This window comes from Canis lupus, chromosome 1 (assembly GCF_003254725.2).
Source record: "Canis lupus dingo isolate Sandy chromosome 1, ASM325472v2, whole genome shotgun sequence".
Taxonomy (NCBI): Eukaryota; Metazoa; Chordata; class Mammalia; order Carnivora; family Canidae; genus Canis; species Canis lupus.
Window position 1 is genome coordinate 26,898,448 of NC_064243.1, and position 144,179 is coordinate 27,042,626.

Genomic DNA, 144,179 nt, shown 5'->3' on the forward strand with positions numbered 1-144,179 from the left:
AAATACAAAAACCACCCCAAGCCAATCAAGGCATAGTTTCAGAAGGACAATCATTACCTGATCAATAATATTATTGTAACTATTCTGAAGAAAAAAACAAGTTAAGAGAAAGATAGCAATATGCATGCTGTCCAAAAAGAGGAAGACAGAGGAAGAATTTCAGACTCGTCTGCAGCCTTGTTCAGGAAAGAAAGTCTTGATCATATTTCATTACATATTTGGTCCATCTGAAGTTCATGCTCTTTTAGGCAAGATATTTACTACCCTATTTTGATAATGTTTGCCACTAAAAGTATCCAAGTATTCTTCCTTGAACAAACGTCCTGATCACTGATTATTTCTGTTACAGAGAAAGTATCTCACTTTCAGTATTTATTTGGAGACAATATAGCAAAGTGTTTTAGAGTACAAGCTTTGGAATTAGACCATGCAAGTTCAAATTGTCCTTCCACTTGGATAAGTTGCTCAACTTGACTCCTTTCCTTATCTTTGTAGAGATACTAACATACCTCAGAGGGTTGTTTGTGAGGGCTAATTGAGAAAATAAATGTACAGTGTCAAGCAGAGTTTCTGGCACATAGTAGATACCAGCAAATGGCAGATATTACCTTTAACTGATCCCTTCACTGAGGTTTTATTAGTTTGGGTGGATTTTTAATTGATTTTAATTGGGATTTTCAGACAATACCATCATGTGCAAATAAAAGTCATTTTACTCTGCCTTTATTACAATTTTTTTTCTTTTTCTTATCTCGTTTTATTGACTAGAACTTCTAGAACAAAGAGGAGAAAATAATGTTGATAAGAAATGTCCTTGTCTTAGTTCTACTTTAATGAATATTCTGCTAGTCCAGGCTTGACATAATATAAACACGAAGACATTAAAATGTTCAAAGTTTGAATTTTCAGCTACCCTGTCTTCCTCCTAATAAAGTAAATACTATCCTGGATTTTTTGTTTATAATAACCTTACTTATAAAAAAATGTTTTTATTGTTTTTTTGAAAGCTTTGCTTCAAAGAGCCTTTTAATTTTGCTCGTCTTCAGGCTGGCATCATGCTCTATTTGTCATTTATTGAGGAGATTATCATTTCTGAACTGTTTTGTTCAAGAATTTTGCCTAGTTTCCTGGCTCATTGAGGTGATGGAAACACTTCAGGTACTTACCCTTAGGATATAGCTCTTTTGTGTCTCACTTGGTTTCAAGAAAACCTCCTATTCAACTTCCCACTGGTACAATCACTGGGCTATTGCTGTGCCTCTTACTCTGAGGACATCAAAAGACAAGTTCCAGTTCTCAGGACTAGCCAATGCTCACTGAGCAAGAACACCTTCTCATTTGCATTTACCTTTCTCCATTCTTCCTTGGTCTTAATTTTAGCTCTCTTTTCAGAATTTGCTTTTAAGAAAGGAAGGCCTCTAGATACTTCTCCCAGAATTTTTATCAGGTTTTTTTTTTTTTTTAAGAGAATTAATTGGTCAATTACCAGAATCCAGAGGTTCATTCCTTTTTTCCTGAGTCATTTTTGCTGTTATTATTTTTTAGGAAATTGCTTGTTTCTTCAAAATGTCCAAACTTATTGGTATAAGGTTGTTCACAATGTTCTCTTTTTATCTTTTTGGTCTTTATCTGAGGTTAAGACTCAGTTTTTCATTTTTTGTTTTTATTTAAGCTGTATCTCTTGTTTTTCTTGGTCAGACTTATACAACAGTTGTCTACTTTATTGACCTCTTTAAAAAATCAGTAGAATACTGTATTTTCTGTGTATTTTCCATTTCATTAATTTCTATCTTTATCATGTGTTTTTCTTATTTTCTAGAGTTTCCTCTGCTTTTCTTTCTCTAACATCTTAAGTTGGGTACTTAGCTCATGATTTTTCAGGTTTTCTTCTTGAAAGCAAATAATCTTATTAATTATATTAGTTAATCTCTACCTATTAATAGGCCTTACCTATTAATAATTCAGAAAGATTAATTGGCATATCTACTCTGATATAAATTTGTCAAATTTTAAAATTATATCTACTAATTTTTGCTTTTATTTTGCTATTATTGATATGGCTACTAGTTTTTTGTGATTAGTATTTTTCCGGAATTTTTTAAAATTTAAATTCAAGTAGCCAACAAATAATAATAAGTACATCCATAGTTTCACATGCAGAGTTCAATAATTCATCATTTGCCTAGAACACCCAGTACTCATCATATCATGTACCCTCCTTAATACCCATCATCCAATTACCCCATCCCCACACCCTCTGGAATCTTTTTCATTTTTAATTTTCATAATTTTTACTCTTTAAATATAAAAAAAAAATCTTTGGAGATGGTGTATTTTCTTTTTGTTTGTTTATTTTTTTAATCCACCAGAACAACCTCTGTTTTGAACTCAACATATTTTTTTTAAGATTTTATTTATTTATTTATTCACGAGAGACAGAGAGAGAGGGAGAGAGACACAGAGACACAGGCAGAGGGAGAAGCAGGCTCCCTGCAGGGGCAGGATGTGGGATTCATCCCAAGGCTGTGGGATCATGACCTGAGCCAAAGGCAGATGCTCAACCGCTGAGCCACCCAGGCGTCCCTGAATTCAACATATTTAAACACAGAATATAGTTGAATTATTTTTAATCTACTATTATATTTTTCTGGTATTTTTTACATGTGAGTTTAATCTATTTACAGGTATTATGGTTAGTAGAAATTTATAACTTATTTCCACTATTTTTGTGCTTTCTTTTAGTTCCACTTTTTCTATGTTTTTTTCTCTCTTGACTTTCTTTATACTTGCTTAATTGTTTATTTTATTTATTTTTTGCCTTCTACAAGATGAGAATTTATACATTCTATTTTTTATTCTGTTTATACTAGTAGTAGTCTTTTAGTAATCTTATTTAACAACTCAGCAAGACCTAGAACTGATCATATGTAACGTCTTCCAAACAATACAAATCTGAGGATGCTTTTCCTGCATCAACCTCCACCCTGCTCCCCCAAATTAATGAGTTGCTAAATGCACAGGATAAAATTTCCAGAATAAAAATTAAGTCGATAACTTTCCCACCAGTAGAGGGAGAGATGCATATTCAAAATATTTTATTTTATTTATTTCAAGATAATGTTATTTATCTTACTTGTAAATTGAATTATTGATTAAATGATTAAATGGACTTTTGTTTCAAGCAGGTGGCCTAAAAATACTTATATCTCTAGCTTTTCAAGATTCAATTCCATTAACAGAAAAATATAAACATAAGAATTACTTCATGCAGCACAAAGAAATTACTGAGGTGCCCCCAGAATACCAGAACAGTGGAGAGTTTCTGAATCATATAAAGCAGGTGTCACACAACAGTACTAAATCTGAGGTAGGGAGTGACATGGCAGGAGGGGAAACAAAGGAGACTCCATTTTGTGTGTTTGTGTTGTGCGAATTTCTACAAAGAAAATGTATTTATGGGGATCCCTGGGTGGCGCAGTGGTTTGGCGCCTGCCTTTGACCCAGGGCGCGATCCTGGAGACCCGGGATAGAATCCTATGTCGGGCTCCCGGTGCATGGAGCCTGCTTCTCCCTCTGCGTGTGTCTCTGCCTCTCTCTCTCTCTTTCTCTGTGACTATCATAAATAAATAAATTTTTAAAAAAAGAAAATGTATTTATGTGTTATTTGTGTAGGGAAAAAAGGTTACATAGTCATTTGCAAATAAACCATACGGATAGAGATTTGATGATAAAACCTAATAGAGCAGGATCTTTGAAGCTCATACATTTGACAAAGGTCCTAAGAACTCCTCCAAAAGAGGCTAAAATTGAAGACAGGGGAGCTCTTTAATCGATGTGGAATGTGTTTTTGTTATGAAATAAAGATCTGACTGTGTATATACTTTTTCTTTTTTTTTTAAATATTTTATTTATTCATGAGACACATACACACACACACAGAGAGAGAGAGAGAGAGAGGCAGAGACACAGGCAGAGGGAGAAGCAGGCTCCATGCAGGGAGCCCGACGCAGGACTTGATCCTAGGTTTCTCTGCTTTCTGTTTTTTTCTACTCATTTTCTATCCATCCTGCTCCAATTCTATACTGTATAATTATTGTTGCTTTTTAATGTGTGGCAGATCTGGCAGTTGTATATATTGGCAAAGCTATGTTATGCTCTTGCATTTTCTTTTTCAGATGAAATTTAGAATTTGACTAATTTTATTAAAAATTATCATTATCTATTGATAGGGATAACTTACATTTATAGATACATTTAAGGAGGATCAACTTCTTTATAACACAGAACTTTTCTCCATCTTTTGTCTCTGCTTCTCTTCCTGTCAGCTTTGTTAACTGCTAGTGAACATGGTCCTAGTGAACATTCTCCTTACAGAAGAGGATATGTCAGGCTGTTGCCCTCAGTCCACACCTTCCCAGTTTTACTACTAGAAAAAGAAATTGTTCTTTTTCCCAGCTGCACCTCAATAAATCCTGGAGTAGGACACTCTTTGCCCTGGCTTGGTCATATTACCTTTTTATCACCAATCACAGGAGCCAGGAAAGTGGGGCAGTGAGTCCAATCAGGAGAAGTAAACTCCATGGTAATTTGAGCAGAGACAATATAATAAAAAGAATTTTTAACTATAACAGGAAATTGGAGTATTAAGGGGGTTAGCTAGCATGAAACAAAGAAAATTGGAAATAATATAAAAACCACACACTTAAGGAGCCAGCATTACTCCTGGGGCTGGGATGGAGTGCCAAGGAGGAGCCTTGTGCACATCCCACCCCACCCGCCCCAATACAACAGAGCTTCAGACCTTGCTGGAGAGGGCATGGCCATGGCTCACTGAAGTTTACTTTGATACTTCCCAGACAGAATTCCCAAGAAATCCACTCTCTAACTGCTGAGGATAGCAGGTCTCAGGGAGAGGTCTCACTGGATTCTCCTACAGGTTTTGGGGGTGAGCTTCAGGAGTGGAAGCTTCATGTGTTGTTGGAGGCAGACACTAGAGAAGTTGCTTACAGTGTAGAAGCCACATGCACTACAAGAAACTGCCTAACTGCAAGGCTTCCACCTGCACCTCTCTATAATGAAACAATGCTGTATTTCTACGTGATATGACACTGTTATCCTCTTACAAGGGAAATTCTCCCCTTTTCATCAAATAATGTGACACAGAGTCTTCAGACTCATTGTATTTATTGCTGGCTATATTAATTAATCCTCAAAATTCAGTCACCGTTCTACTGAATATTCTGTTACTTAAAGACTAATTGTAGGGATGCCTGGGTTACGCAGTAGTTAAGCATCTGCCTTCGGCCCAGGGCATGATCCTGGAGTCTGAGGATCAAGTCCCACATCGGGCTCCCTGCATGGAGCCTGCTTCCCCCTCTGCCTGTGTCTCTGCCTCTCTCTCTCTCTCTCTCTCTCTCAATCTGTGTGTGTGTGTGTGTGTGTGTGATGAATAAAGAAATAAAAAATCTTTAAAAAAAAAAGACTAATTGTAGAGTTAATTTCTGTAGTGAGTTGCATTGTGGCCTCAGAAGATATGAGTACCCAGTACCTGTGAATGTGCCCTTGTTTGGACATAAGGTCTTTGCAGATGTAATTAAATTAAGGATTTGAGATGAGATCATCTGGGTTTATAGCGGTCCCTCAATCCAATGCCTGGTGTCCTCCTAAGAGAAAGAAGAGGGGAATTTGAGACACAGACACACACACAGAAGAGACAATATGAAGATGGAGGCAGAGATTGTGATGCATTCACAGGCCAGTGAATGCCAAGAATTACCAGGCTGCCACCAGAAACTAGGAGAAAGACATGGCACACATTCTCCCTCAGAGCCTCCAAAAGGAATCAACAACTGGATTTTGGAATTCTGGGTTCCAGAACTGGAAGAGAACAAATTTCTGTTGTTTTAAGCCATCAGATTTGTGGTACATTGTTGCAATGACCTAGGAAACTAATACAACTTTCAACAACTTGAATATAAAGTAAAAGTAGGAAGGGGATAAAGTAAGAAAATGCCTAATAAATACAAATAAGCACATAGATAGAATAAGCCAATAGAAACATGCAAAGATACTACAGTCCTCATTTCTATAATTGTTCACAAGGTCATAATTCGTATCTACAGCTTTCATTTTCCTCTACCCATTCTATATTTCCCCTACCATCCTCTGGAACCTCAGCCAGTTGGGATTCTTTGCTTGGTGGAGGGGCCCAAACCTTCAATTCCATAGGATCTGAGTCCTCAAACACCCTATTGTTTATTTTTGGTTGCTATAAGTTTTCATTAACTTTAATATTAGACATAATATTAGGTACTTAGAGGATCCCCAGAGAACCTTCTGGATTCTAGACTGTCTTTCTTGCCTTCACCATGTGTAAGTAAACCAGCTTTCCAAACAGTGTCACCATTTAAATGTATCATTTCAGGGCTCAGGGGCACCTGGGTAGCTCAGTTGGTGAGCGTCTAACTCTTGATCTTGGCTCAGGTCTTGATCTCAGGGTTATGAGTTTGGGCCCTGCATTGGAGTCTACATTAAAAAAAAAAAAGTATATCATTTCACTAAAAGTGTACAGCTTTGGGTAGGGATTTTATTTCTTGTTGCTAATTTAGTAAGTGTAAGAGAGAGTTCAAAATTGCTCTAATTTGTGTGTGCCTTTTCTGTATGCTTTATTTACATAAACACACGTCTTAATGGTGTCTTTATACATTTATATGTTATTTATGCAGTAAATGTTTGGTAGAAGTAAAAAGAAAATCACTCCAGCCAGTAAATTACCTCATGTTTCTGTTTTTTGTTGCAGGGGCATAAGGAACCCAAAATGGCCAAGTGGGAGTCTCATCCTCTGATGTAGCAGAACCACTGATGCATCTCATGAAAGAACCATTCTCCCCTTGGGGATTAAATTCTCTACAACAGCAGAAGTCAAAGTTTCCAGATTAAGGGAGGAAAAATTCTGAGTGGCTTATTAGGTGAAATTGTGAGAAGAGCCATTCCTACTCCCATACCTTGATTCAAATTTATTCTGGCTATGGAAGAGAGGGTACCATGTAATGGTCTCTGATTCAAAATATATCCTGTAAGACAGATTTTCATTCTTCGAGGGTGTTGCCTTCCAAGAAGGCTATGGCTGAGTCTTCAATAAATCATTTCACTGCAGCCAGCTGCTTCCAAGTGATGGTGTATATGGTAAGATCTGTTAATTTCATAGACCATGGACCCATTGCTGCACTTTCTTTGCTGTGAATGAGTTCCCTGATTGGATACAACGTTGTGTGGAATGCATTGCCAGCAAATAAACCATTTTGTGAGTTCACAGATAGTGACGCTGGCAGAAACAATATAAGGAGTAAAGGCTAATCCATTTTCAGAATATGTGATTATGCCAATAAAAATGAATCTTTGCCCCCTCAGTGATGAAAGAGGTCCAGTATAATCAATTTGCCATTAGACAGCACGTTCTAAATACCCTGAATTTAACAGTAATGTCAGCAAGGTGAGCCTTGGTTAAGGAGACATTCATGTTGTTGAGCACAGGCATAGCCTACATTCTTACCCCCGTGGCCACTTTGTTCAAGGGTCCCTTGAACAAATCCTGCATGGCTGAGTAAAGAGGCTGGCTGACATCCACAGGTAGTGCCATTTTGTCCACCTGATTATTTCTAGTCTGCTCTGCAATGGATACCTTTAGTGTGCACCAAAATGGGACACAAGTATCTTCACAGTTTGTGCCCATGTAGAGAAATTCATCTATCTATCACTTCCTTGATAGGTGTGATTGGTGCTTCCTTGTCACCAATCTTCCAATCTATTTCTTCTAAGTGCTTGTACATCTAGAAAAGCCATTAGCAATTGCCCATTCTGGTCACCCTTCACTCTAGACATGGTGAACAAGCAAATATACTGTTCTAATTACGCCCACTTGGAAGATTTTCCTTTACCACTGACTGTCCTTCGGACTCCAGAGTGGGCATAGGGGAACCACTTGTGCTGTAGGAGGTAGATTCCAGAGAGGGCTTCCATGCTTCAGGAGCTTGTCAGGGGGAACACTGGAACTGGGAAGCAAAAATCCTTACCTACTTCAATGTCTCTCTAGCCTTTTCTACTGACAAAACTTAACATTGTGATAGCTAGCAAACAAGAATATTCAAAGGATCAAGATCCATCTTCGCAGAGCAGACATAAAGTAAATTTGGAACTGAGAGCAATTTCAGTACAGGTATTATACACAGTTGCCCCAGCTTAACTGAGGACCCCACCTCTCTATCAATCATTATCACTATTGCAACTCCCACTTGGACCTGCATTAGATTGGAGGAAGGTAAAAAGTAAACATAGTTCCCCAAATAAGTGGTAAGAGTAATCTCCCTAAAAGAAGAGAGATGTTCTGGGCTGACAAAACAATAAATGTTCCCTACATGTTATCCTTTGGCTATTGTTCAGTGCATGTATGTGTACATACACACACACACACACACACACACACACAGAGTTTTTTTATATATCTCTAATTCTCTTAATCTAAAGCAACTATACCTTATGCAACTGAAAATTTACTCAAACCCTATGCAGTGGGAGGAGAAAACTCAAAGTTACATCCAGCTCAAATTCAGGATCTTTGAGTATAGTCAGTCTTGAAAAGGCCCAGATCTAGCTAAATGATAATTAATGCATTTTCCCTTAATGTACCAATATACTATATATTATGTATATATATATATATATATATATATATACTATAATGTACCAATGTACTAGAGGGGATGGAGAACAGGATAACAAAAACTGATGAGAAAGGGCAAAAAGGAGACTCACTGTGCAATGGTTGAGCATATATCATATCCTGTTGGACAAGAATAAGGGTAAGAAGGGCTCCTCTTGTCCAGCAGAGAATTGAGATCTTTGATCAACCACTCAAAGTGTCAAGATTCCCTTTATCTATTATTCTCAAAGACCCTGCCTTAGGCAAGTAGTGAGAAGGAATTTTCTACGACTGCCCTGGCAACTGAATTCATCATTCTGCTGACACCAAGACCAGGATGTTGTCTTTGACACAGCACACCAGTACATGCCTTTTCCAAGGTGAAGGTTTTCTGGCAATCCCTTAAAATTTACTTGGCTGTCAGTCAATGTCATTTGGGGGAAATCCATTCGGTCGTTATCAGAAATCTCACTGAGACAGCAAACTTTGAATAGGGACTTTGCCCTTCTTGTTTCTATCTCTTGGAAACTGGCCTACCAACTCTGTCAATCACCCTGGATCTTCATTCACTGTCTGTGCCACAGACTCTATCTGATGATAGGGTGAGAAACAGGCTGGGATTGTAAAGCCAGGTTATAGCTTCAGACTATCCCCTAAGTTGTGACCATTCAACTGGCATAATAGTAGAAATTACCTTTTTCAGTTGATAAGGGGCACAGCAGAAGATATTTAAGAAGAGTCCTGAGGAATGATACATCCCTGACTCCATTGCTCTGCTGGGTCTCTGCATTTCTGGTTAGTGTATTAACCTTATGGGGGGGGGGTGTGCATAAAACTTAGTTGTTTCAATTGGCAGAAGTACATATTATCTGATCAATATCAGCATAGGATAACGAGACCACTGGCAGAAAGGACTCCTCTTAACAGCTATGTATCACACTACCATTGCCTGTCTCTTTCAGAATGGCCCTACTGAACTAGTTTCTCTCTCTTGTGGCACTAACAGAGCAAGAAGTAGCTAGTATATTCCAATAGCTTGATTTTTTTTTTTTTTTGACCAAGCTCATTAAGCTAGAAACCCTAGTGGGCATAGCTATCTGTTGTGAGGGATCACTTTTTGTTTTTAGTTAGTAACTCAATGAAGGCAAATGCTTTCATAAATATAAAACTGCATGCTTACTTTCCATATAAATTCCAAATTCTTAGAAGTTTCAAAATGTTCCTCTCAATTTCTATACCGATTTCATTGCTGATTTCACTGCAGTTTGCAGACTGACTTTGGTCCATACACCACATTTTAAGTAGCACTGATCTATCAGATAAATATATTCTCCCAGTTAAGTATAAATTTTTGTGCTAATGGAGAGACTTGGTTTGGAACATATATGGCATATTCTAATCTTACCTAGCACCTGAATAATAGAAAATATTATAATCTTAGCTGGCACCTAAATAATGGAGCACATTCTAAGACCAATGAAGCCCACAGGTTTTATCTTATTGTCTTACTTCTTTCATTGTGAAGTGAATTCCTTGGTCAGAGGAACGGTGTGTATGATAGTGGATAGACATTCAATAGGCCTATGGAGAATGGTGCTTGCAGCAAAGCCGAATCCATTTCCAGAATGAGGAATGGTGGCAGTGAGACAAGTCTTTGACTAATGTATGACAAAAGGGATTTCAAAGCAACTGACATGCTTTATGCCAGGTATCTTGTTGGTCCCCTAAAAGAAAATTGCCTCATAAAGACCTTAAAATTGGTCACCATTGCTTTAAATTGGCTTTTCAGTAGTGGCGCTAATCACTGGATTATAGCCTTTTCCTCGTCATTCGGTTGGTAAATCAGACCATGTTATGCTACAGCTTAAAACCCTTCACGTCCCCTAGCACTTGGAAGAAAATCCAAACTCCCTTCTATGTCTATAAGGCACTGAAGGTTTAAGGCCTTAAGCTCTATCCAATTTCGTCTCATGTCACTCTTTCCATTGATTTGATCAGGATGTCCCACCGACGTAATGCTCCAGCATAGCAATCTCGGCATCTTGTTCCCTCCGCCTGTAACACTCTATGAACATCCCTTCTATTCCCATCCCTTTCAGCTAACAGCTGCAATGTCACCTCCTAAAAGTCCCCTCCCTGCTAACACACAGCCAAACTTCCCAATCAAGCCTCTTATTTATTTTCTTCCCTTACACCTAACACGAACTACAATTATTTAATAGATCTGAAAATAAGTTAGTACAGAAATCGAAACAAAACGGAAATTCCATACATCTACAGGGCTTTTAAGTGCTCAGATATTTTTCCAATGAATAATGAAAGAGCCAAATGGCTAACATGCTCCCAAATCCCCTCGACGTCCGCCCTTGTCTTCTCTCCCACCCAAAAGGACAAGTGGCTTTCTCATTTTTCCTCCAGGAGTCACACCAATCAGAGGCCGGGGTACCCATGATCCCGCCTTGTAGACCTTTAATTAAATCAGAGCTGCCCATCGGCCTCATCCGGGGTCGGAGGCTTCTGCTGCAGCCGAGCTCGGGAGGCGAGAGGCCCGTGCAAGCCGGGGTGGGACCCGGGCGGCGTCGCGGGGCTCCGCGCTGCTCCGCGCTGCTCCGCGCTCCCTGCGGTTACTCGAGTCTCGCTCCGCCGGCAGCGTCTCAGGCCACCCCCCCCTCCCCCAGGCTCACCGCGCCCCAGCGCGGCGGTTCAAACTGGCGAGAGTGCGCCTCCCGGGGTCCCCGGGTCACTCCAGGGCTACTCGGGCGCAGAGCCGCGGAAGGGTGTCAGTCCCCGGGCGCCCCGCTTGCGCTGGAGTGAGTGCCCGCCTACGCCCGTCGGCCCCAGCCGAGAGCCGCCCTCGCCCCCCGTGCATCCTTCCCGGATCCGGCTACACCGCGTAAACCCTCTGAGGTGCTCAGGCTCCAAGGCGGAGCTCTGACCGCAAACCCAAGTTGAGTAAGGAGTAAGAGCGAAGGGAGAAGCGACAGAAGTGTGCCGGAGGCTCCCTGCCCTAGTATCTATCGTCTGTCTATCCATGCATTTGTCTGTCCATCCATCCATCCATTCTCCCATCGCTGTATATTAGGACTTGAATCGGAATTCCTTAATGAGAGCTTTGCCGCGATGTTATCGAAATAGGACTCTCTGAGACAGAAAATGCCCTAGAAAATAAATTTAGTTGTTGAGGACTCGTTTTGCCAACGACGTTAAATGGTGGACCTTTAAGTCGAACGAGCTAACGAGAAAGTTCTAAAGTCTTGATCAATTAAAGTCCCTCTGTAGGCTAGTGTCGGCAGGAATTTGGTACTTATGTTTAGATATCGGCTAAAAACGTAAAAAAGGTCGCGCAGTGTTTTCGAAATCTTTTTAGACGGTCCTCAAGCAAAAAAAAAAAAAAAAAAAAAAGGATGTAGCCCAGTCGCCGTCCCTGCCCCCCATTCCCGGACGTCGCCAAGCCAAGAGCGGGAGGGGCCCGCCTCCGGGGACCAGGAAGGAGGAAGGGAAAGTGGGGAAAGGGGCGGGGGGAAATGACGGGAGCAGTGAGAGCCGGAAATGAGTGGCTAGCGAGGAACCCAGGGGCATCCAGCCCGGCGGCGCTCTAGCCTCCGCGCGCTGTCTCTATGCTCCCCCTGCGTCGGGTCTATTTATTGTCGCGGGGAAGAAGCGGCAGCCCAGTACCCGGAACAACAAAGCACGAAAGACGGAGCCCGAGCCTCGGGGGCTCCTAGCAACGGGCCGGGGCGGGAGTTCCATGGAGACTGGGGAGCGCGCTCGCCTCATCATCATCCTTGTCCTCCAGCTTATCCTTCGCGTCCGACGTAACCGGCAGCAGCGCTGCCGCCGCGTTCTCTGCCGCCGCCCCCTCTTCCCACGGTAACCCTGTAGGCGACCCTGGGCTTGGGGGAGCGCGGGCGACCGGGCGGCCTGAGCGCCGGGGCTGCTGTGTGCGAGCCGGGCCGTGCCGCGGCGGGGATGTGCGGGGGCGGACGACCCGAGGACGGGAACGGAGGTGGGGGGCAGTTGGCCCGCGGGCCGGAGGGGGGGTCCACTTGTTAGGAGGACTGCGTGATATTTGGGGAGCTCATCGGGGATAACGGCGTGGGGGCGGGGCGTGCCTGCCTGCGAGCGTTATTGAGTAGGGTGTAGCATAAGAGGTATTTTATTTTTCGTGCTAGCTACCCCTGGGAAAGACGGGAGAAGGGAGATCCCCCAACTGTCTCGCCGCTTGCTCCCTGAAGCTCTCACCCAGAGGAAAGACGGATCCTGCAAAGATGCTAGGGGTCCATTGCTTCCCAGTAAACTTCCAGCGGCCTCTGCCGCGGCGGGAAGGCTCCCAGATCGCACCTTCGCGGGTTCCTGGTGCTGGCCACGCCAACAGCCCCGCTTTATTATTGTTATTATTATTAACCAAATTAGGTTTGATGAAGAAGGGTCCGGAACGAAGAAAGATAAGACGAATTGTGGGCAGGGGTAAGCAAGGATGAGAATTGGAATAAGCGCTTAATGACAGCCAGTAAGAGCCCTACAAGTAAATTTAATTGGGAATGACGGTTTTTTAAGACTCCTTCTGCAGGGATGTGCATCTGCGGGCTCTGTCAATGTGCTCAATGGAACAAGACTCACACTGCAGCCAGTCCACATCTGTGAGCTCTCTGGCTGCATCTGTCACCTGCAGTTCCAAAGCGACACTGGCAGTTTACCAGAGTGGGCTTGTGTATTTAGGGTTAAGGACAGTGCCTTAACATTGGCTCAAGGAAAAAAGAAACAAGCTTGGTGTGATTGTGTGTGTGTGTGAAGAACCAATTACAGAATCCTTGAGATAATTGAAAAAGAAATATAAGGAAAAGATTTAGCTATTGGAGCATAATCTGCCATCTCTTAAAGTTTGAGAAAATGGCAGTTTATCCAAAAGGAAAAGGGGCTTTTCTCGCTATCTCGTTTGAAGAATTATTCAGTTTGATAAGTCCAGTTAAATATTTATCAGCTTATATTACCTCTTTATGCTTTACATCACTAACTGTTTAATGGTTTTATACTTTCCCAAATCCTTCCAGGTCAGTAGATGAGGTTTCCCTGTGGCTACATATTCTTACTAGAGAATATCATTTTTGTGTCCAGTGAGAATAAAGCTCTTTCTTTAAATTGGAGGGTTAAAGATGAAAATAAAACTGATAAGTCACAGAAGCAATTATGCCAACCACAGCCTCTATTTGTCTCCCACTTTTTTTGCTAAGCTTGGCTTCTCTTAAACAAAATGTGTCATCCTTGTCCCCAGCCCCCTCCTTTCATACTCTCTGCCTTCCAAATCAGAAACTGCAATGATCTGCTTGCTACTAAGTGCTCTTGATTGGTTGAGTAGTGCCAGAATAGTTTTTTAACTCAGGATTTTCATGGAATTGAGGTTCACCGTCTCTTCTTGAAGGAAGTTCACGGATGTGCAGAGAGGTGGGCAGTTTCCTTTAGTGGAAGTATAAACGTTGGGAAACTTAAAATTGCATTTTAGGACTCCTAAGAGGAAAAACACAGTATTGTCTCCTCTGCTGTTTAATCTTTTCATAAAAGCTGTTCTGTGAAGGATTTCCTGGGAGATGATCACGCTTGAGGCTGTTGGATGCTGAGTCCCAAGATTTTCATAGTGCAAATGAGACTTAGTGAATTTCCTCAATCTGGGGTTGCCATTATGCTCACTTCCCCTAGACCTGTTTGTGGTTAGCTCTGTCCCTTCCATGTCCCTTCCATGTCCCTTGACTGGAGGTCACGCCCTAGCTTTCACCTCTAGTAACAGTCCCAATTTCGGCATTCCCTGCTCTCTACTACAGTATTCCCAGGGTTTGGTGGTGGTTTAGTTCCCCTCCTTATTAAATCCTGTCTCAATCAAAATGATTTTTTTTGTGCTGCTTGTATTATTTGTTTCTTAACAGAGTTTTCAACTTTCAACGGATGTGGTAGGTCTATATATCCTTTTCATTAATGTTACTTTGTTTTATTTTCTGTCTGTATCCCTCACCTTTATTTGGAAAATTGGAGCAGTCATGTCACATGTTTCATTCTGTTTGTGCAATACAACAGGTTAAGAGCCTCATGCTGAGACTCAAAAGATTGTATTGAAGTAAGGCATGTACAAAATATTGTTACTTTTCAGGATTAAAGGTGTTTTCAAAGTTTAAGTGGTAGTATAGTGTAGACAGTCACTTTTTTAAAGGCAAGAGAGTATTGTAGAAAGGTTTTCATAATTCTTATTCTAAAATTTTCTTATCTTTTCTAATTTTTTTTCATCTTAATATTTGACTGAAATTACACTTTGCCAAATTTGAGGGAACAATTCAAGTGATTTCTGCAAATTTTTCTTTATGTGGAAAATTTTTGTAGCACAATCTTTGTGGATATATGATTGTCTCCTGTTTTTCTGTGGTTTTGCCTCCTGTGGTTTCAGTTACCCCTGGTCAACCATGGTCTGGAAGCAGATGATCCTCAGAATGTTAGTAGTTTAACGCTAGGTCATAGTGCCAGCATCGTTCATCTCACAGACATTTTATCATCTCACATTATAATTGTTCTATTTTATTACTATTGTTAATCTCTTACTGTGCCTAATGTATAAATTGAACTTTATTATAAATATGTATGTATAGCGAAAAATGTAGTATATATAGGGTTTGTAGAGTTTCAGGCATTCACTAGAGATCTTGGAACATATCCCCCACAGACGAAAGGCAACTACTATATATAGGATGTGCAGAATTTGCTCTAAAGTAGAACAAATACATGTGAAATACACAACTGAATATTTTTAGCATGTTATTTCTTATCATGGATGTGGCACATCATTTAAAATAAATATTGTATAATCTAGTTAAGTGAATGACAGCGTTTTTAAATGAAGGTCTTTAATAATCTGGTGATTATCCTCTTGCATCATCAACCATGTGATGAAATTATTATTGCTTTAAAAAATAAAAATTAAATTGATTTTAGAAGAATTTATTATAGAATGTTTCTAGCATCTCTAACCGAAAACCTGTAGTGCTTTGAAAATTTAGCTGTCTTGTGACATTTGAATTAAAAAACAAGGATTTCCTGAAATTTATACTGATTTATACTGATGCTTGTTTCACCTTTTATATGCTTGATGCTACATCAGGTGTGTACAGCTGGATGAAAGGTGTTTCTCCTCAGGTGCTTTTTGTGCACTTGTGTAGATAGCAAAGAAATGACGTACATGAATACCAAAACATGACACACAAATTTGAATTTTAAATATTTTTTTACATACATACAAATCTTTTGTGCTGTTGGTGTACGGATTTCATCATGCCTGCTAAATTAGGAGTTTCTTGAGGATCAGGACTATGGGTTACCATCTTGTATGTTAATGTCATGCAGGTGTATGTGCATATTTGAAGATTAGCGTTTTAATAAAAGTTTATATACGTATTTTTCACTTCAGGTAATTATCTGGTAGATGAGGGGAATCTTTCAGATATCTAGTCTAATTAATGATTAATTCTTGATGCCTACAATTTCAACTTTTTTATGCTGGCTGCAAGTTATAAGGAACAAAAATTTGTCTAACATGATTAGGGCCTTTTTTTTTTTTTTTCTGAAATCAGTTCAAACAATAAGAATAATGGTTTACTGCCTTGAGTAGATGCAGTCTTTTCTCTTGTCCCATGAATACCACCTTGGGCAGTTTCAAAAAGGAGAAAGAGTATATGCATGTTTAAGGTCTTTCCATGCCACGTATACAAATTTGGCTTTTGTATTGTGATACACCCTTTTATCAAGAAGAGAGGTGGAGTGTGTGTGTTTGTGTTGTGGAAAAGCCAAGATTCTAGAAGTGTGTCATTAATGAAAATGAATAGGGTTGTATCAGAAATTATATTCATCTGGTTTTATATTGTGACTGGTGATAAAATTCAAAGTTTGGTTTAAATGGCTTGTTTTGTATGGGAAATAGGCTGCTAGAGATCCCATTAAATGTTAAAAAAATATATATATACACTAACGTGAATTTTGGGACAGTTCAGATCAGCCTTCATGCAAGAATCTATAATGGAACTGTTTACAATTTCACCAAAAAAAATGCAGCACAAAAGTTTGGCAACTTAGACTACGCAGAATTTATTCATCAAGCAAGAGTACTGCAAATCAGCTTGTATGTTGAGTTTTCTTAGGACATGTATGGCTGACTCTTAGTATTTTAAGTCAAAATTTTTTTTATTAATAGTTCCAAAGAATCAGGTGCTAACTTCCTCTTGCTGATAATATATTGATTACAGGTGTTTTCATCGTGAGGCAGAACATTGTTGATTAAAATCAATTATGCTTTCTTGGGATTAAGGCTGATACAGCGCTTAAGAGCTTGGACTCTGGATACAGGTTTTCTGTGTTGAACATAGTGGCTTTGCTGCTTCTTGGTGATGTGGCCTTGAGCAAGTTACTTCACTGCCTTGATTCCTCAGTTTCTTCACCTGCAGTATGGGGTTAATATTAGTACTAGCCTATGGGAGTTGCTGTGAGAGTTAAGGGTAAACCAGAATGGTGCTCAGCATTGTGAGTAGTCTCACATTGGCTCCCTGTGAGGAAACTGCTTCTCCCTCTGCCTGTGTCTCTGCCTCTCTCTGTGTGTGTCTCATGAATAAATAAATAAAATCTTTAAAAACAAAACTATCAGCTGATTCTCCCAGCAGCGATGATACTAGGCAGCACGTTAAAGGTGAACCAGCTGGGGGATCCCTGGGTGGCTCAGCGGTTTGGTGCCCGCCTTTGGCCCAGGGCTTGATCCTGGAGACCCGGGCTCGAGTGCCGCGTTGGGCTCCCGGCATGGAGCCTGCTTCTCCCTCCTCCTGTGTCTCTGCCTTTCTCTCTCTCTCTCTCTCTCTCTCTCTCTCTCTCTCTCTATGTCTATCACGAATAAATAAATAAATCTTTTAAAAAAAAAAAAAAAGGTGAACCAGCTGTATGTTTTGTTTCTTCCCTCTGGAAGCTTTCTGTTAAAGTATTGGAATTCTTGATTTGCGATCATTGACTGTTGGACACTTCTCTGCTGTTAGTTTTGGGGGGAGGGAAGCATTTTTGTTTTAATTTTGAATTATCACACAGGCATTTGGTTATCACTTATGGCAGATGGACTAAGTATAAAGAGATATCTCTCAGAATAGGAAGGCCAACAAAGCCTGGTCTGGCACCACATTGCAGCTATTGAAATGCTATTACCCTGTGGACTTGACCGCTTGTTTTGCTGTATGGTGCTCCTAAATAAAAGGAATAGACCCTGATGGTTTTCATTTAGCAGAATTAGTCTTTCTTTAAAGGATACTATTTTTGCTTGTATAACTTGAAATGGTGGTAAACTTGAAACTTGTTGGTGTCTTTGTCCAGCCATTTAATTCGAGTTTTCTGTGTCACTATAAATGTTCTACATAGTAGCTTTCTTGTAATTTTAGAAGTAGCTGAAACTGCTGCTCTGTTCCAGTAATTCGGTTGGCTCAAGAGTGACTGCATAAGACTGGAAAATTATTTGTTTATGGTAAGGCTAACACCATATACTGAGGCTTGCTTAATCAGGGGAATAACTTGATAATTGTGGCTTTGTTTAGGCTGTTATTGCAATGCTTAACTTTTCAAAGTTAAATCCAAATGTTTTAGTTTAGTTATATGGACATTTGAAACTGCTGACAGAAAATAAATGTTTCTGCTTTTTCGTTTATACATTGAATGGCAAACTGTTCTTTCCCATTTTGGCTAATATCAAGCTCATGGTTTTTAGTTGAAATAGTATTTTTATAGAATGTATATTACCAAAATTTATATAAAATATGCTATTTTTTATTTTTTTAAGATTTTATTTATTTATTCATGAGACACACACACACACACACACACACACACACAGAGGCACAGACACAGACAGAGGGAGAAGCAGGCTCCATGCAGGGAGTTTGACGTGGGACTCGATCCTGGGTCTCCAGGACCACACCCTGGGCTGAAGGCAGCACTAAACTGCTGAGCCACCCAGGCTGCCCTAAAACATGCTATTAAAATACGTTTTGCTCTAAATGTATAGAAGTAGAGTTTTATAACTCTTTCTTCCATACTGTGCCATGTTTGTTTTAGTTTGTTTTATACCATCTCCCTGTAAGAAGATTGGCCAATATGCTAGTATTTGGAGATGTGGCTTTTGTTTTCCTATTTAAAGAGAATAAAGTCTAGTTAATATTGCTGATTTAGTTGAGTAATCACTGTATTGGCCAGATTGATTTAGTATTGATAGAGTATTGTTAGCTTTATTCCCATAGCCATCATGGATCCTGGATCTGGAAAATATTGAGATAAGCAAAGAAAAGGTCATGGCAATTTCACTGATATCTGTATCCATAGAAATATAGATACATAGATACATACACATATACACATATCCTTTAATTTTAGATATTTTAAGGACTGGAATGGGAAATTTTTACAAAAACAGGTCTCCAAAGTGTCAGTATTGTCCAGAATAAGAGCCCCTTTTGAAATACAGGTTTGACTAACACATTATTAATGTTTCCTTAGTGTTCTTCCCACCACACTTTCTCAGGGATAGATGTCGTTGTCCTTGAAATATAAAGACAGTAAAGCTAATGTGTAATCCAAATGTACAAATATGAAGATGGGAATTTGGTTTTTGACCTGGTCAACATTCATAGAGCCCATTATCATTTGAACCTCAGCTAAGATTCATGGTAAACCTGAAGCTTTTATGGAACAAGAACCACCCCATTCTTTTTCATTTATCAGGTTACTTTTGTTGAGCAATAAAGCCTTTTTTTTTCTTACTAGCTTATGGCTACAGTGAGCTTCTTGGCTATCTCCAATTATTTGTATGCATGTGTAACCTAGTGAAGTTGTAATGAGCATCCTTTAATTGCTCATGAGTTGACTAAATCCCAGGATTTCTGCTGGTGGCAGAGTAGGGTAGATGTGGGAAGCACAACCATTTTGAAGGCATAGTCACCAATTCATTAGACTTTCCTCAGCATGACCTTGGTATGCTAATCTCAAAGGTGCACTAGATTTCTTAACCCAATTCTCTACTCCTTTTTTTTGGTGGTGATGGGGGACCTAGAGTAAGGTATGTGACACAGCTCAACAGTTTATAACTGATAAAAAAAAAGCCATGTGATATTACTTTTATCATCCTCTTAGCAGCATGTTGCTAATATAAATATTTAGTATAGCAGAGGAAACCTTTGGCTGGCCAGTGATCTTGAAAATCTGCTTTAGTGCCTACATAGTACACTACTGCTTGGATAATTGTTTTATTTGTGTGTCCATTAAGAATGTGTGCCTTTTACATTACTCTTTCTAGGCTTTTGCCTTTTACATTACTCTTTCTAGGCTTTCTGTTTGGGGCCTGTTAATTTGGAAGAGTTTCAAATGTCTGAAGCTACATTCTTAATTTGTCTTCTTATATTCTCATTCTCACTTCATAAAGAGAGGCATGGAGGCTTTATCATTTATACCCATCCAATTGGATGATTGATATGCTGAAAGTAACTGACTGTTAGCTAGTGTATGACCAATTGTCATGGAATGAACTTAGGATGTGGATGAATTAGGACCCTTGGGGTTAAAATGGAGAACGTAACTCTTAGGAGAAAGAGAAGGGAATATATACATCAAAAGTGCTAGGGATTTGTGTGAATGTTTTAATTAAAATAATTCTTTCCTTACATCAAAATCATGTTTATTTGTTTCTTTTTGTTGTTGCTGTTTTTTATTTATTTTTTTAATTTATTTTTATTTTTTTTAATTTATTTTTTATTGGTTTTCAATTTACTAACATACAGAATAACCCCCAGTGCCCGTCACCCATTCACTCCCACCCCCCGCCCTCCTCCCCTTCTACCACCCCTAGTTCGTTTCCCAGAGTTAGCAGTCTTTATGTTCTGTCTCCCTTTCTGATATTTCCCACACATTTCTTCTCCCTTCCCTTATATTCCCTTTCACTATTATTTATATTCCCCAAATGAATGAGAACATATAATGTTTGTCCTTCTCCGACTGACTTACTTCACTCAGCTCTTTTTTTTTTTTTTTTTTAAGATTCTATTTATTTATTCATGAGAAACATAGAGAGAGGCAGAGACACAGGCAGAGGGAGAAGCAGGCTCCACGCAGGGAGCCCGATGTGGGACTTGATCCCGGGACTCCAGGATCGCTCCCTGGGCCAAAGGCAGGCGCCAAACCGCTGAGCCACCCAGGGATCCCCATGTTTCTGTATTTGTAAAAGCAGTTGCTTTTACACAATTGCCCTTCAGGATTTGGGGGTCTGAACTGAAACCATTCATAATTTGTTAGGTGTATGAATACTAAGCAAAATGTACCAGCAAATTAAATAAGGATATAATGGGATACTGCCAGAGAACTTGAGTGGCTTGGTGCTACTAAGATTTTTATTTGTTACAGTGAAAAATGTCTACCCTTCCTATTTATTCCTTAGCCTCACAGTTCTCTTTTAGTTGCTCTTGTTCATTTAAGTTAGCAACTATTTATTGAGTTGATGACCAAGTGCCAGCTAAGCCAAATTCTAAAGACACATTTGTATCCAACAGTTCTCTTCAAGAAGTGCAGTGCCTATGGTCTAGCACACAGTTCTGATGGAGACAGTACTTTTGCAGTGCCCTCTGCTGAGAATCCCTTTCTCATTTTTCCTGACTGGCTCCTTATCCTGCAAGATCTCATATTAATAATTTGTCATCTCCGAGGAAGTTAAGAGGCCTGCTTGCATCATTCCCCCTAGAGTTTCTCTTGTCATCTTATTTCCTTTATAATACAGATCACGTTCTCTAATTGTTTTAATTGCGTGTCCGTTTGTTGTCAGATTTTACAGTTGCCAGGAGGCTTCCTTACCTGACTGTTTTGTTCTGAGCTCTATTCCAGGGCCTAGCCACAGTAGGATAGGATATTCAGTGAACCCAATTATGGATAAGAGTCTGTTAGTTGAAGCAGGGAGGAAAGGGCATCCTGGGCCAATACAAAATTAGAAAATGGTCTGGTGTTGTAGGAGAAATGGTAAAAAGTGGAGATTGTTAAGTTGTGGAAGTGAAAGATTAGGTTACAAAAGGTAAATTGGAGACTTGGAACTCACTGCATTCCAGGCCAAGCAAGCTAGATTCTATTTTGTCTGTGCAAGAGAGCCAAGAGACTTTTCTTTAAGCAGGGTGTGGCACAAGTAGGAAGATAATTCTGGGAGCTTATTTGGTAGATGGACTAGACTGTGGAGACTACAAGCAAAGTTCCATTAGAAGGCCATAGCCATAAGAACATGTGAAAGCCTGAAATAAAATACCAGTGCTCTGGATGCAGAAAGGAAGCTACATGAAAAGTTAACTGGGTATAAGAGAAAAAGAAGAGCCGAAAGAATGATTCTGAAATCTTTGACTCAGGTGTCTGAGTGTTGGAGGGTGGTTCCATTAACTGAAATGAAGAATTAAGAGACCACAAGTATTTCAGAGGGGATTGATAAATTTTGGATATGTTGGCTTAATTTAATGAATATGCCAAACAGCTAGTTAAGAATATAGGATTGATGTAGGTGCCATAAACTCATAGATAGCACATTAAAACCTGGGAAGCTTAAAAAAGGATTTTTGGCAGTGGTTTATAACCTTTAGAGATCTTAAACTCATTGAAGATCTAAAAAAAAGAAAAAGAAAAAGAAAGAAAGGAAGAAGGAAGGAAGGAAGGAAGGAAGAGGAGGGAGGGAGGGAGGGAGGGAAGGAAGGAAGGAAGGAAGGAAGGAAGAAAGGAAGAAAGAAGAAAGAAAGAAAGAAAGAAAGAAAGAAAAGAAAGAAAGAAAGAAAGAAAGAAAGAAAGAAAGAAAGAAAGAAAGAAAGAAAGAAAGAAAATGGCCTCAGATATGCATCCAAATCTGTGTGTATACAATTTCAAGGGGTTCCTCACCTCTGGAACCTATTACTGAGCTTTTCAGGAATTGTCATGGATTTCAGTTAAGAACCTCCAAGTTAAGGAGCAGATGGAAGTATTTGAGATGGGAGGAGAACATAGGAAATTTGCCTCAGAAGCCAAAAAATAGGGGGTGCATGAGGAAAAGTTTTGAGAATCAGGAGTGCCCAGGGCTTTATCTTCTGGAGAGGTTTAGTAGGAGGGAGTTTCAACTGTGACATCAGATTCAGCCGTGAGCCACTCATTCATAAACACCTCATACCATGCAGAGAACAAGGCAGGTTGTGAAGGCTTCATGCATGAATCAACTTAAGGAAACAATGCATGGTAAACAGAGTGCAGAAGTCTTGATGTTCTCTAATGATAAACAAGCCTGATATGAGAATAGAGCCCATTTTAAGGACCTGCTAAAAGGGAAATTCCATTATTTTGATGACCTTTTGTGACGTTTCGGCCCAGTGGCTCTCAACTGGCTGCCCATTAGAAACAGCTTAGAGATGTTTTTAAAAATTAGGACCCTACAAAGGTTAGTTAATCAATATCTCTGGGGGTGAGGCTTTTTGTAGTTTTTATTTGGTTTATCTTTTTCTTAATAGTTAAGAACTAGTGTTCCAGTTAGAAAACTTCTTTATCACTCTTGTTTTATGTTCCGTGTAAGAATCCTTTCTTTTACTTGTATATTATCTAATTACTCAGCTTACTATTGTGCTATTTAAAGTATTTTTAGACTTTCTAACAGGCCTTAATTTCCAGTTTAAGAAATGTTATGGCTTTCTTCTACTCTTTAGGCACGTTCTCCATACTTACTGTTTTTGAGTGACATAGCCCTTAGTCAATTAAAAACCTGACAGTTCTGAGTAAAATAAATTCTTAATGGTGCTTACATGTGGAGAGAGTATTCATTCTGTAATCCTGTTTGCTTTTATTTAAGGATATTACTTTTTTACTAAATAGTAAAAATTATTTTTTACCTAGAAGAATTTGAACTCTGTATACTATTTTCCAGCTAGCTAGCTTATTTCATAATTCTGCCTTTGTTTTCTTAAAATGGCAGTCATGCATGGCATAGACCTTAAAACGGGTTGTCTGCACTCGAGCACACATTTTATATGAAGTGTAAACCTGTAAAAGCAGCTGAAAGGAAACTGTCAAAATAGAAAATTTCACATGTTGTGTTTTCATCTTGCCGTGCTTTCTCTTGATTAAATTCTTGATGAGCTGTCAGTGTTCAAGTTTGAGTCTTGCATTCACATCCCTGAAAAAAAATCAGAATTCAGAGAAGTTTGAACTTTATGCATGCCAATGACACCAACCAGAAGTTGAAAGAGGGGTTATTTGATTTGTTTTGTCTTAGCCACCTAGGGAATTAACATGTATACGTAGAAAATAATAATCTTTTTAAAAGTACATGGCTTTTATTAGCTTATTATCAACTAATGGATTAATTAGTCTCAGAAATTGTGGCTACTTATGGGTAAGTTAGGACAAATAACAAAATTCTTTATAAAGTGATAACAGTTTTTGAAATGATAACCCATAATATGGAAAAATATAGACACAAGACCTGCTGGAGAAAACTGATTCCTTAGAAGTGCAATGAAATGAACATAATAAATTTATACTTTAAGTGAAATGAACATGATAAACAGTTCTGTTGCAATTTAATTTCTGATTGTCACTTTTCCGTCTGCCTGTGTTTGCCCATACCTAGCTAAGTTAGCAAAATACACATTTTGTAATATGTAATAGCCTTGGTCAGATTGTTTTTCCCTCTCTCTTCCTGTTCTTCTCCCCAATCTCTGCCCCTCCCCCCAAAAAAACCCTCACACAATCAATACTTGGTTTGAAATGGTTTTATTATTGGGGATTTTTTTAATTTATTTATTTTAAAGATGTTATTTATTTATTCATGATAGACATAGAGAGAGAGAGAGGCAGAGACACAGGGAGAGGGAGAAGCAGGCTCCATGCCGGGAGCCTGACACGGGACTTGATCCCGGGACTCCAGGATCACGCCCTGGGCCAAAGGCAGGCAGGCGCCAAACCGCTGAGCCATCCAGGGATCCCCTATTGGGGATTTTTTAAAAGTCACTGTTAAATTTATTTTTTAAATATTAATTTTACTTACTAGATAAACAAAATTATATTCTTTATTTTTACTCCTTGCTTTTACACTTGAAGGAACATGATCTGTTGTGTTCCCCAGCTTGAGGACCACAACAAATAATTGGAAATCCTTTCCATTTTTGAACATTTCTCTATTCCTGGGAGATGAAGCAAGGAGATTGGAATTGTAGCGATGGGAATAGCTAAATATATAATGCTTGCCATGTGCAAGTGTTTTGCATAAAATGTCAACTTTTGCAACACTCTGTAATAGGTACTATTACCTGCCTTGTTTTATAGATCAGGACATTAAGGCACAGAGGCATTAAATAACTTACCCAGTGTCACACGACTGGTAAATGGTATTTACCAGTCTGGATTTAACCCAGGTGATCTACTCCAGAGTCTGAACTCTTAAACTTTAGTGTGTCTGTGTGTGTGTACTGCTTTTTGATCTCAAGCTAACAGTTAAGCTCTTGCAGACATTTTATTGAATATGTTTAGTGTCTTGGGAACTATGCTAAGGCTTGGGTATAAAAATAAGTAAGATTTGATATGAGTCTGTGGAATCTATTGTCTAGCAGGGAGACAAACATGAAATTTCACTGTAGTGTGAAAAAATGCTGTGATAGTGGTTTGCATAGCAACCTGGTAATGGGACTCAGAGTAGGGATACCTTGGCTCGGTCTTAGGGATCAGATTTCTTAGTTCCTTTGATTTCTTATTTTACCCATCATGGTTTTAATTACCTTTTATAGTAGGGTTTTCAGATTTTCACTTCTAATCTATACCAGCCTATACTGAGTGACAGAATCTTATCTGATTTTTTGCTCTGGACCTCCCTTTCGGTGTCTCACAGGCTCCTTCAACATTTCTCCAGAGAATCCTTACCCCTCCTTCATGTCCCATCTCCTCTGCAACCTGCTTTCCCTCTGGTGTTTCTCTCACAGTAAATAGTATCTAAGGCCACAAACCTAGAGTCATCCTTCATCTCCCATTTCGTCTTCCTCATATCAGCCACAAATATCACCTTCTGTCTACTTCTTTTCATCTTCATCCACCCTGGTCTCCACTGCTGTCCTCTCTCACAGGACTGCTCTACTAGACCCTGACCAAGTTTCCTGCCCATTCTTAACATCCAGTCCATTCTCCCATTACAGAAGTACCAGTGATATATTTTTAAAAAGTAAATACTTCATGTCATTTCTTGCTTCACTTTTACTTCCCCATTACTCTTGGGATGAATGTGAAGATCCTTAATACAGCCTGGAAGACATAATTTGACCCTTTCCTGCATGTCCAGCCTGGTCTTGTGCCACTCTTTCCCCTCAAGCCATGCTGGCCCTTCTTCATGTATGAATAGTTCGTACTCTTAACTCACCTCAGAGCTGAGAATACCTGCCGTTCCCTCTACCAGGTCTTGTTCATTGCTGGATTCCTGTACCCTCGTAGAAGGCCTAATGCTTAGATTTCCAGTTCATTGTTACAGAATTGATTAAATGAAGGTGATGCTGAGCTATAGAACAAATAGGAATGAGCCAGGTGAATAATTTTAGCAGAAGGAATAGTATAAGCAGGCAAAGGTTAATATTCTTTAACATATAAAAGCTTGTATAAATCAGTAAGAAATCTCAGAAGGCAAATGAACAAAGGATCTGAGACAATTAACATAGAGTAAATATGAGGAGTAATATTTTACAAGTTCACCCTCATTAGTATTTAAGGAAGTTCGCCCTCACCAGTTAATTCAATATTACTTTTTCTTATAACTCACATTGTCAAAGACTTTTACAAAATACTTTGTTGACTAAATGCCAGCATATACACATGATGCAAACTTGTTTAAGATGCAGATAAATAGAAAGATTCAGCAGCCTAGAAACATGTGCCTACATGAGCATAGGAAAAAAAAAATTAGTTTATCACTGTGATAGGACTATGGATGACTTTTTCTTTGAGTATTTTTTATGCAATCAGAAAATGACATGCTCTCTGCTTAAAAATCATGCATTAAGACCATTTGTTTAAAATACTAAGAAATCTATACAATTCATTCCTGGGTAGCTTAGTCATTTAAGTGTCAGACTCGTGATTTTGGCTCAGGTCATGAACTCATGGATCCTGACCTCAAGCCCTGTGTACAGCTCCACGCTCAGCGAAGAGTCTGCTTGGATTCTGTCCCTCTGCCCTGCCTCCTGCTCATGTGCACTTTCTCCCTCTCTCAAATAAGTCTTAAAAAGAAAAAAAAAAGAAATCTATCCAAAATAAATTTTTCTTTTACTTAGTAAGGAATTGATACCCCCAATTTCTAATCTCTTGAGTCTGATTCCCTAGATTTCATTTGTATTCAGTAAAATATACTTTTTCTCTTGTTATCCACAATAATACATTAGTTAATGTTAGCACTGGCTAATATGGCATTACTTTAATCGAGATATTGTGATTTGTGAGGTGTTCATTCATTTCTCAAAACAATCATGTGACAAGTAAACAATGTGCGCATTTTACAAATAAGTGTGGGAATAGTTCAGAGCTAGCCTACTGTCACATAGCTTCCATTAGGATCCAAGTTCTCTTACTTTATAGGTAGGTTTTAGTACATAATGAAATAGTGAAATTCGTAAGTAGGCTGCTATTTAAACATTAAATATGAAATAGATACTGAATTATATATTTTTTAAAGATGTATTTGTTTTAGAGACTGCAAGCATGAGCAAGAGGGGCAGAAGGAGAGGGGGAGAGAATCCACATGGAGTGCGGAGCCCAACTTGGGGCTCAATCTCACGACCCTATGGCCTTAGCTAAAACCATAGGTTGGATGCCTAACTGACTGAGGCACCCAGGCACCCCAGATTATGTATTCTTATATCACAAAATACTTTATTTTTTTAACTGGAACTTTTTCACGAGAGTATACACCATTGACATATCTTTTACTAAGCACTCCTTCAGAAATTCAGCATCATTTAAATTTTCCTCCACTATCTTTTAGGCACCGATACAAATATTTTTACTGACTGAAGCATAAAAATTCTTCCTTTCTATTTTTTTTAAATAGGTATTTGCTGACAAAGCCCCAGTTGTTATTAATTAATTTCCATGAAAAACAGTATTTTTATTGTTTTCTTAATACAGATTTAAAAAATTACAACAGTTCGTTTTGATGCAAGTTATTTACATGAATGCTATCTGCGTACCACTCTTCAGAACTGGTATTTAGCCTGAGTCGTAGATAGTAGGCAGAGGCAAAAGTAATGAAGGTACTTTAACATTCTGTTTAACCTAATGTGATAACAGTTTTGTATATCAAATACTTTTGCTTGATAATTAAGTATTTGTTAAATGTTTTATATAATAGGGGTAGCATAATATATGATCCTTTCTTTTGGAAAATAAAAGCGTTTTTGAGGCCAGGCCTGTTAGTAAAATTTTCTTCCTGTGGCTAGAACACAAAAATGCCAACCCTAGGGATGGGCCCCTAAAGAGCTAAGGAAGAGCTCTTGTGCCATGCACTAAAATGTCTTCATGAAGGAAGGTCACGCTGCCACACGAGTTAAAGGTTTGTGGTTTGAGTTGTGTGCCTGTACCTTTGCCCCTTAGTGCTGGTGTCTTCCTTTACTGCCTGCCCCTTTGAACACAAATGCATGTTGAAGGGAAAATGGGAAGTTGAGAATTGGGATATTACTTAAAGATTTTATTTATTCATGAGAGACACACAGAGAGAGGCAGAGACACAACACAAGGAGAGGGAGGAGAAGCAGGCTCCATGGAAGGAGCCCGATGTGGAACTTGATCCTGGGACTCCGGGATCACCCCCTGAGCCAAAGGCAAACACTAAATCACTGAGCCACCCAGGCGTCCCTAGCTCTAGAATTGAAGTCAAAATTTAGCATATCATTCCTAAGCTTATCTATAGCATGTCTTCATCTAAGATGTTAGAATCTGGTATTTTAGAATTAGATGGGATCTTCGGAACCATCTAGTCTCATCTTCCACTAGAATGAAAGACTCATTCCATAACATTGCTAATTGCCGTTGGTTTATTCTCTAACCCCGCCTCCTCTTTTTTTGATACTTTTCTTCCTTGGAGCAACTGCTTTACAGGTACTTGTTTATTGGTGTGGTTTCGTGAGATCTGCTTCCATGTGACTTTAACTGGTTTGCAGTATCCTTTTTATTCAGATATTTGAGAACAACTGCTCTCTTTTCTTTCCTGTGCTAAATGTCCTGAGACTTTCCTCACACTCTATTTTTGTATCTCATGCCATTCGACTTTCCTCTGGATATTTGGTTATCATTGCCCTCTTTAAATGATGTTAGGATATTCTAGATGTGTCAGTTACAAAGAAGGCTACTACTTCTTTGCTCTGGTCACTCCTATCTAGCCTAGGTTTTGTTTGTTTTTTTAAGTAATTGCAGTTTTATGTCTTAGTATGATCTAGTGTGAAGTAAAGTCTTTTTCTTAAACATTCTTTAAAGGTGTTACGGATGGGGATCCCTGGGTGGCTCAGGGGTTTAGCGCCTGCCTTTGGCCCAGGGCATGATCCTGGAGTCCCAGGATCGAGTCCCGCGTCGGGCTCCCAGCATGGAGCCTGCTTTTCCCTCTGCCTGTGTCTCTGCCTCTCTCTCTGTCTCTGTCTATCATGAGTGAATAAATCTTTTTTTTTTTTAAAAGGTGTTAATGGAAATTTTCAGATAATTATAGAGAGAATATATAACAAGTATCTGTATACCTATCACCTAGTTTTAATAGTTGTTAAGAGATGAAACAGTAACATGACATTTTTTGGTTTTACAATACAATTATATCTGCTATTCTGTATCTCAGAGTAGGTCATCCCAATTGCATATTGTCTCCATAACCACTCTATCATTGCATGTAACAAAATGAACAGTAATTCCCCAGTATTATCTGTCACTCAGATAGGTACTGATTTCCTTCAAAATTCTGCTTGCAGCTGGTTTGTTCAAACCAGGATTCAGTCACAAACCATGACAAACAGTTTTGTTTATCTTAATAAACAAAACAAAACGTGGGCTTTAAAATTTGTCAATGTTACATTTTATTATATTGATTTTGTCTCTCTGGGGTAGCCCAGGAATTGACAAACTTTTTTTTTAAAGGATCAGACAGTAACTCTTTTAGACTTGAGGGTATGTGGTCTTTGTCACAACTGCTCAGCTGCTCACATAGTCATTAGGTAAATACTTGAGAATGGCATGTTCCATTAAAACTTTTTTTTAACGGGATCCCTGGATGGCTCAGTGATTTAGCACCTGCCTTCAGCCCAGGGCATGGTCCTAGAGTCCCGGGATCGAGTCCCACATCAGGTTCCCTGTGGGGAGCCTGCTTATCTCTCTGGATGGGTCTCTGCCTCTCTCTCTCCGTATTTCTCATGAATAAATAAATGAATTCTTTTAAAAAACAACAACAACAACTTTTTTTTTTTTTTTTCACAAAATAGCCACTGGCCCATTGGCCATAGTTTGCTGACCCTTGCCTAACCTGTTGTGATCTCCTTTTTTTTCTGTCTGTTAATGTGGACTTCTCAGATTTTGTGTCAGTTCATTAAATAATACTATTTGATTATAAAATGCAATTACCTGTGAATCCATCAAATAGTAATAGCTACCATTTAATGAACACATGCTAAATGCTATGTACTAGACATAAATAACCTATTTAATCTTTAAAAGTACCTTAGGAGGTACAGTGATGCCACCAATTTCCAGAAGAGAAAATTAAGAAGTAAGTTTTCTTCTATACTATTAAATAGATGTGAAAGAACAGCAAAAAAAAACCACCATTTTTTAAAAGGCAAAACGTTAGCTTGGTCACAGACGTGCGTGGAGGGACTATGTAATCTGTTGAAATCTGGACACAGAGACACAGAACGTCTACTTCCTAACGTGCTGTTTTGAGAGCTTTTTAAATAATATAAGATTACTTGGATAGCATGTCTTGCTTGTAGAAAAGAACAATTTCCAGGAGACCATGAGGGTTCGTGTTATTTATAAATTGGTCTGTATTCAGTCTCCCCCTACTTCTGCCATTTCTCAAATCATGGGTGGTAATTTGGTGGTTAAAGCATTAGAGGCCCCTCCCTCAGTATCCTCAGATGCAACTTGAATACACTTAAAGTAGCTAGATTCTACTTTTTTCTCAGGTTTATTTAGTTTTGTTCTTTTGGCTTTTTACAGGATTTTAGGGGTATTTTTGCCTTGTTTTTAGGACACTGTTTATTGTACCCTTTTCAGTTTAAATATCTCTTCCGGCATGGAAAATATAAAATGTAGTACAGGCATAACCAGTTTTATTGCACTTCACAGATACTGTGTTTTTGGCAATGGAAGGTTTGTGACAACTCTGCACCAAGCAAATCTATTGGCACCATCTTTCCCGTACTTTGATAAGTCTCTCAGTTTTCCAGACTTGTTTATTACCCTCTTTTGTTATGGTGATCTTTGATGTTACTCTCTAAGTGTTTTGGGGGCACCATGAAATGTACCCTTGTAAGATGGCAGACCTAATCAAGAAATAACGTGCGTATCTGCTGCACCAACTGGTCATTCCCCTGTCTCTCTCCTTGCACCCCCCTATTCCCTGAGACACAACAGTATTGAAATTTGGCCAGTTCATAACCCTACAGAGACCTGTAAGTGCTCAAGTGAAGGGAAGAATTACATAGCTCTCACTTTAAATCAAAGCCAGATATGATTATGCTTAGTGAGAAAGGCATGTCAAAAGATGAGATAGGCCAAAAGCTAGTTAGGTCTCTTGTGTCGTTAAGCCAAGTAGTGGATGCAAAGGAAAAGTTCTTTTTAATTTTTTTTTTTTTTTTTTTTTTTTTTTTTATGATAGGCACACAGTGAGAGAGAGAGAGAGGCAGAGACATAGGCAGAGGGAGAAGCAGGCTCCATGCACCGGGAGCCCGATGTGGGACTCGATCCCGGGTCTCCAGGATCGCGCCCTGGGCCAAAGGCAGGCGCCAAACCGCTGCGCCACCCAGGGATCCCGCAAAGGAAAAGTTCTTGAAGGAAATTAAGAGTACTACTCTGGTGAACACAATAATGTGCTGTATTGCTGATATGGAGAAAATTCTAGGGGTCTGGATAGAAGATCAAACCAGCCACCAGATTCCCTTAAGCCAAAGCCTAATTCAGAGCAAGGCCCTAACTCTCGCCAAATCTGTGAAGGTTGAAAGAGGAGAGGAAGCCGCAGAAGAAAGTTTGAAGCTAGCAGAGGTTAGTTCATGAGGTTTAAGGCAAGAAGCCGTTTCTATAACAAAAGTGTACGATGAAGCAGCAGGTGCTACTATAGAAGCGGCAGTGAGTTCTCCAGAAGGTCTGGCTAAGATCATTCATGAAGCTGGCTACACTAAACAGCAGATTTTAGATATAGACAAAACAGCTTTAGTTTGAAGAAATGCTATCTAAAGCTTTCATAGCTAGAGAGGAGAAGTCAACGCTTGGCTTCAGAGGTTAGGCTCTTCAGTTAGGAGTGAATGCAGCTGGTGACTTGCAGTTGAAGCCAGTGCTTATTTACCATTCAGAAAGCCCTAGGGCCTTTAAGAATTACTCTATGTCTGTCTACTCTGCCTGTGTTCCATAAATGGAACAACAGAGCTTAGATGACAGCACATCTGTTCGCAACTTGACTTAGTATTTTGAAGAACTTTTGAAGAACCAGAAAAAAAAAAAAAAAAGATCCTTTTCAAAATACTACTGCTCACTGACAAGGCACCTGGTCACCCAAGAGCTCTGATGGGGATGTGCAGCGAGATTAATGTTCTTTTCATGCCTGTTAACACAACAGTCTTTCTGCAGCCCATGGATCAAGGAGTCATTTTGACTTTCAAGTGTTATTATTTAAGAAATACATTTCCATAAAGCTAGAGCTGCCACAGATAGTGATTCCTTTGATGGATCTGGAAAAAATACATTGAAAACCTTCCAGAGGGATCCCTGGGTGGCGCAGTAATTTAGCGCCTGCCTTTGGCCCAGGGCGCAATCCTGGAGACCCAGGATCGAATCCCACGTCGGGCTCCCGGTGCATGGAGCCTGCTTCTCCCTCTGCCTGTGTCTCTGCCTCTCTCTCTCTCTCTCTCTGTGTGTGACTATCATAAATAAATAAAAATTATTAAAAAAAAAAAAAAGAAAAAGAAAACCTTCCAGAAAAGATTCACCATTCTAGATACCATTAAGAACATTTTTAAAAAAGATTTTATTTATTTATTCATGAGAGACACACACACACAGAGAGAGAGAGAGGCACACTGGCAGAGGAAGAAGCAGGCTCCATGCAGGGAGGGAGCCCGACATGGGACTCAATCCGGGGACTCCTGGATCATGCCCTGGGCCGAAGGTAGATGCTCAATCCCTGAGCCACCCAGGCGTCCCATTAAGAACATTTGTAATTGGGGGGGGGGGGGGAGAGCTCAAAATATCCACATTAACAGGAGTTTAGAAGGAGTTGGACTTCAGCCCTCATGGATGACTTTAAGGGATCAAGACTTCAGTGGAGTAAGTGACTGCAGGTGCAATAGAAGAAACAAGAGAACTAGAATTAGAAGTGCAGCCTGAGGGTGTGACTGAATTCTGCAATGTCATGATAAAATTTGAATGCGTGAGGAGTTGCTTCTTAAGGGATAAGCAAAAGCATTTTTTGAGATGAAATCTACTTTGGTGAAGATTGTTGAAGGGACAACAAAGGATTTAGAATGTTACATATACTTAGTTGATAAAGCAGTAGACTTATTGGATTGAGAGGATTGACTCCCAATTTTGAAAGTTCTAATGGTGGCTCAATGCTATCAGAGAGCATCACATGCTATAGAGAAATTGTTCATGAAAGGAAGATCCAATCCATCCAGCAAATTTTATTGTTGTCGTATTTTAAGAAATTGCCACAGCCTCCAACCTTCAGCAACCACCACCTAGTGAGTCAGTAATCATCAACATCCAGGCAAGACCCTCCCCTAATAAAAAGATGGACTTGCTCAAAGCTCAAATGATGGTTAGCATTTTTTAGCAATAACATACTTTTTAAATAAGGTATATAAATTGATTTTTTTTAGACATAATGCTATTGCACACTTAATAGACTACAATATGGTGTCATGCAACTTCTATATGTACTGAGAAACCACACAATTCATTTGACTTGCTTTATTGAGTTACTTGCTTTACCGTGGTGGTCTGGAACCAAACCTGTAGTCTTCGATGTACTTTGTCTTAAAAGCCAGGAGGTGGCGGTGTTTTCCGAGTAATTCTTTTAAGGTTGCAGTTTGTGCTGATTGTTGAAAGTAATGTTTTTGAATACCATTAGAAAGTCAAAGATCCTAAAACACACGTGTTCTTGTCCCTAAAATCATTGAGTGAGGAAGAAGCTGCTTCAGCTTCTATGATGCACTTTTTTCTAGGACTATTTAAAAATTTTTATTGAGATTCAGTTGACATGTAACATTATGTTTCAGGTTATACAACTTGATTCAATATATGTATGAGTTGCAAAATAATCACACCACCACAGTGTGGTTAACATCCATCACCACACATAGTTACAATTTTTTTTTCTTGTGATGAGACCTTTTAAGATCTCTTTTATCAGCTTTCAAATATAGGATAGAGTAATATTAACTAGTCACCAGACTAGACTGTACATTACATCCACAGGACTTATTTTTTTTTATAATTGCAAGTTTGTACTTTTGACCACAATTATAATTGCATTTAATAAAAAGCTAAAAATAGGACATTTCCTGAAGTTAGGACAGGTGCAGTTTTGATCTTTGCTTTTTGTTAGAAGAAAATATTTGACAACTCATACTAGGCATTTACTTGAGGTACAGGACAAAACGCCTGATTAAACCATGCCTTAATGTTAGGCCTTGGGCAGTGAGAAAGTTATTGATAATTATATTGAAATCAAAATAGAATTAACTTTATTTTTCTTGTAATAAGTCTAATATATATATTGTTTTACTACAGTGTACAAAAAAATTGAAGAAAATTATTTAATTTTCCTGTATGAAAAAACTATTGGAATGTTTTACATTTCAAAAATTTGAGTTGTATTTTTCTTTGCATTTCTACCATGTTTTCTTTTTAAGGTTTTGTTTCTACTTTTATTATTTTCTTCCTTATGTATTATGGCTGTTATTTAATTGATTTCTTGGTTCAAATGCTTAAGTCATTTGTATTTCCATGCTTCTTATTTTCCAGTAGTTGTATTTCTTTCTTGCTTTTAACCTTTTCTTTAGTTGAAGTATAATTAACATATACAATATTATATTAGTTTGAAGTGTACAGTATAGTGATTCCCCATGTATATGCATTACAACGTGCTTATGATAAATGTAATTACCATCTCTCACCATACAAAGTTACTGCAGTATTTTTGACTAATATTCCCTGTGCTGTACTTCTAATCCCAGTGAATTATTTATTTTATAACTGGAAATTTATACCTCTTAATTTCCTTGTATGTCACCCATCCCCACACCCATCTTCCCCTCTGACAACTACCAGCTTCTTCTCTGTGTTTTAGTCTCTGCTTTTGTTGTTGGTGTTTGTTTTGTTTTTTAGATTCCACATATAAGTGAAATTTTTGAATAATTTCACACAACATAATACCTTCAAGATCTATCCATGTTGTCGCAAATGGCAAGATTTCGTTCAATATAGCCGAGAAGTATTCCATTATGTATACATATACAACATTTTTTAAATCCATTCACTCATTGATGTGTGATCACTTAAATTGTATCCACATCTTGGCTATTGTAAAGAATACTGTGATTAACATGGGGGTGCATATATCTTTTCGATTTAATGTTTTCCTTTTCTTCAGATGAATATCCAAAAGCAGAATGGCTGGATCATATGTTATTTCTGTGTTTAATTTTTTGAGGAAACTCCATACTGTTTTCCATAGCACCTATCCCACTTTACTACCAGCAGTGCACAAAGGTTCCCTTTTCTCCACATCCTCACCAGCATTTGTTATTTTTTGTCTTTTTGTTGCCAACCATTCTAACACATGTGCAGTGATGTCCCATTGTGGTTTTGATTTGTGTTTCCCTGATGATTAGTGACATTGAGTATCTTTTCATGTGCTTGTTGACCATCTGTATGTCTTTTTTGGAAAAATGTCTCTTCAGTTCCTCTACTCATTTTTTTTTAATTAATTTATTTATTTATTCATGAGAAACACAGAGAAGCAGAGACACAGGCAGAGGGAGAAGCAGACTCCCTGCAGGAAGCCCAATGTGGGACTCGATCCCGGAACTCCGGGATCACAACCTGAGACAAAGGCAGATGGTCAACCGCTGAGCCACCCAGGTGTCCCTCCTCTACCCATTTTTTAATTAGATTGTGGTTTTTGCTATTGAATTATAGGAGTTCTTTATATTTTTTGGATATTTACCTCTTACTGGGTATATATGATTTGCAACTGTTTTCTCCCATTCAGTAGGTTACCTTTTCATTTTGTTTGCTGTGCAAAAGCTTTTTAGGTTGATGTAGCTCTCATTTGTTTGTTTTTGCTTTTGTTACCTTTGCTTTTAAAATTAGACCCAAAACTCAGGGGAGCCTGGGTGGCTCAGTTGGTTAAGTGTCTGACTTCGGCTCAGGTCATGATCTCAGGGTCCTACGATGGAGCCCTAGTCTGGGTATGGCTCCTTGTTCAGTGCAGATCCTGCTGCTTCTTTGCCTTCTGCTCCCTGCCCCCACCCCCACCCCCATGAGTGCTGTCTCTCTCTCCCTCTCTCAAATAAATAAATATCTTAAAAAAAAATAGTTAGATCCAAGAATTCACTGCAAAGATTGGTATCAAGGAACTTATCACCTGCTTTTTTTTCTAGTTTTCTAGTTTTAGGTTTTACATCTCTAACCCATTTTGAGTTAATTTTTGTGCATAGTATAAGATAGTATAGGTTCATTCTTTTGAATGTAGCTATCCAATTTTCCTAGCTCCATTTGCTGAAGAGACTGTCTTTTCCTCAATGTATATTTTTGCCTCCTTTTTCATAAATCAATTGACTGTATAAGCATGGGTTTTATTTCTGAGTTATATTCTGTTTTATTAATCTCTGTGCCAGTTTTTATGCCAATACCATACTGTTTTGATTATTCTAGCTTTGTAATATAGTTTGAAACCAAGTCCAGCTTTGTTCTTTCTCAAGATTGCTTTTATGGTTCCATACAAATTTTAGAATGTTTTGTTCTATATCTGTGAAAAAATACCCTTGGAATTTTTATAGAGATTGCATTGAATCTGTAGATTGCTCTGGGGTGGTATGGATGTTTTAGCAATATTAATTCTTTTAATCTACTAGTATGCTGTATCCATGTATTTGTTTTCAGTTTCTCTTATCAATGTCTTACAGTTTTCAGTGTATAGGTCTTTCACCTTCTTGTTTAAATTTATTCCTGGGTATTTTATTCTTTCTGATGCAATTGTAAAGTGAGTTTTTAAAGTTTCTCTTTCTGGGATCCCTGGGTGGCGCAGCGGTTTGGCGCCTGCCTTTGGCCCAGGGCGCGATCCTGGAGACCCGGGATCGAATCCCACGTCGGGCTCCCGGTGCATGGAGCCTGCTTCTCCCTCTGCCTATGTCTCTGCCTCTCTTTCTCTCTCTGTGACTATCATAAATAAATAAAACTTAAAAAAAAAAAAAAAAGAATGTGCTTTAAAGTTTCTCTTTCTGATAGTTGTTAATGTATAGAAACAGAACAGATTTTATATATTGATTTTGTACCTTGCAACTTTACTGAATTCATTTATCAGTTAAAGCTGTTTTGGTGGAGTCTTTAGTGTTTTCTATATATAAAATCATGTCCACAGAAAGTGACAATTTTGCTTTTTTCCTTTCCAATTTGGATGCATTTTCTTTTTCTTGCCTAATTGTTCTGGCTAGGATTTCCAATACTATGTTGAATATAAGTGGTGAGAGTGGGCATCCTTTTCCTGGTCTTAGAGGAAAAACTTTCAACTGTTCACCATTCAATATGATGTTAACTGTGGGGTGAATCTTTGTTAATATCCAGCACTGCTCTCTTACAGGATAGACAAATTAATTGCAAGTAGGGTTTTTTTGTTTGTTTGTAATCTTTCAAAAATGTGTAATCTTTCATGTAGGATGCCTCTTTCTTTTTTAAATACTGACTTCATATTTTATCCTTGATCTAAAACCTATGAGAGCAATAGTATTAAAGCTGCTTGCCAGATTATATTCATGTAAAACATGAACATTGAGTAACTTAAGATGAACTATGTTTTTAGAGTTGCTTAAACTCTGGATTAATTTCAAGGCTTTGCATTCACCAAGATTTGCTTTACACCTACTCTCTTGACTTATTTTTACCCTATATATTGCCCTTGTATTCTCCCCTTAATTTGTTTTAACCTGTTTGATGAAAAGAAAAATCTATGTGAAACAGTAAATTTGACATAGTTTCTCTTTAGGTAGTGCTTTCTGTAGCCTATCCCATGGAATGTGTAGCCATTAAGATTAGATTTAGTGACATATAACAAAAATCCAACATGTGAGGGCCTTGAGATGGAAATTGATCTTTCTCTCACATTCATCAAGTCTGGCATTAGGAAGTGCAGGGATAAGGAGTTTCACTCTACTGGGAATTCAGGCTTCTGTTTTCCTGTTCCACTATCTTTATCACATAGTCTAATGATCCCAAATGGCTACTTGAGCTCCAACTTTTACATCCAACTCCAGACATTAAGAGTGAAAAGGGGTGGAAAGGCCAAAGGGGTCTTTGCTGGCCTAGCTTGGTCACTCTAAGCAGTCGGTTCTTCCCAAAAGACATAAAACCATTCATTTTACATTAACCATGATGGGACCATGTGGCCTCTTGGCTGTACCTATTCCAGGGAGCCTTAAAAGTATGTGTCATATTTTAGTCCTCCCACAGTGTACCCAGCTAGATTCTCTTGGGTTCTGTTCATTGTGAAGGAAGGGTGGAATGGATGTTGAGGTAAGCAACTAAAAGCCTCTTTACATTATTTCACAGTTTCTATAGGAACATAGGAAACCTGGTGAGGTCTAGGTTATTACCCAGATACTCTACCCTAGTATCTATTATTACTAGAGTAATAGAGTAGTAGAGTATCTGGGTAATAATATAATCATGGAAAGTGATACTAAGGTATCGCTACTCTGCCTTTTGATTTAAACTTATTTGATCTATATTAATTGTCATTTTTGTGTTATTATTACCAGATATATGTGCTAAGTACTTTTGATACGTTCTATATAACCCCCACAATACTTTCTGGTAAGGTACTATATTCCATGCCACAGATGAGAAGACTGAGGCCCAGACATAGTACATAACTTGTCAGGTTTTAATAACTAATAAGTGGTGAGTCAGATACTGATCCCACTTTTAAGATCAGTATTGATAACTGCCTCAGTCCTCTTTGTTAATCTGTGTACCCATATTTTTATCCATTGTTATCCCTGCCCCACTCCTTGTACATAAAAATTATTTGAGGTTGCTCAGACGTACACAACAACAAAATAAGCAGATTGAAGGGAATATAAATGTGAGAAAACTTGATGAACCTGAGATACAAGGGGTACACAGAGCTGAATGCTCCTTCATCCTAGAGAGGTGCTAGAAGGCTTGGTCTGACTTGTGTTCTATCAGATACTAAAAGACAAGAAAACAAGCTTGAATTTTCTTTATTGAAACTCTTGGCATCTTCTTTTTTTTTTCATTCTTTTTTAAATTTTATTTTATTTATTCATGACAGACACAGAGAGAGAGGCAGAGACACAGGCAGAGGGAAAAGCAGGCTCCCTGTGGGCACCCTGATGTGGGACTTGATCCTGGGACCCCAGGATCAAGCCCTGGGCCAAAGGCAGACACTAAATCGCTGAGCCACCCAGGTGTCTCATCATCTTCATTATTTTAATCGAATAATAATTTGAATCTTTATAAAGAATATTAGTTTTTCATATTGCTGCTTCACGGAATCTTAAAAGTCATTACAATGGTATTATTACTGTTTTCTGGTTTTTTCTGTGGGTTAAATAAGCTGAATTACTGTTACTTGTTTTTTAAGAAGTTGAAACCTAGGGACACCTGGGTAGGTAGCTCAGTCCATTGAGCTTTGGCCTCTTGGTTTTGGCTTGAGTCATGATCTCAAGGTTGTGAGGTCAAGCCTCACATCAATTTTGTGCTGGGCATGGAGTCTACTTGAGATTCTTTCCCTCTCTCTCTGCCCTTCCCCCCACTTACACTCTTTTTCTTACTCTCTTTTAATAAATAAATAAAATCTATAAAAATGGAAACCTAGTCAAAGATATTTTTTTTAGCTGGATATGGGTCATATGCTTACTAAAAACTAGGACTCATTTTTGTTTGTTTTTAGAAATGCTCGTATCACAGTTTTGAAAGGTATATTTTAGAAGACTGTGATCTTGACAAAAATGATGTTGGGCTCTTGGCCAGAGCTCCTTGAAGACAAAAAAGATTTTGTCTGAATTCACTTTTTTCTCTGGTGTCCTCAGTGACTCACTCGATAAGTGAATAATGAATGAATGGCTAGTAAATGAGAAAAACCTGTTAACAATTATTCTAATAATATAATTAATATTTCTGCTCCTTTAAATAAGTAAGCCAGCTATCCAAAGTAGAGGAAAAATAGGTTATCTTTCCTTTAGCCCTTTAGCCCCGGCACATTGTATGAGGTGGATTATTATACCATGAATGACTGGACATCAGGACCACAAAGTCCAGCCCTTGAACTTGGTGTATTTCGAGAATTGCCATAACTGTGATATGCCTGAAACATAGTGGTTGCAAAGGCAAGTAGCACGAGATAAGTCTGGTAAATTCCTGGGGTGTAAAAGTTACTTATTATAAGGAATAAAAATTAGGACCAGCTTTTGAAAGATTTTATATGATGTGTTTGTTATCTTTTTAAAAGTAACTTTTTAGGGATCCCTGGGTGGCGCAGCGGTTTGGCGCCTGCCTTTGGCCCAGGGCGCGATCCTGGAGACCCGGGATCGAATCCCACGTCGGGCTCCCGGTGCATGGAGCCTGCTTCTCCCTCTGCCTCTCTCTCTCTCTCTCTCTCTCTGTGACTATCATAAATAAATAAAAATTTAAAAAAAAAATTAAAAAAAAAATAAATAAAAGTAACTTTTTAAATGGGAAACAGAAGGGACATGATTTGGTTGGAGTGACCTTTGAAAAATAATGTAATTCATTTCTTATATTTTAATTTTCAAGACTTTGTGAAAAACAAATTAACAGAATATTTAATTACTTTATTTTGTTTTATTTCTTAGGATGTGATCTTCGTGGTGGGAAGCTAAGTTTTTAAACTACCCCAATGGATGCAGACAGTGATGTTGCATTGGACATTCTAATTACAAATGTAGTCTGTGTTTTTAGAACAAGATGCCATTTGAACTTAAGGAAGATTGCTTTGGAAGGAGCAAATGTAATTTATAAACGTGATGTTGGAGTAAGTATCTAAATTTTGGTATGTGTGCCACATAGACTAATTTTATTGTCCTGTGAATCATATTCTAAAATACATTCACTATACTGCTAGTTTATAAGCACCTTCCCATGTGCCAGCAGTACTGAATATAACATTGAGCCCTGGAGAGTGGCCCCTCCTCCCCTAAGTGTCCACTTTTGGATGTTCTCGATCTCCAAGTCTTAGCAAAGAACTCACAGGCTACTAGAATTTGATTGTTCTCCCAATTTCTTTTAAATGAAGAAGGGGACATTTATATGTAGTGCATACTTACACAAATATAATTTTTTAGGGGTACCTAGGTGGCACAGTCGGGTAAGTGTCAGACTCTTGGTTTTAGCTCAGGTTGTAATCTCAGGGTCATGTATGTGATTGAGCCGCACATCAGGCTCTCCTCTCAGCTCAGTCTGCTTAAGTTTCTCTCTCCCTCTCCATCCTCTCTTTCCCCTCTCACTTTCTCTCAAATAAATCTTAAATATATATATATTTTTTTCAGTTACATGAATGATATATGATATGAATGATGCCCTTATATGTTGTAATTTTTGTATTATATTTAGCCAAAATAGTAGGTATTCTTTAGTAACAAATAGCTGAAAATAATATGGTTCATATCATAACCTAGCTAGATACTTTAAATTTCAGTTTTTGTTAGACCTGTAATATTTAAAATGAAAGCATGGATAGCTTGCTTTTAAGCTTACTGAGATTAACATTACAAATGACAATGTGTGTTTATCAGCTTTTATAAACCAAATGATGTTGAGATATATATCTGATACATTTATTATGAAAATTATGGAGGTATATGAAGGCTCTAAGCTCTAAAAATTATGTGCCAGTATACCTCAGTGAATTATCATTAGCTCTTATACTAGAAACTAAGTTAAGGTTAATTCAACTAAAAATTGCAGTGACTCACAATTAAGGATTTTCAAGTTCATCAGTGATGCTGTCATCACCTAAACAAAGGAATAAATATGTCTGCTAAGAAGTTTAGAGAGTAAAATGCCCAATACTATGTTGGAACTTGAGCATGCCATGTGACAGGAAAGACATTTTTTGTAGAGGGGTTGATTGAGAAAGCTGTGTTGATCAATAAGGTGGTGGTGAAAGAATTAAATGCAGAACAAACTCAGTTTAGTGTTTCTCAGCTACTTGTGTATGAAATTTTATAATATCGTTTAGTTCAAGTTTAATTTGACTCTGGTAAATTTTATCCTTCCAGACCTAATAGCTTTTTAGTTTGATAATATGATATGTTACAAAGAAAGGGTGAAACTCAGAAAGTAACAAGGAGAAATTTCCAATTCATGTATATGTTACAGTATTCAATAAATATTTCTCTCTTACACATAATGGCTATATAATATTTTCAAAAATGAAAAATCGCAATGCAAATTTAATTTCACATTATTCTCTTGGACCTTAGTCCTTGACTGATTTATGTTCACTCTGTAGATAATTTCATTCAAACCCACAGCCTTAAATGCATTTCATATCTAAGGAATCCAACATTTCTCCTGTGTTCAAGATTTGTATATTGAACTTAAGTATGTAGTAGGCATCTCAACTGTAAGATACAATATAGTGCTGAGTACCATGAAGCAGAATAAAGCAGTATAGGAGATGATGAGCAATGAAGGGATGGGTGCTTTGGTGGAGTGGTCAGGGAAGTCTAGCTGACATCTGATGAGAGACTTGAATGAAAGTGAGAATATTGAGGAAGAATATTCCAGATGAAGTTAATAACAATTACTGCAAAATTCCCAAGGCATGAATAGGTTCAGCATGCTTAAGGATCCATGCAAATTGCAAATTCCAGTTATGTGTCCCGAGAGGAATGAGAGCTGAAGTTTCCATACTTGAAGTGCATTGATTTCAAATATATAGTAAGAGATTTGTACAGACCTTGTATTTTTAATTAATGTTCTTTTGAATTAATACATTCTTTGTGTTCAAGTATGATACTTGATTTCAGAATGGATGATTTGGAGAACAATTATTTCAGTCTTGGGTAAGCTTTGAGTAGTAAAACTTTTATTAAAATGGCCACATACAGGAACGCCTGGGTGGCTCCAGTGGTTGAGTGTCTGCCTTCGGCTCAGGGTGTGATCCTGGAGTCCTGGGATTGAGTCCCACGTCGGGCTCCCTGCATGGAGCCTGCTTCTCCCTCTGCATGTGTCTCTGCCTCCCTTTCTGTGTCTCTCATGAATAAATAAATAAAATATTTTTTAAAATAAAATGGCCACATAGAGTAGAGCCATAAGTGAAAATTAACACTTAGTATGTAACCATGGTTTTTTTGTTTCTGTTTTTGTTTTTTATTGCAGAAAGTATTAATGAAGCTTAGAAAACCTAGAATTACAGCTACAATTTGGTCCTCAGGAAAAATTATTTGCACTGGAGCAACAAGGTAAATTTTACTTGGATTTTTTATTTTAATTTTTAAATTTTTCCTTTATGGAAAGGACATTTTTCTAGACTTAAAATTATATGTACAGTTTGTCATGTTTGTCAGTATAAAATTTATTTCTTGTGTGACTGATAATCTTTTTCTTTCCTTAAAACCATAGTGAAGAAGAAGCTAAATTTGGTGCCAGACGTTTAGCTCGCAGCCTGCAGAAATTAGGTTTTCAGGTAACATTTTAAAAAACATCCAAACTGTAAATATTAAAGGATTTAATTTGTAAAGTTAAATTTTTTAATGTAATAGACTAAAGAAATCACACAGATACTCTTCTCATGATTGGCCTTTTTCTTACTGTCCTTCAGTACAAAAATTTCATAGTAAGCTCTCACCCATGTGTGTACTTGTAAATGATCCTGGCTTTTTCACTAACCCCTTCCTCATTGAGAGACTTGTTGCCTTACAAGTGAACTGCCTCTTCAACTCTTTAGGTTGTTCACTTCTCACCAAAAAAAATCTCATTTTTGATCATCTCAAGAGTGGTATGTTGGGATGATGAGTAGGGTGTAGGGCCCTATGTTTAAAAAGTTAAAGCGTATTTGTTTTTATTTATAGATAGGTATCACATAAATTATAAAGAAGAGAAAAGATATTAAAATGGAACTTGCAGGGACACCTGGGTGGCTCAGCAGTTGAGTGTCTGCCTTTGGCTTAGGGCGTGATCCCAGGGTCCTGGAATCCAGTCCCACATCAGGCTTCCTACATGGAGCCTGCTTCTCCCTCTGCCTGTGTCTCTCTCTCTCTCTGTCTCTCATGAATAAGTAAATAAAATCTTAAAAAAAAAAAAAAAAAAAAAGAATGGAACTTGCATAGATGTATGCATTGTACGGCTAAGAGTAAACAGTGTTCCTACATATTATGGTTAGTGAGAACATTACCATTATAACAGGGAATTGTAATTATTTAAAAATATGCAGAATTTATATAATCTGTGCTTTAGAAATAACTGTACATGATGTTGTAAGTTGAAAAGAATTGACATGAATAACTAATACCAACTACACACCTGTGTATAAGAACTCAGGAAAGGCTGTATTCTGTAAAATCAATCATAATGTATTTAAAATGACATAAATCCGGGACGCCTGGGTGGATCAGTGGTTGAGCATATGCCTTTGGCTCAGGGCATGATCCCGCCCTTGGGGAGCCTGCTTCTCCCTCTGCCTGTGTCTCTGCCTCTCCGTTTGTGTCTCTCAGGAATAAATAAAATCTTTAAAAAAATAAAATGACATAAATCCAAAACAAAATGCACATCATATGAAAAGGGACATTTATAAGATTGGTTTCCTGTGTCAAATCTGTGGTTTAGTCCACAAAAAGTAGACACTGGGTGGTGGGCTCTCACATGTAAAATGATACTCTTTGGCAGAGTATCAAGTCTGGCAGGTTAAGTTTATCAAGTATAATTTTATGGAGGCATAAATTTAAGTAAAAGTTAGTACATATTATGGACTTGTTATGTCACTTGCAAATGATGAGTAAATGAAAGAAAGGTAAAGATGAGCTGTGAGCCCCAAAGAGGTGGGCCCAAGCTGTGTGAAATTTGAATGAGTAGTGGTGGAAAGTTGAGTTTCTTTCTGACCTCTTCAGTCTTCATTGAGGTGGAACATGCTAGAAAGGCCTGGAAGTGCTGGTTGCTGCATGAGGAAAGAGGCGGTACTGAGAGTCTTGACTGATGGTGCTGCCACTTGAGACAGTTTTGTGACATTCATCAACTGCCTTATGCAAGTACTCTGCTGGAGAACTGTAGTTTGGGGACATTTCAAAACCTAAGATACAACCATTCAAGTTATTGGTAGGAGTGACTGAAGTAAGTTCCTTCTCAGCCTTGGAGCTTCTTGTCTTAGCATAACATTAGAAATGTTGAAAAAAATCCCAGTTACAAACACAGTCTTCTCACTCTGTCCCCCCAAAAGAAAACAAGCATCTCACTAAACTCACAGAAATATCATTTTATTCTATTGCATATAAGAAAATGTCTGACCTTGGAGCTCAGTGTATGCTCATTATTTATTGACTTTTAAGTGACCGCTTTTCCATTTTGACTCTTGAGAAGAACTCTGCTTTAATTTTTTTTCATCCTTCTTCTTTATCCTAGATTAAATATCTCATTTTAAGTATTAAGAAAATTAAACATAAGATTCAAAAGACCCTATGTGTTTTAATCCTGCAAATATCCTAGGTGTTGTTTAATTTTTTGAGGTTTTTGACCTTTGATTTCCCTTTAGAGTTGACTCTTTAACAACACAGGTTTGAACTGTGCAGATCCATGTACAGGCAGATTTTTTTTGAATAAGTATAGTATTATAATTGTATTTTCTCTTCCTTATGATTTTCTCTAGCTTTGTTGTAAGAATACAGTAGATTAAGATACAAAATATGTCTTAATTGGCTGTTTTATAGGTAAGACTTCCAGTCAACAGTAGGCTAGTAGTAGTTGAGTTTTGGGGGAGTCAGAAGTTATGCGTGGACATCTGACTGGCCAGCGATACTAATCCTTGTATTGTTCAAGAGTCAACTGTATGGTATTAAGAAATCACTGATAAAGTACAATATTGATGTTTAAGATGTACTTGTTCTTTCTTGCTCTTATTCTTAAGGATTGAAATAATGATTTACAATTGTTCTGATGAGCAGTTTTTTTTCTAATGAGTAATTTTTTTGTTTTAAAATAACTTATTGAGTCGTACTTCTCTCCTAAAGGTAATATTTACAGATTTTAAGGTCGTTAACGTTTTGGCAGTGTGTAACATGCCGTTTGAAATTCGTTTGCCAGAATTCACAAAGAACAATAGACCTCATGCCAGGTAGGTCTCTGAATAATCAAGACAACTTACCAAATTTATAATTACCTGTCAGCCTGTAAATATTTATATTAATTGTGATTTTTTTCTTTTTTTTTTTTTTTTTTTGGTAGTTATGAACCTGAACTTCATCCTGCTGTGTGCTATCGGATAAAATCTCTAAGAGCTACATTACAGATTTTTTCAACAGGGAGTATCACAGTAACAGGTATTTTATGGTATTGAAACCAAGCTTAAAAAAAAAAAAAAGAAAAAAGAAACCAAGCTTATCATCAGTTATGGTTTGAATGAGGTGCCTGTATTAAAATAGAAATAATGTCTCATTTGTCCACTTTAGTCACTTCTACTCCACAAACCAGTCCCCTGACTTTTAACACTGTAGTTTAGCTTCCCCTATTTTTATCTACTACTTCAAAACTTTATATATGCTCCTTGGGATCTCTCTTCTTTCATTGATTATTATTATAGTGAGATTCATCCATATTATCCCATAATATAGTAGTTATAGATCATTCTTATTGCTGTATAATACACAGTATATGAATATATTGTCTGTAAGCATTTGGATAGTTTCCCGTTTGGAGCTATTAAGAATATTCTAATATATATTTTCATAGCATGATTTTTTAAAAATTTATGATGTCTTGCATTTAAAATATTCAAGAGAAACCCATTTTACAAACATCGTAAAGAGGTTTTACATAAGTAAAATATTCAAATATCATTGGTACCTATTTGTCATGTCTTACATGTATCTTTTCTGTATCTTTTGAGTCCTAAGTATTTGGAAGGGATGGTTTCATAAAACTAGTCATAGCATTAGCACACAGGATGGTTTTAAAGATATTGTGTTTATAAATTGTACAGAAACATCCCTTGGGAGTCTGGCCCAATTTTTGGCTAAGTTGAGTTCAGGAAAATTTCGTGGTGTTCCTGGATTTTTCTTTTTATTCCTTCAGTACTTAGAGGAAAATACACATTATTGACAACTTAAGACTCTCAACAAATAAGCTTAGTTTCGACTCATCCTATGGGTTTTCACATCTTCCTTGGAGACTTTTAAAGCCTCCTGCCAGCGTCATGCCTCAATATTAAAATGGAGGGATGGAGAACAAATCCATCTGTTCCCTTCTTTCAGCCATCTCTTTCTACATTTTGGAGCCCAGACTTCTGAGAAATCCCAAAGTCTGTTGATCAATAAGTCCCTACTAAGTATAGAGTTTACGATGCATAGGTAAAATCTGTATTTACTAAGTGAATAGATAATTAAACAACATAATAAACTGAAGGCAATCTGCTGGATTAATTAGTATACATTATATATTTATATCTGGAACATCCTGTGAAACATTAACAATTCAGTGAACAGATAATGAGTGGTTCCCATAGGCAGAGCACTATCCTATGGGAGGGAGGAGAAGGGAAATCAGGAAGGAGCAGACCCAGTTAACATGAGGTCAGTACCTTCATCACAGCAGGTACAATATATGTGTTTTCAGGATCTATGAAAAGAATTAATGTGTACTTGAGTGAAACCATTTTTTTACTCAATATAAGTTTTATGAAAATATTTTCATTGTCTTTTTATGTTTCTTTTTAGCTATTTAAATAGATTACATTTTTAAACAGTTATTCCTAGCATTATATGGATTAATTTATATATACTGTCACCTCCTTCCCACCTGTGTGTTTCCCTATTTACTGAGTAAGCTATGAAGATAAATGGGCAGATTATTAATAAACATGTGGTAGGTAGCGAGTACTAGTAGATCCAAGGGAGTTTTAGACCATGTAGTTAATAACAGCTCTCTGGCTTTCTAGTACTTTGGAAGCAGTTTTGTTTAACTTTACTGAGTTCCCCAGTACTCCTGTGAGCATAGGCAGTAGCTTGACCAAAAGCTAGACGACAGTGCCCAAAAGGATAGTGACCGGAATGTCTAGTGCCGTTCATCATCTCTTCCTCTAATTGGCATCCAACAGTGGTATTAGACATGATTTTTATCGGCACGGTCTTCACACTCATGCCCTAAAACGGGGTGAATAACATCATTTTGTGTTTCCGATTTCCTTTAATGGCTCAGAAAAAATTTTTTCTCTTGGCTTATATTATGACCTTATAATTATGTGAAGCGTAGACCTTTTTTTAAAGCAGTTAATCCAGGATGCCTGGGTAGCTCAGCGGTTGAGCATCTGCCTTCAGTTCAGGGCATGATCCCGGGATCTGGGATTGAGTCCCATATCAGGCTTCCTGTGTGGAGCCTGCTTCTCTTCCGCCTATGTCTCTGCCTCTCTCATGAATAAATAAATAAAATCTTTTTTTCTTTTTTTGATTTATTTATTTATTCATTCATTCATTCATTCATGAGAGACAGAGAGAGAAGGAGAGAGAGAGGCAGAGACACAGGCAGAGGGAGAAGCAGGCTCCATGCAGGGAGCCTGATGTGGGACTTGATCCCGGGACTCCAGGATCACACTCTGGGCTGAAGGCAGGCGTTAAACCGCTGAGCCACCTGGGGATCGTCAATACATAAAATCGTAAAAAAAAAAAAAAAAAAAATTAAAGCAGTTAATCCAATGGTTTGAACTATGTGTTCAGTTCTGGGAAGCCCACATTCCTGGTGCTCTCCTCACCCCTTCCTCCATCGTGTTTGTTACAGGGCCCAACGTAAAGGCTGTTGCTACCGCTGTGGAACAGATCTACCCATTTGTGTTTGAAAGCAGGAAAGAAATTTTATAATCCATCACTCAACTGGTTAGAACCTAACTGAGCACCTTTTAAAACCTGCCGCACATTGGACTCAAAACAAAAGGAAAACTGGACCAACAGTAATTGAGGATATAGACTCTTATATTCATTCATGGCTGCAGTGTGAGCTCCAGGCCCTTTGGGTTTTATTTCAGACCTTGCTGTAATATAAAAAGGAAGTTTACAAGACATGACATTGCTGCTTTTACAAAAGGACATTCTATTTATTTTCGCAGTAATTCTCATGTCCCCGTAAGCAGAGCTGTCACAGTGTGCACTACCTTAAACTGTTTCGTTAGTGTCATTATTTTTTCCCAGTTTGAGCTAATGTGTTTTATTTGTGAATAGTCTTTTACATTTTTGTATGCTGAATATGGGCACCAAAGAACCTGTAAAAGTTATCTTTTTCAATTGAATGTGCACAAATAAAAGTTTGCAAAAGATCTCTCTTCATATCCATTCTGCAACTTTTATTCCCCATTTTCTATTTTAACAAAAATTGTATTCATAATTCTTTTTTTTCTTTTTAATCTATGCAAGCTTAGACTTTTGCTAAAGTGTGTTGGCTTCTTTTTGAAGTGTATTTTGTAAATATATGCCACATGTGTATAGTATCTTTTACTGCTCTGTTACCAAATATCGAATAGGAATTTTTTTCTTGCAGATTAGAAATAAAAATGTATATAAATTCTAGGGAGCAAACCAGAGTAGAACTTTATAGGTTAAGCATAATGTTTTCTGTTGCTAATTTAATATGATAGAAAATGTTAACTATCTTTTAAAAGTTACAGAAGTGTAGTTTTAAAAGGCAAGACCTTGTACCTACTACAAGATGGATATGAGAAAGAAGCTGTGATGGGTTGTACCTCATATGTGCTTTTGTTATTCTGGTAAGACTCAACTTTAGTTGTAGGACAGTAGTCATCTTAGGTTGGTGCTGAAGGCTATCCTAAGAGTTTTGTCAGAAGTTGATACATTGTGCTATTTTAACAAGAAGTGCCCACAAGCTGCCTCTGTGCCAACGGTATAATTATAATATAGTTCAACTTGAACTTGAAAGCCATTTTGCAAGATGTGTCTTTCCCCTTGCTATGTCTTATTTAATGGAGCTGAAGAGTGACTATTCAGTATCTGGGATTGCTCCTCTGAAAGTTACAATAAATATGCATTTGTGAAACTTTGGCCCTCTGGCTCACCCCCAAGCCTGGGGGCAGTCATACCGGATCAGGCTGCACTTGTGCTACCACTTGGGATTAGGAGTTTTGCATAAGCAACAATAATTTCACTTAGAAATAGAGCTAAGTGGAGAGTCCAATTAGCTTCTTAGTAGTAACTTCATAGAGACAAGATTCCAACACCATCTTCCACTAAAACTTGGATTTCCAAAATGTTTTGAAAGTTTCATGAAAAATTGCGACATCTTGTCCTCCATATTCTAGTTCATTTTTCTTACCATATTATAAAGTCTTCCAAACCTAGCTACATACTGCACTGACCAACATACATTATTTTATACTTCTTTTTATCTTTTCTCTCAATGCCTTTCCCTACTGTGCCTCTCACACTTAAGTCAGGGGGGCAAAGGCTAACTTTTATATTTTCTTCCTTGTGAAAGATTTAATTGTGGTTTTCAAACTTCTCTTTCTCTCTCACTCACTCTTTTTTTCTACATTATGTTAATTTGTTTCATCTTAAGATCCAGTAGGATAGGATAAACCTCATAAAATATAGAGGAGGAGACAGTTCAGTAAAGAAGTCACAGGTTCTGGGCAGACTACTTTTAAAAATTGAGGTTTTCCACTTAGCTTTAACTAACAGTATTAAGTGACCTGTTTTGTAACATTTACAAAAAAAAAAAAAAATACAGGAAAGGGTCAGAAAACATCATTATATGGCCAACGTGCAGATCCAGATATTGTAATATTTTCAGTATTCAAGTGACTTGAAAAGTAGGTAGATCAGTAGCTCATCAAAATGCTTTCTCAGAAGAGAAGAAGAAAGACAATCTAACCAGTTCAGGTTTCAGGGCTGCCATGTGAGCATCACCTGGCAAAGTGTCATGGATAACCCTCTAAACTTAACAAAGCTGGTAAGAATGAGCGTGTCTGATGTCTTCTGCTGGCTCTTCACAAGTGCTGTAAATTTTTTTATAAATAAAAACTGTGAATATATACACACAAATTGTAAGTATTCCCCCTTTTTTTTTATTTTTGAAAATCAAAGAGCTCTGATTAGAGAGAGGCGTACTGGGTAAAAATTTGAAGACAGAATAAATTTAGTTACAGACTCAGGATAATAAAAGAAAAATATTAGAGTGTTTAAGATACTGAAGTTGAAATCACTAGTGATAAACCTCCTAAAGGTTATGAACAGTTTCCTACCCATTTAGGATGAAGGGCTAAAACAAGAAATTGGTAATGTGTATATACGGTGTTTGAACTTCGAAGGAAACCTGTAACAGTTTTGTTAAATATCTCACAATCTGTGATGCTTGACAAAAAAAAATCATATCAATTACCTATCTTGATTTTTAAAGAATAACCTTGGCATATAATTCCACTGAGGATTCATCATAAATTTCTTAAACTGATCCTCTACAGAAGAGACTTTTCCTTCTCCTTCCAAAATAAAAAACGAAAAACTTGTCCTCACTTGCATAGGAAATCTGCTGTGGTACAAATACGATCTCACATCTCCCTACCTGGTAGCTTTCCCTGCCAGTTTTCATTATATAATACATTTCAGAATCAGCACTTTCCGTCATTCTCCGGAGTCTCTGTGATTACACTGTCCCTATTCCTTACATAGATTTATAGGCTTTCCACTTTGTTGTAGGGGAATTACTAGATCATACACCCTTTTATCAAACTGGAACAGTTCGTTAGGGGCCAATAGGAAGGTTCCAATCTAAACAGAGTTTTGGCTCTTAGGATTCTTCTTCAGGCCAATCATAATGTTTTATTCTTTTTCAAGTTAGGTTGTTCATGTAAGTTTTTGTGTGCCTCCCATAGCTTATAATAGTAATTTAAGGGGTTACTACTTAAGTAGATTGAGATTCTTTATTGTAGATTTTCTGTCATATCCAAAGTGGTAAAATGCCTCACCAAGTCCTAATATTCAACTGGAGAAATGCTGAAGAGAGCAATTCATTGTTGTGTGGGGAAAAACCCAAGTTTCTGGTACCCTTGGTGACCTCCGTTTCATCATAGAGAAGAACAATAGTGAGGGAACTGTCCTGATGTCTGAGTGTCACTCACTACATCTGCAGTCATCTGGAAGTCAGCATCAGTTACAGCCAGTATGCTGTAACCTGAGGTAGTGATATTCCTGAGGAGTGCAAACAATTGCAGGAAACCAATGGATCGCCATTAAGCCATTAAGAAAGCCTTATAAAGAGTTTTAGAAGTTTGACCTAGTAACTCAAACCTAATTGATTATAGAGATTTGGATCAATAACCTAATGGCCTGAGTCCTTTTCTAATGTTTTACTAACAGGCACTACTAAATAAAAATGGTCCCAGGATTTGGAAATTGTCCTTTCTGTTCATATTTTTTAAATGGATGGGAAAATGTTTATTTTTCTCAACTATTGCGGAATTGTTTCTTTTTTAACATTTTATATATATAATTCATAAAACAGTATTTTGCGTTACACCGTAGTTCATAATTCATAAAAATAAGCTGCATAATCTTTGTACTTGTTGAACTATAATTAGGAATTATCACTGATTCCTAGCCAGAATCCTATCCTAATCTAGAACACAGGTGCAATTATCCATGTTGTGTCCTATTTCTTTTTTACAGAGGCCCAATACAAGTACTGTCTTAGTGGGCAAAAAACTAAGCTTGTGTTCAAGCCATGTATGTGTCTGAATAATAAAGCTGCAACTGGCCTCTGTACATACAAACCTTAAGGCAAAAGTTGATCGCGTTACTAGTTCATAGTTTTTCAAAGGCTGCTCTGTGAAAAAGGTGAAAAGTGTTGAACTAGCCAGTATTTTTTTCACCTGGTATCCTACACAGAGTAAGAAAGAGACCACTTGGGATCTTATACCTCGTTTACCTTTTGAGAGGTGGAGGTTAAAGTTTGTCTTTATAGTTTCAGGGTGTCTCTTTAAAACTAGCTTCGTGACACTAAGGAGAAAAACATGGGAGTAGGCAATGTGTATCGGTACAAAGACACCCTTCTAATTGTTCTTGTACTTTGTCAACATTTGAGGCCACTAGGTCTCTGGAGAAAGCTGCCTCGGTTGCCCCCTACCACAGAGCTTTTGACACTCCAAGAGCTGCTCTTGGGGTTTTCTTTTCTGAAGCTGTTTTGGCACTAATTCCTCTTGATGATGACTCATAAAACAAATGTTGTTTTTCACATAGTTCCTGAAAGAGAAAGAGGCACTAATGAAAATGTCATTCTTAGTTTATAGTACTTAGGGGGGAAAAAAAAGGTACAGGCTATTTTTTTTTTTTTTTATTGCTTTGAGACCTTAATATTTTAGCTGAGCCAAAAAGACATTTCTATTGCAAAGCCTTGATGTGTCATGAAATTCACTATACCACCGAACTTTGGTCAATCTCATGCAAAGCGTAAGGTGAGGAGGGTGACTTCGCAGAATACCATCAAGGCATTCCTATCCGCAGAGTCCAAGGACAGGATGACATAGAACTAATGGAGATAATATCCCAGAGCCCATTTTATTTTTTCCTCTTCTCAAACTAGCAATATGCCAGTATTTATGCGTACATTGTCTGCCTTCGCCATTATCAACTTTCTACTGCATCAAATTCTTTTCTACAGCATTATTCCCATCAGTATAAAGTATGCCCTAGTATTTTTATTTAAAAACAAAGTAAGGTCATCTCTGAACCTCCTCCTTCAAAAAAATTTTCCTGTAATTTAAGCAGTTACTCAAGTGGCCACAATGTGCCTGGTACTACGGCAGGTACTGAGAGTGGATGTGGACTCCTGCTTTCAAGGAACTTACCTCTTAATAAAGGACACAAGTGCATAAGCATATAATTTCAAGTCGTAAAAGTGAGAAAAGTAAACAGAGGAAAAAATAATGAAAATAGTCGGGTGGGAGATGACTGCATCATACCGCTGGCATCACTCAGGGAACGTTTGGTCGGAAACTGACAAGGAGGAAGCCCCGTGAAGAACCGGAAGCACCGTGTGTACAGAGCGAGCATGGCTAGTACAGAAATGAGCAGTGCGATTAGAGCGGTAGCTGGCGGCCATCGAAGTATGCATTTTATTCGAAATGTAATTTGAACCACAGGACTTGGGGCTGAAGAGTGATATTTTTTCAAAGATCAACTGCTGTATCGAGGATAGACCCTAGAGGGCAGGGGCTGGAAGACCAATTTAGAGGTTAATCTAGTTCAGGTCAAAGATGGTAGGGACTGAGCATGGTACTGGTTGAAAATGTCAGATTCGTGGTATGTTTTGTTAACAGATGTAACGAGACTTAGGATAGAGGTGGGCTTTATCATGGATGAATCCTAGGTGTCTGGCCTGAGGAGCCCCTCCCACCACCCCCAAGCAGAAGGCCTGTGGAGGAACAGGACGGAGAATCCAGGGTTCTGTGTAGGTCCTTTTAAGCGGGAGATGCTTACCAATGATGTAAAATAAGCAGATCTGGAAAGTGGAAAGTCAGGTCAAAGGTCAAAACCTAGAGGTACACATTTGGGAATCATCACTTTGGCTTATAATGCCTTAGGGACAGATCTAAGAAGTGAATATAGACAATACAGGCACAGCTCTAAGGACGGAGTCCTGGGCACTACTGTACTTAGTGTAGAGGAGGAGGAGGAAGCGAAAGATACCAGAGTGACTGATGAGGTAGGAGGAAAAGCAGAGAAGTGTGATATTCCAGAAGACAAGTGAAAACAAATGTTTGAAAGTAGGGAGTATGAGGAACTGGGCGGGTGCTCCGGGGAAGTCAAGTAACAGGGACTGAGGTGTGTAACGTGGAGGTCATAAGTAGCCTCAGCAGAAGGAAAATGAGAAAGTCTGAGCGGAGTTTAAGAAAGAGTAGGCGGTGAGGACACGGAGACGACACAGCGGACTCGCCGTGGAGAATGAGAAGCAAGCGGGGGAGAGTTCAGCACCTGGAGGGAACCTGGGTCTAGAGGCGTGATAGGCTCGTGGAAGGGGAGGGTGGGTGGCGGACAGAGAGCTGGCCTCTGCGGGAAGACAGGCCGGGACATGCAGGAGGGCGGGCTACCGAGGCGACGGCGACGGCGTGGAGGCTGCCCGGGCCTCCCCAGCCTCCGTTTCCGTGTCAGTGAACTGAAAAGGCGAGCCCGGAAGGGGTGCGGGGCTCGAGCAGGGTCAGCTGTGAAGGAGCCGTCCTGGAGAGGAGGGAGGTCAGTCCCGGGCAATGTGGCTTGCTTGCGGGACATTCCCGCAGACCTACTACGGGAGACTTAGTTCGAAAGTCGAAAACCAGGCAGTCCGCGCAGTTGTGTGTTTTCTTCAGCCACATTCAGCCCCGCGGGTGCAGGGGTAAAATAAGCAAAGAAATAGTTGAATCAGCGTTAGGTTGTGCCTGAATGAAGGAGGCAAGAAGGCAGGGTAAAGGGGGCGGTGGTGGTCCCGGGGTCTGAGCAGAGCAAGTGAGGACGTGGCTGCTCAGCGGATTCTAGGTCACGGCCAGGCCGAAGATTGGCCAAAGTGCAGCTACTCGAGAGGGTGAGCTGGAAAGCGGAGGGTGAGCAGAAGTGACGTCGGAGGATATGACCATCCTGTTTGCTCCCCTTCCTGGCAGAACTCCAAAGTGGATGGTAGCCGACTTCCTCACTTCAGGAACTTCCTGTCTCTCCTCAAGCCTCAGTCTTTCTGTCCTCTCACTCCACTGAGACTGTGCCTGACAGACCTGCCTCACCTCCCTCTTGGTACCTGACCTCTCCAGAGCATTCGGCACCACCTGGTCCCACCTTCCTAGAACACTTCTTTTGGCCTCAGTGATACCATGGTCTCCTGGCCTTGCTCCAAACTCACTGTCACCTCCTCTGCTTGATCGCCAGATGTTGGATTAACCCAGGGCTTGGTCCTGGACCTCATTCCCTTCTCTCTACTCTCTGACTAGATGTCATCTACTCCACAACCTAAACACTGCCTACAAAGTCATGGCCTCCACAGTCTGACCCTATCCCTGAGGGTCTCCAGCATCTCAGACTTGTTATATATCCAGTGGCTGACTCATGGTACATCTACCTGATGCCTAATGGACATCTCAAAATGAATGGATCTAAAACATCTCTCCATCCCTGAAACCTAGGTCTCTTTCTGGCTGCCTTATCTTAACCAGCCATGCAATTTCTCAAGCTAAAAATTCAAGTGTCATCTTAACGACTTCATTGCCTTACTCTTATATTGAAGTCATTCATTCATTCATTGAATAACTTTATTGGAGATCAATAAGCCAGTAAGGCTGATAGAGAAGTGGTCTGAGAACTAAGTCTTAGGGCATGAAATCTTTAAAATAGTGGCTTTCCAAGATGGAACCAGCAGATGTTGACAGAGTGGCTGATAGCAGACAACCAGGAGGCAGGTCCCCAAAGGCAGGGAAGGAATTATTTCAGGAAGGAGGGCATGCTCACCTCGGTCCAGATCTGGAGATGGTCGCCATGCTAGCCATTAAGATGAAGAATGAGCATTGACCCCTGGGTTTGGCAATATAGCAGTAAGTGGGATGTTAGAAAGATCAATTTCACTAGAGTGGGGGCCATTAAAGTCTCACTGGAGCAGGTTCATGAGAGAATGGGAAAAGAGGAACTGATGCCCATGTATATTCATTCTAGAACTTTGCTATAAATGGTAGCAGAGAAACAGCATAAGTTAAAGAGGAAAATGGAATTAAGACCATCTTTTTTTTAGATGGGGGAAAAAAATCATACAAGGTTTCCATGCTGGGGAGAAGTTGAGATCCAGTTAGGTAAAATGTGCGTGACACAGGGGTGAGCAGAGAAAACTGTTGGAGAATTGATGAGAGCATAACATAGGAATGAAGGAGCTAAGAGAGAGAACCCAGAGGGATGATGGTGTATTTAGATACAAACACTAGTGTGTGGGTTGGTGTGTAAGGTTATGGAAATGTGTCCATTCCCTCCACAAAGCCAGATACAAGGCCAGCAGTGGGAGTGAGCAGGGCAAAGGAAGGGGGTAGGTTTCCAGAGAGAGAAAGTGGTATGGAGCAGTTGTCTGGGAGACAGGCAGTTAGCAGGCACCCCCAACAATCCTGATTTAAAATGAGAAAAACCCAACACTGTGTTTATGTGCTTTCTCAGCCACGTTCACTGTGTGGCTGCAGAGGCTCACTCGGCACACCTCAAAATGTGAATCAGCTCGCACCACTCCCTGCTAAGATATTTTAGTTGCTTCCCATTGCACTTAGAATGAAATCCAAGGGGCACCTGGGTGGCTTAGTGTGGCAAGTGTCTGCCGCTCTTCCCTCTCCCTCTGCCCTCCCCCTTCTCCTGCTGTCTCTTGATCTCTCTCTCTCTCTCTCTCTCTCTCAAATAGATAAATAAAATCTTAAAAAAGAAAGAATGAAATCCAAACTTTCTAGGCCTGCAGGGCTCTGCACGCTAGTCTCCACTGACTTCCTAACTAAATCTCACAGATTCCTTGCTGTTCCTGGAACAACAACAGGTCAAGTGTGTTTCGGACTAGCCTTTGCACTAGCTGTTCTCTCCATCCCAATTCTCCTTTCCCTATCTTTGCTGGCTCCTTATTATCATCCGGATTTTATCTTAAGCGTTACCTCTCAGAATCACATTCTTAGATCACCCACACAAAAGTAGCCCCCAAATCACTCCCTGTCTTATCATCGGGTGTTTTAATTCTCGAGGCATTTTTGCTCTCTGAGTAATGTCAGACCTTGAACAGTGGGTGCCTGGCACATAGTAGATGTTCAGGAAATATTCATGGAACAAGTGAGTTTGGGTGAAAGAAGGAATGAATGCCCACATACAATAAGCCATAGAAGTGAAAGCTAAACTAAGTCTCAGAACTAAAATATTTTCAAAACAGTAACTTGTTCATTTTCTCTCTGTTTCCACTTAAACGGAGAAGCATACAAGTCACAGCTGAAATAGCAAATATGGCAAACATCCCATTTTGAGTTTGTAGCTGGCAGGGCAGAAGCTCGAAATAAACTCCTTTCAAATTACATTATTGCTGAAATCTTTTCTGACCTCTCAGCTGAGTCACTGTTTATTTTATAAGAAACTTAACAACCTTGGAAGAATATTTGTTTTCTCAGCCTTGCAGAAATGGAAGTACAAGAACCCGTCGCCAAACGTGAGAAAGAAAGGAAAATGTCAAGCAGCGTATAGTACCAACTTCGAAGTTGATTTCACACTAGAAATCGTTCCCTTTCTCCCTCCTCAGACAGTTGTTAGGATATACTCGCCAGGACTCTCTTTGCCTGGTGACAAAACTGGATTCACTCTCTTCATTAACTTCTAAATTTGAGAAGACTTCCCTGAACACTGCCAGCGAGCTCACCTCCGTTCGGCGCCGGCACCGACTTGGCTGCTTGGACAACTTCTCGATACTGCCATGTCGTTCAGCTTCTTGTGTATTTTTGTCTCTGACATTTCCCTCCGGGGAACCTTGTTTTAACATACACATTCTACACATGCTTTGGCCAGTTGACACCATTCAGGCTGCTCACATTTTCATTTTAAAAGCCTTTGCCAACCTGCTGCTTCAAGCTGAGACAACCCTAGACCCTGCAGCACTAGAGGAATAGGAGCCAAGGTTTCCTCTCTGCCCTCACAACACGCCTGGCAGGTGCCTTCACTGCTGCTGGGAGTTACACCTGCAGGATTATGTTGCCCCCTTATCTTTTCTCTGTATTGGACCTCCTATCTACTCCTGTTCTTCAAAACCCAGCACTCATGTGGTCTGTCTAGGGTTGCCAGTAGTTTGGCTTTTGTGCTTCCCTTACTTTGCAGTTTACAACTTGAGGTTTGGATTTATGACTCCAACGAGTGCATGACTCAACAGTAAACGAAATGTGATTCTTTCAAAAACATTTCATAACTCAGAGTTTTACTAATTTAGACAGATGCCTTCCCCACCCCGATTCTGAATAAATTTTGCTGCATTTTAGATAGCCAAATCATAGGTTGCTAGGGAATGCCTTATTCTAGGTGTCTACTAGATATAAAGATGGGCTTTTCTTAAGTTTTGTCCTCAAGTTTTTATTTGGTTTGCAACCTGATACATTCCGACAGCCCCACATGAAAAACCGATCTAAAAGATTCTTAACCTTAACTCATCCAGACTATCCATTCCACTTTCAAGTTAGGCTTTTTAAAAAAGAATTCAATCAAGAGCAATGACAGAGTAGGTCCTTAGTTTTGTTCAGCTCATTCATAATTGCTTTCTCCCTGCCTCCACATTGTAGTTAGTGTTGTTCACAAGAATTTTAACAAACCTTTATTTTTAAAGGCATTTCATTCCCCCAACTAATAAACAGATAGTTTAAAAGTGCATACAATGCACAAGGTGGACCCGAGAAAGATCCCAATTGTCTCCTTTTCCCCTCAATCATCTTTTCCAGTCCAGCTCCATGTAGCTTCACCCCATCCCTGCATGCCATCCAGCCCCCATAGTCTCCTTTTTTTTTTTTTTTAAGATTTTATTTATTTATTCATGAGAGACACACAGAGAAAGGCAGAGACACAGGCAGAGGGAGAAGCAGGCTCCATGCAGGAAGCCTGATGCGGGACTTGACACCGGGCCTCCAGGATCACGCCTTGAGCCGAAGGCAGGCGTTAAACCACTGAGCCACCCAGGGATCCCCCTAGCCCGATCGTCTTCTATATGATTTCTTCAATACACTCCCATGGGTCTCCCTCATTCAGCAGCACCCCCTTCCCCTCTCTATATTTTGCTGAAGTCTTCCTTTGAAAATCGGGTAACTTTTCTCCCTTGCTCTATTGTTTTAAACATGCCCTGCTGCCCTCAGCATAAAATCCAAACTGTTAAAAAAAAAAAAAAATCCAAACTGTTTACCAAGATGGACGAGACCCTTCCTTCTCTGCCCTTTGCTCTGGACTCATCTCTCAATCCCCAACCTGGAATCTGCCCTCTTCATATCACACCAGTGAGTATACTGTCCTCTACGTGTGCGTCTTCTCTGACTCCCACATACTCCTCTCTGCCCAGATAACTCCTTCAGGATTCTGCTATGGTATTACCTCTTTCAGGAAGATCTTATAAATGAAATCCTCCAATACATGAGATTTTCCTTTGTGTTTGCCAACAATGGTAAATATTTGCAATGGTCTGTTTTCTTACCTATCTCTCAAAGTAAAGAAGCTATGCATCCTTGGTCTCCTATATCCTCAGTTCTTTCCTAGTACAGTGTCCAGTGCCCAGGAGGTAGTCAGACAAGAGTTGAATAAATAATATCTGAAGTGGAGGAAGGGAGTAGTGTGGTACAGCCAGTATGTCTCTCCTATGGACCACATACCTGTTCCTCCTCCCATTGCATAGGATGTATTAGACCATAAATTAAATTACATCCTGTGACCCATGGATCAAAACTTGTGCTTCATACCGTTACCCGCAATCTAATCCCCACACACAATGAGTTCAGCATTGGCCTTGCTCACAAGTTATCAAATGAATCAGTGGATACTTTTAAATCACCTGCTGGGAATCAGTATTATGCTAGGCACGGTATAGAGGTTCCATACGAAGGATAATAGGCAGAGGCCATTCCTGGAAACCAAAACTTTATAATTTAGTTAAGGAGGTGAAACCACTAGGGTTTTAGCTAAGCAGTATAGAAGAAAATGGGACTGGAAAATGTTAAAAATCCAGGAAAGGAATGTTCTCCAGGACTAAGCTTATGCAGGGCTTCAAAGATGAGGATTTGCATCATCTTTTAAGGCATAAGGATGTCAGGTTAAATCTTCAATGATAACTCTATGTAGGAATAGAAGCAGAGATAAAGAGATAAGTGCCAGTGAAGTAGGAGGGATTCTAGGGAAGAAAATTGTTTCATAGGAGCTAAAAGAGGATTTCAAGATAGAGTAGGTGTGGTGGAGTAAATGTGATTTAAAAAAAAAAATTCTGTGTCCTTCATCTCATCAAGAGATTAAGTCAGTTTGTATACCCCTTGATTCTGGGCTGTAGAATGTACTTGTAGGATGTGAGAAAGTAACGGGGGTACTGCGGTGTGACTTCTAGAACATACACTTTACAGAGCCTAATAGCTCCTGCTTCCATGCCTTGGAAGGCTGCCCTGAGTCTGCCACATGAGGAAGCCACATGAGCCTGCTGGAGGCCAAGGCAGCACATGGACAAGAGAAGCTCCCCACTGAGCAGCATCAGTCTCATCCACGCAGGTGAGGCTCTCATACTGCCCAATCCAACTGTCTCTCCCACCCACGTAGGCGCATGAGCGCACCCAGAGGTAACAAGCGTGGTTACCAAAGAATCCTGGGGAATGGGGGCAGTAGTGTATTTTAAGCGGTGACGTTTGGGGATGGTGCGTCACACCTAAACAGACAACCAGTGTGAAACAGGTGACAGGGCAGAATGAGAGAGGAAGAATGACCACTGGATTTGGAGGTCTTCCGTGTCCTGGCATCTGTGTCCCGTAAAAGGCCTTAAAGCTGAATCAAGCTTCCAGATGAATGCATAGAGTCACCAAGGCCTGAGGCTGTTGGTTATTTGAATCCTGTATCTGTAATTAATAGTCTCGTTCAGATTCTGTGCTCTCCAAGAAATCTCGTCAGTTGGCTTCAGCTTGCATAGAGCCAAGCAATGTGCGGATCAGGCCAAGGGGATGGCCAGCCTTCCTGACAATTATATTTCCTTGTAAATAAATAATTTTCATTTTCATTGTATTTTTAAGAAACAGGGATTTATCTATAATTAAAAATTGACCCTACAATTTGATATTTAACTTACAGCTTGAATTAAGAGAAAAGTCTTGCTGCTTGTTAACGTGAAATATCTTAAAACTGCAAACCACCCAAAAGTGTGTAAAATATACAAAGTGAAAGTTTTCCAAATCCCACTATAAATAAATATGCACATGTATAGCTACCATCGAATCACCTCTCAGGTTTATTCTTCCCTCAGATAAACGCTGAAGAATCGCTGTGCCCACAGTTCCTGTAGCAATCATACATTTCTCTCTAGTGAACTGAAGGTATTTTTAGAAGAAATTCACAAACTATGAATAAGTAGTACTCTCCCATTGCATTAAAATGTTAGAGCGACTACCCCTACATGTTCAAGCATAATGATTTAACCCTAGGAAGAAGAACAAGTTTCCCTTCATTCTCTGCCTCTGTGTACCGCCTCCTTCCCCGCAGTTCAGCAGTTAGAGCTCTCTGAGTTCTGTTACCAAGAGGACGAGTTTTCTAGAGCCCACATCTAAGTTAAGCTGTTTAAACAATCTCTCTGTGTAAAATGTATTGAACCAGTTTCCAGATGCTACCCATAGGAGAAACTTTTCCTTAGCTCATTTTGATTATGCCATATTTGGAATAATTGCAGTGACTTAAACCCAAGGGTATTCCTGATAATCACAGCCTTAGCTGGTGTTTAGGGTTTACAGACAACCTACACGTGTGATAGAGGTAGAAGCTCATGGCTCTGGCACAAGCTGTGCAAGACATTCCAAGACTTACCTGCAACCCCAAACAAACAAACAAACAAAAAACCCTCCTGCTTGGGGAACCTAGAGAGACGAGAGGGGTTCTTTAAACATTACTGAAAAGAGTTTTGAGAGGTTCACCTGTTAGAAAGCACCGGTTTTTCTCATTCCTTAGCTTAGTCACCCAGATTCAACACGGGGCATAAAAACTGGATTTGTGTTTTGAGAGAGTTTCTCAACAAAGGTAATATCTTGAAATAATTTCAGATGTCGGATCATTGTTCAGTTGTATATAAAAGCTGCATTTTTTGACCAGAGCGTCGTTCAGAGAGCACGCGCATAATACTTACGCTTTTGCCAGCTCCACTGATATTTGTTCCAAAGAGCATCCCTTTGTCTCAGGTATAAACACAACAACAAAAACCAGGGATGCTAAGCTCATGATTGTATATATAAAGCACACCCACGGCAAGCCAATGAGATCTACAAAGGACAAAAGAGACCGATTAAAAATGTGCTTTGTGTTGCTTTGACCCCATTTGTGGACAGCTGCTTCTTAGGGCATGTATAAAAACCTGTGATTTTCTTTCTTTTTTTTTTTAATATGTTATTTATTTATTCATGAGCGATCCAGAGAGAAAGAGGCAGAGACACAGGTAGAGGGAGAAGCAGGCTCCATGCAGGGAGCCGGACGCGGGACTCGATCTCGAGGCTCCAGGATCATGCCCTGGGCCAAAGGCAAGCGCTAAACTGCTGAGCCACCCGGGGCTGCCCCAAAACCTGTGATTTTCAAACATGGTGGTCGTATCCTGGAAACAGCAACCACAAATTAAAGATATGTCCAACCTCTGGAAGTCTCCTTTTTACAAACTACTCCAGCTTTCTCTGTTCAAGCCTTGTGACTATCACAATTTAAACCCAATGCCATCTTCTTGGTGAGGCTGCTTTTCTTTTCCAAAATGGCAAGATCATGCTCATTGAAAAAAAAAAAATTAAAAAAAAAAAAAAGACCTCAAATGACAGAGAAACCTAGAAAGCAGAAGGTAAACTATCTCTTCTGGCTCCTCGGCCTCACATTCCTTCCTAGCTGGTGGGCGTTTTTAAAGGCAGGTGCACAGACGCGCTTTTCTTGAAATGAGCTCACGCTTCTTCACCCTGATTCAAATAAATCATTTATGGTGGCAGCGTTTCCTTTCAGCCGAAAGGACACCAGCCTGAGCAGAAGCGGGAGGACGCAACGGGCAGCGCGACAGCGCGGCGTTCATTCAAGCCCCGTCCCGCTGGGCTTCTCTTGGGGCTGGCAGTCTTTTGCCCAAGTGAGTGCCTAATAAGGTGCTTGTAGCAAGGGTCCTCCTTCCCTCTCTGGGACAGAAACCCAGAATATAGAAAGGGGAGGATAAAACCAAAAAACCAAAAAACCCTACAACCAAAGGTTATTTCATGGAACTTGTCCTGTTTGAGTACTTTCAGTAACGGGGAGCTCACCCCTTTCAGAGACTCTTAGTGCATGGTGGGCTGCCCTTACCCCTTACAGAGGCCTTCCTCACCCATCCTGAAGTCTAAGTGTCCCTTTCAGGAGCCTCCACTCTGAGGTTGTGCCTCGCTCCCTGGGTCCATTCTCCATCCCTTCATACCAGCACCACAGCTGTGCACATCCCTGCCTGCACCCCTACCGCTCTCCTGGGCATCTCCTTGCCCCAAACACCCTGAACTCTTGCAGCCTGAGGTGAACTTTTGCAACCGTTCTGCACAGACCACAGGTTGCATAGCTTCCAGGTGCCCTCCCACGATGGACACATGGCAACCCTCTTACAATATTTAAGCAATCTTCTTAAAACACTTTACTCAGAGCTGAGCTCGATCCAGCTGTATCATGACCACTGCCCAGTGAATTGGTTTCCCCAGAACACTCTGCTTTTTTTTTTTTTTTTTTTTTTTTTTTTTACTGCAGCAAAAATATGGAACGCTTCACGAAATTGCGTGTCATCCTTGCGCAGGGGCCATGCTAATCTTCTCTGTATCGTTCCAATTTTAGTATATGTGCTGCCGAAGCGATCACAACACTCTGCTTTTATGGACATTGCTGAAGTCACACTAAAAGGGCTGGTGTCCAAGGGCTTGCTGCCAAGCAGAACCCTTACTTACCTCTTTTACTTGGAAAACTGATTTTTGAAAGTAACTACAGGTTTCCCCGCTCTTGGACAAGTTTGCATTATGCCACTTTGCTTTTCTGAAAGATCTACGTTAGTACCCAATTTTGCTAAAGGAGAGAAATCCAAAGAGGATTTTCGCTCTTAGGAACTGGTAGCTACTTCTCTGCTTCAAGCCGTCTTGGCTTATGAAAGATTTCCTAGAGACGCTCTAGTTTCAAATAGTGGGAGAAACCTGTATCGAATTTCAAGCTTAGGGCAGCCCGGGGGGGGGGGGGGGGGGGGCTCGGCGGTTTAGCGCTGTCTTCTGCTCAGGGCGAGATCCTGGAGACCCAGGATCGAGTCCCACGTCAGGCTCCCTGCATGGAGCCTGCTTCTCCCTCTGCCTGTGTCTCTGCCTCTGTGTGTGTGTGTGTGTGTGTGTGTGTGTGTGTGTCTCTCAGGAATAAATAAATAAAATCTTAAAAAAAAAAAAAAAAAAGAATTTCAAGCTTAGTCCAATGCAATGTCATCTACAGGTTCATTCCAGGATTTTTAAGTGAATATGCTTTCCCAACATTTGTTTTAAATTCAGGAGAACCTCTGGATGTGCATTAATTAGTTCATCCTCTACATTAGCTATCCTTCCCAGAGATTTGTGTCCTCTTTTTCCAACCCTGCTCATTTCCATTCTTTGTTCTATTTTTTAATTAAAAAAAAAATAAGCACAGTTGACACACAATGTTACATTGGTTTCAGGTATACAACATAGTGATTCATCAAGTTCATACATTATGCTGGGATCACTTCATTTTTTTCTTTTATATTTCTCTTTCTCCATGTGGAAAAACGTGTGTGTGTGTGTGTGTGTGTGTGTGTGTGTCTATGTGTCTCTGTAAAGGTGAAAGGCACAGGACTTGCATAAGATCTGAGTAGAATAGGTGTGGTTGGTGCTGATGAGCAGTTTTTTCATTTCCTTTAATCTTGGGCTATTTCTAAAAATGGGACATAAACATTTGAAAATTTTATGTAAAGCCACGCTTAATAACTCCAAAAGTTAATTTCCAAAAGTAGATATACTAAAAAAAAAAAAAAAAGTGGTTGACAAGATTCAGAAGTGCTATATATAGATATATGCCTTTTTGAGTATATATCCACTTTTCCAAATTAATATATGTATTATTTATATCATATACATACATGAGGAAACAGGAAAGAAAGGAAACAGCTATTGGTCAATTTTGGAGGATGCTGGGGAACTATCTCATTATTTGGAAAACTGGAAAATAAAAATGTTTTAAGCTTTTCTCTTGCCTTTTTTTATGATTCACACATGAGGGCAGGCAAATCACTAAGGAGAAGAAACATCTCCTTAGAGAAGTAGCTTTGATCAAAATTTAGAAGGAACAATGGAATGAAAATAACAGATCTGGGTGATGATCTTCAGGAAAAGCCTCCATTACCAAGTGGGAGACAGATGATATGTCTCTGTGGCAGGACTCACCATCATCTGTAAAGGAGTTTACAAACAAATAAACTCATGAGAGTTTATTTACAAACAATGAGAAACAAATGAGAAACAAATGAGAAAATCTAAATCTGCTCAAGCCTCTAGATCTAAACAGCAATTCACTGGAAACACAAAGGACCGAACTCTGAAACAGATAATCCAGTTTCTTCGTTAAAAATACAAAACTGTGGCCAATCCCGAGTGGCTCAGTGGTTTAGCGCCACCTTCAGCCCAGGGCCTGATCCTGGCTACCTGGGATGGAGTCCAACGTCGGGCTCCCTGCATGGAGCCTGCTTCTCCCTCTGCCTATGTCTCCACCTCTCTTTCTCTGTTTTTCATGAATAAATAAATAAAATATTTAATATATATATTTATATTTAATATATATTTATATTATATATAATATATATATTATATATTTAATATATATATATAGCTGTGGAGGAAGAGGGAGAAATGGAGATGAAACCTAAAAATTATAAGAGACATGCCAATCAACTGTAAGTTATGTATTGGGATGGTGATTCAAGCAAAATCTACAAAAATAATTATCAGACAATTGGAATAATGGGAACACAGACTGGATATTTGATACCAGGGGATTACTACTAATATATTTAGGCTTGATAATGATATCACAGGTATAGTTTTCAAATGTCTTATCTTTTAGAGGTCTACATGGAAATTTTATAGACAAAATGTCATCATGTTTGAAATGTGATTCAAAATAATTGGGGACAGAACAGGTGGGGTTATAAATTAATTAAGAATGATAACATTAGGGAGGGCTGGCTTCCAGTTGGCCCTGGGACCCTCCAGAGAGGGCCTCTACTCTGCTCCCTTGTCCCAGGGCAGGGGGTGGGGCACCCCAACCCCAAATTCACATGTAACAAGCTCTCACCCCAGTCCCCTTTCCTGCCACCCTGAAGAGTATTTAAAACCAGTTTTGAAAAAAAAAAAAAGAATGATAACTTTATTATATGTGCTGCTGAAGCAAGCACAAGAATGATAACTTTAAATTGGGTGGTCGGCATATCAGGTACATTCTTTTTATTCTGAATGTTTTGAACACGTCCAGAGTAAGACGTCTTTTAGGTGAGTGTGCTTCCCTAACATGTGTCCTAGGAGCACAATGGTGTAGAGGAAAATATCGAGTCCTTACCGGTCACAGTCAGAAATGTCAGAGAGATGAGGAGATTGATGCCCCAATTCATGCTAGAAGTTAAAGCCATGGCTCGTCCTCTAATTCCACCAGGAAAAATCTCGCTCAGTAGCAGCCAGGGCACTAGAAGAAAGGGAAGATTGGGGGGGGGGGCAGCAAAATGATCAAAAATCCATTGAATTCAAGGGCCAGCCCTCTGACCCCTGCCCTAGCCCCGCCTGGTTGTGGTTGGAGAGCCAGGCTGTGTCCTTCCTCATGTGCTTCCTCCTCCATCTCCAGCCCAGGGAGAAAGGATTCAGGAGAAACACTGACAGAGCCTGACAATAATCCTGGAAGTAGGGGCAGAGACAAAAAAAAGCACTGGTATGTGACCCAGGCCTGAAAAATGCCAGCGGGAGGGGCGGTGGCTGGGCCACCTGCTGGGGAGCAACCCAGAGGCACCTGCCAAGCCCAAAGCCTGTGCCCCACCAGGACTCCACCTGCTCGAGGGGCCCCTCACTTGGAGAAGTCCAGCATCACAGCTAACGATGAGTGGGTGGGAAATGGAGCCAGAAAGGCAGGAGAAGGTCTTCCGGACCAGAGGCCAGCCAAGCGGGCAGAGGCTCTGACATATACAGAGCTTCCAAATTTGATTATGATACGTGACTTCATGTTTGAATTTCTGAAAGGAGACTCTTGTTGGCCCAAAAACCAATCAGAACACTTTTTATTATCTGAGAGTGACAGGGAGCATTACAGGGCCTGCCTGATGGGACTAGAACTCACTCTTCTGCCCACAGCCTATCAAACCTGGCTTGTCTCAATCAAATAGCTACGAGTTCTTGCAAAGGGCAGAGTACTTTATGAATCTTACCTCAAATGATCCTCCCCAAATCTCGTAAGACAGGAACTGTTACTATCCCTCTTTAGAGGAGATAAAACTCAGGCTCAAAGCATTAATAATTTGCCAAGGTCACAGAGCTCGGAAGCAGTAGGGGTGGCACTGAGCCCTGGCAGTCAGTCCGAGAAACTCATGCTTTTTAATCACAGTGCTCTCTTGGTGGTAGCTCAATAAATATTTGTTAGTGAATAAGTAAATGTGGAGCATGAGCATTTGATTCTGAAGAAAGAAGGACGTGGGGGCTGCCCCAGGCCTGGCTCACTGCTGGCAAAGTCAGCATGCGATGGAAAGCCAGCGGTTACGTACAGACCAGCTGGGGGCCTACCCTAGGGCAGGCAGCAGGGAGGACGGAAGAAGTCGGGGAGGGGTCCCCATGCCGCCCACCACCAGGGCTGCCTATGTGGGAATCAAGCCGTCAGCTGTGTCTCTAATTTAACAACTTGCCTCCCAAGAGGAGATTGGGCTCCGGACAGAAAACATCTGCTCATAGTAAATGTTCTTACTTTAAAGTAAGAAAAAATAAATTGAATTCTAGAAGAGGGCTGGAGAAACAGTTTTGTTTTGTTTTTTTTTTTTTCCTTGATGATCTCTTCCAAGTGCATCCGTATAGGGTTACCATTAGAGCATAGAAGATAATTGGAACAAAAGCAACATGTTTATTATTGCTCTAATTAATAGGGAATTCAAAGTTAAAATTCTGTATCCATCCCCTCTACTTCCTACCCCTTCCAAAACCTTATTTCCTTGGTAAGATCACTTGGCTCTTAATGAGACCACTGCAGTGCTCAGGTGACCTTGTCTTGAGTTTTGTGAGACTGGGGATCTGGCTTTGGGTAGAATGACAGTCGCATTAATTCTGGCGAAGCCTTTGTAATGACCTGCCCCTGGACAAATACAAGATAAAAGTATGTAAATCCAATGTTTTTGAAGTTAAATAATCTATGCCACAGACCCCTATTCCCCTTTCTGCCCGTATTTGTCACAGTGCTGTATAGGATTTCTCATCACCTTTTGCTCTAGCAGCCATGAGGAGGAAGAAGGTGGAGGAAGGGTCACTCTTTTCTAAATGAGCTCACACAGGTTTTCTTGATCTACCTCCATCCCTACTTCATCACCTCTGAAACCTCTTCTTCCCTTCCTCACCTTGTACCATGACCACCTTTTGGAATTATTTGGTGGGATTTTGGTAAATCATCACTGCGGCCATCACACTCATGTTGGCGTCAGATGAGAATGAACTGATCCTGCCGTTACAGAAAATGGTGGGTCTCGCCAACAAGAAAATGAGACTGTTTCACAAAGCCTTAGTTACGAGCACTCAGTCTGAACTGTCAAAGGCTGGCCTAGAAGGACCCACAGTCTACGCTGAAAGCCTGTCCTAGGCATGCACCTGAGCCAGGTTCATTGAACTAATCAGTGAGCAATGGACTGAACATTGAGAGACTGCCCTCCATCTCTAATGAGACTTTGTTAGGAAAGCCTTGCACCTGATATTTCCAAAAAATAATGTATCATTGCAGAAAGCTTCTACTTCTTTCTTGATCTGATAGAAAGAATTCAAGAATCGATTCTTTGGTTTATCTAATATTGACAAACTGGGTGTTGTAGCAGTTGACAAGGGTTTTGACAAGGATGATCCAACCTCCCAGTAAGAATCTGTCAAGTCAAAAACGAGGAGAATATTATTTTAACAATGATATCAGCACCCTAAACTCACAGATTTTCAAATCGAGAAAGTGAAATGAAGTTCTGAAAAGGATCCTTGCAGCAAGATAAAACTTACTGAAAGAATAAGAGTCTCTCTCCATGGCCGACTTAGGAGTAAGATGATGCCAAAATCTGACAGGCCAAAATCCGTTCCCTAGAAAGGAGCTAGGGATGTCCAAAGTAGAAAAAAAATGGAGTAACTCTGTTTCAGTTCATAAGTAAAGAGCACAGAGATGTAAACTATCACAGGGGGATTTAATATGTTGATATTCAGAGTGACAAGTAGAAGTTTTCTGAAAATCACTGATGTTTTCTCTAATGGGATGGCCTCATTTCTCTACCAGAGGAAGTCATTTAATGCCACATGCCACAGTGAAGAAGAGGTGGCTTGCTCCGGGTGTCCTTGTTCTCCCCTGCCCTGAAGATAGACCCACGGGCAGGCGGGGGGCAGGGGGATGCTTGTGCTGTTTGCTCATGAGGAATTCATAGAGTATTAGAGACCTAGTGAACTCCTCTCAAGTGAGTGCCACCACTACTGTTAGGCAGGCCCTGAAACAATCCTCCTTGACCTCCATTCTTCCACCCTTTGCCCCTGCGTTCCACAACTACCTCAGCAATCCTGCCTCCTTTAATGTCAAAGTCTGTACATCTTTGAGGCCTTCTCTGTGCTGCAAGGATACAGGAAAGTTTAGACTTGCTGGGACATACTTTGCCCACAAGTATTGACACTTGTATCTCACATGATATTAAGTAACAGGGCTGCCCATCAGGACTTGCCTAATCCAGATGAAATCTGCAGACTGGGTTTATGGCTGCACAAAGCATCATGAAAAGACCATGAAGGACAAATATGTTGTGGTGTCTCTGTGTGCCGTGGAGGACATGGACTTGCATTAGCTGGGGCAATCCATGGAGATGCCTTAGGCTTCCCACAGATAACCTGCCACACTTACCCCCCTGCCCCCTCCATATGAGCCACTGAGGCTGTCACTTCAGCCCTCGCCTTGCCCTGTTGAGTGCTTCCTAAACTTCCTGGCATACTAGTTCCAGGTTTGAAAGATTCACGGAGATCTTAAACTCTTGCCAGAAAATTCTTGGCAACTCGGAAGGCAGAATTTTCAATGATTTGATTTGCCAAAGAGTCCGTGTTCCATACTTTGCAAAGGTGAAGCCAAATCCCATGGCTTTTATTGTGTATGCAAAAAGCACATAGCACACCTAGCTCTCTGTCTGCCAAGAGATCCCTTGAATGTGAATATGAGAGGAAAACACACCTATTTCCTTCCAACCAGAGGTTTAAATCCTGGCCTCAAAAGTTCCCTAAGTGGGAACGGTCTGCTCTTTAAAAGAAGACACTCCACTGTGGGCCACTGTCTCCAACATCAGTGATGATGCAATAGCTTTCATTTGTTTTTATTTTTATTTCTCATATTCCCCTTTCTCTTCATCTCTCTGAGTTTTGCTCATGCCTGGCCTCTTCTAAAGCAAATATTTTACTCAAGAATATTATCTTCTAGTACTTAAATAAACCAAGAAAAGCAATCAAAACCTTAATGTTCCCCAATCTTTCTATCTTAATGATTTCTAGTCAACACCAACTGAAATGATTTTTTTAGACATATTTCAAGGAAAATTGAAGTCAATGGAATAACTCTCAGTTTAAAAAAAAATGCCAGAATTAATTATGACTTTCTTTTGTGAGCAGATACCTGCTCACAAAAAAAGCTACTGGCAGTAGACTTTAAACTTTCTTGTGTAGCCTTTAAAATAATTTTTATTTTATTTTTTAAAAGATTGTTTAAAATTTTATTTATTCATGAGAGACAGAGGGAGGTAGAGACATAGGCAGATGGAGAAGCAGGCTCCATGCAGGGAGCCTGATGTGGGACTCGATCCCAGGACTCTGGGATCATGTCCTGGGCCAAAGGCAGACCTTCATCCACTGAACCACCCAGTGTCCCTTTAAAATAATTTTTAAAACTAAGTACTTTCTTTCATTTATAAGTCAACATCAAACTTTCTTTTCACTGTAAATTTAAATGATAGCAAAGAATGTAATTTTTTTTTTCCTTTAAAGATTCTATTTATTTATTTATTTGAGAAAGAGAGGGAGAACACAGAAGGAGAGTGAGAAGGAGAAGCAGACTCCCTGCTGAGCAGAGTACCAGACTTGGGCTCAATCCCAGGACCCTGAGATCATGACCTGAGCTGAAGGCAGACGCTTAACCAACTGAGCCACCCAGGTGCCAGCAAAGAATACAACTTCTATTGTATTATAAATTCAAACATATAGAAGAGAGCACTTCTCACTCTTTAAATATTTCCAGTAGAATTGAAATACCATACCTGATATTCATCATCATCTATTTAAAAAATATAGGAATAAGATATTTAAGGTAAGTTTTATATTGTTTTTCACATTGAACTCAGTATTTTATCCTTTTGCAATGCATTTTAAACTTGAAAGTCTTGATCACTTCATCATAGTGCTCTGAAAAAAATTACCATAAACTGAACTGAAATTTTAGTTCTTTTTTTAAAATTTCCCCTAAGAGCTTTTAGGTATTTTTTTTAGTTATTAATACTATAAATAATACAAAATGGATAAAAATTATAGAACTATATTATAAATCTTTAGAATTAACTATTAGAAATGAAAAGTGAAATTTGTTGAAAAATCTCTCTTAATGGACAGGGAGTTTTTTTAAAATTATATATGTGTGGATGAATGTCATTTCTAGAATAACATGATACATTTCTACTCTTTAGATGAAATTTATTGTTCTCAAGAATAATGAAAAAGTATGGGGAACTGAGGAAATTTTATAATAGAAATATCACTCAGTTTTTTGAATTAACAACAAAAAAAGTTATTTGTAATGATACATCAGCTGATCACTTAGTAGGTCATCCTTTAATTTTGTTGAAAGCAAATTGTTGGCAATTGTAGGCCTATGAAAGGATTACTATCCAGTCATTAGAGTCATTTTTCTATACCACACTTACACCAATATTTCCAATTATCTTTTGGATTAGTGCTACTGAGTTTTTTTATAATTTGGGACATGTATCATCATAATAAGTTTTCTGAGGGTTAACAGGTTTACTTTCTTCCACTTAAAGTGGAAGCACAATTATTCCTAGGAAGATGAGAAAGAAGAAATTTTAGGCAACAGATTTTTCCTAAAAATCAAGAAATTGATTTTCCTTGATTCATGACTGAAGCAGTACTCTGCGAAATCAACCCCGAGGAGTACGAATATCCCAATTTCAGACCACTGAACTAGGATTCAAAATGAAAAAGAAAAGGAGTTATAAGAAAATAGCCTTTTTAAATTAACACTGGAACTGGAATGTCATGCTTCAGATGTAATATGTTATTTTGTGCTTTTTTGATGATTGATGCTTTGGACTTTAATCAGAAAGGTATTATAGTCTTTCATGTTATTAATGTTCCCTGGAAAAATTCTTAACATTGTGTTCTGGAAAACAATAAAGTAACAAAGGAATGCTTGTGTTTATTAAGATAGTGTTAAAACCTTAGTCTGTTTCTTTAATGTCTTTACTATTCTGATAATTCACAATTCTCAAGGGCACAGGACTGTGAGGAAAGTTCAACTCTATTGTTTTATGTGAACGATTGCCCACAGTAATGGAATTGATGGTGTCATTTCACTGTGTGTTGAGTTGTGCTCATCCTACAAAAATGCAGTTTTTAGACTGGTTCTGTCAGGTTCTGGTCGGTTGCATCATCTGACTCCAAAGAGGACTTTAGGATTTAATTAGGTAAGGGCACATATGTCTTTAAGTTTTTCCTCCTTTGCTTGGCTTCAAACTTAGCATAAAACTATTCAGACACTAATTTTTATTAATTTTGCATTATATTAATGATTAACATCAGAGGGCCAAATAGCTCATCATTTTAATCAATTAAAATGGCCTTTAATTTCACTAATTGGAAAAAAAGAACAGGATGGATGGGAATATTGGTGATAACTAAAACCTGAGATTTAAAGGAAAAAAATGTGAAAAATCTTAAGCTTACATACCTAACACCTAACTTATACTTAACACAAACCAATGTGTGAATATGATTGACTAATGGCTACAGTTGATACTAAAATTCTCATGTTTAAAGTCTAATAAACATGCCTTTTCTCTAAAGCTTTGTGATTATCCCATAAGAAGAATGACAGAGAAAAAAAAAGATGACCAGTAAAAATGCCTTTAACTTTGATGATTCTGAATACTAAAGACCTAGTATCTAGGAGGAAATCTGAAGACTATCAGAATCTTTATTGAAACATTGGATATACTTCTGGTTTGTAAGCTTCTCTGTTCTAAACCCAGCATCTCCTGGAGTAAAGCAGCTAAGTAAACTTCTAAATTAGAACCTGCTGTTTCACATCCCTGGAATGTCAAAATCTTTAGCTGTGCAAACATCACATGAACAATTTCTTTTTGAAGAGCTAAAGTTATTTGGATATAAAAATCTAAATTTAAATGTTATGGCAGATGAGTCTTATGCTTCCTACTGATACCCATGCTCCAAAAAGCTGGCTAAACTCCATAAAACTAAACCAAACAAAAAGTTAGACTCTACAGTTTTTGAACCTTAAAAAATTTCGAGTTTCTTATTTAAAACAGAAAAGTGGCCTTTTTAGGATTCTTGACCTGAGAGACAATTCTTCATGGGGCGCTTGCAGTTCTGTGTGTCATATGAGCAAAAGCACTGACTGCTTTTGTTTTGGGTTTTCTTTGTATGACAAACAGCCTTAGAAGACAGAGATAGTGTCTCCTCTGGAGGAAAGGCTTGTTTACTACCCAAAAAATTAAAGATATCTTCTTCCACAGAGGAAATCAGGCTGGCTTACTGTCTATTATAAAAGATTTGGGTTCCCTAGGCTTGGCGATCCTCTTCTCAAAAATGGCCAATTATATGTGCTCGTGTCATCTGGTTCTCTTCATGTTGCCCTGTGGGTACTGGGGCTTGAGGGAATGATGCAATGCTGATACTCTAGCTATTGCTGTTGCTGGGAGTGATAAATTGTCCTGTCTGATCAAGAAGTCTTATGTTGTTTTCCAAAATCCATAAAACTGAGAAAGGCTAACTTGTTAATTTGCAAGTGGAATAAAATATTAGCCAGCTTGCAGTTCTTCAGAGTTTGATCACTTACAGCTATGGTATGATTTTTTCCACAAAGATCTTTTATTACTATTACTAATTATGGACTGCCCTTTACATCTTGAGGGATTTAATGGGACTGTTAAGTCTGAGATAATCCATTGAAATATTTCTGTAAACTCTAATGTTAATTAAATAAGCAAAAACAAACCGCAAATACCAGGTTCAGATTTTCACATATTTCTTTTGGAAAACTGTGAAGGAATTGTCTCAAGTCCTTTTTATAAAGAGTCAAGTTTAAATACATCTAATTACTAAACCAAAGTAGGAAAAATTATCCCATGATATTGTTAATCTCAATATTTATTTTCAAGGGAAAGGCTAGAAATCTGGAAATGAATATTTTGTTTAGCATTATAATTTTTTTTAAATGGCCTTAATTTTAGGACATTTAAAACATGAACTTTCTTAGATTATCAAATATTGAAAATGGCCTTGTGTCCTCAATTGAGTAGCTTTATTCAGATACAATTTTTGGTCAGATGTGCATGGGATTCCACATACCATCATTCATTTCTGATTCCCTATGTACTGACCCAGATACATACCAGAGAAGATCAGGATATAGAACTCCAGACTAGAGAGAGAGAGAGCTGCCCCTTCTCTCACAGAAGCTGAGAGTATTCTAGAAACGTTTTTTAACTTACTCAACAAATAATTATTGAGCCCCTATTGTGGGCCAGACCCTAGGTTAGGCTAGAGGAAACAACTGTGAAAAAGACATAGTTTGTATTCACATAGGACATAAAGTCCAGATTAGTTACACCAACTTGGAAGAGTAGACATTTGGGTATTGCTCAGCCTATATCACACCTTTCACACCCCAATGGAAAAACCTGCCTGGTTCCCTAGGAAGATCTCTTCACTGTAGGTAATCCAGAATTAAACCATATTTTAAAACATAGATCTATCCTTTTTAGTCTTGACCCAACTGGAATGGTGTATGGGAGGGAGGTGAGGAGGACCGTGGCATTACAATTCAACATAGGGCCGTGGAACATGTCCTGTGTGTCCTGACATGACTTAAGCAAAATGCCTGCTGAGGTCAGTGCTGGCATTATCAGAACTATTCATGTCATGTCTAGACCAGAACCTGATATTTGTTAACACTAAGAACTAACTGTACTGAGTCCATACTGCACACCAGGAACTGAACTAGGAACATTTTATACAGGTTGCCTCATTTGACCCCACCACTATGAAGTAGACCATATTTGCCTCATTTTCTAGATAAGGAAACTAAAAGAAACCTCAAGAGAGAAATTGACTTGCCCAAAGTTCTACACCCTGGAGCTGAGAGTGGAAGCCAGATAGCTGGGTGCCAAAGCCTGTCTGAATTTAAACACTTGGTGTTACAGCCTCTACAGGCTTTCTTACTATTCCACTAAACCTTCAAGCTCACATCCCCTCAAGGCCACTGGATCTGCCATCAACCCTGCTTAAAACTGTCTGCTCCCAGATCTTCACACTGCTTTCTTCATATAAGCCTTGGCCCAACATCACCACCCCAGGAAGGCCTTCTGTGACCATGTGACCTCCTCCACACCTGCTCCTTCATTTATCCTTCCTGTTGTTTCTTTACCATTCTAATCTCCACCTAGAGTTGAATACTTCTCTCCTCCTGACACTGTATTATACATGTATTCATGTTCTTGCTCATTGCCTATCCTCACCACTGGCTCCACAAGGGCAGCTGTGGACCTCACTCACCTGTCCCCAGCTAACCACACCTAGCACTGGGCCCAGTATATCATGGGTGAGCATTAAGTGAGTGAATTAACAAATCCCCATCGCTTCCTCCCTCTCCCCTCTCCTCTTGGTCACCCCAAATTGCTTTCTTGCTGGAACTCCTGCCTATTTGGTAAAAGAGCTTAGAGGAGTTGATTTGGTGGCACCTGTCACTCAGTCTACAGTGTGAGGTTCTGCTTGAATGAGTGAATACAGAGGTAGTTAAAGGATAACCGTTACAGACTCATTACTGAACTTGACATGTGACATTGGACAAATTCTTTCCATCTGCTTTCATGAAGAGATACTAGTCATGAGATGAGAGAGGAGTTCCTTAATTTATGAACGCAGGAATGTTTGGATCTTGAAAAGCTCTAATTATTGTGGAAAGAATACCTACACACATTTTTCTATGTTATAGTGGCTAATTTAAGAAGGGCTGGGTTTCTATACAAATATCACCTCAAATGAACTCATGAGAGAATAATTTCATGCCTTGGGTTTGGGCTCATCGGTGCTTTATTTTTGAAGCATGAGTAGAAGAGAAATCTTCATGTGGCTCTAAGTCCTCACAATGTCAGGAATCCTTGGTTCTACCCTGAAGTTTGAACCATGATGGACAAATACGGAGCTATTAAAAAGAGCTAAGTGATAATCAGGATCACCTCAGAAACACAGTTTTTGAACATATTTTTGAAGTGAAAAATGAGGTATAGAAAGTCAAATGTTTAATAAAGGTCTCTAATAAAAGCAATGGAGTCTATATCTTGATTTCATTTGATGGAAGAGTTTTTGTATTAGTTACTGAAAAAATGGAGGGGAGAGGCTCCTAACCTCTTTAGGCCACGAATCCTTCAGCAAGCTGGTGAAGACTATGGGTTCTTTTGAATAACATTTTAAATGCATAAAATAAAATACATGAGATTACTTGGTACCAACCAAATTCATGACCCCTCCTGAATTTAGATTCTAGGGCAACCCTGTTATTTTACAATTAGGAAAACAGAAGACCAGAAAGTAAAATGATGTAGGGCATGTGCTTTAACCTAAAAATAGAATTTTTTTTTCTTTTTTTTTCTTTTGGCTGAAGAAACTATGTTGTGATCTAATACAATTAAGGAATGTTGTTCTAAGCCAACTCATATTTAAGAATGTTTAATAAAAATTTTTTTTAAAGATTTTATTTATTTATTCATGAGAGACACAGAGAGGCAGAGAAGCAGGCAGAGGGAGAAGCAGGCTCCATGCAGGGAGCCCGATGTGGGATTCAATCCCAGGTCTCCAGGATTATACCCTGGGCTGCAGGCAGCTGCGCCACCAGGGCTGCCCAATAAAAATGGTTTTAGTCTCCCTTTCAATTTTACTTTAGAAAAGCAAGTACTTTTCCCTTTATACCACTGTTTATGCAAAGGACTTGTGTCTGTTACAAGCAATAAACTCTCTAAATGAAATACCTGGGCAATAATCACATCAGATTGATACACTTTATAATGCATTCAAAATCTGGTATGAAAACCTTGATTATGAAAGGAGGGAAAATGAGTGGGAACTATCAGAGAGGGAGACAAAACATGAGAGACCCCTAACTCTGGGAAATGAACATGGGGTGGTGGCAGGGGAGGTGGGCGGGGGGTTGGGGTAACTGGGTGATGGGCACTGAGGGGGCACTTGACGGGATGATCACTGGGTGTTATATGTTGGCAAATCAAACTCCAATAAAAAAATACAAAAAACCAAAACCAAACCTTGTTCCTGTTAAAAACGTTCTCTAAACTCCCACTGGTTTGTGCAGTTTATACCAATACTCTAGAATACGATTTTGGTGATTGAATTGGCATTCCTAGGATATGTTTTCTTTACAAAAGAATAACTACAACATAAACACAGGCATAAACAACTGACTTTTGGCAAGTAAAACAAGGACAATTACCAGATCTCTTCTAAAAATTCTAGGAGAATCAACAGCCCCAAACTACGGGTGTGAAATAATTGGTTGTTCTCTTTAGCGGGGAAGATCTGAGATTCTTAGACTGCCTCCTGATCCCATGCATGAATATCCAGCTCTTTAGGCTTATGTATTTTACTCAATGTGGACTTATATGGCACTTTTTAGGGCCCGTTTTTAAGGACTTTATTATGAGCTGACTTAATCCTCACAATACTGTAAGATAACTCTTAATTGTATCTACATTTATAAATGATAAACTATGAGGCACAGAGAGGTTAACTAACTTCCCTAGGGTTGCACAGCGGGCAAGTGGCAGAGTTGAGATTCGACTCTAGGTGGCGACCTACTTCAAAGTCCATGCTTTCCCTTTTCTAAAAAAATGAACCCATACTTACACATAACCCAGCTTAGGCCTTGGAACCACAACTATAAGTTGAAGAAACCATAAGATGAAGGGTCATTTCTTTTTCCCATACCCCATGAGATTCTCCATCTCATTAGCAAAAGGAACTCTGTTCTCCATACAGCAGGAAAACGCCTAGGTGTCCAAGACAAATCCAGAGCTACTTTTATTTATTTTTTTTTCAGAGCTACTTTTAGATACTGAGTCTGAAGTTCCCAATAACTCTTCATGACTTAACAAAGAAAAGCCCTAAATGCCTCCTGCTACCTATTTCTGAGCACTCCTAACTTCTGTACTTCTCATCTTATAGGCAAAACCAGAAGATTTTTGAAAATATGCTGAAGTGATGGATTGTTCTGCAAAAAGCCTCACAATGGTCACTGGCAGGGACAGCAGTGTCGTGGCAGCCTAGCATTTCCAGCTTACGTGGCACTTTGCCTGCCCCAGACAACTTGACACATATAAAAAACATACTTTGAGGGCAGCCTGGGTGGCTCAGCGGTTTAGTGCCGCCTTCAGCCCAGGGCGTCCTGGGGATCGAGAATCGATGGGAGACCTGGGATCGAGTCCCACATTGGGCTCCCTGCAGGGAGCCTGCTTCTCCCTCTGCCTGTGTCTCTGCCTCTCTTTCTCTCTGTTACACACTCTCATGAATAAGTAAATAAAATCTTTTAAGAAATAAAATAAAAAATAACACACTTTGAGACCTTTCTTATATTTGTATCTCATTTTTAAACTCCTTCTCCTCCAACCTCCCTCTTAGAAACACAAATGTATTCCTTCATGGTTTTCATGCAGTGCTTCCTTTAAGAGAAAGAAGCAAAAAATAGAGATGTCATTTCTTCCCTCTAAGAGCTTATTTTAATAACTATATTTGGTTAATAAACCAAAACAGGGACACCTGGGTGGTTTAGTGGTTGAGCGTCTGCCTTCGGCTCAGATCATGATCCCTGGGTGCTGGGATCGAGTCCCACATGGGTGTCCCCACAGGGAACCTGCTTCCCCTCTCCCCGTCTCTGCCTCTCTCTCTGTGTCTCTCATGAATAAATAAATAAAATATTTTTTAAAAAAACATACAGAAGCAATACACTTCATCATTAAGCACTAAGTTGTGTCATCATACTGACTTCCACTTACAACACACTCAAAGCATCCCGAATGCTCCCGAGGGCATCAGCTCACCTGATGCTCACCATACCCTGTGAGACAACAAGGTTTACTACGCACATTCATAGATGACAAACAGCTGAAGGGAAAGGACCCCAAGGGGGCTGTGTCTCTTGACCGGGGTGTGGAGCAGGGGCCATAAGGCAGCGCGACAGGTAACGCACTGCCCGTTGCACGGCGGCGAGGGGCCCCCTCCTTTTGCAGGGCAGGAGGATCTAGGCTACTTCTGTATGAGCCGTGGCCTTGGGCAGCACGCCACTGACCACCAGGTAAACGGTACCCCCAGAGTTGTGCCGGCACCAGACGAAGCTGGGGGAGATGATGGGAAGCCCTGAAAATTACACCGTCCTACCCTCAGAGATGGGTCAGTTAGTAGCAGAAAGAGGATGGGATGAGGCTCCCGGTGCCTGGGGTTCTAGTCCAAAATCTGTGTGATCTCAATCATCTTGGACATCTTTATTTTCTATAAAAGAAATATGTTATATGTTGAACTAGATAATTTCTAATCTTCATTTCATCTTGAAAGGTATTTGACTTCTCTGATTTGGGAGAAAGGAGGAAGCCAGGGAAGACTGGTGAGCCGTGCTGACACCAGGAACTTGGTATTTAAGGGGCCCTCCTATGGAAGGCAGGTGGTCGTGGCGAGGATCCGCAAGGTATGAGAACTACAGGAAGGGACTTCCAGGAACCTAGGCATGAGCTCACAAGGGGTAGACTAGGTGGCAGAAACGGGAAGGAAAAGATAAACACGGGAGCCATCCGTGAGGGGAAATACAAGAGCACTTGGTCACTGACCAGATTGACCAAAAGGCCCCAGAGCATCAGACCGAATGACAGCATGGAAAAGAAAGGGATATTCTCCTGGCATAAGAGAGAAAACAATTCAGCATTGGACTGATACTGAAGATTTAAAGTGCAGAAATCCAGTACTCATCAGGAGAAAAGGAACTAGAAGCCGTATGACATAAGAGAACTAGAGATAAGTGAGAGTCATAAGTTCAAGGGAGATCATGAATGCCCCTGAGAAAATAAATGTGGAAGCTTTTACAATGCATTAGCAAAGTGGTTTTTTTTTGTTTTGTTTTATAGCTAAAGAAACAAAAGCCAAAAGACATGAATTTAATGACCTCATCTCATTTCAGAAATAGATGAAATGGAAGCTAGGCATACATTGTAACAATTAATGCTTTAATTAAAAGAAATAAATATCTGTCACAGCATTTGAAGATAGAATTTAGGGTCCTTGACGTTCTGGAATATTTTATTCCACATTCACATCTATTCTTTCTTAGTCCCGAGTTTATTACTTTGGCAGTTCTGTGTCCATTTAGCTGAACTGGAACTACATTTCCCAGCGTTCCCTCCTCTGTATAGTGTTGTATGAGGGTAGTCCGAAATATAAATTTGCAACCAGACTTGGAAGGCTAGAGTGACACATCCATCAGCCCTATGCTGGGTCCTAGACATCACTGCAGCTTGTTCATGTCGCTGTGACCTGCTGTCTCTTCTTGCTAGTCCAGGGGAGCAGCCAGTGCGCTGGTCCCCTCCTCCAGCCTCTCCTACTACTAAACCAGTTACACTGTCAGAGCTCTACAGAGCAGGACACCTGTTTTTCTGAAGGTGGCCAGAGTCATCAGAGTGGATGCAGTGAGAGACAGATTCAGGCTCCAGTTTCTTCTCACAGATTCCAGTTTGCTCTGGCTTTAAGTCCAGCTTTTCTTCCCCGGGCCCTGCTGATCTGCAGAGACTGCAGGACACAGTCAGATGCAGAGCAACAGGCTTCCACAGGCTTCTTCGCCAGCTTCTCCTTGCGGCCCCGATGAGTGACCTTCTCCTTTTCCTCTCACTGACTCCTTCCAGGCCTTTGCTTTCTCAGTGTCTTCCACAAGTGTGTGCAATGGAAGCCTTGTAAGAAACCCCTTGTCCCCTATCACTCACAGTGGTTCTTCTCTGACAGAATTGCTCACAGTGCCTTATTTTCCAGGCCCTTCTACACCCAGCCTCCCTTTAATTGACTGTACTCTGTGCCTTTCACTTATTCTCAAGGGACCATTAGCTATCAGAAAAGGGTGAGGAAATTTTAAAATGCATCTTAATATTTTTAAATAGTCATCTTGATAGACTGAACACCAGTATTAAAGCACTGGCTATGAGGTCTGGGGACACCATCTATTGGTTTCTGGTACCTGGAAGCCTCCACAGCACCCAGAACTATCCAGCTGCTCAGTAAGAGAGAAAGAAACTCCTACCTTATTTCAGCCACTGATATTTTGGTCTTTGTTATGGCTGAGCTTGAATTCTAACCAAATACACATTAAACGTTATCTTAATTGAGTTCAGTTATTCAAGTACGAGCACATCAAAGCTGATCATTATTCTCCCTCTCTCTTATTCTGTAGCTCAGCCTTAGAAATGTACGTGCTCTTTTACCAAGCAGAACTTCAGAAAAAGAGAGGTTATCAGTATCTTGCATAAAATGCAGAGTGGCCCATTTAATAGCCTTATGTGATAGACGGTGATACACTACTTTCATTCATTCTTACTTTTTTTTTTCATTCTTACTTCTAATGTGTCTTCATGGTGGACTGAACTAAAAGTAATTAACATTTATTATCAAGACCAACACAAGACTGTCTATTCTTGTCCTGGACTAGGGATTACCAGTGAATTTCAGAAGACAAAAGGCATTTTCAACTATTTGAGCAAGTCACTCAGCCTCTCTGAGATCCAGTGCCACCATTTATAAAATTTGGTGAATACTCTTTCTTCATAGGCTTGTTGTGAAGGTAAAATGAAATACTCCCAAGTATGTAAAGCCTTCCTAGTACAGTAGTTGACACAATAGATGTCAATAAATATTAGTCAAATTCAAAGCCTAAATATGTTTTAAAAGAATTAGTATGGAATACAATTTAATGAATTCTAAAAGGTAAATAACAAAAAGCCCTCAATAATTTTTTCCAAAATCAAACTGAATTTCCTGAAAAGAACTCTTGTTCTAATACAATAATGTATCAAATAATATCCTAGTGACAGAATTTGCTACATCTTTCAAAGTTACCCAAAAACTAAAGAGAGAAAGGTAACATGAGCTTGGGATAACTTCGACAAAGAATCGGTAGGTTCTGGAAGTTCAAGAGCAATGTCTTTGATATAACATGTGCCATGTTATATACTCTGTTAACCCGAAAGTTTCTCTGACTTAAAACAAAGAGAGCATCCTATTCTTTTTGCTAAGCTTTCCTTAAATTCTTAGTTGATTCTTTATATTTCAAAGGATTGGGTCAGGGACGCCTGGCTGGCTCAGCAGTTGAGCATCTGCCTTCAGCCCAGGGCATGATCCTAGAATCCTGGGATCAAGTCCCACATTGGGCTCCTTGCATGGAGCCTGCTTCTCTCTCTGCTTGTGTCTCTGCCTCTCTCTGTGTGTCCCTCATAAATAAATAAATAAAACCTTTAAAAACAATAACAACAACAAAAGATTGGGTCAAAAAAAATGATGTGAACAATATTTTTAGTTTTATGATGAATATAAAGGGGGGAAAGTTGCTGGCAAAGGAAATCAGTGAGACAAGACCACCCAAGTTTATCCTATGAGCAAAACTTACTATACTTATTAATATAGAAAAGTTCACAAAGAAAGTTAAGTTGTTCCTTGGTACAAAATAACATTTGTATCTTGCCCTTCTGGTAGACTTTAAAGAGTTTTTAAACATAAAAGTATAAGAGGCTTTCTCCAGTTTCATTAGCTTTATGTATCAGAGGAACCTTATTAGTGTTGTTGGGACTGCATGTTTGTGTCACTCCTACAATTCATATGCTGAAGTCCTAATTCCTAATGTGATATTTGGAGGTAGGGCCTTCAGGAGACAATTAGGTCATTGGGTAGAGCTAGTGATGGAACTAGTGCCCTGTGAGACGCAACATGAGAAAGCTAGCTAGTTCTCTCTCTGTCCATCCCTCTGCCATGTGAGGACACGCCAAGAAAATGGTGGCCGTCTACAAACCAGGAGCGGAGCAACAACCAAATGTGCCAGCACCTTGATTTTGGACTTGGCAGCCTCTATACTGGGAGAAATAAATGTTTGTTGTCTAAACCATCCAATCTTTGGTGATTTGTTATAGCAACCCCAACTGACTAAGACAAATGTCTTACAGGTACACACCCAAGCTGACTGAATCTTGAAATAATAGTAGAAACCTGTTTCTAGGAAACTGTTCATTAATAATATTTATCATTGTTAAGTCTTAACAAGGAGGGCCAGGGTTCAGAAGCAAGTCAGAGAGATCAGAGGCTGATGGTATTGTAGTATTTACTGTACTTATCCATGCACAGTCCATTATAAGCAAATCTGTCTACTCTTAGTGCCAGAGGAAGGGCCAGTTCTAATCCATCCATAGTTTGGACCATGTGGCCAGGGTGTCCCTGAACAGCCACTTATGACTCCACAGAGCAAAGAGCAGTCAATGAGATTCCTTCTCTCACTCCGGAATTTGAAAGAATCAAAATTCAGAGACTGATCTCACTTAGAAGTGAAAGTGGACTGCGCTGGTGAGGAAACAGAGCTGCAGTAGAGGCCATATCGGCTATGTGCAAATCTAGTTATTCATTAACAGAGATTAAGCAGGCCAAGCCTGCTGGTTGCTGACCAGAAAGAAGCAGACACAGAGAATATAGCTCAGTTAATTCGAGCATAATCTCCTTGAAGACAGGGACAGTGTCTGTGTTGTTCATTGCTATTTCCCCAAGATCTAGCATAGTTCCTTGTTATTGAAAAAAAGTAGCCTCTTGATACCTATCACCTGAATGAAGAGTTAATGACTTAACAGTAGATCACTAGAGCAAGCCCTAAAGTGACTTTCTTTCTTGAAACAGTATCAGTTCCTGGTACCAGAAATCTAAATTTGTCCATGAGATTCCTTCTCCTTCAGAGTAACCTATGTCCTCTCATGTTCCTATGCTTCACTATTTCCTTTTATTTGGGCAAAACTGTTTGGCCCTTGATTCTTGTAAACAACAACAACCACCATTTTTGTGTGTGTGGGAGAGAGGAAGGAGAAAGGGAGGGGGGAGAGAGGTCTGAGAGAGAGAATGACAGAGAAGGAAAGAGAGAGAGGGAGAGAGATGCAGGAGTTGAGGCTGGTAGAGAGACTACACTTTACTTCCCTAAATAGAGGTTTACTTTAGACTTTGGGTGCGAGGCTAAAGACAAGTAACTGCAAGAACCAACCTGCTATAAAAAACTCTAGAGAGTTTGCTCAAGAGAAGTGTTTAAGCTTCCTCATTGGAGTAGACTAGCTATATAAAATAAAATAACCATGTAGCTATCTCCCTATAAATTGTTTATATTGTATTGAATGGGAGTAACTTGACTACCATTCTCCTACTTAATGAGTAAAGTGCTCAGGGATGTTACTCTGGTGATAAAACACAGGTACTTAAACGAATAATCCACCCTCCTTTCCAACTCATCATTTGCTCTTCTTCATTATTACTGAATGCATTCACTGGTGTGTCTTTAAGGAAATCTAAATGCTTTTTTCCTTCCGTTTATGAAGAACTCAAGAATGGTGTGGCAGAAAATATTCCAGTAAACTGCTTTCATAAGACAATATGTCCTCTTGGGCAATACGTATCTTTCAAGATCTGGCTTATCCCCAATCAATTGCAGTTAAATTATCCTCATGTGACAGATAATGGAAAACTAATCCTTCTGCTGAATACCAGCCCTGTACATTTCACAAAGGAGGTATGAGCCAAGCATACTTTCCACATTAGTAGAACCATCAGGTGGTCAGTATCATTCCCATTTTACTTCTAGTAGTGTTACGTAAAAGGTACCACAGTTACAAGATGTGCTGATGGTAAAAAGCAATATGTTAACATTCATAAGGGCAAAGAGGGAAGGAATAAAAAAATTAAATACTTACTTGGTCCTAGACCAATTGAAAAAGCAGCAACATAAACAAGCAAGCTGGCTAAGGAAAGCCATTTCAGGAAAGCTGGGACATCTGCAGGGTCTGTGACTATCAGGTATTCAGCTGGATTCAGTCTAGCATTTGGTAAGATTGTCACCCCTCTCTTATCCATGTCATTTCTTGTGGGCATTAAGGGGTTTTGGCTGTGGGCCGTGATCCCCTTAAAGAGTTCTCTAAGAGTGTCATCATTGGCTGACAGGTTTCCTGGCCCATAAAATACAGACTTATCCAATGACTGGTTGATAGGGCTCTGGCTTCTGCAGATATTGGTGAAGTTCATGGGGATGTTGAGATTCACGATGCCCATGGTCACCAATGAAGCCGCCATCACAGAGGTGCCGATACAGAGGAAGGTTTTGCTCCCAACATGGTCTACAAGAAGAGTGGCAGGGATGGTGCTGATGACCTTGACAACTCCAACCCCCGTGGAGGCGAGGCTGGCTGCCTCGTTGCTTTGGAAACCAACAGATTTCAAAACAGTTGATGCATAGAATAATATGTTTGGCTGACCGGTGACTTGCACAAAAAACACCAAGGTTAGACCTATCATTATCCGAGTCCTCATGTTGTCCTTTGATCGAAACAGATCCCAAAAACTATACTGATATTCATCTTTCAGGGAAGATTTTATCCCAGTGAGTTCCTCTGTTGTATCTGAGATGGCTCTCAACCTTCTGAGAACCTTGCTAGCAGCCTCCTCATGTCCTTTCATCACCAGAAACCGGGGGCTTGGAGGAAGAAAATACATTGCGATTGCTTGCAAAACTCCGAAGGGAATAACAAGGCCAAACATGTATTTCCAGCCATGGGAAACATTCGCAAATGCATAGTTTGAGATGTAGGCGAAAAGTATGCCGATGACAATCATCAGCTCATTCAGGGACACAAGAAGACCTCTTCTGTGTTGTGGAGCAATCTCTGCGATGTAAACACATGTGGCAATTGAAGAGAGCGAAATGGAGACCCCTATAGCAATTCGGCCTACAATGAGGACCTCATAAGATAAACTGAGTATCAGGATGAGGCTCCCAAGTCCAAGGAGGCAGGATGACAAGATGATGGCAGCCCGTCTTCCATACCTGTCAATCAGGACCCCTCCAGTGAGGGAGGCCAGCAAGGCTCCAATGAGGAGGGAGCTCACAACCATTTCCTGCTCGTGGCAGGTTAGGGCTAATAAAGTTCTTAACTGAAGAAGGGCCCCAGAGATGAGCCCAAGTTCATAACCCACCAGGAGGCCACTGACAGCTGCAGTGATGGATGACAGGAGAGTAAACATGCCGCAACCTACAGGCAGAGAGAAGACAGACAGTTCATTTCTGTGCTGTTATTTTAAACACTTTATGTCTGAATGGAGATTTAACCTTGTATAAGTAAGTTTTTCAGAGCACTGAGTATAAACACAAACGTAAATATAGCAAAATAATACATTAACAAAAATGATTAGCTATAAAAGGAAATATCCTTTTTCTTTCATTTTGGGGAGGAAAGGGTGGAGACATTAAGGAAGTCATTCCCTTCTTTTTGTGATGCTGACGTTGTTTTTAGGTACTAGCTACAGCTATGCAAGAGGAGCAGAGGACAGATGTTGAAGAATGACAAACAAGAACACCATTTAGTTCCTGCTCTGGCATCAGATCCAAAATTCAGACAGCCCAGTTCCTCAGGTCCCACTGCAGGCCATTCTCTAAAGGCAAAGCTTTGAGGCAGAGAAGACAGCGTAGCAGCCTTAAGAAATGTTAGAGGCGGGATCCCTGGGTGGCGCAGCGGTTTCCCGCCTGCCTTTGGCCCAGGGCACGATCCTGGAGACCCAGGATCGAATCCCACCTCATGCTCCCGGTGCATGGAGCCTGCTTCTCCCTCTGCCTGTGTCTCTGTCTCTCTCTCTCACTGTGTGCCTATCATAAAAAAAAAAAAAAAAAAAAAAAAGAAATGTTAGAGGCTTCCCCGTGTGTAACCTGGGGGAAAATGAAGCCCTGTCACCAGGAAACCTGCCCTTGTGTCTCCTGGGCCACATCTGGCCAAAGCCAGCTCTTGTTGAAACATGAGGGTACTGTGTGTGTGTGTGTGTGTGTGTGTGTGTGTGTGTGTGTTTGCCTTTGCAAATTTAAGGTCACACCAAAAAGAAAGAAAAGAAATGGATGCTGGGGAGGGAGCCAACAACATCCATGATTTGCTCTGAGTAAGAAGGCAAGGGAATGGCACTGGGTGGGAGGAAGAACAAAAGGGACTTTGTATTGTTTTATTATTTTAATGTTAAAAACTGAAGAAAAATAGCAAAGTATTAACAGTCATTAATTTTCATAAGTAGGTAGGTCGGTGTTGTCTTTGTATTTGTAACTTGTCAGAACAGAAACAAAAAGAACAAAAACTAACCAAGGGAACCTGGGCATTGCAGGCACAGGAAACAATAATTTACAAAGTGTGACACAGGAAAGCCTGTTTTTGGAATTGTTGGGCGGCCAGTTCATCAAATGTGGCGCATATCAGCTTGGGGAGGTAAATAGGATCCACTAAATTTGGATAGGGACAGAGGGGACATTTCAAACAGAGCTGTGGAAGTCACAGTGGCAGTGTTTTATAGTTTTCCAAGTATAATGGGGCATTGCACACTGAATGGCATGGAGGCACTGATGCCAAGTTTCTTGCTGCTGGGTACAGACTAGTTCTTCCAGGAGCAAGACTGGTAACAAAGAAGAGTGTGTTGCCTTAGAGTTAACAAGAGATGATGGTAGCTTAGACTTGGATGTTCAGAGGAGACGTGGGGACAAGTAGGCAGATTCAAGGGTAATTTGGAAGTGCAACATCAATTGGATTAGCCAAAGAAGCAATCTAGTTTGGTCATTAAGGAAGCTGAAACCTCAGGGATCCCTGGGTGGCTCAGCGGTTTAGTGCCTGCCTTTGGCCCAGGGTGTGATCCTGGAGTCCGGGGATCGAGTCCCACATCAGGTTCCCTGCATGGAACTTGCTTATCCCTCTGCCTGTGTCCCTCTCTCTCTCTCTCTCTCTGTGTGTTTCTCATGAATACATAAATAAAATCTTTTATTTATTTTTTTTTAATTTTTATTTATTTATTTAATTTATGATAGTCACACAGAGAGAGAGAGAGAGAGAGAGAGAGAGGCAGAGACACAGGCAGAGGGAGAAGCAGGCTCCATGCACCGGGAGCCCGACGTGGGACTCGATCCTGGGTCTCCAGGATCGCCCCCTGGGCCAAAGGCAGGCGCCAAACCGCTGCGCTACCCAGGGATCCCAATAAAATCTTTTAAAAAATGTTGTTCAGCTCTAGGAAAAGAAGCATGTTGAATAAAGTTGGTCTGAATCTCTTCCATCAGAAATATCCAAAGAATCCTGGGACATAGGTGACTTCAAAAAATAAATCTAAAAAGGATTGAATATTTAGATGGAGGGGCAAATAAAAGTGCAAGAATCCACAACAACATAAAATTAATTCATGAGCATAGCAAACACAAACCATTAAATTGAAATTAAATCAAGAATTTAACCAGCTAATCAGAAAACAAATATTTAGCACCAGTGCATGGCAGGTATTTTCCTAGGAACTGGGATCCACATCTATAGCAATAAAAGAAACCAATGTAGTTATATAGTTCACCCCCAAGAAACTTAACATTCTGGTGATATCCCTTATTACATACTGTCTTAATTTTTACTTGGAAAATGACTTTTAAAGCACCCTCTTATAGGTTCATTCATGTCCTGCATTTCCACATATTTTTCCCTATTGGGATCTTTAAATCCTCAGCAACATATTTCTTTACCACAAGGAGAATCAGGTCAAATTCTCACATCTGGATAAGGATACTGTTTTCCTTCGTATCTCTACTTGTTTATTTTATCTACGTTTGACATATTGATTTGCTCTATGTGCTTTGGCAACTGGTCTCTGATATTCAGATTAAAGCAATAAGTGATACAGGCAGCACGGGGATACTGAGTCAAGGACATGGCAGAGCAGATGCCAGAACTATTTGAGGAGCAGAAGCCTGTCCCTGCCACCTTGTCTTCTGCTCCTTCCTAGTTTTCCTTTTTCCTCCTTTGTTAGTTAGGTTAGAGTTTCCCTATCAAAAGAAAGACCCCTTGAGATATAGGAGTCCCTTCCTTTGACATGCTATCCTCCTACTTCAGGCAGAGTCCGAGGTGGTGAGTTTGGGAGGAGTGGGGCAAGGGGCAAGGCAAGTCACGAAGCCTGCTTCTTACACCGTGGGGGGCCTGCTCCTGACAGAAGAGGGATCCAGTTTCTTTGTCCAGTTTCTGGACTTAGCTTCATATGCCTTGTTCTTTCAGTCAGGGTTCACTGGACACTGACAAATAGGGATGTGTACAAAGGGTCTGGAAACCATCCCAGTTTGTCACTGTCCGTCTGGAGACCCAGCAGCTATAATTCTTTAGAGATAAAACAAAAGTATATCCATATGAATTACTAAAAATCATTTTTACGAAACTGCAGGTTCTAAAAAATGTTATATATCACATCATCTATCTATCACCTATGTAGGGAGTTGGCCCCGGGAGAGGCAGCAGGGGCTAGAGGAGACAGTAGGATGAGGCACGACAACCAATGTCTTTTCAAAAGAACACCCAGCCCTTAGGTCAGACACTCTGCACTTCACTTTTTTTTTTTTTTAAAGATTTTATTTATTCATTCATGAGAGACACACAGAGAGAGAGGAAGAAACACAAGCAGAGGGAGAAGCAGGCTCCATGCAGGGAGCCCGACATGGGACTCGATCCCGGGTCTCCAGGATCACGCCCTGGGCCAAAGGCGGGCACTAAACCGCTGAGCCACCCAGGGATCCCCTGCACTTCACTTTCTTGGAGAAATTTAGCATTTCCATCGGTTTTGCCTCCGGTCTTGCTTCACAGGGTCCCTTCCTTTACATTCTTTTCCCCCAAAAGAAAGGGCCCCAGAGAATTCGCAGCCGTTCGCAGACAGCAGACATGGCAACTCTCTGGAGACCCGCGGGGCCTTGGCTCGTGCGTCCCTCTGTGCCTTGCTCCTTTGCTAGAAGCCAACAGGGCTCTTTGGGTGCGAGATGATCCTATAACAAGGTAGGAACGTTGAAGTGCTAATGGAGGCTACAATCACCGCCGAGGGGCTCCACTGAACGCCGGAGACGCACCAGAGGGCACAAAGGCCGCGGCCTGCACAGGCTCCCCAGGCCCAGAGGCTCGCAGCGTCGCTGGCTGCCCCCCCCCCCCTCGGTTTCCATGACCCTTGAGGCGGTGCCGCTCCGGCTCCGGCCCTTCCCAGGCGCCCACCACGGCGGGCGAGCCCCGGCGGCTCCCTGGACCACAACCACCGCCTCGGCGGGCCGCAGGGCACTGGGCTGGGCTTCCCCGCGGGAGAGCCGCGGGCCTTGAAAAGACCCCCTTCGCGCTTTGCTCCGAGAAGAACTTGCAGTAGCCCCAAATCGACCTTCGCATGTGGCCCCGTCCCCAGTCCTCCTCCCTGAGTATCTCTCCTACCCCCCATCTTTCAAGAGTCCTCTCAAGTGCCACCTCCCCCAGGAAGGCCGCTCTGCTCTGCCTTATTCTGCAGCCTCACCCTGAACCCCTCTGCGCTCCTCCTGCCCCCAAAATGTGTTTCTAGGGCACCTGCCGTCTTCGGCCGTGCTCATTTATTTACCCACATGTCTTCCCCTGTTAAACCGAAAGTCCGTAAAGCCCCAAACTCTGCCTTCCTGAGGTCTATATTCTCGTCTCTGGTCTTTGGCATGAGGTAAACACTCACAAAGGTTTGTCGGGTGATTGAAGAAAAGAATGAAAGCGACAGCACTCCAGGATGCGGTCCGGCCTGTCCTCCCCAGCGCCAGCTCTGTCCCCGCAGGAGCATGAAACAGCGCCTGCAACTCTGGGCTCACAGAGGCGCTTGGCGTTTGTGCCGCGCAGTATTAGCATCGCTGCAAACCTTCCAGCTCTAGTATCAGCCTGTTCACGTGGCACCACCATAGACACCGTAAGTTGTTTCATTATCGCTCGTTTATTTGTACTTTATGACCCAGCAGCCCCATGCACAGACTTGGTCTCTGGTTGTTCAGATTGGGTTTAGCAGCCCCACTGGGGGACTCGAGTTTTCAGGCTCCGCAGCAGTCTCCAGGCACCTGTTCTGCAGCTCATCCTGACCATTTGCCGTTTCTGGAAAATGCCAGGCACTTTCCCAGACTTGCGCTTCTCCTCATGGCCTGACTCTCCCCTCACTTTAGGGCCTAGGGAAATCTGAGTCATCCCTGAAGTTACAGTTTGAAGAGTCTCCCCTCCCCTGCAAAACCTTTCCAGATGGCTGCTCTTTGGTGAGCATCAATCTCTCTTCTCTCCCTTGCCTTTTCTTCCACGGCCTCACAGTACCGTGGATTATATTTAGTTATGCCCGTCACCTACCTTAGAGTGGGAGCGCCTTGAGAGCTGGAGCGTCACCATCAGGGGACCCACACGGGGCTTGACAGAGAGCTCAGGACAGACTAGTGGATGTCGCGTGGATGAGGTGCACTGGCTCAGCCAGAGAACTCCTCCGGACCCGTGGAGAGTTGAGGTGTGCTGTTCCACCGGGTCCCAGGTGCTGCCTCTTGGCCCTAGACCACGTGTAGGGCCCCCTGGGGTGGTCAATACTGGGCGCTAGCCATCATCTAACCCCCGTCTGAGCCCCCTTATCCTCTTTAGCATACAGTGAAACTCAGCCCAACAGAAAATACAGCCCCCTCTACACCTGCCGTCCTTTGACCCCTCTAAAACAAAAAGTCAAGAACTTTGCTTTCTTTTCCATTTCGCATATCTCAGGCTTGATTCAGTAGCACTTGTCCAGACACACTTTCCAGAAAACAATTTTCTCCGAATTCCGTGGCGAGAGAGGTGCACAGAGTGCATGTTACTTCCACCGGCTTATTAGCCCTTCCCTGGATCTTGCTTTGTTAACTCTCTACTTCTGCTGATTACAGGTAAGACTTCTCCTTCTTTCCTTTCTTCTTTCTTTCTTTCTTTCTTTCTTTCTTTCTTTCTTTCTTTCTTTCTTTCTTTCTTTCTTTCTCTTTCTTTCCTTCCTTCCTTCCTTCCTTCCTTCCTTCCTTCCTTCCTTCCTTCCTTCCTTCCTTCCTTTCCTCCTTCAGTGTGAGACTGTCCCCAGGATAGGTCTGGATGTTTGTTTCTTCCGAATTTTGCTGCTACTACCTGAATTCTTCTACTGAGAAAAGACATCTAGTATTTTGAGTTTTCCACCTACTTGTTTAGTAATAACTATTTTTGTGTTCCTTATATATATTCGTTCATCTCATTTCCTAGGTCTGTCTTCCCTGCCCTTTTTCTGTGCACCTAGAATAGCTCTTCCTATTTATCCTCCATGTCACAGATTTCAGATAATAATTCTGCCCCTGTGGCTTTAGAGTCCCCTCACTCATTCCAGGTTCACACAGGTCTGTCTGCACCTGTCCTCAGGCCCATCTTCACTTCGATTTAAATCATGGTCAGATGTTGTCCTAAGCTCTTTTTGTCAGAGTCCACTTTTACAAAAACTACAGACAACAGAAATCGGATGCTTTCCAAAATTTATATATGCTCCCTTAAAAAAGAAATCTTAAAATGCATCCTTTGTCTTTGTTTTTAAAATGTATTTGCCAATGGCCAGATTAGCTGCCTTCCTTTTACCCAGCCCCCAGATCAGTTACGATATTTTTGACTATAAGAAACCAAAACCTAAAAAACAAGGGTATAAAACATTGTGGCATTTACTGTTTACTGTTTAATTAGCGAGAAGACCAAGCTGAGTTTGGTGTCTCCAAGGATTCACACTCTACCCATCCTTTGTTCCTACCTCTTCAGAGGGTTGGTTTTGTCCCCGGTTTGTCACTATATGTGCAAGGTGGCTGCCACAGCTCCAGGCACGATTCTCTCACAACCAAATTCAAAGGCAGGTGACAATGGAAGAAGGCTTGGGGCAAAAGGCCTTTTTCCTTTTCTGGGGGAGAGAACTTTCCAGAAGCTCTGCAGAAGATGATGGGTTTCAGGATATGCAACCCTTAAAATGTGGTACCTTGGCTTCTTGAGTATTTTAAGCTGAAGGAGTCTGAAAAAATGGGAGAAGCAGAAGGTTCCTCTCACCTCCCCACTGTCCATCTCCCCTGAAGTAGATTAACAAACCCTCACATGAGAGGTACCCCCCCACACACACCCACAGGAAGGGAGCAAGCTCATCTCTGAAAACGAAGAGAGGCCTCGAAGGATCCAAACAAACAGGCCTTGCCAAGTCTCCCCTAGTTTGCTACACTTACCTCAAACAGCTTGACCTGTCACTTTGCTCCATGGCTGTCCACTCTGCATCCAGCTGAGCATAAAAACACTCAGCCTTAACCATTTCTTACAGTCTTAATTTCCTGGCGAAGGCTCCCAAGTCATGTAGAACTTAAATAAATGTGGATGCTTTTCTCCTCTAATCTGTTTTTGCCAACGTAACCTTCAGCTCTAGCTGAAGACTCACCCTAAAGTCTTACTAGCCAGAACCAGAGGGTTCCATGGTCAAGCTTGGCAAGAGAGGCTGAGACATGAGTACCTGAATATTTTAGTTTCCCCAGATAGGAAAGGCAGAAAAGGAGAAGGGAGTTGGAGCAGCTGGCGGGTTTTCAGTGTCTGACACACCACATTGTAGCCACCTGGTGGCAGCTGGGAACTGCTCTGAGGCCGGGAGGACCCATAGGTATGTACAGCTGATGAGGGAGCAGAAGGCAAGCTGAGGGCAAGGCACAAGCCAACACCCAGCAAGCCCCCAGGTGGGACCAGTGTGACATTCCTCAGGCACTCCTGGTGGCCTGAAAACTAAGGGAAAGGTGGAAAAAAACAAATGGTTAACTAAGAGAGATCACAATCCTGCAAGACAGGAGTCTCCTTCAGTTTACAAAATGTCTTCTTGATTTACAAGGAAAAAAAGCATTCTTATCAATACCCTAACTAACCCAGAAGAGAGCTCCCAACTATCTTCATGTTGATGCTTTACTAGAGGGCAAAACAACTTGACAAAGGCAAGGCCTCCAGTATCCTCTTCAGCACACAAAAGTTCTTTTCAAAGCCCCTACCCCCTTTTAAAGATTTTATTTATTTACTCATGAGAGATACAGAGAGAGAGCCAGAGACACAGGCAGAGGGAGAAGCAGGCTCACTGCAGGGGGCCCAATATGGGACTCTATCCCAGGACCCGGGATCACGCCCTGAGCCGAAGGCACAAGCTCAGCTGCTGAGCCACCCAGCTGCCCCTTAAAACCTCCCTTTCCCTTGCATCCCCCAACTTCCAAGAATATAATCACCACCCATCACAACCCTGAGGCAGCAGCTTTTCCTGCCCATGGGTCCCGTCCCTGCACATAATACAACCACCTTCTTGCACTGCAGACTTCTCAAGAATTCTCTTGGCAGTGGGCTCTGGACCTCACCAAACTACATCGCAGCTGCTGGCCAAATTTCTGATGTCTGGTAGTTAATTTTCTGATGTGACTCTGTTGGACTGAGGAAGGAATTTTTGCTTCCATTTTTTGGTCCCCTGAGCAGGAATAAGAGATATCATTCCTGCATGATCTCAAGAGGCCAGTAAAGTTCTTTGCCTGTCAAAACCAGTACATGCCAAACTACAGCTTCTGGAAGGCACCATTCCAGTGGCTCATCCGAGCTTTGTCCTTTCTTAACACTGATGTCATGTTCTGGAACACAGCGAGCTGCTATCTTTCCTACCTGCCCGGAGTTGCTGACATCGAAACTGTAGTCCCCAAGAGAGAAAGAGAAGTCTTTGTAACAGGATGGCTGGGAAGACCGGACTGTGGAACAAAACTTCGACTCCCTGCCAGAGCGGCTCCAGGGGTCCATGCAGGTGTCTGCCCTTTAGCTGGCTCCTGAAAATGGTCTCAATTACAGATGCCCAGTGAGAGTTTGTGGAAAGCTGGACATTTTACTGCCTTTTATGCATGAGGCCCATGTTTGCATTTTATTTAGGGTTAAATCCTAATTTATTGATGAATATATCTGGCTCTCATGTATTTGTAATTTTGCATCTCCTTCCATGTGTTTTACAGATATTTTCAACTGACAGTTAAGGAACAGGATGAATCTGGAGAGCAAACCAGCAGCTACCTCACCTAGAGACCTCTGAGGCTTCCTGGATGGGGCTCTCAGTTTGTGTGAGCTGTGGGGAGCTGTGGACATTTGAGGATTAACAAAATCGTTAAAAAGGATCCTTGTCCCATCAATGACCAGTGAATGTTGAGAAAAAATAGTAACATACATAACTGCACCTTAATATTTCAAATGTATGCAGTCGTGATAAAAACATTTTTTAAAAATTCAAAGTGCCAGTGATTACACAGTAGCTTTCCATCAGCCTGTATTTTCCAATCAACAAATACAAACCTGTGAAGATTATGATGTGAGGATTTAAAGTTGTTGAAGGAGTTGTTAAAGGGATCTACATACTTGAAAATGACTGCGAATCATCCTTGGTGCATTTAAAATTTTTAAATGAGGGAAATAAAATGGGAAGAAACAAATAATACTATAAAGCCTGTGGGTGTAAAGCTCTTAGGAAGGGCACTTTATTTATCAAGCCTAATACCTGGAGGGTCCCCTGGGTATTAAGGGAGAGCCGCATGGGGCATGCTGATAATAAACAAGTGGACAATGGGAAAGAGAGAGAAGAAAAAAGCCAAGAATGTTTTATATACTAAAAAAGGACAAATGTTGATGTCTGTATGTGGGAGGGAGAGAGACAGAGAGGAAGAGAAAGAGTTCAAGAAAGAATGGCTGGGGGAGCCTGGGTGGCTCAGTGGTTGAGCATCTTAGGCTCAGGTCGTGATCACGGGGTCCCAGGATGGAGTCGCAAATCGAGCTCCCCACAGGGAACCTGCTTCTCCCTCTGGCTATGTCTCTGCTTCTCTGTGTGTGTGTCTCTCAAGAATAAATAAATAAAATCTTTTAAAAAATGGCTAAGAATGCCCAGAAATGGGAGAAATGGAAGCAAAGGTCCAGACAGGTTATCAAGTTGTAGGGGAGGAGTTGGGATGGGGGTGGGAAAATGGGGGGCGGGGGGTAGCCACATAAAGAAATAGGCCACAGGCCTGTGGGTTTTAGAAAAGTTGGTTTAGGGATCCCTGGGTGGCACAGCGGTTTGGCACCTGCCTTTGGCCCAGGGCGCGATCCTGGAGACCCGGGATCGAATCCCACGTCGGGCTCCCGGTGCATGGAGCCTGCTTCTCCCTCTGCCTGTGTCTCTGCCTCTCTCTCTCTCTGTGTGACTATCATAAATAAATAAAAATTTAAAAAAAAACTGTTAAAGAAAGAAAAGTTGGTTTACAATAAATTTCCTATGGTGGATTTGACAGGGGAATTTTAAGAATGGGCCCATCAAATATTTAATAGAACTATAGCTCTCTTCAAATCATAGTAATGATCCACAGAGAGCTTGTATGAATGGAATTTGAGAATGTGAAGGAAGAAGGAATGAATGTGAAGGAAGAATTCTCTCATCCTATGCGTAAATTGGAGCAAGGATGAGAGAAAAGACTAGTTGCACGAGGTGAAAATTAAGAATCTGGTGGAAACAGGAAGCTGGTAGAAAAAGTGATCAGAAGAACCACAAGACTCCTAAGGCGTACAGTGTGTGTTTGAGGATGGGCAGAGGGGATTGGCAAGCAAGGAGACCCTGTGGTGGCTGGAGCTACGTTTATTTACATATTAAAGGAATGGTGACCCCAGGAAGCTGGAGGATTTCAAGGTGCAGGTGAGGGTTCTAGGACTCCCTAATTCTATTGCCACTATGATCACTTTCAGAAACTTGCTTGGTTTCCCTAATCTGATACAGCCTCTTCCTAAGAATTCTTCCTCTCATGGTACTTAGCACACAAAGGTTTCTTGATATGGTCCCTGCTTACATCTCCAGATTCCTTTGTCATCCTCTGGCCCCTGGATGAACTCTGTGCTCTTGTCATACAGAAATATCTGTAGATCCCTGGATGTGCTATTCTCTCTTCTCAAAACTTGTATATAAGCCATTTACTCTGCTTATAACGCTCTCTGGAAATGCACTGACCTCAGTTATACCTTCTTGACTCAGCTTCACTCTACTCTCTTCCAGAACCCATTAAAAACTGGCTGAGCTGTCCCCTGGGCACTAGCATAGCATGGTGTCATTTATCTGGCCACCTCCTCCATCTTGGGTTCCCCAATCCCTTCTTTCTCCACCAGTTGGCAATGAGCATCTGCCTTGCATGGATGTCTCTTATTCACCTCTGGACCCAGGATCTAGTATCATGCCTGATTCTTAGTAGACTCAACATTTCCTAAGATGACCTTGTAATTACTTAGATTCTTATCTTTCTCATGAGTTGGTAAAATCTATAGACATGGATAATGTCTTACATGTCTTTCTTCACTCTGAAATATCCAACTCAGTAAGTATTGCTGAATTAAAATGTTCTTTTTAGGGGGCACCTGGGTGGCTCAGTTGGTTAAGCATCTGCCTTCAGCTCAGGTCATGAACCCAGGGTCTTGGGATCAAGCCCCACATCAGGCTCCCTGCTCAGTGGGCAGCCTGTGTCTCCCTCTGCCTATTTGTTCTTGTACTCTCTCTGTCAAATAAATACAATATTAAAGGAAATAAATAAATACAATGTTCTTTAGTGAGGTGCCTGGGTGGCTCAGTAGGTTAGGCATCCGCCTGTGGCTCAGGTCATGATCTCCGGGTCTTGGGATGGAACCCCACATTGGGTTCCCTCTCCCTCTGCCACACTCCCCCTGCTTGTGCTCCTTTGCTCTCTGTCAAATAAATAAATAAAATCTTTAAAATTAATTAATTAATTAACTAATCAATTAATTAAATGTTCTTTAGTTCAGCTGAACACTTAATTCATTTCCCCATTTAACAATTAAGCATGTGCTATGTAACAATACTATGTGTTGGGCACAGACGGTGACAGGTTCATCTGGATAAACGGTGCAATCAGCAAGGTGGTCACTGTTCAATCTGGATTTGATGGTTTAAGATGGTGGTTACCTGTCCCTCCTGCATGTGATCCCTGATGGAAATACAGAGATCAGGCATAGTCCCTACCTCTAATGTACTGCACGGGGTTTTCCAAGCCCACAGTACTTGGAGTCAGTTCAGAACTCTGATAGGAACTAGACTATATATTTTATTTTGGAACCTATAATCTTAAAGCCAAAGACATGTTGCATGGAAAATTAGGGAACTAGCTAAAATAAAATGCAATAAAGTTCTGAAATGAGTGAAACAGGGACCCCAAATCCCACATCAGATCACAGAACAGAGCAGGAAGTAGAGACATCAGGACTGGATGGTATTATAGGTCAAGTGGGCAAACCCCTGGAGTGGATCTTAGGATACTGAGACTCTGCCACATAATACCTATCCATGCTTCCTGCAGCAAGCCCCTTTGCTTCTCTTGGAGGTGCGTGGGCTTAATGGTGAAGGTACAGTCAGGAATCAGAGTGCCTGGTTAGCTGCCAGCTAGCTTGTGACATGTCCCTTAACCTTTCTGTTCCTCTATGTTTTCATTCCTAAGATATAAATAATAACATTACCTACTTCATAAAGTCGTTATGAGAATTCATGAGATAGAACAGTGTGTTGCGCATGGTAATAAGCCCTTAGTAAATGTGTGCTGCAATTCTCTTAGCCTCAGTTTGCTTATCTGTGAACTGGGGATAATATTTGTGAAGTTTTGTTATAAAGATAAGAAGGGATAATAGTAATAGAAGCACTACAATAATCCTTCAACAGAGATTTGTTTAGTCTGAATCAGTGAGATAAAATTGCCATAACAAGGAAGTAAAACTGAAACAGTCTCCCTTACTGATAGCGCAGGAAGTAAAATGATACCTTGTTTCCAGCATAACAATGATGCCTTTTCATAAATTCTTGAATTCCTTTGTTTTGGGCGGTACCTACACATAATTGGGCTTACATCACAAAAAATTGTTCCTGTGATTTTTTGCCTTGGGGTTTCAACAGTTTTGTCTCCCAGTGGAAATTGAAACATTTCATTAGCTTGGGAATGCTCTCTTACCTTACAAATTGATCTTAATCACAACTTTTCTCTCTATTCATAAAAGTCCTGCACATTTGAGGCTGAGATGCCATTTTGGGCTGGCTTCTAAGTTAACATTGCACATTGCTACCAACTCCAGCTTCCACAAAGCGTGGAAGCAGGTGAGTGCAGGAGCACCGCATTTTGGAGAAAATAATATGGATGTGACCAACAACCCCCAGAGCCTAACTATGCCAGGCTGACTGAGTCATTAGTGCTGCCGAGAAACAATTACTTCCATGGGAAGCACCATTTAACAGTTTAAAGATGAATTATACTTGATTTACCCAAGGGAAAAAAAAAATACTCCTATAAGTCAAACAAAGGAACTGTGTTTTTCTCCCTGATATTTTGGCACTTTATAAAGTGAGTAATTGTCCAAAAAGAATGAAAGCTACTAAAATTAAAATAATATGATAATTTATTTTAGTCTCACTATTATGTCTACCTAAATTGTATAGAAAAATTGGTGTATTATCGAGGCATAACTTTTTAGCAGATGCATAAAAGACTGCTGTGACATGGGAAGTAAAATGATGCCAATGAGCCAAAACAAACAAAAATTGAATTTAAAAGAACTCTTATGAATTTATGATTTATTATAAAGGTTATATAGTTGACTCAAAGTTTCAGTTGGGAAATATCTGGGGCGATTTCAAGTCTTTTGCCTTTAACAGAGATTGGGTACTTTCTGAGGGAAGATGGATGAGAAATTATCCTTATCTGGTATTTGGTCCAACAGTCTCATGGGAAGAAGCCCATTTCAATTTTCCCCCTCACTCACCACCATAACTTGGTATCTTTTTGCAAGGCTTTCATCCCCTATTTTATTCAATAACTCATCTTCTTGGGGAAGACAGTCCATGAGAAAAAATTGAACCAGGGAGCCCTCCAATTTAAGAATCCTATACAACCAACATTTGCTCATACAATCTGAGTAAATAGCTATTTCAATGCCTAGAAGCACAAGCTAATTGCACACTAATGGAGGGCCATTAGGAGCTCTCAGAATTTTTCCACCCTTAGGCTAAGTATGCCTTCTGTTCCTACAATTGAGAAGAAGCTACCTCCAAAACCATATTTAAGAACTAACTGTTCTTGGGGCACCTGGGTGGCTCATTGGTTGAGCATCTGCCTTTGGCTCAGGTTGTGGTCCAGGAGTCCTGGGATGGAGTTCAGCATCTGGCTTCCTGCAGAGACCCTGCTTCTCCCTCTGCCTGGGTCTCTGCCTCTCTGTGTGTGTGTTCTCTCATGAATACATAAATAAAATCTTAAAAATAAAAAAAACTATTCTTGAATGAAAAATATAATCCCACATATCCACAGCAATTAAAACCAGCATTCTAAAATTGGCTGAATCACCTTTGATTTACACATGCAAATTGTAGTTTCCTTAGGTAGCTCCAGGGTGAATTCATTGTATTTTGAGGGTATTTCTGTGGTTGGTTTTTTTTTTATTGTTGTTTTTACCAGCTAATATAAGATCCAGCCCACTAAAAAGTACTCCCTTGAAAATTCACAAACAACATAAATTCAAGACTACCACAAGGTGTGTTCCTGGAATCTCAGAGGCCTCTGCTCCAACTAGCAATCTTACCAGACAGAAGGGTGATGCTAAAAATATTTACCAACTGGGAAAGGGGCATTGGCCTATTCAAAGAGACATGAGCTATAAAACCGGCTCAGGCACACTGGTGCCTGCTGACTAATTTCAGCCCTGCAGGTCAGTCACATTGCTTAATTAATGGCTTCATCTGTGTCTGCCAGGCCCTGCCACCTGCAGGGTCCCACCAATGCATGTCTGCTGCTGTGGTGGCAAGGGGCAATCTCCCTGCCCTCTCTAGGTCACAGTGATCTCAGTGGGAGACAAGAGCCCTGGCTATGTGAGCCAAACACCACCCAGAGTTTGTGGTGAAACAGGTCCCGCCATGTTTGCTTAGAGGCTTCTCTCTTTCTAGATCTTGGAGAAGTCATTGGCTGGAGCCTCACAGTCACAAAAAGCCTCAAATTTAGACTTTTGATGTAATTTCCAAATGACATTAAATGCACAGTCAGAGCTAAGCTGACTACAGTGAAAAGGGAGATGGTTATCTTTAAATCTGGTCTTATTTCCAGACAAGAGTCTACAGTGTCTCATAGATTAGCATACCTATAAATCCTGTCATTCCCATGGCAATATCAAGCTGCATACATTAATTTGTTATCAGCTATCAACTTATTAAATAACGCCTGTTCTTAAAACACAATAATTTTTTGTCACAGGATTTATCACTCTTTCACTGATGGAAAGCCTGGAAAAAATGGTAATCGCTAAGGCCCCGGGTGTTCCCCAAATGACTGGTTCGTTGTTGTTAGAACCCTTTGTCTCACAACCAAGCTCTGTTAGGAGGTGGAGCTGTTTGGCCAGACTTACTCTTCCCTGGGGATAAGCTTGCTTCTAAAAGTCTTCTCAGCTCTCTTACAAGTAGGCTTCCTCTCAAGCTGCCCAAAGAAGGCTGAGAAAGCTAAGCCGGACTAAATCCAAGCGGGCCTGCTTTAGGCTAACCCTGAGAATCCAAGACTCAGTAAGAGCATAGTAAAAATGCCCTGACCTCAAAGACATGGCCTGCATGAGCGGAGAAGTGATGAACCTGTGGTTTGCTAACCTGGCCCCACCCAGGACCCTGCTCAGCCTTCAGCGATACATGGGTGGAAAGGGAGCAGGGTGTCTCTCATGGGTAAATAAATATATTTTTAAAAAACAAGGGAGCAGGGAGCCACCTGCCACAGGATTTTCCTTGCTCTGCCTCCCCTCTGTCCTCCAGAGATGTGCTAAGATTACCTCTCTTACATATAGATCACCTCTTCAGCTTTTCATTTGTAAAAAGGAGTCTCACAGATTTAAATAAGTTTGAGAACAACTGCCTTTGGCTATTCATCTGATTAACACAAGTGAGCATCTCTTAAATCTCAGACTTTTGAAACACGAAATTGGAAGAGCCTGAGAGACCCACTTCCTGAGATGGAAGAGCAGGCATCAGGCCTCCCAGGCCAGAGACACCGAGGTGAGTTTGTGCCAGCACTGAGTAGACCTGCGCCAACCACACATCTCTCCCTTGTGTGAGATGTTCTAGCCCTGCACTTTCCTAACATCACCTATGTTGTGGTCAGCTCTAGGCATCAGGATTGAGCTCAGTCCTGCCTAGGAGGTCGTTTATGTCTGTAAGCACTGAAAAATTTATTGAAAATATATGCACTTTGAATTATAACTTTTTGAAAAGGAATTTAAGTGTTTTTAGCTTCTAGCCATTGGAACAAAGCATTCTCTCCAGTTTAAGCAGGGATGGCCGCATGAGATCTGCCAACATTTTTCATTGCACATCGAAGCATTAACGGGTGCTATCGCGGAGTTTAGAAATTCTTGTTTTGATTTGTTTTTTTGGCATCCCAAATGATTTAATTATCTTGCCCTGAGTTGTAGGACTCTTTCCTCTTTGTGCTTTAATTTTCCCATGTAGGAATATAGAAAAACCTGTATCTTCAAATGCAGGGCAAGTATGATAATTATTGAGCATATTTAAATACTCTGAATTTCCTGGATGAAACTATGAAAGTTTAAAATACAAAGAAGTGAAAAGAAGTATTTGACGAGCGTTATTTTATTAAGCCTCAACATCTTCATAAAACAGACTAAAGTATAATCCCAAACCACAGAGTGAGCTTGCACTATGCATTCGGTCGATACGGATATATGTAACATTACCTTTGGGTCCATCTCAGACAACTTAGGAAAATTTGCACAAGTAGTACTAAAATGTTTTGTATTCATCTAAATATAAACTATAGCACAAATCAAAGTTTTGCTCATTTAAGATTTGGGGAAAACACTTCAGCTTCCTTTTCTACGCAATGAAGTTTCATTAGAATTAAATTTTAAAAATTTTAAAATAACTTACAGTATTTATTCATCTTTCACTTCTTTAGAACATAAACAGTTGCACTTTAATTGCATTTTGTGCATATCTGCAATCTTTCCAAACACAGATACTCGTGACCCCACCTCAGGATAATTGTGCACTTGCGCAGTTTAACCTATTAGGAGTACACAGTGCTTTCAAAGCCCTATCGAAATTAAATAGTTCATTTTTCATTGTTGCTGTAGAGGCCCCCTCAGGACAGAGTTTCTTTTCTTCTTTGTGACATTATCACCAACTATTTAGTGAACACTTTTGTTGATTTGGGCACCTCAACAAGCTCTGCAGCTCAATCTTTCAGGAAGTTGAAGAGAACACTGCGGCTCTCTCCCTGAACCCTCAAATACAAGCCTTCCTGGGCTGCTCAGAGACAAAAAGCACACGTGGAGAAGAGGAGCTCTGCTTAGGAGAGGACTTGGCCACCCTGAAGGGTGACCCCAGGCATTCATTCTTGACCACAAGTGGGAAAGCTGGAGCAAAGCTGAGCAGGAATCAGGGCTGGGAAGGCTGACCGAGGCTCCTTGCTGAGGAGCCTCTCCAGGCCTTCTGGGGGGCGGAGGGCGGGGGGGGGGGGGGGGGGGGGTGTCACGGACTCAAGCCCCGGATCAGACAAACCCAGGATGCAAACATGACTTTATAAAGCCATCACAAGGTGGAAGGTACATGCCTTTTGTGTCACTTAGTGTTCTGGATTATTCATGAAATTCCAACTGATGGTTGGGAATCTACTTACTGTATGGTGAAGGGGAGCAGAGCTGGGGAAGGCCTTACACAGAATTATCTGTGTTGATTTAATTTCCTATTATGATTCTTTCTATTCCTTTGGGAACTGACTAACAGAGTAGGAGAGGTTAGCCAGGAGCTTGCGCCGTGTTTGTGGGAGTTGTGAATGTGGAAGCCACGGCCAGGACTTGGTATAGCAAAAGACCACTGAAGTGAATTAAAACTTTGTCAAATTTCACCTCCGGAAGGAAGAAGTATGAAAGGAACCTGAGTTTGAAAGGCCAGTTGGAAAGAGAGCGGGAGCAAATCGAGCAGAGGTTTTAGGCTGGAAATTCATTACAAATTCATGACAAGCATTGGCTGGGAACTTTAGAAAAGAAAGTTGTGTTCATTGATTACGTAACTACTTTTCTGAAGCCTGCTTAAGATACTGATTGAAAACCTGGTGGTTCTGAATGTCCACTTGTGACACACTGTCCACTTGAGGCAATAAATGAAAAAGTGTGTGTGTGTGTGTGTGTGTGTGTGTTTACACATGGGACTCTCTTGCCAGTGACTCTTCCCCAAATGAAAGAGTGACACATTCTGTCAACCCATCGGTGGACCCGACCTGCCGGCCCCGGGGCTTCTGGATCTTCACGTTGCACCTCCTGCCCGCTCCTTCCCACGGGACGCTGTCCCCTTCTCTCTGTGCACGCACCTCGCACGCGCACGTGCGCACACACACACACACACACACGCACACGCACACGCACACACAGGAGCGAGAGCGCCCCGCTTTACCTCGGGCCCGGGCAGGCCGCGGGCTGCCGCTGCGCTGCGCCTCCGCCGCCGTGTCCCGCGGGCTCAGCAGCCCGGGGCCCTCGGGGTTCTCCGCAGGTACCATGGTCGCGCGGAAGTCACCGCGGCCGCCGCGGCTCCCGGCCACCCCGGCGGCCCGCTCTGACAGCAGCGGTCACGTTCCCCATGCTCGCCTGCTAACGAGGGAGGGGGGAGCTTTGGGCAAAGCCAGGGAGATTTGCAACCAACTTTGTTTCTATTTCCGAAGGCTTTGCCCTTTTCGGTGACACGGGCCGTAGCTATTCCAGGCAGCCTATCACCGGCAGTGGGAGGGCCGGGCTCTGAGGATTGTTTTCGCCTTCAGAGGCCGGGCTGGAAGCGAGGGGTCAGCAGGCTTGGCAACGGAGCTCGGACCCGCGCTTTGGCCGCAAGCCGGGGGTGGGGGGCAGAGGGGACAGCGGCTCTTGGGCCCCTGCACCTTTGCAAACAGGCAGAGAAGAGAAGCCTGCAGGTCGGAAGGAACGAGGAGAGGGACGGGGCCGGAATGCCCACAGATGCTATCAGTTAATCTTGCAGCACGGGGAACAGTTTCTGCAAAGGCATACCAGAAGGAAAAGTGTGTGTCAGTTGTTCAGCCAGATTGTTATTCCAGGAGTCGTGACACTCACCGTTTAAACAAAGCATAAAACATCTTCACTGTGTCAGCCTGATTTTGCTCTGGGTGAATGTGGTCTGTTACTCTTTCTCTGCAAGGCCTGGCGGGCAAATCAGGCCCCAGGCCCCAGGCCCCAGGCCCCAGACCCCGCCGCAGGGACCCAGACCGTGCACATTCTCTGGACCTGTGGTACTCTGGAACCATAGCAAAGCAATCCAGTTTATTCACACATAGTTGTCTTTGAGAGAGGATCCAACCCTGAATCTCCAGTCAAGTTGTGTGACAGTCTGCTTGGGGGAGGAGGGTGTTTCCAACTCAGAGAGACCAGACTAATGACCCATTGTGTGGAGGTAGTGGCCATAGATATCAGAGACAAAAATCAGGGGGTGAGAAAAAGGATTCCCCTCCCCCCCCCGTGATTTTTGAATATATTTATACTAATGGTCTTTCAGAATTGTGATAATTTTATCTCCAGTTACATATTTAGCAAATCATGCTTAATGAAAAATCTTAGAGAGGAAATTGGGATCATTTGAAAAAAATCATTAGGAGTGAAAACTAAAATTTATGGAGCATTTATTACGTGCTAGGAATTGTGCTAAGGGCATTAACTCTGATGATTTTTTTTTTAAAGACAATTCTTTTGAGAAAAAAAAAAAAACGCTTGTGAACAGGTACCCATATTACAGAAGAGACAATGGAGGCTAGGTTGCCCAAAGTTTCATAGTACGTTAGTTAGTGGAAGAGCTGAGACTGTGAAGCCAGGCAGTCTCATGCCATAGCTCTTTGAAATCCTAGTTTTTCATCCTTGTCCTTCTCAGATTATCTTGGCTTCCTTCACTTTCAACCTTTCTTGATTTTAAGAAGCTGTCAGGAAATATTCCCTTTTGTCCTGGTCACTTCCCTGGACAGAGAGGCAGATCTATGCCATAGGCAGAAGCTGAACCACCCAGGACTTACTTTTGACTTCTTGACAACTCTGAATGAACTTACCATGTGTCCATTGTCTTTGCTCATCACTAGATATTTCTATATTTTTCTTATCCATCCAGGAAATCAGGTAGTGAATGGAAAGAAACCTGTGGTAATTCAATTAGCACTTACTGTCCACCTGCTGTATGTCTGCCAATCGTGCTAGGAATGGGAAGTTTTTCAAACACAGCCCAGCCCCATCCTGATTCAGGGGTGAGTGTTTCAGAATCCCCTAGATCAGCTTGTCCCCACTCAAGTGCAGTGATGCTTCAGTGTTTATTTGTTCCCAGCACATGTTATGATTGTAGGAGAGCAGTTTTTAATCTGTGACATGCAGACTTCTCATCAGCTCTCCATGTTCTCTTTGCTTGCACCTTTTCTGCCCAGAGCCAGTGACCTCACTGGGGGGTGGGGTCATGTTCTCACAGTAGGTAAATTGTATAATGGCTTTGAGGAATGATCCCAGGCCCTGTGTCTCCTCCAGCAGCTTGCTGGCACCACAGAAGTGCCAGGGCGTTTGCTGTCATCTTTGATCAAACATAAGAAAAACTTAATTCTAGAAGTCCTCAGAGTGGCTAGAAGCGACTCTCACCTGGCTTTCTGTGGCCAAATTACACTGGAACTCCTAAGGCATAAACTAACAAGAAGTCGAAAGGAACGAGCAAACAGTGTGACTGACTATACTGCCCCGTGGTATAACTGATTCTGTTCTTCAGGCCATCGTTGACCTGCTGTGAGCCACGGCTGGCTTGGTCTTTCTGTGCTCACCTTACTCTCTTAACTCTGAGAAAAGTTTAGTGGGGAAATTCTTTTCACCCAAGCGACAGGGGAATAGTCTTCTGCCTAAATTTCCTAAAGTAACCTGTACTTCTTGATAGTATTTTGCACATTTATAATTTATACTGTGTGAATTGCTGAGGATTGATCAAATTTGCCTTTTCTGTTGGGTGGTAAGCTCTAGGAGAGTGTGAGCATGTTTGGTTCATCATGGTATTCTAAGCGCTGGCACCGAGTGAATAGTCGATAAATACTTGTAAGCTAACAGATGATTTCTGTACATCCAACCAACTTTAGCCCTGCTAGAATGTAACCTCCAAGAGGAGAGGCACTTAGTCTGTGCTTGGCCTCGTCCATCTCTACACCCCCAGCTCCTGGCACAATACCAGGCATGCTGTAGGCCCTTGATAAACATTTCTGAAATAAGTGGGTGCTCACAAATGGAGCTTTTAGTGAGCTAAAGAACTATTTTGTTTTTTAACTGGTCAAAATCCACTCTGTCCTTCCTCTCTCCCTTCCAATAATCTCTTTGGAACAAGTATCACCACAGGCTGTCCCTCCTCTGTGGAGTCTAAGCCACTGCTACCCATGAAAGCTGTTTGTCCACTCAAGAAAGATATCATCCCCAGGCAGTAGACCATTCATTGCCCGTAACACCAATAATTGTGCTATTTTCAACCACCTGGTTGTAGGCAGTGCTGCGGAATCCTAAGACATATCTTTTACATATTATAAACTGGCAAGACAGGTAAGAGGGGACCAGAGAGAAGGCGAGTTGCATTGCCAGGTACATGAATGTCTACTATTTAACAGGCCTATCTTTGTGGCCATTTTTTTTTTAACTTCACAACTTTGTGAAATAAATACGACTACTCCCATTTTGCAGAAATTGAATTTGAGAAGTTCATGAGCAATGCCCAAGATCAAAAAAGGCTTTCCAGGGCAGCCCCCGTGGCACAGCGGTTTAGCACCGCCTGCAGCCTGGGGTATGGTCCTGGAGACTCGGGATCAAGTCCCATGTCAGGTTCCCTGCATGGAGCCTGCTTGTGTCTCTCTCTGCCTGTGTCTCTGCCTGTGTGTGTGTGTGTGTGTGTGTGTGTGTGTGTGTCTCCATGAATAAATAAATAAAATCTTTAAAAAATAAAAAGGCTTTCCAATGTTTTATCATGAACATTTTCAATAACACAGGAAAACCGAGATTCTGTAACCAACATGTTACAGCAGGCTTGCTCTTTACCTGTCTGTACCTCAATCTTTCTTTCCACCCACCAATCCATCTCAATTCTTATGAATTTCAAAGTAAGTTGAAATACTTAGGTATGTGTATCATTAACTAGAGTTCATTATTTGCTTAGGTTCTTTTCTTTGTGACATTTTACATACAATGAAGTGCACAGATCCTAAGGGTGTCATGACATGATCTCAGAAAAGCACATACCTATGTACAATCCAAACTTCCATTAAGTTACAGAACATGTCTGTCATTCCAGAAAGTTCTTTTATATCTCTTCTGAGTAAATTCCCACCTCAACCTCTAGAAGCAACCAATGTTCTGTTTTTTTTTTTTTTTTTTTTCACATGGGTTAACTTCACTTGTTCTAGGTCTTCAGGTCATGGAATCACAAACTATCTAGTGTTGTGTAAGCCTTCTTTCCCCTGGGCATAATTTTGAGCTTCACTCATGTTTTTGTGTGTGTTAGAAGTTCATTCCGTTATTGCCAAATAGTATTCCATGGGTTTAAACCATACCACAGTTTATTTATCCATTTTCCTATTGATGTACACCTGGCTGTTTCCAGTTTGGAGTGTTATAAATAAAGCTGTTATGAGCATTCTGGTATGAGCCATTTTTGTGGAACATAAGATTTCAAAGCACAGTGGTCCAAAACCATTTGATGCCAAAACCCACATATTTTCCACTACACCCCGTTGCTTCTCTGCAGTGTATCTCACTGCACTATGTTTATGTGGAATGTACCTCCTGAGTTATTAATCCTAAAATGGCTCATTTTCAACAATGTAAACACAAATGAGGTAATATGATCTTTAGACAAAAAATATCCAGATACAAATTTAGCTCATTAACCATAGTCCAATAGAATATTCATCTTGGTATGATTTTTTTCGAAGGATAGTTATTTTACCTGTTTATACTATCTAATTAACTTCTTTATCTAAAGGTTTTCAATATAACTTTATTTCCTATGTGTTCAGTATTACCAACCATAGTATACAGATTAAAGTTCCTCAAATTACAAAAGGAGTGTGGTTGAATTTATTATAATATATTTGCTTGATATAAAATTATAGAATACATCATTAAAAGAAAGAATATAGCAATAAAAAATGTTATGCTATTATTGTAAGTGGGAAAATCAGAGTAGAAAATTGAATGCTGATTACCATTATGAAACTTTTTAAAAACAGGTACATATTGGTAGAGACTAGAAGGGAACTTGGAAAAATTGAAAATAACTAATAATATTGGAAAGGTCATCTTAGGCCACATTAAGAAATTTAGACCCATCCTAATAATGTGAAAATCGTGTGTAAAAAGCATTTTCAGAAAAAAATGTTTTCTTAACATTGTTAGATTGTATAGCTATGAGTATAAGTCTGAAGAAAAACTTCAAATTTAGGGCTACCTACCATATACCATTATGCAATTTATACATTGCACAGCTATAGGTGGACCATTTCCATTCACAGATAGCACAGGTTGGTTTGTTTAATTATAAAATAATTTTTTCAGAAAATGATACTAAAATGTCATGAGACAGGGACAGCTTTTTCTAATTTGCACAAAGATGCATTTGAGCAATTATGAGGGCTATCCACTTTATAATCTTCCTTTAAATTACACTGTCTTGGGATCCCTGGGTGGCTCAGCAGTTTAGCACCTGCCTTTGGCCTAGGGCATGATCCTGGAGTCCCGGGATCCAGTCCCATGTCAGGCTCCCTACATGGAGCCTGCTTCTCCCTCTGCCTGGGTCTTTGCCTCTCTCTCTCTCTCTTTCTCTCTCTCTCTCTCTCTGTCTCTCATGAATAAATAAATAAAATCTTTAAAAAAAATAAAAATAAATTACACTGTCTTATTGATTAGTCTAGCCTACATCTGCTTTGGTCCTGCTTAGCTATATAAATAAGCACCCTTCTTCATTCGATCAACTATTTTTCCATATAAATTATTTCTAATTTTTAAATCTTCCTCAGTACTCTTACACGGTCTTTGGATGGAGGCATCCACAAACTTTATTCAATGACTAAGCCTTTCCTTTAGGTTATCCTTCCATTCATATCACGATGTCAGAAAAAGTTGCTCAATCCTGTGTGACAACCGCAGCCTTTATCGGGTTGAAAGTTCTGGTCTGCCTACATCACAGTTCTCCTCATTTGCTGGTCAACGAGGAGGGCATTGAATAGAAAATCAACTGCCTCGCACATAGAAGCTAGGAAGGCCCCTTTTCACATAGGGTCCTTTACACAGAAGGCCAGGTTCTGCCGAGCCCATCACACACTTTGGATTTTCCTTCAGGAGCTGGTGGCAAGAAGTAATAAGTAGTAAGTGTCTCAGGCCCCATTCAGGCAATAATGGTGATGATAGCTGTGACTGCCAGGGCCAGTGTTTAGGGTTATTACATACTACGCTGGAGGTATGTGCCTGGGGTCAGCCGAATCAGCTCTGAGCAGGACTTTGGTACTTATTTTTGACTACAGAGTCTCCAGGTGGAATTGGTTCCTGAATTCCCTTAGTGGAGTCCATCTTCATGTGTGCAGAGGCAGACTGACAACAAAGCTAACAAAATTTAGGCTTCGGCGCCTCTCACTCCCATTGGTCCTTCCAGCAATGCATTCATATGATCAGACATTTTTTGTTTTTTTAAAGATTTTATTTATTTATTCATGAGAGACAGAGAGAGAGAGAGAGAGAGAGAGAGAGAGGCAGAGACACAGGCAGAGAGAGAAACAGGCTTCCTGCAGGGAGCCCAATGTCGGTCTAGATCCCAGGACTCACGACCTGGGCCAAAGGCAGATGCTCCACTGCTGAGCAATCCAGGCATCCCTGATCATTTTTCACATTCTTGTAAAATTTGCAAAAGTAAAATATTTAATTTCAATGAATTGAGACGACTAACTCTTTGCACCATAACACTGACCTCCCTCCTCTTTGTCACATTTTCTTTGTGTCAGGTGACATAGTGGCCCTGGAATATTTGGGATCCAGCTTAGGGGCAGTTACTCTGGAAAGATACTTGGTTTGGGTTTCATTTAGATGGCTCACACCCACTTTGGTGTAGAGTTACGCTCTTGCTAGCTCTCCTTGTCAAAGAAGGACTTCTAGGAATTCTCCTGCTACCCATTATGACAATTCATGTTGCACATATTCCACATTGTCACTCATGTGGCACAATGATGAAAGGGACAGAACCTGAGGTTGTCTCTCAATGTGAACCTGTTCTATAGCTCCAGGCACCAGGAGTGTGTGGGCCGTGGAGGGCCGCCACTCTGGAGGACAGACTAGATTCTTTCCATTCTCCCTGTAGAAAATAATGTCACCAAAAAAAATGTGGATGAAGAGGAGATGGGGGAAAAACATTTTGAGATGTATCAGGCAGTTCTTGGATTGTGTGATGTCTGTAACGCTTGGCAGCTTTTTAGTATTCATAATTTAGCTAAATAAATATTCACTTTCGTACTTCATTTTGTATTCTTATTTTTTTAACGTAAGAGCCCCCCAATTTTTAAAAACTTCAGGCCCCACAAAACTTGCATCTGACCTCATGAATACATTTGGGAATAGAATTCCTTCCAGATGAACACACTTAATAGCCATCCCTCAGATCCCTTCCCTTCTCCCTTTCTCTGCTGAATCCAGGCCACTTGACTGCCTGTGCCGTGCGGGGTGGGGGTCAGAATCTCCAGCGGGTTCCCCGAGACCATTTCCATATAGCTCCAAGATTTCTTTTATAACTTCTAGACCCTTATGTGGATTCCAGTTATTTTATACCTTTCAGCAGCTTCAGTGTTCTTAGCATTGGTCTAAGTTTCTTTTTTTTTTTTTTAATATTTTATTTATTTATTCATGACAAACACAGTGAGAGAGGCAGAGACACAGGCGAGGGAGAAACAGGCTCCCTGTGGGGAGCCCAATGCAGGACTCGATCCCAAGACCCAGGAATCATGACCCGAGCCAAAAGCAGACACTCAACCGCTAAGTGCCCCTGGTCTAAGTTTCTTAATGAGACTTGAGATACCCTGCACAGTCTGGCTCAAGCTGACATCTCCAGACCCATCTCCTCCCCCTGCTGGACTTGAACTCTGCAATCTCCTCCTATCTCAGACTCAACAGTGGGCCAGCTAGTCATGCCTCCTTGACTTGATCCCCTCTTGGATGGTCTTGTTGCACCCCCCTCTGTGGTTGTTCCAATCCTACCTCAGCACAAATAACTAAGCCAGGAGCAGATTGGTCTTGTCCAGGGAGCCAACAGAATGGGCCAGGATCCTCTCTTTCTCATCTTCTCTCTCTGAATTAAGTTAGGGACTGGTTATATTAGTCAGAGTTCAGTGTAGGAATTTTTTTTTAAAGATTTTTATTTATTTATTCATAGAGACACACACAGAGAGAGAGAGAGAGAGAGAGAGAGAGAGGCAGAGACATAGGCAGAGGGAGAAGCAGGCTCCATGCAGAGAGCCTGAAGTGGGACTCGATCCAGGGTCTCCAGGATCACGTCCTCAGCTGCAGGCGGCACTAAATCACTGCGCCACCGGGGCTGCCCTCAGTGTAGGAATTTTAAGCAGGAATGAACTTAACACAGGGAGATGAAGCTTATAAAATCATAAGTAGGCCTGAAAAATCAGATTCTAAGCACACAGAAGCTAACATAGTCATGAGTTCAAGAATGTGTTGCTTAAATCCATGGGTCAGATCCTAACCTTCCCCCTCACTGCATTCTTCAGGATATTATCAGTGCTGGAGTGCTGCCTCAGGGAAGTCTCATATATGCCCCATCCCATAGGCTAGCAGAAACTCCCCGAAGAGGCAGAAAAAATAGCCTCCCCATCATATCTGCCTTCATCCAGAGGCATATAACTGATATCTAGAGCTTGATTGCAAGCAAGACTGGGAACTGAGACTGTTTCCTCATCTCTAGAATGGGATAATAGCACCTGTCTCCTAAGATTTCTGTAAAGGTGAACTGAATTAATATACAGAAAGTATTTAGAACCATATCTGAAGGCAGTGGTCCTTAATGAGTCATAATAAACCATAATATTAAGTCCACTCAGTAGCAGTTGTCACTATTTACATCCAAGGGACCCCATAGAAATATAGGACAATAATAGAAAAAATACTAGTTAGAGTAAGATAATATACATTTTAATGTTGGATTTTTTGTTTATTATCCACATGACTGTGGGTAGTTCACATCATCCTTCTAGACTCAGTTTCCTTCTTTTTTTTTTTAAGATTTTATTTATTTATTTGACAGAGAAACAGTGAGAGCAGGAGAGGGAAAGGGAGAAGCAGACTCTCTGCTGAGCAGGGAGCCCGATGTGGGGCTTGATCCCAGGACCCTGTGATCATGACTTAAGAGGAAGGCAGATGCTTAATGACTGAGCCACCCAGGCACCCTCAGTTTCCTTATCTTGAAGACAGGGAGACATATACTTACTTTGCCAGAGCTGCTTCTGCCAGCAACCAAACTCTCTTCTTTTGGCAATATTTTTGTAATTTTCTTTTGTGAAAATTACACACTGCTTTGATGGACGTGCCAACTACTGCACACCACACTTCAGCCAAGGGGTAGGCTTGTAACTGTCTGCCATGGCAATGAGATATTCTGCCTTTGGAATGTGTGTCTTGAGAGGTGACACAAGGACTATACTCCTGGATGGAGTAGTCATCATTCCTGATGGCAGAACTTAGAAAAGGCCATTCACTAATTCATTTTACCCATTTCTCTAGAACTTTCCTGGTTCTTCCCAAGACTTTGTCCTCGCCATTGCCTCCCTTAGTTCTATAAACCACTCCAAAACTAAGCGACATTTTGGGCTAATGTTGGCCAGAGTCCAAGATTTCTAACAGAAACTCTCTGAAAGGATTTTAGTTCAGACAAAGTCAGATAAAGTATTTCAAAGTGCCTTTAAAACCATTAAGTGCTATATAAATATAATTTATCCACCAATGCAACAGTGATAGTAACTGTGGAAGAAAATCTATTTGTTTATCCAACACAATCATGCACTCCATTTCTAAATAAGGACAGAAACAGCATATGACAGTAAACTGGCAATGGATACAGTGGAAATAAACCAGAAACGTCTACGAATCTCCAGCCTTTACAATAGCATGACCTGACTCAACATTTCATAGAGCCACATACCCAACTGGAGGCCCCTGGTGAGATCTTTAACTTTCACATGAAAATCTGGGGGCTGGCCTAACTTCCCAGGAGAGAAGGTGAGAAGGGAAGGGGCTGAGTATAAAGGATTGAGGGTGTGGCTACATTTTTCAAGCTCCATCTTTAGACAGTTTACTCATCAAAATAGCAAAAGGGCAGCACTGTAGTCCTTCCTTTCTCCTCTGCCAAATAAAGATTTTTCTCACTGTTAAGGCTGAGAGAATCAACCTGGGCATCAAGACAACAGATTTGCCAGTACAGCACTTCTTAATTTGTTTTCTACAGAGTTTTGGTGTCCCTTGAGATGCTGATAAGTATTCTTAGGAATTAAAAAATGAGGGGGCTCTTTCATGATCCAGAAAGTTTGAGAAATTGTTCACAGGGTATGCTGTTCTTAGAACACCAAAACTCTTAAGAAAATTTTCCATATAGACATTAAATACTTTTAATGCAGATTTCTGCCAACTTCTTTGATTTCAGATCTGTAATTTCTCTGCAAAACAAAAGCATCACCTTTTAGAAGGACATAGCTTGGTAAATCTGCATTGAGACACTTGAGGCAATGGGGTGAGCTTTGCTTAGAGGCCTCAACCTGACTTTGCTCCTCTCTGCTGCCCCCTCCTGATAGATAGAGGGAAGAGCAGGTTTCCCTCTGCATGGGGCTGAGGAAATGGCAACAAGAGGCCGCCAGGATCTACTGAGAAAAGAGAGAGCTCCTCACTAATTTTTTTTTTTTAATTTATTTATTTGTTCATGAGAGACAGAGATAGAGAGAGGCAGAGACGCAGGCAGAGAGAGAAGCAGGCTCCTGCAGGGAGCCCGACGCGGGACTCGATCCTTGGACCCCTGGACCACGACCTGAGCCGAAGGCAGACGCTCAACCACGGAGCCACCCAGGTGCCCGAGCTCCTCACTAATTGTGCGACTGTTGGTGTCATCTGCTGTGTGTGGTTTTTGTGGCTCCGGGTAGCAGTTTGTTCGTGCTGCATCTATGCCTGCCCAGGTGTCTTTGGGCCCTGGAGTGACTGGAATATGGGCAGTCATTCAAAAGCTCATTCATCCATCCATACAAATATTTATTGTGTGCTTATTAATACAGCAGTGATAAGCCAGTACAAAGTGATAGGGCTAGAAACATGAATGAGGCAACTCTCCTTTTGTCTCACACCTAGCAAAGGACTGGCAAAGAGGGAATCTTATCCAAGGTCAAGAGGCAGGTGAGGAACAGGACAAAGATTCACATCAAGCCCTAGTAAATATAACTTTCCCTGTCCTTATTCTCTCAGGTGTTTCTTTTCAATTTCCTTCTCTACATTTCAAAACGTTTAAATACCACGGAAGGCAATTAGAAATCTAAAAAGGCACACTGGGTTGGCATTGTTGGTTGAGCATCCAACTCCTGGTTTGGGTTCAGGTCATGATCTAAAGGCTCTGGGTCTGCTTAGCAGGGGGTCTGCTTGTGATTTTCTGCCTCTTCCTTTTTCCCCTCCCCAAGCTCGTGCACTCGCATGCTCTCTCTCTTTCCCAAATAAATAAAATCTTTAAAAAAAATCTAAAAATGGCCAAATTTGAAGTGGCTAGCCAATTAGATGAATGAAGTTTTTGATGAGCATTCTGAGAGACATTTCACTTGAATCATCATCCTGATATGCATTACATACTTCCCTGCTTTAGCTGACATAGGGTAGGAACCAGATGGAATGTTTCCTGGGTTATTCTGGGTAGTGACTGTATTCAGTTGTCATGCAATGATGTCCTGAAGAGTAACTGATGTGAGAAATATGAAGCTACCATTGCTCCTTCATGCAGTGGCTTCTAGCTGGTGACCCTCAAAGACCCTTTGTTCTTTGTTCAAGTACATCATAAAAGAATTTGAAAAACTCTTGAGAAATTCTGTACCTCTTCATACATTTCTTTTTTTTTTTAATTTTTTTTTTTTTTTTACGATAGTCACAGAGAGAGAGAGGCAGAGACATAGGCAGAGGGAGAAGCAGGCTCCATGCACCGGGAGCCCGATGTGGGATTTGATTCCATGTCTCCAGGATCACGCCCTGGGCCAAAGGCAGGCGCCAAACCGCTGCGCCACCCAGGGATCCCTCTTCATACATTTCTAAGCTGACATCTAAATATTTTACTATGAATTTATTTATTTATTAATGAGAGACAGAGAGAGAGAGAGAGAGGCAGAGACACAGGCAGTGGGAGAAGCAGGCTCCCTGCAGGGAGCCCGATGTGGGACTCGATCTCAGGATCCTCAGATCACGCCCTAAGCCAAAGGCAGATGCTCAACCACTGAGCTACGCAGGCGTCCCTATATGAATTTAAAGAGTTGTAAAGTCTGTATTTTCCAGGACACTGCATAATATATTACATTATCTTGGAATATATTCATTAAACGCAGGGAACTATGTGGATTCAATCAGTGAATAACACCTGTCACCTATCATGATAGGCCTCAGAGTCAAACAAAACAGTCAAATAATATTTATTTTTCACTATAAAACATTTAAACTCATTTTTGAGTTCAAATAACCACATTGGTGTGCATTTTTCTGTGACAGTCTTCTCATTTCTGAATTCTTGTTCTAAAATAGATTGATGAAAGATGGAAAGAAAAAGAGATTTGCCACAAGTTGAGACTTGAGACCTGAAGTTTGCATGAGAAGGAGGAAGGCCCAACATCCATCTCATAATAAAGAAATTGTTAAACAGCAACTAGAGCTGTCAAGTAATGACAAGACATGGAAGAACTCTAAATAGTTATCACTAAAGTGAAAGAAGCCACATAAAATGCCTTCATTCTGTATGATTCCAACTATAGGACACTCTGGAAAAGGCAATATGGTGGAGATCAGTGGTTGCCAGGGGCTAGGGGGAGGGAGATATGAACAGGTAGAGCAAAGAGGAATTTTAAGGCAGTGAAACTGCTCTGTGTGATAATGTAATGTTAGATACATGTCTTTATACATTTGTCAAAATATATAGAATATATGACACCAAGAATGAAGGCTAATGTAAATTATGGACTTTGGGTAGTAATGATGGGTCACTGTAGGTTTATCAGTTATTCTGGTGGGGGATGGTGATTGTAGGGCCAAGGGGAATATAGGAAATCTTCATATCTCTGCTCAATTTTGCTGTGAAAAGTAAAATCTTAAAAAATCCCCAACTGGACTAGATTTGACCAAGCTCAGTGTGAATTGATATGTGAGTGTCTGGCAGGTGCTGTGGTACCAGGCTAAATTACTCTGGCCTGGAGAACTGTGGCAACGTTGGTCGGCTGTGTCTGGATACTCTTATCTTGCCAGGCCCAAAGAGGAAGGCCAACCCCTCTGAACGGGGGATGCAATTCCAGGCAGCAAAAGTGGAAATTTCCACAATCATTCTAGAAGGGGCAGATCTAGAATCCAAAAGTGAAAACTTTGAGGTCTGGGGTGAGATTGGGTGGGTGGGAAAGGAAATATCTTTCTCTGGGGCTTTACAGATTAAGGATTCAGGAATTAAAGACAAGGATGTACCCAGGAAAGCCCTGCTAGAGGTCCAGCAGGGGCAGAGTTGGCTTCTGAATCTGGAGGCAGGCAGGTGTACAACAGCAAAGTTAACAGCAAGCCAGCCCCGAGCCCTTAAGCTGTTGTTCTTTGTGTCTACACTGTTTACAGATATGGCAAACCGTGGTAACCAGTCTCAGCTACTTTGTGAGATCTCTTGAGTAGCTGAAGCTATTTTTCGGGTGCTTATTTCTGAGTTTGAGCCCTTATAAGTGGGTGATGACACCAGATATGTGGGATTCATATATACCTGGAGATAGAAAAATACACATCTAAAGATTCATCCAAGAGCATATTTTCCCCCACCAACTTTTGAATATTGTATGAATTCTAAGAACACCCCAGTGTATCCCAACCTGGCCATGCCACCTGAGTTACAGGCTAAGCTGTTAGGATTTGGGTGGATTTGATGGAAACAATCAGAAGGAAGTGGCTGTAGCTACCAGTCTGACAGAAGTGAGGATATTAAGTAAATGATCTCACGGTGACAGGTGTCCAAGGCCAGAAAGGATATCACCCATGAAATACCCCAGCTGTATTAGTTTGCTAGGATTGCCATAATAAAGTGCCATAACCTGAGGGGCTTAAATAATAAAAATTTATTTTCTCACAGTTCAAGAGGCTAAAAGGCTAAGAAGAAGGCATCAGTATGGCCATGTTCTCTTTGAGGTACCAAAGAAGGCTCTGTTTAGGGGATCCCTGGGTGGCGCAGCGGTTTGGCGCCTGCCTTTGGCCCAGGGCGCGATCCTGGAGACCTGGGATCGAATCCCACATCGGACTCCCGGTGCATGGAGCCTGCTTCTCCTTCTGCCTGTGTCTCTGCCTCTCTCTCTTTCTCTCTCTCTGTGACTATCATAAATAAATAAAAATAAAAAAAAAAAGAAAGAAGGCTCTGTTTAGACCTTTCTGCCTACTTCTGAAGATTCCTTGGCTGTGGCTTCAATAATTCAAATCCTCATCTGGTGTTGCCCGTGTGTGTGTCTGTCTCCTTATAAAAAGAGCACATCAGTTGTAATGGATTAAGAACCCACTCTACTCCAATATGACCTCTTCTTAACTAATTACATCCATGAGGACTCTGTTTCCAATAAAGTCACATTCTGGGACACCTGCATGGCTCAGTGGCTGAGCATCTGCCTTTGGCTCAGGTTGTGATCTCAGGATCCTGGGATTAAGTCCTGTATCAGGCTCCCCCCAGGGAGCCTGCTTCTCCTTCTGCCTGTGTCTCTGCCTCTCTCTCTCTCTCTCTCTCATGAATAAATAAATATAATCTTTTTTATTTATTTATTTATTTATTTATTTATTTATTTATTTATTTATTCATTCATGAGAGACAGAGAGAGAGAGAGAGAGAGAGAGAGAGGCAGAGACACAGGCAGAGAGAGAAACAGGCTCCACGCAGGGAGCCCGACACAGGACTCGATCGATTCCAGGTCTCCAGGATCACACCCTCCGCCAAAGGCAGGTGCCAAACCACTGAGCCACCCAGGGATTCCCGAGTAAATAAATATAATATTAAAAAAAAATAATGTCACATTCTGAGGTCCTGGGGGTTAGGGTTTCAATATGTTAATTGGGGAAGAGGCACAACAAGAACTCTTCTCAGCAACCTTTCTTTTCGACACTGCATTAAAATGTCTATGAACTTTAGAAGAGGATTTAGAATTCACTGAAAACCAGAGGAGACTGCAGGTCAGTTTCCTGAACACCCATCTGAAGGCTGTCAAAAAGGCCGGGGTCTATATTTGTACTGAGATTAGAGTTTCTGGTGCAGAAGGTGGCCCAGGAGAGTTAGACACCTGTAGCTCAGAATTTGCTCATTTAAAACAGGGTATGTGCAAAACAGAGTGTCTTACCTTGCTCAGTCTCACCCTTACTAGACATTTTGGCCCCAAGTGCTCTCCTACCCACTGAAATGGGTGAAGGAAAGGGTGGAGGTACGGAGTGAGGAAACTATTGCTACTCACCTGAAGGCAAGAGCAAGGCTTCAGTGGCCCATATCTTGCCTCCTGTGGTAGATGGAAAATTAGCACAGCAACGAAAAGCCCTGACTTCCCTGACAGACTTTGGGGAACTTGGTGCGGGCACCCTTTCAGGGAGCCCAGTGCTGAGGCACCCTATAGAGTATCCTCTGATCTGGTACCCCAACAAATGGCTCTGACTTGGTCCTTGATGGAGTGGCCCAGAACCCAAGCAGAGCCACAGAAACATGCAGTAGGCTCCAGCGGAGACAAGGAGCCCTGCTTGGTCCCATGGTAGGAAGATCCAAAGCAAGCCGCTGAGGGTTTAGGGAAGCACAATGGGCTTGTATTTGCTTTTCTTATGGTGGACTGTACCCAGGAATGAATGTACAACTAAATAGAGGAAATCAGGGTGTGTTGATAGCAATTGTAGAGAATCAGGTAGGCAGCAAGGAGTGGAGACACTACAAACAACAAGAAATTAGGCTTAGCTGGCTTCTTCAGTTTTCCTTTTTACTCCACACTACAGAGGTCCTAAAAATGGGGAAAAGAATAGTGAGGAAGAAGAGGGCACAACCCCGTTAGGATATTTGATCTGGTTTTATCAAAAATTGACTCTCTTCCTCTCCAGCTAGCTTTAAGCCAAATGTTGCTCCCCAAACTTGAGGTTTACTAGGGGCTTCAGAGCCTAAGAAAATTATGTGCATCGGGCACATAATGAATTGGGGAATTGCCTTTTGATCCACTTGCTGGGGACCCAGATGCCCCTGCCTAGTAGTCCAGAGAACAGGAGGAAGATCCCTCACCAACTGATGAACTGCTTCAAGTTGGGGAGCTAATATCCTGGGGAGCCTAGACCTGGTCCTCTTGGAGGGACCACGGGATAGGGAACTGTTTTCTTTTCAGAGACTCCAAGGTTATGTGAGGAGATGGGAGGTAGAGAAGAATGTTATAAGACCATTCTTTGAAAAGATCAGTTTGTGTTTTGGGCTTGCTGGTAGGTCGTGTTTATTCCCCCGTCCCAGAGGATCGCCAGGCCTTTGTGTTCCAAAGCAGCCCAGAGCCTTTGTGCGGCGCCGCAGGAAGCAGCGGTTGCCAGGAGCCCAGAAGACATCCCCCTCCGGGCTTTTGTTTTGCCCAGGCCTCGGCTGCTGGAGGGGAATTCGGTTGTTTAAGAGGGAGAGCAAGAGAAGTGAGTGCTCAGGGTTGAAAAGACCCAAGCAACTAAAAGGGAGGAATGTTTTTCCAGAGCTCTCCTCCAGAACCGGGAAGGAAATGGGGGCTTTTGGATTTCCGCACGAGAAGTGTTGCAGAGAAGCAGCACTCCTCTGTCCCAACAGATCCACGCGGTCTGGAGCGTTTTGGAGCAGGGCTGTCAGAAGCTCAGGAATGGATCCTAGGTCCACCCGGAGGCTCCTCCTCTCTGTACCAGTCCTTGTGGGAATTAGGCCCCAGGCTGGCCCTCTCATACACAGGGTTGATGAACAGAGTGCAGAGTGCATCCTCCTTCCTTACCGGTTCCTTCACTCAGACAAACCTGTCAATCTCAAACTGTGTTACCAGTTCATTAAGGTCTTTTTAATTCTTCAACTGGATTTTCCCACATGTGTCCAATTCTCACTATAGTAGCTTCCAAGTTCTAAAACTAATTCTTACATTCTTAATATTTATAGCATTTATGTTTGCAGTGCCTTCAGCTCTAATGAATTTATTCATACTTTGCCTATAGATTGTTTTTAAAAACTGGTATTCATCATACCACATTTACAATAGGATACTTATAAATGCATTATTCACTATCGAACTAATTGAAGTCATGTGGTGAGATACATACAGAAATATACTCGTGTCACTAAAAGCTGTAATAGAAAAAGTATGTCCAGATGTTAAAATCAAATAATTTGTTTTCTTATACGCTACCAATTACTTAAAGTTATGTATGCCACAAAAGTGACATACACTTTTTATTGCTTCATATTTGAACTTTGATTTTCTTATGGATGTTTGTTTTACTTTTTGTTTCTAATTGCTCTCATATTTTCCTAAAAGAAGCAAATACATATTTTTCACTAAGATCATCTAACTTTTTTTTTTTAAGATTTATTTATCTATGATAGACTTAGAGAGAAAGAGAGGCAGAGACACAGGAGGAGGTAGAAGCAGGCTCCAGGCCGGGAGCCGGACGTGGGACTCAATCCCGGGACTCCAGGATCGCACCCTGGGCCAAAGGCAGGCACCAAACCGCTGAGCCACCCAGGGATCCCTTGGTCATCTGACTTCGTTTTTTAAATTATTTTTTTATTTATTTTATTTTTATTTTATATTTTATTTTTTATTTTTTTTTATCTGACTTCTTAAAGATACTTGCAGAGGCAAATTAACTGACCTGCTTGGATTTCTTGCTTTAATTTGAACAGGTTGCTTTTCAAATTATGAATTATGCTCTGCTGCATAATCTTCATCATGGGTTAGTCTCCTCTCTATTGACCTCATACTTTTTTTTTCTTGGATTCATTTTAAGTTTTTCTGAAGTAAATCCTCATCTTTCCTCAAAGAGTAAATAGTAGAAAACCTTTTGAGCTATGCATATTTTAGAATGCCTTTGTTTTCCCTTCATGTTGGAGTACAGGTGTAGATTGATATATAACTCTAGGTTATAATAATTCTTCCTCAGAACTCTGAAGACATCAAGCAATAGGCTGCGCACCTAATTTTCATTCCTTTTAAAGAAACTGGTATTCTTTTCCCTCTCTCAAAATCTCTTAAACTCTTTTATTTATTCCTGGAATTTTGGAATTTCATATCTTGGTATAAATCTTTTCCCCCTTGCATCTATAAATCTCTCTACAGTTTTGAATCAGAGTTATTAATTTTTTTTAAAAAAATTCATTTATTCATGAGAGACACAGAGAGAGAGAGAGAGAGAGAGAGAGAGAGAGGCAGAGACACAGGCAGAGGGAGGAGCAGGCTCCATGCAGGGAGCCTGACATGGGACTTGATTCTGGGTCTCCAGGATCACACCCTGGGCTGAAGGTGGCACTAAACTGCTGGGCCATGGGGGCTGCCCTGTTAATTTTTTTATATTTTAGAAATTCTTGGATTGCATAATTTGTTATTTCCTTACCTTTATTTTCTCTATTTTTTATTTCTAGAACTCCCCTTAACCACACTTTGGGTTCATTTCTCACGTATTGGTTATCTATTACTCTATAGCAAAGTGCCACAAGCTCAGCAGCTTAAAACAAAACACATTTACTATCTCATGGTTTCCATGGGTAAGGAGTTAAGGCACAGTCCAGCTGAGTCCTTTGCTGGGGGTCTCAAAAGACTGCAATCAAGTTGTAAACTGGGTTGTAGTCACATCTGCAGGCTTGACTGGGGGAAAATCTGCTTCCAAGCCTGGCACAATTCATTTCCATAGGACTGAGGGCCCCAGCTTATTGGGGTTTTTGGCTCAAGACTCCCCTCTACTCCCCAAGGCTGCCCTCAGATACTTGCCACATAGGCATCCCAACATGGTTGGCTATTCTCTTCTTCAAAGGTAGCTGGGGAGAGAGAATCCCTAGCATCAGTCTTTGAGTAAGAAAAGATCTTGTATAAGGTAGTGTAGCCACAAAAGTGACATACATCACCTTTGCCATAGTCAAGTCACTAAAAGAAACTTACAGATCCACCCACACTCAAGGGGAGAGGACTATACCAGAGTGTAAATACCAGGAGGTAGGGATCATGGAAGAGCCACCTACCATTAGTCCACTGCATCCCATGTGCATCACCATTCATCTGCCTTTTCTTCCCCCTGCAGTTTTTATTTTTAATACTTTTTATCTCTTAATTTATACTCTGGAAGATTTCCTTTTTTTCTTTTTTCTTTGCCTGTTCTTCCTGCAAATACTTCCCATGAAGTAGGGGGGAAAATTACAATAGCATGATGTCTTGGCTGTCTAGTAAAGGATATGATTCAAAGGAGGGAGTGAAGGGGGAGGGGCAAGACGGCGGAAGAGTAGGGTCCCCAAGTCACCTGTCCCCACCAAATTACCTAGAAAACCTTCAAATTATCCTGAAAATCTATGAATTCGGCCTGAGATTTATTTATTTTTTTTAAAATTTTTTTCAATTTTTATTTATTTATGATAGTCACAGAGAGAGAGAGAGAGGCAGAGACACAGGCAGAGGGAGAAGCAGGCTCCATGCACCGGGAGCCCGATGTGGGATTCGATCCCGGGTCTCCAGGATCGCGCCCTGGGCCAAAGGCAGGCGCCAAACCGCTGCGCCACCCAGGGATCCTCGGCCTGAGATTTAAAGAGAGAACACCTGGAATGCTACAGTGAGAAGAGTTCGCGCTTCCATCAAGGTAGGAAGACAGGGAAAAAGAAATAAAGAAACAAAAGGCCTCCAAGGGGGAGGGGCCCGCAAGGAGCCGGGCTGAGGCCGGGGCGAGTGTCCCCAGGACAGGAGAGCCCCATCCCGGAGAAGCAGGAGCTGCATCGACCTTCCCGGGCGGAAAGGGGCTCCAGGGAGTTGGAGCAGGACCCAGGAGGGTGGGGATGCCCTCGGGCTCCCAGGGATACTAACAGACACCTGCGCCCCGGGAGAGTGCGCCGAGCTCCCTAAGGGCTGCAGCAGGCACGGCAGGACCCGGAGCAGCTCGGAGGGGGGCGGCGGCTCCGCGGAGGGGGCTGCGCCACTAGGAGCGCGAATCCAACAGCGCAGGCCCCGTAGCACAGGGTGCCGGGACACAGCCCAGGATCCGGCCTCCCCCTGGGACAGGCAGAGGCCGGGAGGGCCCAGGACAGCAAGGAGCTCCTGCCCCGAGGTGAGCAGATCAGCGGCCCCGCCCCGCAGCCTCCAGGCCCTGCAGACCGAGAGCTCCGGAGTTCCTGCGGGGGCTGACTCCAGGGCTCCAGAGCTGGCCCCGCCACTGGGGCTGTTCCTCCTGGGGCCTCACGGGGTAAACAACCCCCACTGAGCCCTGCACCAGGAGGGGGGAGAGCAGCTCCCCCAAGTGCTAACACCTGAAAATCAGCACAACAGGCCCCTCCCCCAGAAGACCAGCTAGATGGACAAGTTCCAGGGGAAGTCAAGGGACTTAAAGTATACAGAATCAGAAGATACTCCCCCGTGGGGTTTTTTTTTTTTTTCTGTTGTTGTTTTGTTTTGTTTTGCTTTTTGATTTGTTTGCTTCCCCCACCCTTTTTTTCCCTTTCTTTCTTTTTCTTTCTCTTTTTCTTCTTTTTTTTTCTCTTTCTCTTTTCTTTCCTTCTTTCTCTCCTCTCTTTTTCTCCTTTTCCCAATACAACTTGCTTTTTGGCCACTCTGCACTGAGCAAAATGACTAGAAGGAAAACCTCACCTCAAAAGAAAGAATCAGAAACAGTCCTCTCTCCCACAGAGTTACAAAATCTGGATTACAATTCAATGTCAGAAATCCAATTCAGAAGCACTATTATACACCTACTGGTGGCTCTAGAAAAAAGCATAAAGGACTCAAGAGACTTCATGACTGCAGAATTTAGAGCTAATCAGGCAGAAATTAAAAATCAATTGAATGAGATGCAATCCAAACTAGAAGTCCTAATGACGAGGGTTAACGAGGTAGAAGAACGAGTGAGTGACAGAGAAGACAAGTTGATGGCAAAGAGGGAAACTGAGGAAAAAGACACAAACAATTAAAAGACCATGAAGATAGATTAAGGGAAATAAACAACAGCCTGAGGAAGAAAAACCTACGTTTAATTGGTGTTCCTGAGGGCACCAAAAGGGCCAGAGGGCCAGAATATGTATTTGAACAAATCATAGCTGAAAACTTTCCTAATCTGGGAAGGGAAACAGGCATTCAGATCCAGGAAATAGAGAGATCCCCCCCTAAAATCAATAAAAACCGTTCAACATCTCGACATTTAATAGTGAAGCTTGCAAATTCCAAAGATAAAGAGAAGGTCCTTAAAGCAGCAAGAGACAAGAAATCCCTGACTTTTATGGGGAGGAGTATTAGGGTAACAGCAGACCTCTCCACAGAGACCTGGCAGGCCAGAAAGGGCTGGCAGGATATATTCAGGGTCCTAAATGAGAAGAACATGCAACCAAGAATACTTTATCCAGCAAGGCTTCTCCTTCAGAATGGAAGGAGAGATAAAGAGATTCCAAGACAGGCAGGAACTGAAAGAATATGTGACCTCCAAACCAGCTCTGCAAGAAATTTTAAGGGGGACTCTTAAAATTCCCCTTTAAGAAGAAGTTCAGTGGAACAATCCACAAAAACAAGGACTGAATAGATATCATGATGACACTAAACTCATATCTGTCAATAGTAACTCTGAACGTGAACGGGCTTAATGACCCCATCAAAAGGCGCAGGGTTTCAGACTGGATAAAAAAGCAGGACCCATCTATTTGCTGTCTACAAGGGATTCATTTTAGACAGAAGGACCCCTACAGCCTGAAAATAAAAGGTTGGAGAACCATTTACCATTCAAATGGTCATCAAAAGAAAGCAGGGGTAGCCATCCTTATATCAGATAAACTAAAATTTACCCCGAAGACTGTAGTGAGAGATGAAGAGGGACACTATCTCATACTTAAAGGATCTATCCAACAAGAGGACTTAACATTCCTCAATATATATGCCCCGAATGTGGGAGCTGCCAAATATATAAATCAATTAATAACCAAAGTGAAGAAATACTTAGATAACAATACACTTATACTTGGTGACTTCAATCTAGCTCTTTCTATACTCGATAGGTCTTCTAAGAACAACATCTCCAAAGAAACAAGAGCTTTAAATGATACACTGGACCAGATGGATTTCACAGATGTCTACAGAACTTTACATCCAAACTCAACTGAATACACATTCTTCTCAAGTGCACATGGAACTTTCTCCAGAATAGACCACATATTGGGTCACAAATCGGGTCTGAACCGATACCAAAAGATTGGGATCGTCCCCTGCATATTCTCAGACCATAATGCCTTGAAATTAGAACTAAATCACAAGAAGAAGTTTGGAAGGACCTCAAACACGTGGAGGTTAAGGACCATCCTGCTAAAAGATAAAAGGGTCAACCAGGAAATTAAGGAAGAATTAAAAAGATTCATGGAAACTAATGAGAATGAAGATACAACCGTTCAAAATCTTTGGGATGCAGCAAAAGCAGTCCTAAGGGGGAAATACATCGCAATACAAGCATCCATTCAAAAACTGGAAAGAACTCAAATACAAAAGCTAACCTTACACATAAAGGAGCTAGAGAAAAAACAGCAGATAGATCCTACACCCAGGAGAAGACGAGAGTTAATAAAGATTCGAGCAGAACTCAACGAAATCGAGACCAGAAAAACTGTGGAACAGATCACCAGAACCAGGAGTTGATTCTTTGAAAGAATTAATAAGATAGATAAACCATTAGCCAGCCTTATTAAAAAGAAGAGAGAGAAGACTCAAATTAATAAAATCATGAATGAGAAAGGAGAGATCACTACCAACACCAAGGAAATACAAACGATTTTAAAAACATATTATAAACAGCTATACGCCAATAAATTAGGCAATCTAGAAGAAATGGACGCATTCCTGGAAAGCCACAAACTACCAAAACTGGAACAGGAAGAAGTAGAAAACCTGAACAGGCCAATAACCAGGGAGGAAATTGAAGCAGTCATCAAAAACCTCCCAAGACACAAGAGTCCAGGGCCAGATGGCTTCCCTTGGGAATTCTATCAAACGTTTAAAGAAGAAACCATACCTATTCTACTAAAGCTGTTTGGAAAGATAGAAAGAGATGGAGTACTTCCAAATTCGTTCTATCAGGCCAGCATCACCTTAATTCCAAAACCAGACAAAGACCCAACCAAAAAGGAGAATTACAGACCAATATCCCTGATGAACATGGATGCAAAAATTCTCAACAAGATACTGGCCAATAGGATCCAACAGTACATTAAGAAAATTACTCACCATGACCAAGTAGGATTTATCCCTGGGACACAAGGCTGGTTCAACACCCATAAAACAATCAATGTGATTCATCATATCAGCAAGAGAAAAACCAAGAACCATATGATCCTCTCATTAGATGCAGAGAAAGCATTTGACAAAATACAGCATCCATTCCTGATCAAAACTCTTCAGAGTGTAGGGATAGAGGGAACATTCCTCAACATCTTAAAAGCCATCTATGAAAAGCCCACAGCAAATATCATTCTCAATGGGGAAGCACTGGGAGCCTTTTCCCTAAGATCAGGAACAAGACAGGGATGTCCACTCTCACCACTACTATTCAACATAGTACTGGAAGTCCCAGCCTCAGCAATCAGACAACAAAAAGACATTAAAGGCATTCAAATTGGCAAAGAAGAAGTCAAACTCTCCCTCTTCGCCGATGACATGATACTCTACATAGAAAACCCAAAATACTCCACTCCAAGATTGCTAGAACTCATACAGCAATTTGGTAGCGTGGCAGGATACAAAATCAATGCCCAGAAGTCAGTGGCATTTCTATACACTAACAATGAGACTGAAGAAAGAGAAATTAAGGAGTCAATCCCATTTACAATTGCACCCAAAAGCATAAGATACCTAGGAATAAACCTAACCAAAGAGGTAAAGGATCTATACCCTAAAAACTATAGAACACTTCTGAAAGAAATTGAGGAAGACACAAAGAGATGGAAAAATATTCCATGCTCATGGATTGGCAGAATTAATATTGTGAAAATGTCAATGTTACCCAGGGCAATATACACGTTTAATGCAATCCCTATCAAAATACCATGGACTTTCTTCAGAGAGTTAGAACAAATTATTTTAAGATTTGTGTGGAATCAGAAAAGACCCCGAATAGCCAGGGGAATTTTAAAAAAGAAAACCATATCTGGGGGCATCACAATGCCAGATTTCAGGTTGTACTACAAAGCTGTGGTCATCAAGACAGTGTGGTACTGGCACAAAAACAGACACATAGATCAATGGAACAGAATAGAGAATCCAGAAGTGGACCCTCAACTTTATGGTCAACTAATATTCGATAAAGGAGGAAAAACTATCCATTGGAAGAAAGACAGTCTCTTCAATAAATGGTGCTGGGAAAACTGGACATCCACATGCAGAAGAATGAAACTAGACCACTCTCTTTCACCATATACAAAGATAAACTCAAAATGGATGAAAGATCTAAATGTGAGTCAAGATTCCATCAAAATCCTAGAGGAGAACACAGGCAACACCCTTTTTGAACTCGGCCACAGTAACTTCTTGCAAGATACATCCACGAAGGCAAAAGAAACAAAAGCAAAAATGAACTATTGGGACTTCATCAAGATAAGAAGCTTTTGCACAGCAAAGGATACAGTCAACAAAACTAAAAGACAACCTACAGAATGGGAGAAGATATTTGCAAATGACGTGTCAGATAAAGGGCTAGTTTCCAAGATCTATAAAGAACTTATTAAACTCAACACCAAAGAAACAAACAATCCAATCATGAAATGGGCAAAAGACATGAACAGAAATCTCACAGAGGAAGACATAGACATGGCCAACATGCACATGAGAAAATGCTCTGCATCACTGGCCATCAGGGAAATACAAATCAAAACCACAATGAGATACCACCTCACACCAGTGAGAATGGGGAACATTAACAAGGCAGGAAACCACAAATGTTGGAGAGGATGTGTAGAAAAGGGAACCCTCCTACACTGTTGGTGGGAATGTGAACTGGTGCAGCCACTCTGGAAAACTGTGTGGAGGTTCCTCAAAGAGTTAAAAGTAGACCTGCCCTACGACCCAGCAATTGCACTGTTGGGGATTTACCCCAAAGATACAGATGCAATGAAACGCAGGGACACCTGCACCCCGATGTTTATAGCAGCAATGGCCACAATAGCCAAGCTGTGGAAGGAGCCTCGGTGTCGATCGAAAGATGAATGGATAAAGAAGATGTGGTTTATGTATACAATGGAATATTACTCAGCCATTAGAAATGACAAATACCATTTGCTTCACCGTGGATGGAACTGGAGGGTATTATGCTGAGTGAAGTAAGTCAATCGGAGAAGGACAAATATTATATGTTCTCATTCATTTGGGGAATATAAATAATAGTGAAAGGAAATAGAAGGGAAGGGAGAAGAAACGTGTGGGAAATATCAGAAAGGGAGACAGAACATAAAGACTCCTAACTCTGGGAAATGAACTAGGGGTGGTAGAAGGGGAGGAGGGCGAGGGGTGGGAGTGAATGGGTGACGGGCACTGGGGGTTATTCTGTATGTTGGTAAATTGAACACCAATAAAAAATAAATTAAAAAAAAACAAAGGAGGGAGTGATCAACAATGTTAAAACTATGTTTTATTTGCTAATGAGTTGAGAAAAATGATAACTTCCCTATTGAACTTAGCAACATGTCATCATTGTGAGCTTGGCAAGAACAATTTTGGTGGAATGATAAAGGCAGGAGCCATTTGCAATGGGTTCAAAAGAGAATGGGAGGGAAAGAACTAGAGTAGGATCTAAACCACTCTATAGAGTAGTTTTGTTTTTTTTTGCTTTTAAGTTTTTTCCCAATTTGATTGATAAATAATTGATATACTGGAGACAAACAATTGAAATTGTTTTTCTTTTTTTTTTAAGATTTATTTATTTATTTTAGAGAGGAAGAGAGAGAGAGAGCAAAGAAATGGAGGGAGGGGCAGAGGAAGAGAGAATTCTAAAGCAGACTCCCTGCTGAGCTCAAAGCCCTACTCCACTAGGGGCTCAATACAAGGACCCTGAGATCATCACCTAAGCTAAAATCAGGTCAACCAGCCAACTGACTAAGCCACCCAGAAGTCCTGAGAGGAGTTTTTCTATTAAGATAAACTGAGAAAATGAGGCAGGAGTTGGACAAGGATGCAAGATTGAGAGAGATTATTTAACATGTGAGAAGTTATTGCATGCTTACATGCTCATGGCAGTGATCTAGAAGAACAGAGAAAAAATATAAAGGGATACAGGAGAGAAAGGGAACAATAGCAAGGCAATAGTTTTTAATAGATAAAGGACAGCAGGATCTGATGCACGAGTGGGAAGTTTGGTCCTAGTGTAGACAGTACAGTAAAAGGCAGTACAGTACAGTACAGTAAAAGGCAGGATGAGAATTGGGAAGGGAAATGTTACCAAGAATGTGACCTCCTCCTACTGAGGGAACATGGCAGGTGGATAGTTGATCTTAACCAGACCTCCTATAAATATGTTAATGAATTTTACTATTAGATGGAGACACACACACACACATGCACACACACATACAGAAAGAGAGCTGCCAGATGTCAAGGTGGTCAATTAAGACAGCCTAGAATTATATAACAACGCACACTATTACTTCAACATCAAGGCAGAATAAAGGCATTGGTATCTCGGCCTATTTTCTGCCATTTACCCTTCTGAGAAAAGAACATTGAAGCTATAATTCAGCAGAACTTATAATGAATCCAAGAAAGAAACAAGAATCAGGTCAAAATGGCTTATTGTAAAGAAGCCTGGGACTTAACAGAGTTATGCAGCATGGCAGGCTGGGAAGCAGACTGTATTCTGTACCACAAACATTGTTCAGAAAACAATTGTTGATCTGAAAACAAAATGCATTCTAATGAAGGAGAAAGAGATATATTTTAAAAAGCTGAGTCTGACAGATTTGGGCTCCTCCTCCTGAAAGAAATGCCACATGTGTACCTAGTTCTTGCCCATAGTCTTCAAATTATCAGTGATGTTTGATGCTGGGTGAGCTGTTATTCAAGTGAGTTTGCTCTGACAATTCAACCCTTCTACTCTGAAGGCAGGTAGGTGGGCAGATTATATTGTGGGAATGTGGTGGGTACAATATCTTCTTTATTTTTTTTCTTTTGGGTTTCTTGGGTAAACTTTGATTTCTCCAGTATTAGTCATTCTGTTTATTCCTCTTGGTCCTTCTCTTGATGACTAATTTTGGGAAATTGTTCTTGGTTACTTGGCAACAAGCTAGTAACCAATGGCTCATGCCTCTCAGGGGCAGAGTCTGAAATTTCCTATATAATCAAGGGCCTTCACGAGGAGGACTGGTACCCAAATTGAACTTCTCACAGTAATGGGCACCCTCAAAATCTCTAGATGTGAATAACCGGCATTTTCCAGGTTGTTCTTAAATAATTGACACCCAATCTCAAACTTTATACCCCAAGCCAGAATGTTTATTTTTCTCATACAAGATGATTGTCATACTCACTTTATACAAAGCAAGAGGAATCAGGGTCTTCCTGCCACAAGCCTCACTATATGTTCAGCTGCTCCCAGATCAAGCATGCCTCCCAAGTGGGTGCTAGAGACCAGAATCCTCTGAACTTCCACCATGAATAGCCTCTGGTGTTTGCCTAAATCTCTGTGGCAATGGTCTGATGATCCTTGGCTGTCCTTTCCTATTTTTCCATGAAGGGCTAGACTGATTAATGAAGGAGATTGGCATGGTTTCCAAAGCTACTGCATAAGTCTGTTCTCCCAATGAGAATGTCCCCCAAACCAGCATATTGTCAGGGGGAGGTGTGTGTATGTGCGTGTGTTTCTGTGTCTTGCCCACATACATACACATGCACTGAATGGCAGGGTTTACTTCTGGGTGGAAGCCCTACATGGAACACATGGGCTAATTTTGTCAACAAAAAGGCTAAGGCTTTATTTTAGTTTGCTTTGTCTACTCCTGGATCCTTAAACTCTGTGTAATAGATCACTCCCTTTCTTTACCTACCACATCTCTGTGGTATTTTTCCCCCTTGGGCTAAAGACAGCAGCCAATTACTTAAGTGTGGGGTGAGGGATGATAGATGGGAAGACAGCCACTAACATAACCATTCCAGAGAAGGCCTTCCAATAAATGAAGGCCTCCCACTCCTACTTGGAGACTGCCAATGCTAAGTGTAGGACCCTCCTGGAGCTTGCAAATGGGAACAGCTGCTATCTCTACTGCAGTCTTCTTTCCATTTTCCAGAAATCAGTAAAAAACACTACTCCACTCATTGCCTGTTGTGGTTGTTTTTCCCTCTGTTTCTTATGTATAATACATATATTCACCCAAACTTTTGAACCAAAAACCCAGCCCTTTATTTTAAAGAATCTGGGTATGAAATAACAAGCTACTATGAACCCTGCCTTTCGTATTTGTATAAGATGTTAAAATAGGACACTTTTACCCTCAATTTCGCTACTGCTTCAAAGGGTTGAGTAGAGGGTAATAGGTGGTAAATGCTCCCACGTTCCCAAGTGAGGTATTGCACCTCCTATGCAGGGCTTGCAAAGCTGGTGAACAAAAGCTGTTTCCGTGAGCCTCCCATCCTAACATCCACCAAAGAGTATTAGAGGTGGAGATTGAAGAGGGAGTTTCTTTGAAAAAATGCTGGCAGAATAAGACTTTTTCCCTTCCCAACCCTACTTCTGGGTCATTGTACTGCTCTCCTCCCACCTATCTCTGACCAGCATTGGTCCTTTGTTAAATGGTCAGGTACAGATTCTCATTTGCTGGCTGGACAAAAAAGATGGAAATATATTTGTATACTGCTACTGATATGAAAACACAGCGTTCTGGATTTTTTTGACCAATAAGTATTTTTTAGAGTTGTAGCTGTAAAGGATATCTGGGTGACATTTAAACTAATTACTTACACAGACACATCTTTTTAAAAATTTTTTTTTAATTTTTATTTATTTATGATAGTCACAGAGAGAGAGAGAGGCAGAGACATAGGCAGAGGGAGAAGCAGGCTCCATGCACCGGGGGCCCGACGTGGGATTCGATCCCGGGTCTCCAGGATTGCGCCCTGGGCCAAAGGCAGGCGCTAAACCGCTGTGCCTCCCAGGGATCCCCGAGACACATCTTTTTATTCTGATGGTAGTGGCACCACTGATCTTGAGTATTCATTTATACTTTGGGAGAAATGATTTTAGGTTTTAGGTTGATTTTAGGTTGATTTTTTTAATACATTTATTTTTTATTGGTGTTCAATTTACCAACATACAGAATAATACCCAGTGCTCATCCCGTCAAGTGCCCGCCCCCCAGTGCCCGTCACCCATTCACCCCTACCCCCCGCCCTCCTCCCCTTCCACCACCCCTAGTTCATTTCCCAGAGTTAGGAGTCTTTATGTTCTGTCTCCCTTTCTGATATTTCCCACACATTTCTTCTCCCTTCCCTTATATTCCCTTTCACTATTATTTATATTCCCCAAATGAATGATTTTTATAATTCCTCATGTCTGCACAATTGCTTTTAAAGGTGTACATAAAGCTTCCAATGTTAATATTTATTTTGATGCATTTAAAAAAACGGGGGGGGGGGGGGAGGGAGAGGGCAGCCTCTTTTTTACCGAAGTTGGTGACAATGGTTTCAGAGACACACTTGGAAAGCTTGATGGGTGTTTCTGAATTTAGGAATCAATTTGAGCCATTCTTATGAAACAAAGCTAAAAGGCTAAGCTGAAGCCACTTATGGAGATGGGAAAAGAAAGTGGGCTATGTTGGGCAGGTGGTACACTTAAGGATGCTTGGGTGTACTGTGGACCAAGTGGATAGTAGGGTCTGATCCTGGATGCATCTGGAAGGAGCCCTACACAGAACTACCGAGTGAAGTAATTCCATCAGTATCAGGTCAAGAGGATACACTGGCTCTGGTGGTAAAGGTAGGGGTTGTCACAACACATCAGTTAGAGATTGCATCACCCATGTCAGGGGACTGTGCAATGTGTGGTCTCATAGGGGCCTCTGAAGACCCCACAGAAACACTAAGATGAAAAGGCCAACTTGGAAAATGGAACATCCATAACTCATCATCCTAAGTTAGAGACCCAAATTGGTTGGTGGAAAGGAGAAAGAAGCTCAAGGAAATTGACCATGTCCCTCTTTCTCACTGCAGGCTTCCAGCCCAAAGACAGTCTGGGCTGGCTAAGGAGGAAGCATTTACTCGATAAAGTTTGGAATTTTTATAGCACATGGAACTAGATATATTGATGATTGAAATAAAGCTGTTACTATTAGAAGTAATAGTAACTGGAAGGTCTTTATTATTTTCTGAAAGTTATTATCAGATTCTTGAGGCCTGCCTCAGATTTTATCCAATAGGCAGAGAAGAAATCCCTTTATAGGACAGGTTGGTAAGAGAAATGAGGAGAAAGAATAAAATAGTTTTTTCTGCTTGCACCCCACAGAAATTACATTTCCATTCTTCTCACTTAGATCCAACTTTCAAATGTACCTTTTGAGGAAAAATGAAACTGGAATCAGAGGGAGCAGTTTAGATGAATAGAAACAGCTCATATGTCATCAAAATGTCTAAGTGTGAAAACATTCATTCATTATTAATTCATTAAAACTAAATGGATCACCTGCTGTCCGCCATGACCTGAGCTAGGCACGTAGGATACAGATGTGAATAAGAACAAGCCTGCACAGTTCTTAGTCTAGTGAGTCAGATGTGTAAACAAATTATGGCACAATGTGACGTCATACTGCAGACATAGACGCGTAATTGTATGGAAGCCTCTTCATATCTCATTCTGCTCATATGCCACTAATCCTAAATGTAGAATTTCTTAGCAGAGAAATCGGGAGGACACAACGGAATCCCAGACCATAGAAAGGTTGTATTGGATGGGCCTAAAGAGGTTTTGCCCACTTCATGACTTTGCTGAAAGCCAGAGCTCCTTGCCAGGGAACAAGTTTTGTGACAGCTATTATGCAAATTAAACCCAGCTTTCCATGATTAGAGTATTGTGGGAATTGGCACAATGATGTATCTTTTTTCTTCCACATATTAAAAAAAAAATCTTAAAAAAGCTAGAGGAGAAAATGGAAAGATTTTAAAAGCTTGTGGCATTTAGCCCTCATCAAAAACAAGAATTAAAAGTGAGAATAATAATAATCGTTAGCATTTCAGTCTTCAAATCTTTTTCCCTCAGGATTCTGAAATGAACAAGGTACAAGGATTACAATGTTTTTTTGAAGGTCATAAGGATAATTTTTTCCATTATTATTCTGTCACATTAAATAATATTCACTCCTCAGAGATATATTTTGGCCATCCAGCTATTTACAGATTACATTAAATTGGAAAACCATTGGATTGACATATTTGGATTTCTCTGTACAATCATTTGAACAATTTTTTTCTTTGCATGGAGAGAACAGAAAACTACATTTAGCCTTTTATTTACTTATTATTTTTTTTTAATGTTCAGCCTTTCTCTCTTTGAAACTAATTTACTTGAAGTTTAGGACTTTCTCCCCCCAAGCAATAGAGCAGCTTTGTGCAAAAAGATGATCAACTATTTTTTTAAAGATTTTATTTATTTATTCATGGAGACAGAGAGATAGAGAGGCAAAGACACAGGCAGAGGGAGAAGCAGACTCCTCGCAGGGAGCCTGATGTGGGACTAGATCCCGGGATCCTGGGATCATTACCTGAGACAAAGGCAGATGCTCAACCACTGAGCCACCAGGCGTCCCAAGAAAGTCAACTTTTACATTGTCTATATAGCTGCCATACAGCTTGAGGGAAGGCCCTATCTTTTCCCTTCCCATCCTACCCTCCGAATGTTTCAATAACTACCCTTTCAAAAATGAATTTAAATTATTAGTAGTGGTTATGAACGTGGTCTACAGTACCTATGTATGAGAAAGGTTGTATTATTTATTCTAAATTAAATACACCAGTTATGTTTTGGGGATGGCTTTAAGGATCTGAAGACTCACATGGGACCCTCAAACTAGAAAAGGTATCTAGTCTTCACAACATCATTGCCATGGCTAAGACACCCAGCTGCCATATTTCCCTCCATTAGAATTGAGACCAGCATATCAAGGAAAGTTTGATCAGTAGGTGAATGAATGCTTGAAGGCTATTTAAAGTCAGCAGGAGACTCTATAACTTCAACGTCCAAGGCCCTGATTCTTGGCTGTTGGTATCTGAAGGGGGCAATACATAGGACCCCCTTTTCTCCCCCACTTGAGTTCAGGACCAACTGGGAGATGCAGGAATTGTGCAAAAGGAGATCAAATACCACTTCAGATATGGATAAAGCTCCATCAGAGAGTGGCCAAATGGTTTGCTTATACTAAACTCCAGAGCTTGGCTAGTTCACCCACCTATCTAGACAGGCTCACTCACATAGCCAAGGCTGCTCTGGGCAGTTGTAGTCCTCTTCCATCAGAGGTAGAGTCTGGAAACCAGACAGCAAGGCAGAGCAGAAAAAAAATTGAGAAGAGTTGGGATGTGCAGGCTCATCTTTCTCCCATCTCATTCACCAAAACAGTTGTTTCTCCTCCCCTGGGAAGACTGGGAGGTATTGTGGGAGAGAGACCAGGTGCTTGACTTCCATGGAGGTCTCTCCACAAGGGAGGAAACATTAAGAAAGGAAATAAGTGCACTTCCCTTGACATCAGTATTTCAGTTCCTCTATCAGTTATGAGCCACATCATAAGGGATGTCTAATGTCTCCTTGGGGCATAAGTGCCCACCCATTGCAAACCCCAACTACTTGTTCCTCCTCAGGCTCTGGAAGCAACACTTCTGCATCCTCCTCTGGCCAGCCCTGGCTTTCCACCCACAGTAGCTACCTCCCTCCGTGGACCATTTTCCCAGAACAAAAGGGTTGGTGGGGAAGAGAAAGGAGAACTCTAAGTGCCTCCTACCATCTGTTTGCCATATAAGTATCACTGAAGCTATGGGGCCCACAAAAGAATCTAGTTTCTTAGGATGAAGGAAGGGAAAAATAATTATCCTCCTTCACTTTTCCTGTGAATTAAGAATAAGATGCAAGAAATTGACCTAAAAATTTATTCTTGTCACCTTTTAAAAATTGCATTTGCTATATAAATAATAGGCATTTTGGGCAGTTTGGTTTAAAATCCAGCACTGATAAGAGGGATGAAAGATAGCAAAGTTTAACTCTTCCTCCCTCTCAGGCACCATTGAGGATTTAGCACTAGGACTCATTAATTGTATGTTGACAGAAAGAAATCTTTTTTAGAAGGATGGGGCTCTGGCTGGTTTCAAAATTGTCAATTCTGAATGTTTCCCCTTCAAAGTGGGCCTTCTGGTGGTCAAGGCAGCTGCTTGCAGAAAGATATGCATGAGTCAATATGTCACTCAAAACAGATGGAAGGCCAGCATCAAAAAAGAACTACAAATAAAGTATGGACAGGTTTTCTCCCTGGACATGGATAAAGAAACTGGGTGACCTGTTTTTGCCACCATCTTGTCACCTCAAAGCAGAGCCAGATGTATGTAGTTAAAATAATAAAAGGAGAGATGCTGGCTTCTTATTTACTTATTTATTTATTTATTTATTTATTTATTATTGTCACAGAGAGAGAGAGAGAGAGAGAGAGAGGCAGAGCCACAACACAGGCAGAGGGAGAAGCAGGCTCCATGCAGGGAGCCCGACATGGGATTCGATCCCGGGTCTCCAGGATTGCGCCCTGGGCCAAAGGCAGGCGCCAAACCGCTGAGCCACCCAGGGATCCCGTGAGATGCTGGCTTCTTAATAACATCTTTGAACATATAAATCAAACCAATCCTACCCTACCTTTGAAATTTTGAGCTACATGAAACCGTGAAATATATTATTTGAGCTAATAAGTAGAAAGAGAGAAAAAACTTTAAAGGAGTAGTAACATCTCTTTCCACTATGAATTTGGTTGTTTATATTAATTCCTGTCACTAGACCGACTTTCAAGAAATAGAGCACAAGGCAGTTATGTTTTGGTAAGAGGGAAGAGAAAGAAAAATGTAGAGAAAGGAAAAGGAGGAGGGGAAGAACCATGGACTTTCTTCAGAGAGTTAGAACAAATTATTTTAAGATTTGTGTGGAATCAGAAAAGACCCCGAATAGCCAGGGGAATTTAAAAAGGAAAACCATAGCTGGGGGCATCACAATGCCAGATTTCAGGTTGTACTACAAAGCTGTGGTCATCAAGACAGTGTGGTACTGGCACAAAAACAGACACATAGATCAATGGAACAGAATAGAGAACCCAGGAGTGGACCCTGAACTTTATGGTCAACTAATATTCGATAAAGGAGGAAAGACTATCCATTGGAAGAAAGACAGTCTCTTCAATCAACGGTGCTGGGAAAATTGGACATCCACATGCAGAAGAATGAAACTAGACTGCTCTCTTGCACCATACACAAAGATAAACTCAAAATGGATGAAAGATCTAAATGTGAGTCAAGATTCCATCAAAATCCTAGAGGAGAACACAGGCAACACCCTTTTTGAACTCGGCCACAGTAACTTCTTGCAAGATACATCCAGGAAGGTAAAAGAAACAAAAGCAAAAATGAACTATTGGGACTTCATCAAGATAAGAAGCTTTTGCACAGCAAAGGATACAGTCAACAAAACTAAAAGACAACCTACAGAATGGGAGAAGATATTTGCAAATGACGTGTCAGATAAAGGGCTAGTTTCCAAGATCTATAAAGAACTTCTTAGACTCAACACCATAGAAACAAACAATCCAATCATGAAATGGGCAAAAGACATGAAGAGAAATCTCACAGAGGAAGACATAGACATGGCCAACATGCACATGAGAAAATGCTCTGCATCACTTGCCATCAGGGAAATACAAATCAAAACCACAATGAGATACCACCTCACACCAGTGAGAATGGGGAACATTAACAAGGCAGGAAACCACAAATGTTGGAGAGGATGTGGAGAAAAGAAAAAGAAAATGTTGCACTGTTGGTGGGAATGTGAACTGGTGCAGCCACTCTGGAAAACTGTGTGGAGGTTCCTCAAAGAGTTAAAAATAGACCTGCCCTACGACCCAGCAATTGCACTGCTGGGGATTTACCCCAAAGATACAGATGCAATGAAACGCAGGGACACCTGCACCCCGATGTTTCTAGCAGCAACATCCACAATAGCCAAACTGTGGAAGGAGCCTCGGTGTCCATCGAAAGATGAATGGATAGAGGAGATGTGGTTTATGTATACAATGGAATATTCCTCAGCCATTAGAAATGACAAATACCCACCATTTGCTTCAACGTGGATGGAGCTGGAGGGTATTATGCTGAGTGAAATAAGTTAATCGGAGAAGGACAAACATTATATGTTCTCATTCATTTGGGGAATATAAATAATAGTGAAAGGGAATATAAGGGAAGGGAGAAGAAATGTGTGGGAAATATCGGAAAGGGAGACAGAACATAAAGACTCCTAACTCTGGGAAATGAACTAGGGGTGGTGGAAGGGGAGGAGGGAGGGGGGGTGGGGGTGAATGAGTGATGGGCACTGAGGGGGGCACTTGACGGGATGAGCACTGGGTGTTATTCTGTATGTTGGCTAATTGAACATCAATAAAAATAAATTTATTATTAAAAAAAAGGAGGAGGGGAAGAAAGAAAAGATGGAAGTAATTTTCATAGCAAGCCTTCTGAAATCCATATAATATTAGACATCAGTATTTAAATTTTTTGGAATTTAAATTCATTAGCCACAGAAGTATATTTGAGAAGATTAAAAAGCAGTTTGGCTTCTCTAAACTCACAGAACTTCCTTGGAGGGATGGGGGGTGGGCAGTGGGATTAACAGACAAGACATTATTTTATATTTTACTAAAGTCATACTGGCTTCTTAATAAGCAATAATGGGAAAAGAATACAATATAAGTGAAAGCCTGGGAACTGATTTTTAGAGTTTCATGAAGTTCACTGAACGTGCACACACACACAGGGAATATTAAGTACAACTCAACAAACAATGAAGTTTACTCCATAAACCTTGTCTTGGTTATGAACATTCTATAATGCTATACTTAGCTATTATTCATAAAATGTTCCATGTTGATAAATCTCATGAGAAAACTAGAGACTTTTGTCAGGAATTATATTTTTGTCCAATCTACAGCTGAAATGTGATGAGGCAGCTGGTTTAGCACTTAGTAATAAAATAAAACTCGTTCTCCCAATTCTGATCCAGAAGAGATTTAGCTACTGATAAATCTGGAGCTTTTCACAGCTTCAATTTAAAAGTTTCTCAACAACGACCAAACCTAGCATCTCTCCCTTCACGCTTGCTGAAACACTAGAAAGAAACAATTCTCACTGTCACAGTAATTCAGAACTTCTTTAATGAAACAAAAATATATGGAGCTCTTGAAAGCTCCATGTATCCAAGGGATGTAAGCACAGCTCCCTGCCCCTGACTCTCCCTGGAGTGGAATCTTTACATATAAAACACGGGGATTGACTACTTCATATATTCTGAAAGTACGTTTTCTAGTTTGTCTTTCTACTGCAATTTTTCACCTAGAGTAAAGTTGGCTTTTGGGAGAGGAATGAAAAAGGACTCCACACTGCTCAAAGGAGAGTTATATAAGAGCTGACTTTGAAGTCTTAAATAGTTCAATAGGAAATAGGCACTACGTTCTCAGGAAAACCTCTAATCAGCAAAATTTTGGCCACAGTGAAGATTTGGAAAACATAAGTTTATGTCCTGTGACCTCATTTCATCTACCCTTGATCAAAATAGTAGAGTGGAAATAAGGAAAACAGCCCCTGGTAGCAGGGAGCTGGCCTGGTGCTTACCAATGAGATAGATCTTGGTTTTGCTAGCCCTCACAGCTGGGACTTCCAGCTGTTTTGTCCCTTTCCTTGAACAGTTTCACAGAACATCAACACCAGGCAAGTGTTGGGATGGTGATGGATCAGGAGAAAAACAAGTTTGCTCTGTACTCATGCCTAAGCACAGAGAAAAACTAACATCCTCCAAACCATAAAAATGACCAAACATCCCCCTAGCCTGACCAGTAAAAGTGGCTGCTGCTTCTTTACCAGGTACAGTCAGCCTCGTTCTGTTCTGTCTTTCAAGGGAAGAGTCACTAAGATACCACTTCCGGATGCAATTGTGCCCCCCCTTCATATACTGAAGCTCAAGCCCCTAGCACCTCAGAATGTAACCTTGTTTGGAAATAAGGTTGCAGGGCAGCCCGGGTGGCTCAGTGGTTTAGCGCCTGCCTTCAGCCCAGGGCCTGATCCTGGAGACCCGGGATCGAGACCCATGTCGGGCTCCCTGCAGGGAGCCTGCTTCTCCCTTTGCCTGTGTCTCTGCCTCTCTCTCTCTGTCTCTCAAGAATAAATAAATAAAATCTTAAAAAAAAAAAAAAGGAAATAAGGTTGCAGCATGTGGAAGTAAGTTGAAATGGGGTCACGTTGAGCCCCTAATCCAGTATGACTGGTGTCCTTGTAGGAGGAGAAGTTTGGACACATGCACGTAAGGGAGAACATCACGTGAAGATCCGTATTATGTTGTCACAAGACAAGGAACTGTCTAGACTCCAGGAAAGAACTCTGAACAGAGCCTTCCCTAGAGCCCTTGGAGGGAGCCTAGCCCTACTGACACCTTAATCTTGGACTTTTTAGATTCCTGGACTCTGAGACAATACATTTTGTTTGTTTGTTTGTTTGTTTAAGACACCCAGTCTGTAGGACTTTGTTATGGCAGCGCTAAGAAACTAATGAATATCTAATTATAGAATAACCTACCTTTTCCTCCCCCAGAATCAAATCCAGAGTGAAACTTCACT

General features: G+C 40.9%; 2 protein-coding genes and 1 non-coding gene across 11 annotated transcripts; 1 reads left to right on the forward strand and 2 right to left on the reverse strand.

The window, feature by feature from the left end:
- Nucleotides 1–11,370: 11,370 nt before the first annotated feature.
- TBPL1 (TATA-box binding protein like 1) lies at nucleotides 11,371–49,737 on the forward strand. Of its 7 annotated transcripts, none has more exons than XM_025422328.3 (8): nucleotides 11,379–11,508; nucleotides 40,438–40,581; nucleotides 41,068–41,246; nucleotides 43,598–43,680; nucleotides 43,841–43,904; nucleotides 46,438–46,541; nucleotides 46,652–46,746; nucleotides 49,196–49,737. In XM_025422328.3, exons 3-8 carry the CDS (start codon nucleotides 41,112–41,114, stop codon nucleotides 49,273–49,275), a joined length of 561 nt encoding a protein of 186 aa, XP_025278113.1. In that variant the 5' UTR covers nucleotides 11,379–11,508; nucleotides 40,438–40,581; nucleotides 41,068–41,111; the 3' UTR covers nucleotides 49,276–49,737. The 7 variants fall into 7 exon arrangements, with proteins under 7 accessions (XP_025278116.1, XP_025278113.1, XP_048971013.1 ...); XM_049115056.1 differs by having other exon boundaries at nucleotides 11,505–11,645; XM_025422327.3 differs by lacking the exon at nucleotides 11,379–11,508 and adding an exon at nucleotides 12,428–12,568.
- Nucleotides 22,518–106,560, reverse strand: SLC2A12 (solute carrier family 2 member 12). Of its 3 annotated transcripts, none has more exons than XM_035700495.2 (5): nucleotides 106,263–106,557; nucleotides 86,666–87,997; nucleotides 67,717–67,839; nucleotides 63,266–63,398; nucleotides 22,518–23,900 (listed from the first exon to the last, which is right to left on the reverse strand). In XM_035700495.2, exons 1-5 carry the CDS (start codon nucleotides 106,363–106,365, stop codon nucleotides 23,867–23,869), a joined length of 1,725 nt encoding a protein of 574 aa, XP_035556388.2. In that variant the 5' UTR covers nucleotides 106,366–106,557; the 3' UTR covers nucleotides 22,518–23,866. The 3 variants fall into 3 exon arrangements, with proteins under 3 accessions (XP_035556388.2, XP_025278107.3, XP_035556390.2); XM_025422322.3 differs by lacking the exon at nucleotides 22,518–23,900 and adding an exon at nucleotides 51,466–53,661 and having other exon boundaries at nucleotides 106,263–106,552; XM_035700497.2 differs by lacking the exons at nucleotides 22,518–23,900; nucleotides 63,266–63,398 and adding an exon at nucleotides 63,896–66,554 and having other exon boundaries at nucleotides 106,263–106,560.
- Nucleotides 64,868–64,974, reverse strand: LOC112645773 (U6 spliceosomal RNA). Its single transcript, XR_003127242.1, has one exon. It is a non-coding gene; the product is annotated as a U6 spliceosomal RNA (small nuclear RNA).
- Nucleotides 106,561–144,179: the final 37,619 nt, after the last annotated feature.

Excerpts from the sequence above, each read along its gene's own strand:
- TBPL1 (XM_025422331.3), top strand. The coding sequence starts at position 41,112 with ATGGATGCAGACAGTGATGTTGCATTGGACATTCTAATTACAAATGTA. Across the intron at positions 41,247-43,597 it reads TTTATAAACGTGATGTTGGA|AAAGTATTAATGAAGCTTAG; the intron begins GTAAGTATCTAA and ends TTTTTATTGCAG. Across the intron at positions 46,747-49,195 it reads AGGGAGTATCACAGTAACAG|GGCCCAACGTAAAGGCTGTT; the intron begins GTATTTTATGGT and ends TGTTTGTTACAG.
- SLC2A12 (XM_025422322.3), bottom strand. The coding sequence starts at position 106,365 with ATGGTACCTGCGGAGAACCCCGAGGGCCCCGGGCTGCTGAGCCCGCGG. Across the intron at positions 87,998-106,262 it reads GCGGCCTGCCCGGGCCCGAG|GTTGCGGCATGTTTACTCTC; the intron begins GTAAAGCGGGGC and ends CTCTGCCTGTAG. Across the intron at positions 67,840-86,665 it reads TTCAATTGGTCTAGGACCAA|TGCCCTGGCTGCTACTGAGC; the intron begins GTAAGTATTTAA and ends CCTTTCTTCTAG.